The sequence below is a fragment of the Salvia miltiorrhiza genome, chromosome 1, assembly GCF_028751815.1.
Source record: "Salvia miltiorrhiza cultivar Shanhuang (shh) chromosome 1, IMPLAD_Smil_shh, whole genome shotgun sequence".
Taxonomy (NCBI): domain Eukaryota; kingdom Viridiplantae; phylum Streptophyta; class Magnoliopsida; order Lamiales; family Lamiaceae; genus Salvia; species Salvia miltiorrhiza.
Window position 1 is genome coordinate 56,373,596 of NC_080387.1, and position 138,345 is coordinate 56,511,940.

The window sequence follows — 138,345 nt, forward strand, 5'->3', positions numbered from 1 at the left end:
GTATTTGTGTTATTGAGTAGGTAGTGCTGCATTGGGGTTCCTTGATAGCCTCCTTGATAATATTAGTTTTGATTTTATGTTTTTCATTTAAATTTTATTGCATAATTTAAATTGCATATTTAAATACTGGATTAAACATAAAATTTAAAATTACTTAAAACATAAAAAAAAATTAAAATTACTTAAAACATAAAAAAAATACATAAAAATTTAAAAAACCTAAAACATCATTAAAATCACATAATTAAAAGCCTAGGATAGACCACGACGCCTGAGCACGTCGGCGACCATGGACGCGTGCAATGCACGTTGTGCGTCCGTCATGTTCGTCGTATCCGTGTTCAGGAGCTGCATATCGAGCTCCCTCTCCCGGAGATCGTTCCTCCGCTGGTACTGGGCGGTGAATGCCCTCATCTGCGCGTCGTTCCTATCCAACCTCTCCACAATTTCTGGTGGAGGATCCGAGCTCGTATGCGACGCTGCAGCCTTCCCTTTCCCTTTCGCCGCCGCCGTCGCCGCCTTGGCCGCCGCCTTCGCCGCCTTGTTGCCAATGGGCCGAGCAGAAGAGATCTCCTCGCCCGACGCCGAGCTGGTGAAGCCACCCTCTTCCGTAGTCTTTGTCCTCTTGGAGGCATGCACGTCTCCAAGGAGGTACATCGACTTGAACTTGGGATTGTGCCGGAGAGTTCTCCACGCGTTCCAGAAATTGAAGGAGGCATTGGTTGGGCTTCTAGCCTTGAAGATGATTTGGGCCTTTTCACGAATCATATCATCCGAATGACCGGACGGCCAATTGTTGCTCGTCTCCACCCAAACAGCTTCCCAGAGACGCACATCCGCGCTCACCCGGGACCAGTGGCCCTGAAGTTGCTTAATGCCGAGGTCGACGCCGATGATGGGGCACACACGTTCGCGGATCCGGCCCCAATATGACTCGCCCTTCTGATCCGTCCCACGGATCGAGTCGTTGGTCTCCTCCGCCCAAACTTGGACGATGAGATCTGTATGATGTGGAAGGTAAGTATGACGGTAAACTTTTGGTTTGTCGTGCTTCATTTTGGTGGCCTTTTCCTTCCTCCGGCCGCCTTTTTTTGGTGGGGAGACACTCTGCTGAGCACTCACCGGTTCCTCCTCGGGCGGGCTCTCCTCCAAATTGATTCCTCCCATATCGGGATGATAATCGGAGGAGAGATCAGGGCACCAATTTGGATCGTAGAAAGGGTTGTTTGGATCCATGACGGAGAAAATTGTAGGACAAGAACAAGTGTGAAGAGAAGAAGGAAGAAGGATGAAGGAAGAAGGAGAAGAGGTGTGGAGAAGAGAAGAAGATGGGTGTTTTAAAGAAGAAGAAGAAGGGAAAATTAAAAAAAAAAAAAAAAAAAAAAAAAAAATTAAATTCGTCGGTCAAAGGTGCGGAGACCGAGGACTGCAGTCAAAAAGTGTATAAAAATTCGAATTTTCGATTTTTTCATTTTTTTTTTTTTTTTTAATTGGGCGCGTGCATTGCACGCGCCATCACCATTTGCCTATCGAGGATACTCGATAACTCGAGGAGGCCTCGAGGAGCTCCTCGCCGCATCGCCCTCCTCGAGTGGGATGGTCTCCTCGAGGACCTCCTCGAGTACCCGCGATGCGGGTGCTCTAAGATTGGGATCGCATTTGATAATATTAGGCAATATCTAAAATATCCCAAACTATTTGCTTAATTATATCTTAAAATATTCTATACTATCAGCAACAATGAAATAATATCTAAACTTTCAATTTTATATTCCACATCCGTTAAATATTAAGTAATGAAACCTTAATTCTTCTTGACTTGGCGAAAATCGATCAACCTAGTATCCAAATAACATTAATGAACATATTCACACATTTATAGTTACGGACTCAACTTCTAAAAATTAAATACTAACAGAGTAAAATTGTCAATAATATTGACAGTTATCAATATCAACTTGTAATTTTGTATACATTGGAAAATTATAATTTGGACAATTATAATTGTAAAAAGTTAAAACGTTAAAGTAGTAAATTCCCAAATAAAAATAATAATAAAATCTTTTACAGATGCATATTGTTGTTCCAATTATGTAATGATTAAGAGCATGAAAACTTGGTTGGTGGGCTTGTATATAAATGTAGAGAGTGATCATTTGACATGTGTGGGCACTAAAAGCCTGCTACTTGGCTTGTGGCCTCTGACTTGAATCCATCACAGGCATCAACTTTTGCATGCATGCATTCATTCATGTCTCCACATCGGTATCCACCATGTAATAATATCATCATATATTGCTGCTGAATCATGATAAATATTAGGTTCACTACTCAAATTTATCCTAATTAAGTATCATCATAAATTTTAAATCTATCTTTAACTGTCAATTTTGACAATTAATGCTCAAATTATTGACATGTAGTAACATTTTTTTTACGTTATTCAAAGGTTGGGTACCAAAATTACGATTTGAATGTTACGGCATTCTTCGAGAAAGTGTCAAACATTAGGATTTTTTGTATAACAAATTATTGGACACAAGTTGAATTTGTTGATTGGAAGGCATGATGATTCAACTTGTAGATGACAAAGGATTTGAAGCCATCAAATGAAACAACAAAAACTGGAATCCAGCAGTGATTTGATGACTACAAACGAGAAGCTGCACATACAATACAATGCAGCATTATGGCTGCACTTCCTAAACTGAACTAACAACTTGGCTCAATGAGCCCACAAAAAAAAAGAAAAAAAAAAAAAAAAAAGGAAGTGACTAAGGTGTGTTACCTCATTAGACCATTGGAGGCGCGCCTGCGTTGCGCAGAACTAGCCTTCCCTGACACAGTAGAGTAGAGATAGTTGAGGCTCTAATAACTCGTTAGCTTTCAGCTTCACCTGGCCGCTGGCGACTCCAGTTCCCAGAACCGGCCTTGCGCTCTCCCCGTTTCCTCTTATTCTTGGGGAAGTGTATCTGAGAGGTAAGACATGATTTCAAGGTGTTTGCCTCCACGTCGGACTCTATAGCCAAGATGGAGGCCTTGTTATTGCTCTCTTCCTCTCCACTGTGTTCCGCGTCCTGAGCCTTGTCAGCTGATTGGTTGTGGCTGTATTTGAAGGCGCCCTCAACTTCTGCTGCCTCATTTTGTATCAGGATGTTGTCCACAATCTGAAATGAAACCAACTCAGTTCTGGTAGAAAACAAGCAAAGCAACGTGCCATTGTGCAGATGATTTGCTTATGACAATGCAGTTGGAAAGAGTTGTTTTATGTGGTCTGGTATCTCCTCGCCTTACAAGCTATGCTCGATAAATGAATAAGATAAAGAACGAGGCATAACTTCTCATTTGTAAGGGGACCACATAGTATAGGGAAAAGTAAATATTAAAAAGGGAAGATTGCATTTTGTCTTACCTTTTCAGACGAGTCTCCGATTTGGGTTTGATGCTGCGTGACATCTATAGATGACAGTAGTCCAACGGTGCTTTCAATGATATCAGGAATCGGGATAGGCTCTCCAAAACTAGAAACTGCACTGTCGGGTAAAACAAAATCCCCGATATCATAGTCCCCTATATACGGAGGAGATGATGTATACAGGCCCCCAACCGAGACTGTATCCCCATTGCAAGCAGAGAATGTAGGGCTACGTACATCGCCTCCCATAAGTTGGCTCAAGTTCTCAGAGGAAGAAAACCTGCTAGCGTTATTTATCAAAACTACATCAAGTTGAGTCCTCAATTTATGAACCCGAGTATGCACTAGCTCGATTTTCCTGAGGATATGCTCTAGGATATTATCATTTTCTTCATGAAATGAATAATCATCGTGAAGGCCAAACTCATCACGGGTGCCCGCATGCTTGTCTGCAAATAGACACCAAGAGCAACAACTAAGAAAACACATACATTCTTCATCATATAGCATAATACATATAGAAAATCTTTATTTTCTCTCTAGCAACATCATGACCATACCTTGAGTTGACCATGAGGGCAGATAAAGTGACAAAGCCAACATAAAACATTATGCTTCAATCCATTAGTAGGACCCAATATGTAAGAAAAAGTTAATATATGGCAAAACAGAAATAAAGATCTCTGTTAAAAACAATAAAGGTAGCATTGTGACTAAGGAAATTATCGTCGTCATCATCATCAATCATCATTGATTATTTCTTTTGTTTTCGTCATCATCATCATCATCATAATATAAGTATATATCAATAAAACAGAAATTATTGGCTCGTTTGAGGCTTCATCAGACCTGAATTACCATTATTCTCCCATGTAGGAACTCCATCCAGATCAGGTCTCTTATTTTCTGCAATAAGAGTTTAATCAGTTGACTGGTTTCTTTGTAGTCGAAAGTAAGATTAACAAGAGCGTCTAATATAGCACAAGGAAGAAGATCAAACCTCGTTCAGAGAAAAGGATATGATTTGACATGTATGTTGTAATATCACTTGTATTCTCCACTCTCTTTCTTTTTCTCCTCTTCATGGGCCTTTTTCTACGACTTTGAAGTGGAATTGGCAGCGACTTTGATCCCAACTGTTCCACTGTTGTTTTATCTAACGGCATATGTTTCTCACGGTCAATTACAGAAACCTCTCTGGCATATTTTGATGCTTGTGACTCTAATTCCTTTATTCTCAACTCTGTCCATTTGCATCGCCACATTAGAGGATGTATGAAGTTTCTCCAGTGAGCAGTCAATTTTTTCTTCCTGGGAAAATAATAAGTCAGTAGGAGAGAATGAGCTCGATCTATGTGTAGCACAAGAAAATTATGAATTTGACTGAACCAAGCATTAAATTTAACACAATTGACATAGTTACTTAAGCGAATAATGTCACCAAAAACTTGTTCTTGCAACACACGCAAGTGAAAATCTAAATGTGATTACCAGTCACTGCAGCAGGAAAATAACCGCAGTAATATTATAGCTTAATTCACATTAAGTGCATCTGCAAGCAGCTTCTCGACTAAGCACCTAATGCAGTAAACATCTTTTCCTACATAATCGAGACTGTCACATGCTTAGACATTCGGCATATATCGCAGCACAATGGCAAACTCCTTGACAATTTATTTATAGCTTCTTGTTATCTACAATGCATTACTGGAGAATAACATTTATCTACAAAATACGTTCAGTTCCATTTTTTAATTTCTACTTTCAAAAACCTTGAACTTTTGCAAGTATGATCAGACTATAAAAGCAATTACACGGCAATAACTTGGTCCATAATAAGATATGTAACGCAGGCGATTTCATCTAAGGGACAAAACAATAACAATAATGCATGTAGATTCTAATTATATGCAACAAACACAAGATTGCAGAGAAACTATAAAGGTGAAAGATGCTTTGTTATGTTAGGAAGGGACTTCTAAAAGAGATATTTACTTCACAAGCAATGTATAAACGCTTGGAACTCAGAAGTCATACAAGTTTTCTTGTTTCTACGTACTTTAACTAGATTAGTACATACACGCTAAATCTGCTCAACTGCCATGCTATTTCTGATTATCGCACATAAGAAGAAAGTAAATGCATGGGATTACAATAAAGTGTCATACTGAATCATATCTAAAGGCAATTCCAAATGTCATCACAGGATATCATTGGTACCATAAGGGGGCGTTTACTTTGCACGATTGATAAAATAGAGGATTGAGTAATTTTATCCTCAAGAGTAGGATTATTTCAATCCCACCCTTTTGATGGGATAAGAATCAAGCAAAACTAGCTTAAATGATAAAAATAATCAAGGGCCTTGGGATATCCCAAAGTTTCAATCCAACAAAGTAAACAAGGGATTAGCCTTACTATTTTTATCTATCAAGACTAATCCTCCAAAGTAAACGCCCCCTAAGGGAAATATGCAAGTGAAACAAACCAAACCTTATTGGGAAGACACTGCCAAATCCATCAAATGCAGGAGCCAAATCAATGTCAGGAATGAACTGTGACTCAACTTCAGCATCGCTTAAACTGGAAGCATTTTCATTTCCAGAAATTGTGTCGGCAAATGAGCTTGAATTTTCAGTGGCATCAGGGTCCTCTTTTGCCTCCACCTTGAGGTCCCTGCTTCGTGAAAGTTCAAGTATATCAACAGGAATGTCCTCTGCAGCCTTCAAAGATTTATAACCTTCAACCAACATTTTCTGTAGTTGATAGATGTTCCTATACTTGTGCAGTTCAGGCCATTCTCACCAAGCTCTTGAACTGCTGCTCTCTGAACTTTTCGAACATTAACCAAAAATCGGCTCTATCAAAGTTTGTCTCCATGGATTGTTTATGCTGCAATTATGTGACTTACTATTCAGCTTGTTCTTGTTGTCTCGTCCTCTATACATGAATCCCCATTGAGTAGCACAAATCAATAACCAAACACAAGACACCTAAAATCATGAAGATGATAGTTTAGACCCAACATGATTTTTTTTAATATTTGTGCAAAAGTTGTAGATTATCTCAGCTGGTTTCAAGGGAGAATTAGGCCCAAAGACATTCTGATTATTTGAAAAACAGAAAGTGGGAATATAGAAATCACCATCGCAATAATGGTAAACCAAGAATTTTTCTTCTCCAATTATATCTAAAGGTATAATGAATTGTCAAAAGGTCAGGAATCATATTTCACTTGAAGACTCGAATACATCTTCAACTTATTTATTTACAATATATACATATTATTTCTAAAACCTAGAAAATAGTCTGCTAATCACATGATGCCTAAAACCATGAGTACAACACACATCAAACCAAACGATCAAAAGATTTTAGCAAAGTGAAAGGTTAGTTATTATAAGATGTGCCCAAGCTCACCAATTCAAACAATCCACAAGCCCATCTATTTATTAAACATCTGAATTGATAAATGCCTCTAATAACTAAACCCAAACCACAAACTCAGCTAATTATCAAGTTTCAGCTCAGAAAAACCACACAACACATAAGCAAATAATCCTAAAAAACAAGCAAACTCAAAAAGCGCCCAAATTCTCATCCAAAAACCTTTCTAATTCAAGAAACACAATGATAACATAATTAAACAAATTAAACAAGAAAAGAAGAAAAGAGGAGTTCTTGCTACACATAGAAAAACATTAAACATAACTTATAAACACGACACTTAACTCCAAATTTAAAAACACACACGATAACATAATAAAACCAATAACCAATTAAACAAGGAGCTTAACACAGAGACACTAACAAATACGAAACATTAAAAAGAAGTTATTTTAAACTGACAGAAATGCAGCTCCCAGATAGAAGAGACACTCCAAATTCTCACCCAAAGCCTTACCACTTCGAGAGACACCACGATAGCATAATTGAACAAGGAAAAAATATACGTACATAAGACTCTTGCTCGTCGTAAAAAATAAAAAGAAGTTTAAAGTGGCATTTAGTGATGAAAGAAGAGCAGCCCAGGTGGAAGAGAAGTATATAATTCATGCATGAAAAAGGGCCAGAGATGCAAATGTACCAGAGCCAAATGGAGGTTGGCGGCGACTGCACGAGCGGCGTATGTTTTTGAGTGTGTTAACAACTGAACGTTCTGTGTTTTCATTGTGTGTGTATTTATATTTTTTCATTTTTTTTTTCTTTTCTGATATGATTGTAATGCTATGACCTAATATAGTTGCAACTTAATGCATTTCCTCTTTCTCGCCTTCCTGCGTAAAGACGCTACCCCGCTTTCACCCTCATGTCATTTTTACTCAATTATTATTATAACCTATTTGTCTTTTTTTGCCCCCTCATTATCTGTTATTTTTAGATTGCGTCTCTAAAATCTCGATTTTTTCTTTTTTTTCATTATCTGTTATTTTTGAAGACTGCCTCTAAATCTCGAAATTATTTTTCCTTTTTATTCCCCCTTAAAAGAACTAAGTATACTGTCTGTCACACAACAGTGGTGATGATGAATGAAGGCTCAATTATAGTTTATAAATTGAACTTTCGGTGAATTTTAGATAGTAATTTTAATTTTGATCTATTTTTTTATATGTTTTGAATTTTAAAAAATCATTTAATTATGATCATTATCATGTTGAAATTATGACAATATTTGTTTTTTGCCCAAATTACATGTGAAACGGTGATCCATCAACACGAAATCAGAGTCTGAAGTATTATACACTAAATGAAATTTTTAACGATAGGTGGCCCATCATTATCGGACCACTGATGTGGTCGGAATCACATTTAGAAGTTAGTGCAATTACGTTATCTTTCAAACGTGATTTCAAACTATGAACTAAAATTTGTTTAAAAATTATCTTATAGTTTTGAGACATCTGAAGTGGGACGAAGAGAGTATGTTTAAACCTAAATTTGAACACAGCTTCTCTCTAAGGCAGAATGCTCCCCTATAGATGTAGTTTTACATTTTATAGTTTCGACAGATCGCTTAGCCTTATTCATCTTGGATGCGAGAACGCTTGATCAGTGAGTTAGTATGTACTCTTTTAAGGTTGGTTGCGGCCTTCTGAATATCTCTGCACCACTACATCCTTTGTCATTGAACAATCACTAAGATACCATTATAGAAGAACTAAAATTCTAATATTGTGTCAGGACCTACAAGCCAAGGGACTAAACATGAATTTTCGAACTTATCCGAAATTTAAGACTTCGTAGCTACAAATAATAATACCGAATCCACTCGAGCCGGATATTCTTAAGGTGCGCTCTCTCTAGGATGCGTTCCCTTTGATTGTAAATTTAACATAGGAAAATGAATGATAAACAATATTTCATCATTTAAATCCCACCTTTCTTTTCCCACATATCTTACTTGACCCTTATTCATTCCTCATTTACATTACAAAGGAGGGATAATATTATCCCTCCAAAAATAATGTGATAATATTATACATCATTTGTAGTGTAAATGAGGAATGAGTAAGAGTCAAGTAGAAAATGTGGGAAAAGAAATAAAATATTTAAAGGGTGAAATTTTGTTTATCCTTCATTTTCCCGTGATAAATTTATAATCAAATAGAACACTTGTAAATTTATTATGGGAAAAAAAGAAGAAAAGATAAACAAAATTTAACCATTTAAATCCTTTATTTATTTTCCCTCATTTTATATTTGACTCTTACTCATTTCTCATTTACACTACAAAGAAGGGATAATATTACCTCTCCAAAAATGATATGATAATATTATCTCTCAAAAATGAGGAATGAGTAAGAATTAAATAGGAAATGAATGAAATGAAAAGAAAAAAAAAGGATTTAAAGTGTAAAATTTTGATTATCCTTCATTTTTCCATGATAAATTTACAACCAAAGAGAACGCACCATTATAGTATTTAACTTTTATTCATTTAGAATTGTAGACATGATTATAGTTTTCTTCCGCCAAACTGGCTAATGTGGCATGAATTGGAGAGATGGAATCTGTTTATTATATGAAAACACAATTTGTGACAAAATTGTAATTAAATAATCAATCAAATGGTATTTATAAAACTCAACAAATCTCATATATTTTCTTTCTCCTCTCTTCTCTTTCATCATATGCATTCTTCAATTTTCTATACTCTCTCTCTCTCTCTTATTCTCTTTTTCATATTTTGATGTTTTTTTTTAAATCAAATTTTATTTATAAAAAATATTCTATATATATCTTAAATTAAAGATAAATGCAAGATCTTTGATTTGGTATCAAATAATTATTCAACTCTTTTATTAGTATTCTAATAAATTCTAATAATATAATTTATTTTCCTACTTATCAATTGAAGCTTTTCTAATAAGATGACATAGGTAATGAGCTAACTTAGAAAAAATAATTTTATGCATGATTAGCTCATGTTTTAAAAATATATACTGTGATGTGAAAACTCTTTTTTTTATTATTTCTTCGTTTCTTTTAATTTGAATGATGTGTTTATTCTATAATTGTAGGGAAGAAAATAAAGTTTTTCTTCAAATAGATGGAAAATTAAAAACGATACTTCTCAAAATTATAAAATAAAATTAAGAATCTTTACTGAGTAATTGATATAGATTACGTATTTTATTTTTTAAGAAAAAATAATTTACATTTACTTATATTCTAACTATATTTAATATTTATTTTTTATTTATTTGATACATCATTTAATTTATTTATTTTTGATAAATTAACATGATTAAATAAAGAAATTTAAAGGTCGCGCCATAGGAGGCTCGAACCCAAGACCTTCGGTTTTAAACATTAACCCCTAATCGCTTAACCGATACACACACTACATCGTTTAATTTTGATGCAAAATTATGTTCGTCGTGCATCGCACGGGTGAATGTACTAGTATTAGAGGAAACATGTGCATTCTACATATATAGTCCGTTTATTTTCATGAAAAAATTAGAGCATATATATATATATATATATATATATATATATATATATTTTTACCATTTTCATATATTATTATGATAAAAAAAATTATCCAATTATAGTGGAATATTATTTTGGAAAGTTCCATTTCACTAATTTTTTATTCAATGTTGGATAATGTTATAGTTGAGTGGTGGTGTGAAAATATTTTTCAATATTTTAATTTTTTTAATTTTTCACTTTTACCCCTAAAAAATATCTGAGAGAAGCTAAGATATGGTTTCAACAATTTATATAATGGGAGTAATAGGGTAAATTTAATCATTTATCCACCAATTTCTAATAAAGTAAACAAGAATATAGGATAAATATAATATATAATAAAAATAAAAATTTCACCTCTAATAAATACTATCTATCTAATATTTTATCGTCTTTTTTATCCATTATTTTTTAATAAAAAATTCTACGACCAATAGAATCGCATCCTTAAAAACCAACTCGTTGGACAATCATACTTCGGCTATAACAGTCGAATTAAAGAAAGAAGCCCAAATACTTAATCTAACAGTTAATTAGCCCATGGGCCCAATAGAGATAATTATAAACCTTTTTTCTTTTCTTTTCCTCTTTCGAGCAGTTTTGATGGACCTGATATTCTCGCTTATTTCGCGCCAAGAATAATAATGTGATAACATTTTGGGAAAGAAAATATAACAATCTATTAAAATTACTAAATTAATCTGACAATAGTTAATATTATAACGAGATAGAGTATAAATTATGTGAAAATACCAAAAAAAAAAAAAATCCAGTTCGTTAAATTTCAAACCTACCCAAGTTGGCATCAAATAGCATATAAATTTAGCTAGGTAATCAATTCGTTTAAAGATACGTAGGTTATACATTTTAACACAGAATCGATCACCTACCCACCGTGGGCAAGAATAACGTGTCCACCACTGATGTGGCAATGTTAATTAGGAAGGAGAATCAATAAATCTTACTCTAATTAAAATTATCTTATTCTAATTACAATTGTCACATCAGTGGTGTGCACGTTGTTCTTGCCCACGGTGGGTAGGTGATCGGTTCTGCATTTTAACATATGTCAAATATAAACTACTAAATATTAATTATAAATCTTTAATTTCACTCATATTTATTTACTCCAACGAAGCAATGGGGTTTATCTAAGTGGCAAAATTGAAGCACCACGAAAAGAGATTTTGAGTTTAATTTCGCATACGTGTGGTGTAGTATTTTCACATTTGTGTGACATAGATCCCGTGTGTGTGTGTGGTGTTCTATTTTCCACCTTTGTGTGGTATAAAGGTTCCGCCTACATGCCGTGCATGCAGTGTAATATTTATCACTATTGTGTGGTATAGAGGTCCCCGTCTGCATGCGGTGAGTATTTTTCACCTTTGGGTGGTGTAAAGGTCCCGCCTAAAAAATCATATATACATATAACTTTCCTAGTATAGATGATGACCAAACTCTAACCTTAGATTTATATCTCCCTATAAATAAAGGTATTTAGTCATCATAATAAGAATCTTCTGCAAAATTTATTTCATACGCTATTCTCTCTTCTTCTCATTTTCTTTCTAGTTTAATTATAACAATATTAATAATATAAACCATTTTATTTTGAATGAGGGGTTAAGTAAAATTTTATTAAAAAAAACTGCATGAGGGATGCAACCCAAAAATAAATACAATTAATATTCAAAAGAACGAAATAAAAGACATTATCCCAACGAATCAAAGAAGTCACAACCAATTCTCCAAATTATAATAAGAAGTGCTACTGTGCTAGGATAAAGATTACAAATTTAAAATGATTAATCAAAACTTCACTTTAATTAACTCGATGCTCGGTAAATCTTTCCAACTTCAGTGGGGGGCTCGATTTTAAAGATCTGGAATGGTTCAATAAGGCCCTGATGGCAAATGGTTGTGGCGATATCTTACAGAGGGCGAGGTTTTATGGGTTCGGGTGGTACAGGCATGTAGAGGGGATATTCAATGGGATGACAACGGTTTTAGAATCGAAGGTACTAAGGGGCTGAGGTCGGGATGGTGGAAGAGAGTGTTGGGCATGAGTTGGGGGGGAAAATGGAAGTGGTTGAGGGAGAACCTTGCTACCGAGGTCGGGGAAGGAGAGAGATTCTCCTTCTGGAATCAGTGTTGGGCAGGGGATAAAAGCCTTAAGGATTCTTTCCCTAGGCTTTTTCGAATTAGTAACAATCAAGAAGGCACGGTTAGGAGTATGGGAGAATGGACTGATGGAGTTTGGGGTTGGAATTTGGGCTGGAAACGCGAGTTGAGGGGAGAGAGAACTTGATCAGTTTTCTACCATTTCCTCGTTGATCAATAGTTTCGACATTATTGCAGGTAAACCAGGAGGATATGGAGGTGGAAAGCAGATCCAAAAGGCAAATTCTCAGTCAAAGAAGCGTACCGAACTACTGATAACCTCCTGAGAAGACAAGTGCAGCTACCGAACTCGGAACTAACTTGCATTCTTTGCAAAGGTCAGGCTGAATCCATCGACCACCTTTTCTTTTCATGTCAAATGACAACAGAAGTCTGGTATTCTATCCTCCTTTGGCTTGGAAAACATGCGGCCTTACACACAAGAGCGAAAGATCATCTGGTAGCTTTTTCGAATCTTGGATCCAAAACTGATAACATCCTTCTCACAAGTGTGTGGATTTGTGTTATTTGGAGTGTTTGGAAAGGGAGGAATGAATGTAAGTTTAACAAAGGCATCTGGAGTAAAGATAAAATACTGGCAGAGATCAAGACGAGAGTTTGGGGGTGGAAATCTGCATTTAATATGGCGACCTCTTCACCGGATTTCAGATCATGGTTTGTTGGCGAATAGATCCTCGGTAGTTCTTGATCATCTTTTGTTTTGAAGCCTTTGACTTGGAGTTGTTTTTTTCTTTGTTTTCGATGCTTTTGCTTTGCTCTTGTTTCATCAATGTGCTCTTTTGGTACCCCTGGTACCGGACCTTTGGTAATAAAAGGGTGATTTTTTTCTGATAAAAAAAAATCTTTCCAACTTCAAAACTCCCAATTTTGGTTCACCAAGATTCCCAAACAAACATCCACTAAATAATATTTTGTCATTTACACTTGAGTTTTGTATTTCTTTTTTGTTCCATTTAAATTAATATATATATCTACTTTTTTATAATTAATTTGACTAGAGGTCAATTAAGTGAAGTGGAACAACCATACTTTAAGCTAGGTTGACGATGACAGTCACAGATAATCAAACATTCTCTTATTAAATAATAAAATCATTCTGGGATGATTGGACCATAGGCAAGATTTTTAAGATTGAAAATATCGTGCGTAACTGTTGAAGCTGCAGCTTCTTCGATAGATTTTGCCAGTAAGTATGCGTTCTCTTTAATTATAAATTTATCATGAAAAAATGAAGGATAAATAAAATTTCACCCTTTAAATCCTTCATTTTTTTTCCTACACTTCTTACTTGACTCTTACTCATTCCTCATTTACACTACAAATGAGGGATAATATGTGGGAAAAGAAAGGAATGATTTAAAAGGTGAAATTTTGTTTATCCTTCATTTTTTCATGATAAATTTGCAACCAAAGAGAACGCACCCTAATAATAAAATGATAAATACTGCAGCTGTTCTAGTTTTTTTATATGTTAATTATGACGCGAATTAGTGCACCACTATCGGTGGTCCAAGTAATTAATTAATACCAAAGCATCTAGATTGAACGTGAATAGATCTTTTTCATTTATGATACTATACATCAAACCCATCTAACTCGAGATCATTTTAAAAAAAAATTCTATGTTCGTTCCGACGTTATGTTGTAAGTTAGTAATCGCAACTAAACTGAGCCAAACATGTCTTCTTAAAGTAAGGGGATTTGGCTAAGCTTATTTTAAAGAGCTTATAAGCTTATAAGATGTTTCAAGAGCTTATAAGATATAATTTTTAAGAGCTTATAAGTTTTCAAAGTGTTTGGATAATTGAGCTTATAAGTTAGAGAGAAAATATTTTTTTAGAGAAAGAAAATCGAAGAAAAATGAACTTAAATAATATATGATGAAAATAATAAATTATAATTGAAAAATATTTGTAAAATGATTGTTGCATATGAGATTATAAAAAAATAAGTTGGGGTGAACTTATTTTTTGGGGAGCTTATAAGCTCTTGGAACTTATTTTTTGAGCTTATAAGTTGTTTATAAGTTTATTTTATCAAACTCTTTGAAAAAACTTATAAACTGTTTTGAAGAACTTATAAGCTCAGCCAAACACGTCTATTATCAACGAAAATAAGTTACACTGTCTACTTGATCTAATAAAATTACTTATAAAGTCTCTAGCCAATTAATACCTCAATTATTTGAGAGCCGATACTCTATATATATTTTTTTATTCCAAAAAAAATTCCAAACTTTTCCAAGCATAAATTGTCTCAATTTTCCTCGAAGAATTAATCTGTTTTTGGATTCTCTTTTTTTTCAGAAGGTGATGTCGTTGGATTATTTTGGAAATTAGGCTCGAAACTAATTATGGGAAACTACGTTTATTTGAGAACAAAAGAGACTGAAATGAATGGATGGATGGGGCGAATATTATTCAATTCTAGTGGTACAAATGGGCATGTGGGTGTGATCATACCTTAATGTGGTTCATGTAAAGCAATCCTATTAAATCACAAAACAAGTTCACGTATTGCTAAAGTTGTGCTATAAAATTATATTGTATGGGTCTTGTATGATTAAAGGTTTCTAAGTGGGCTACTAACCATCCATTATCACTACATAATTAATTTACTCTTATTTTCAATCAATAATAATTACTCTCAGTTTTTTAAGTGCTACCGATATTCCAAAAGTGCTATGGTCACGTATTCCAAAAGTTATATAGCAATACAATGGTCCCAAATCTAAATCGTTAATCTTTGTTTTTATCTCAAGATTCATTGATATTTACTCTAAAATCTAAATCCATGTTTAGTTGGATTTTTTTAAGTTTGGAAAGAAATTTAATTAATTGAATCCATTATTTATTGTTTGAGTGGATAGTGAGTTAACCATTACTCTTATTTGATGGTAATCTAATTACTCAATTTGTTACCTCTCAAAACAAATGAGAAACAAAAGAGGGACAATCCCTTACTAGTGATTTTTTTTCTATTATCGAACCAACACTCAATAAAAACAATATTTATTGTTATTATCCCTCTCCTTTATTTGATTCCATTTTTCTAGTAGATGCTACATTACATTCAATATACGATGCAAGGGACATAGTTTATTTCATTTCACTTTCATCTGAAGAAGTAGCTAAGATTATTTTACTTTTAAAACTAACAAACATTAACTAAAAATTAACATAAAGAATTTATTTTTATTGTATTTTCAGACCCTTAATTTATATTGTATTTTTATTTCCCACTTTCACTTTTGTTTCCATTGTCATCATTAATCCCACGCCAAACACATCCTTACTTTTTCATCATATAGTCGGCTCCGGCCCCGGTCCTCCTTTTCTTTTGTTTGAAAACAAAAATTAAGATCCACTCTCCCCAAAGTACCCCTCAACTTACCCATTTATAACAATCTCACCCACACCCACTGTACCTTGCTCCTCTCCTCTCAGTCCTGGCCATTTCCGTCATTTCATTCAGCTCACATCATTATTTAATTTGTAGTAAAATAATAATGCACGCTTAACTTTTCCCGACTTCTTTCTTCCTCAGTTCCTCCCTTCACCTCTCTCTGTGTAACTGTGTACACACATGCAGGAAAGCCTTTCCCTATATATCATGCACACAGTAGCGCACGCACCGAGTGTGTTGTTGCGTGCTGATCTAGCTCACGCCTCTGCGCATTTGTATGAGGTTTTTTGCATTGCGGTGCCAAACTCCTTTTACATTTCGTAAAATTTGAGTGATTTTTTGGAGGGGGAATGCTGGTGCTGGAGGCTTTGATCGAGTTTCTGCTGCCGTCATGGTCGGAGGTGCAAGTCTCCGTGGCGGCGGCGGCGCTGGTGTTGGCGGCGTACTGGTTCTTAACCGTCACCGCTGGTGCGGATGAGCGGACTCTCGTGGATGGTTCCGCGAGCGTGGCGAATGTGAATGATGGCAGAGAAGTGGTACCTTCCGCGATCTAACCGCTAAACTTGGATTCTCTTTGATATTTTTATTGATTTATTGTTTGCGGTGTTTAATGGAGCGTGATTTATTATTTGTTAAGGCAATTCTGTAACTGAGCTTCTATTTTGCAAATTGTTTTGGTCCTTCAGCACTGGGTTTTTGCTTCACTTTTTTTTTCTTCCTCAAGGTTACAGTTAGTTTCCTATGGTTTATTGACTTAGTTTACGTTATCATGAGAAAGAAAGAGCTGCTGTTACGTATGCAATCAAAATCTCGATTTGTACAGCATTGCTTCTGTTGTTTTCTAAGTAGAGACCGGGCAGCACAGTCTGTTTTCCATAATTTGGAGAAAGTCTAATTTCTTGGAATTGATGATGCTTTTGGCATTGATTAACCTGACTAGACTGATATTCTGACTGGATATAGGCAATTCTGTCCCGATGTCATTAAGTAACTCTGTTAATGAGAACTAAGATATGTGAATTTTGGTGTACTCAATCAACAATTCTCACGATCCTTTCAGTAATTTCTATCCAGTTTCCCGCCAAAATGAATTGGCTTTGATGTTTGCTTATTTTTCGCATTAAAGTAGATTTATGTTTTCACCCCTCCCTCTCCCATAACAGGATTCACTGAATTGAAGTCATGGTATTTTGTGAAGATTACATGTAATGATGTAAAGGGTTTGTATTGATTGAACTTATGCTGTTTCAATTAAATCATTTATTCTGTCATTAGAGTTCTAATGGTATAGCTAGAGTTGTACATTTGTGCTCATTCATAACATGTACTTACACCCTTGATTTGGAGATTTTGACACCTCGTAGCTTCCTTTTTTCCTTTTCTATTCTGACAATTGCATGGTCATTTACTCTGCTGCCTCTCTTTGCTGTAATACATTTACTTCTTCACTATCTGTTATGTTATCACGTATTTCATTTTCTTGACACGCATAGGTGGATCAGTATAAAAGAGATCTTCAGAGAAATTTAGTGTATTTAATTAAGGTAACCTTTTTTACTGCAAGCATCTTTTGATCTCACTAGTCCCTATGCATATTGAACCACTTTTTTCATAAACTTCGCTCCTTTTGATAGTACGTTCTGGTTTCAGGTGGAGCTCTTAGCAGCTAAGAATCTTATTGGGGTGAACCTGAATAGCACATCAGATCCTTATGCAATTATCTCTTGTGGTGCAGAAAAGCGCTTAAGGTGATTGATCTCTCTGGCCTCTCTAAAGCACTCCTGGGCAAGATTTTGGAATAAGCATGCCACATTCCTCTTGTAATGTCTTGTCTACATTTCCACATTGTAGTTTCTTTTTCATTGTGAAGCGTTTTCTCATCTTTGATTACTTTATTTTGAGTGGTGTAGTTTCATGTTGAGGCCATGAGCATTTCAAACATTATCTCACTCCTGAATAATCTGACATCCCTTTGGGTTCTTGTAGTTCTATGGTATCTGGCTCAAGAAATCCTATTTGGAGGGAGGGGTTCAATTTTGTAGTGGACGAGCTCCCTGTTGAGGTAGTTATTTTTCATTGACCCATTTGCAAATGAAACATAACCAAGCTCTCATCTCACAATGCCATTAAACAATTCCCTTACACTTCATTTGGATTGTCACAAGTCATTTACCACAAATGTACTTGTAAAGGAAATTTACAGATATCCAGATTTGTAAACGAATTTAGTAAAACTACCTTTTTCCCATTAATTTTGTGCTTCTTAAATAAATGCTTGTTAATGACTTAGTGGGATTCGTTCGACATTTGTGATTCCACAGCTATCTTTTTTTCTCATTCACTTCGGATAAGACTCAGAGTAGAATGCCTTTGCCTTTAAATGAATTCAGAAATGCCAGGCAAATTACTTTCAAATTTTGATGCCTAATGTTTAAAGAGAACATGAGAAATTCTGTGAACAGGGTTATAGAAACAAACTCAATCTAATCAGTTCATCATTAAGAAGCTGAATTAATGTTTTATGCTCTATATTAATAAAGCCGGTTCCTTTCTGTTACCCTTTCTTGAACCAAGTCTTTTACTAAATTGTACTGCAGATTAAAGTGACAGTTTATGGTTGGGATATAATTCGAAGAAGTACAGTTCTTGGTTCTGTGAATATTTCTGTTGAACAAGAAGGTCAAACTGGTGCGATGTGGTATGCATTGGATACTGCATCGGGACAGGTTATAGATTGTTTGGGATACCTACTTTGAGATTTTGAATACTCTGTTTCTCTCTTGTGTCTGTCCTTTTTCCTATTCTTCAGAGTCAATAAACTCATAATTCTTGGATGTTTAGGTATGTCTTCACATTAAGACCATCCAACTTCAGATGGACTCTTCCAGGTAGGTTTCTCTCGGGGCTGCCAATCATAACTCTTCGTCTCTCTTTTTTCAGTCTATTTTTTAGGTTGGCGATTCTCCTTTTTATTGAAATGGTAGCAACTTTTGCTTGTCATATGCACATGCTTACCTTTTTAAAAACAGTATAATTAGAATAACTCATTTATTAACATACATTTATACAAATAAAAAAATATAGTTTTTCCTTCTCTTTCTTTATTGTTTATCTTGAATCCACAATAAACATATACAAAAATATGTAGGGAGTTTGATAAAAAAACATTCACAGAAGAAACAGCAATAAGTTGGAGAGAAAGTGAGCAAGGCATTGCAGGGATAAAGAGAGTAGGAGTAATGTTGCAGATGTCAGCTTCGAAGAGGTCAACACCTGACGGAACAAACATATCAAGGTAGTCACTGTGGCTTCTCTTAAATACCACTATATAAAATATGTATAAATTGTTTTTAAGGAATTGTCATGTGTTCATTAAATAGTTGTGATGAAGTGCATTGGGGCTTCTGTTTGTAGTACGTTCAAAGCTTATAGATCTTTTCCCCTGTCTACTGCGAAATATACAGCATACTATATTGTTTCCCTTTATTCATGGGGAATGACTATGTTAAGGGTATTGAGTGGTCTATGTTGGCTTGAGCTACCAATTGGCTTCTATTTCTAAAGTTCTGTTACGGGCAACCTCAAAGTCGTCAGTGTTATTATTTGGCTTCTATGTAGATTAACACTTGACAATCATTTCTAATCTTCATAACACAAGACTTAAAGGAATAAATGTATATTCTTTTCAGTTCTGAGAATCTTTCTTTTGTGAAGCAATATTTTGTTGCTGTGAGATGCCCCCATTCCCTGCCTTGTAAACTACTAAACGCATAATTTGTTCACTATAAAGGTGTGCAGTGTGTTTTGGAACACTGGAAAAGGTTATACATGCAATTCCACCATTCTGTTATAACTGAACGTAAATTATTTTCTGGCATTCTGAACAATCCTAGCTTTTTGTAACTTTTGAGTAATAAGCACATAAACAATTTTCAAATGCTGAAGAAACTTTTTCTGGCATATCCCATTCCCTCTTATGATGCCGCACTTGTCACAATAATTTTCTGGCCTACCAGAATGAGAGAGTAGAGTCAGTTCACTCATTATTGCTGATAAATGCTAATTCAAACACATTTACCCTACTAAATCTTTTGTAAACTGATCTTGTTTACTCTAATCTGTTTTAGGGGTATGAATGGCTGTCCAGATGCTAATGTTCAAAGAAAGGGTTTGAGTAAAGAACCTATGGTTCCTTATCAGAAACATGGACCACTACAAACAATATTTAGTCTCCTCTCAGATGAAGTATGTTTAATAGTTAATTTTAACATGTTTAGTTGTTGGACTCCATTTCCAGACTCTCCTGCCTTATCTTTTGTTTTTACTGTTATACCCTGTTTTAAATTGGTGTAGTAACTTTAGTTTTTTGTTGCAAATGATGTTCTTCAGGTGGTTGTACATAGCTATTCATGCTCTCTTGAGATATCATTCTTGTATCATGGCCGAATGTATGTATCAGCAAGACATATCTGCTTCCACTCTAATGTTTTCTCGAAGCAAATAAAGGCTAGTTTCTCATCATCTTTGTTTCCACGTCACCTATGTACTTCATTGCATGTATATTTTATGGTGCTTGTTCTCTTACAGCACAAATCAAAGTCTAGATACATGGAAATTCTGATGCTAGTTTGACTACGAAATGAATGAGACAATTTTTTTTGGTCCCATTCTACTTCTGGGATTGCTGAGATAGTTAGCTCAGTCGGTTCTCTTAATGTAAACTGGCAATTAATTAATTTAAAAGATGTAAATTCAGTTTCCAAAAGAGGATAGCCATGAGAATGGTGTGTTCAGCATGGAATTGGGATTGTAATTTGTCGTAAAAATAAAAATTAAGTTCTAACATATGCCAGGGGAATTGCCATTTTTATCATTGTATGTGTTTGTATGTTGGAATCGCAATGCTGATGCCCATGTCATATACATACCTTACAGATTAAAAAAGCGAGAGCAATTAATTTATTTATGTTGCTTATTTTATATACTTTACTTATCTTTTGCCCTTTCGGCTTCTATCTAAAATTAAGTGGGACATTGATTTGTTTTTAAAGTTCTGCCCTTATTCTTATGCTTGCATTTCCTCGTTGGCAGGTAATTATACCTTTCGGAGACATAAAAGAGGTACAATACTTCTTCCCAGTTTCATTACTGCATTACCATTTTTATGTGCTTGTAGCCTTTAACTGGATGGAAGGATTAAAATCAACTGATTTCTTTCATGTCACAGATAAGAAAGAGCCAGCACGCACTGATCAATCCTTCTATCACAATAATTCTTCGAGAGGGTACTGGAGGCCATGGTCTGCCTCCTTTAGGAAATGCCGATGGTCAGTATATTGTTTCTTATTCTTCTATCTTCAATTGTTTATGCTGTTCCTTGTGCTCCTGCATCAGTGACTACTTTGTAGTTACACGGGATAGGCATCTGGAGAATAAATTTATTCCTCTGTCATGCATGGGTAAAAAGGGTTAGAAAGTAAATGTGCCTGCTTGAACGTGATAATTAAATCTGTGAAACATCTATTAATTAGACAGATATCGTACATATCTTTAATCTTTAATAGTTAACAGTTAATTTTAACTATCTGAAAGTTACATCAAGGTCACATTGTTTATTGTTCTCCATATATAATCTTGTCAATGCAAGGATGCAGACTCCTCATGCTAGTGAAGTTTCTGGCTCAGTGGTTTTCAGACAATGAGTTGCTTTCAACTGCTGATGTGGAATTCCAAATTCTGACTATATTGAATTGCCTAAAATTGAAATGACAACAAACTCTGGTTTCTTTGTTAGAGGGGTCTATGGTAGGAAGCAATTTGTCCATAAATTATGTTTTCCAGTATCTATTCTTATCTTGGATCAAGGAAGATTTCATCATAGATTAATTGACAGTATGTGGAAATAACATCTCATGTTATCCAGTGTAGCTATTCCTGCAAGAAGCAGGAATTGGCGTTGCTCTTGATGAGTCTTATCTTTTTACTCAAGCTGGCGTATCATTTAACTGTTCATTGTGTCTTCAATGTTTTAACCTGTTGAAAGGAACTCTGAAACTAGTCTTTGAACTGATCCAATTAGATTGCTGAATGTATATGTAATTATGTATTCGACCTTGTTGCCATTTGATTTTATTGTTCAAACAGATACTTTGACTTACAGTATGGTAGCTGTCTTGATGTAGTTAACATGTTCATGTTTCTACTTCAGGCATAATCAGATACAAATTTGCATCTTTCTGGAATAGGAATACTGCATTGAGAGCTATACAACATATAGCTAAGAACTATCATGCCATGTTAGAAGCTGAAAACAAGGTTGTCCCTTGGCCTCAATCTATTCTTAAGCCCTGATTTGGCCATTTCATCCTGAACAATGAATCGATCCTGTCATATACTCTCACTGCACTCGACTGATTGACATTTTGCACTAGCTACCTGGCCATATGTCTCAGGTGGAGAGTTGTTATTTGCAGATGCTGATCTAAATTGGCGAAAAGAGTAACCGTAAAAAAAATGTAATTATTAAGAATCTTGATACTAAAACATTTGGATGTCTTGATTGTTGTGGAAAGTATTTTAGGTCTAGATTATCAAGACTCCCTTGATTCCTGCTTATATGTACAAAATGTTTAGTTCATAATAATATCTTCACACACTTCACATGAGAAAAATCCTGGATGTTTAGTCTCTAAGGAACTACTAACCTGTGGTTGAATTTATCTAGCAAGCCTGGAATCTGTTCATTTGATAATGGTGCTCAACATAGAAACCCCTGGATTGATAAGACAGTGTGGTCTGGAATTAGTTGATGCTTTCTGTATAAGAAGAAGAATAATACTTTCAGTGCTAATGGATGTTGATTCACTTTTAGTTAGATAGTAAAGCATTTGTTCTTGTCAGCTCATATGTCTTGGTAGTTTCTCAACATATTTGTCTATTTATTTCAAAAAGGAGAGGCAACAGTCAGCGTTGCTTGCTGAAATAAAGGAGGAGGCAGCATTGCTTGGTTTTGTAAAAGAGGAGAAGCAGTCAGCAGTGAATACCTGTAACTGTGGTGTTAAAGGCAGTGAAAGAGAATCTAAGACTTCTGAGGAGATTGTGACAAAGCCTGAAAAGTTTCAACCATTCATCAAAGAGGAAGTGCTTACTAGTATATTCAATGTAAGTATCTGCTGTCCTGTTATGTTCAGTTGAGCTAGATATTTAACATCTTGATTTATTGCAGGATATTTTTCCGTGCACAGTGGAGCAATTTTTCAAATTTGTTTTAGATGATGATTCAACTTTCACAAGTGAATACCATGCTGCCCGCAAGGATTCTAATCTGAAAGTAAGTCACAAAGTACTTTCAGAATTTGTATTTCACATCAATAGCAATTTTGGGACTTTATTGATCTCCTTTCTCAAGGTAAATGAAGTGATGGGCTTTCTTTTCTACTCGAGCCAATGTTAGATTTTATGGAATTATATACTTTCCGCCAAAAGCCTCCCTCTTTATTATTGTATAACTACATAACTCTCGAAATAATCATATGGAAAATAAGTTAGTATGAAAAATCAGCTAGACTTTAAGATGCATACCATACATATTCGGAGGATATAGGCACACACAGAGTCATGTGGTATGGTTTCTGAATTATGTTCTGGAATCAGGGATATTGTGGGCTGCAGCCAAAGAAGTACTAGTTAGCATCCAAAAATCAAGAACTTGAGGTGGTTATCTTCGTATGATTGAAAAAAGTCTTTCTATTTTGGGATGGGGGTGGGGTGGGGAATTATTATTAATACTGAATTTTATTTATTGTATAATGAATGACCATATAAATTTTGTATGTATTAATCCTCTCATCTGTCCTCTATGTAACATAGGTGAGTCCGTGGTGTGCCTCTGATGAACACAATGGTCAAGTCAGAGAAGTTACATATAGGCAAGTATGTAACTTTCCGTTATGTCCTCCAGACATACCAGTAACAGAGTTGCAACATGTAGTTCTATCTGCAGATAAAAAAACAATGGTAAACTAACTTTTCAATGGTATAATTCTTGTCTCTTTTGGCATTATTACGGTGATATTTTTTTTCATGTAATTGATTTTTCTTTAGGTGTTTGAGACTGTACAACAGACAGAAGGCGTCCCCTTTGCTTCATATTTCGAGGTATGCAGATTCGTTTAGGCTCTGTTTCTAAGGGATTTAAGAACTTTTAGCAACTTAAATTGGACAAAGATACCAAATTCAAGTGCACTTTGTTTCTATGTGATGTTTGGTGTCATTCTATGATTTCAAAAAACTAATCTGGAATTTCTCTAGATTAGTTATGATTAAGCAAATTAGTAGTAATCAAATGGAGATGGTGCAATTTCTCCAGAGTTGCAGAAAGATACGCGATGCCAAAACTTATGTCATAGAATAAAACGATGAAGGAGCAAGCTAGGTTTCTTTTCTTCGTCTTCTCGTTCCTTATTCTTATCTTTGAGTGTACTTGTATGTCAATCAGGGCCACTGTCGGTGGTCAGTAGAGGCAAACTCGGAGTCCTTGTGCACCGTGGATATCAGATTTGGTATGTTTCTGCTCTCTTATTTCTCTGCATGTCATAGAATTTAAAAGTTGATTTCATCTCCGGTTCTTGTTATTTTCGCTACTACTATCACGCCTTATTATTTTTCCTTATTATTAACTGCTCCTTTTTTTCAACTACGCAATGCCATCAAATGCTACTGCATGTTCATTCCAAACTGCGAAAACACTATGTTCTTTCCAAACTGTGAAAATACAATGTTAAAATGAAATTCTGAATATATTGAAGTTTCCTTTACTTTGTCAGGTGCATTTTTCAAGAAATGGTGTCTGCTGCAATCGAAAATCAAGACAGCCGCTGTCGATGATGTATGTATTCCCTTCTCATTGGCAGCCACTTTCTTCTTGTTATTAAGACTACATATAATGGTAGATAAACAAAGTTGGGATTAAGAAAAATACTGTAAAAAATAAATAAATGAGACATAATTTATCCACTCCTGCAGAATAAGAAAGTGTACAAGATAATGTTAGAATCTGCTCGTGCACACATTAAGCCAAGGATCTCCAATAGCGACGACACCAGGAACACATGTTCTTCTTCCGTTGGCGTCCAAGCACGCGACTAAATCTGCTGATGGGATTGCGATGCCGATGTCAGTCAGGTTTCCTCAAACAGCCTAAAGCCAATTTCAAGCCCCAAAATACCGTTCCTGTAAATTTTAGTATGATGCATCTTGTAAAGAGCATATGTAATAATGTTAGGAATTCACATTTCGAAATTAGCAGTAAGTTTATTACAGTGCCGGACTTGGTCTAATGATGGCATTAGCCAGCCTGCAAATTTATTTTATGCATATGTTGTCTGGTGGAACTACTGTGCACTACTTTTATATATATGTGAAATCTCGTTAAAGGGTGTGGTAGGTCTTATGAAATACTATTACTTTACACTTCATTGAAATGCTGTTACTACTTAACTAAGAAATTGTGTTTATCCACAAATATCAGTCGATATAACACATCACAATCAAATAATTCTGAAACATGGTATCCAATAACTTGGAAAATTATTTCATTAAAATAGGTGGTAATCAATTGTGACAAAAGCCCAAGCTTGAACAAAAGGAACCACAACCGCAGGCAAGGCACATGGTGTCTGATTTACAGTTGCGGCAACCATTGCAACCAAGTAGCTTTCTTGACGCTGCATCTTTTTGCACTATTAATCCTTCCGCTTCCACTCCCGCCATCTCCGATGACGACAACGATACTACACGAAAATAAACACGGTTATAATTCCTTTAGGAAGATTATAATTTATACCATATGTACAATTAGATAAAATTGAATCGAATGAGATCCCAAAATTCTACTTTATATGCGTACAATATAGATAATACGTACATAAAAAAAATAATATAACATATAGTAACATATAATGTTAGTTACTTATGCATGTCATCCTTTGTTTTGGGAAGAAATTGATGCACGTACATATTTCATACTATAGTTATATCAGAAATATAAACGAGATAATGATATGCATGATATATGAAAGAAAAAAATGTATTAATATTGATCAGACATAAAACTAGAAATTTACAAATAAAGAAGGAACCTGCAGTAGTAGTGAGCAAAAGAAGAGTGAAGAAAACTAGCTTAAGGGAGATGTTGCCCATGCTTAGTTAGTGATCTTGAATACTTTTACATACATATTTGCTCTAATAAGCTCAATTTATAGAAGGAACTAATTAAGGAAATGAAACAAGTGTAAATAATATAATAACTGTAATAATATAACAAGAATGAATGATCACATTACACTAGAACCAAGAATCTGAATTACTTTTTGCGTATTACTACTAATTCAATTTCACTATTCTTGCTACTACTAATGAAATTCCAGCCGGCAGTGAAATATACAGTATAATTAGAGTAGCTTCAACTTTATCCTGATTATCAAAAGGGATGTAGCAATTGACCAAGTATCTACAAGAGATTCGAATCTCTTTAGGGCACTTCGAATCTAGCAACTGTCCAAAGTTTGGACATAACAGAACATTTACAAACATAAACGTATGACAGAATAAAGAAGTTTATAGTTTATTTGACATATTCTACTTTACCTCTGTTAGCAGTCTGATAATTAGTTTCCAAATCATGTCTTGTTCGAATTTTGTGAGCCATGTCCTATTCCATATATATTTTTTCTAAATGGAATAAATGGGAAATAATTAAAAAGTTATCATTTTCATATGATGTACGTATGCTAAACATTTTCATGATATGATCTCCAAACACGAGCTGAGTCGCCATTTACGGATTAGAGGATCTTAACTCTAGGCAGGGACGGAGCCAAGAATTTAGTTCGGGGGGGGCTGAACCTGTACGGGGGTTCGGGGGCTACGCCCCCGAGAAATTTTTTTGGGCATTCAGTATATTTAAGGTATTTTTTTATATTAAAATACGAGCATAATACTAATAATAACGAACAATATTTTCATAGATTATATAGTTTCAATATATCACAAAACTTTTTTTGAAAATTCCGTATATTTAAGACATTTTTTATTAAAAGGCAAGCATAATAATAATAATAACAAACAACATGTCCATAGATTATATATTTTCTATATATTACAAATTAGTTTCAATACATTATAATTTTTTTTAGCATTTCATACATATTAGGCAATTTTTATTAAAAGACAAGTATAATAGTAATAATAACAAACAATATTTCATAGATCATATAGTTTTAAAAAACAAAATTATCCTTAAATTAAGTATATATGAGAGAATATAATAACCAAATACTCTTTTATAAAACAAAATTATTTTATAATAGGTATAAACATATATCTATATATATTTTAAAATTAAAAAAAAAAAAAATTGGGAGGGGGCTCTAGCCCCCCCCCCCCCCCGGCTCCGTCCCTGACTCTAGGTGCACATAGTTCGGTTTACCAATCAATTATCCAACTAAAATCTACAATCTATATCTATAATTTATAATATATAATATATTAAAAACGTAACTTTTAAATTAAAATTAATTTTAAAATTATTTGACAATTTTATATTTTTTCTTTTTTTTTCTTTTTCTTTATCTTTTTTTTTATTTTATTTTTTAAAATTAAAAAATTCTACTAATTATAAATATTTAATCTACATATCAAATTAAAAATCACGATAAAAACTTTAATTTAATACTCTCTTCGTCCCTTTTAAATATCTCAAAATTATAGGACAATTCTATAATTTTGAAACAATAATATGCATATGAGCTCGGACGTCATGAAATCTTCAATAAGTCATAAGGTGCTCCTCGTAATTAGAATGGCAAAAGGATAAATAAGTCGATCGATAAACAAAGAATAGAGCAGATAGTGGAATTCGTGCTTGGAACTTGAATTTTAGGTATCAATTAATGCTATCATCCGTCCACAAAATATTTACTTATATTTCCTTTTTAATCCGTCTATCAAATGAATACTCATTTCCTTTTTTTTTATGAGTGTATCTCACACAACCATTCACAATAAAAATGAATCCCTTATTCCCACCCACACACTTAATTAATTTCTTAAAACTAGTGTCATCTCTAAATGAGTACTCATTTCGTGGATAGAGGGAGTATCAATTTTGACCAAGACGTAGAAAATGAATCTCAGGTGCAGTCTTCGAGTAGTGGCTTTGTGGATTTTATGATTTATGCTCCTTATATATTCTCGTTGTCCCTCAAACATCTTCTTAAAAAATGGTGATACGAGTTTTAATAAAAGTTAATTGTATATTTAATTAGTGAAAAATAAATCCCGCAAAAAGTAAAAATTGTAAAGATAATTCCAAATATAAATTAAGAAGATATTTTAAAGATGGACCAAAATTGAAAGAAAGATACTCCCTCTGTTCCAATTTTTGGTATCTATCTTTTCTTTTTTAGTCGTCCCATATTTTGGTATCCATCTCTATTTTTAGTAAAAATAGATGAGACTCTTACTTCACTTTAATCATTTTAACACTCACATAAAAGGTGGAATCCAAATTTTACTCACAACACACTCAACCACTTTATTAAAATTCGTGACACTCTCAAATGAATACTAAAAGCTTAGACGGAGAGAGTATTTGAGAGAGAGACGATGGGAGTATCTTGTTTTTGTTTTTAAGAAATTGCAATGAAACTAATAGTTTGACTTTAAAAACAATAGAGACCAAGTCTAACTGGCCCAAAATCTAAATGATAAAACTGTGGGTGTTATGTATATAGAATGTGGTTCAAATAAAAAAATTGTTATCGTAAGAACTATATAAGAACTCTTGGAATGAACTTATAAAATAAATGACCTGAAATAAGAAAGAAAAAAGTGTTGATTTATTCCCACCATTCCCATAAATTTACATCTTAATTCATACATACACTATCATCAACAACAACTCATTCTCAGATCAATAGCTTCTAACTAAAATGCGATCATTCTCGTTCATGCAGACTGGCTAATAGTAATAGTTGACCTGACAATCTGAATCAACTTTGGGTTATCACCGAAGCTTCATCCGATATGGCTCGTTTAGAATTCGTAGGGCTCGTCTTGATGGGCGCCCATATATCTGCACCGTTGCTGCTAACAACTCCAACGGTGAATGAGACAGGCACAACGCATAACCCTCTGGTGCTGAGGCTGGATCCTTCTTCCCCCTTTTAGAACAAACACGTTAAAAACACCCCGTTTTAGGTGCCCCCGTCAACATAGATCAAGTAATGTGCTATGCATAAGCTTTCCTATTTTATGGGACATTAGTCTGTAATATACTATAGGAATGTAGAGTTGCAACGAAACAATCTGCAAATCTGTTAATGTCGGATGCGAGGTAGAAAATAATAAGCATACCTGTAATTGTGTTGGTGTACTATACAAGTATGGAGCACTCAGTACCTGAAAAGCACAGGAAAGTAAGAGCAATGAGGTCACTTGACGTTATGAGATGCAACGTCCAATTTTGCCGGCAAAATGGTATTAAAACTAATAAAAAAGTATGATGGAAATTGGGGCCAATTTTATTGATTCCCTAATTTCTAGTTTGGGCTGCATTGTATTCTTTGATCATGTCTAATATTGTTGGACACCAACCTAAGTTCCTTTTACTGCCTCAATACCACCTAGCGACGAGTTATGGTGAAATTGATATATAGATTGTGAGAAATGGTAAGGGTCTTGAGGAGAATCTTGAAACGGCCCGGACAAGACAAATGTCACTAGTGGGAATTTGTTTACATCTTTAACCGAATCATTGTGATTTTCTCCATGTGATGAAAGCAAGATTCTAGTCATCTTATCAACAGTTATGCCTTACAGGTGAATTTTTGGCCAATTTTCAAGTCCAAAACGAAAATGAGTTATTCATTAATGAAGGCAATGCAAGAAAAGGATCAAACTTCAGCTCAAAGTCGCTGATATCTTTTATTTAGTGATGGTGAAGAAACGTACCTTAACCTGTTCATGAAGAAACCTTATGTACTCCATTGCTTCTAAAAGGACAGAAGCTGTATCGGTCTGTAGCGAATGTAAGAAGTTAGGGAAGGAAAATTATTTCAAAAATGTAAACTGACTGATGGATGAAGCACAGTATACAAAACATTAATTACTCATTTTGCCCCAACTGTCACACCTACACAGCGAAGGATTGTTTGAACGTGTTAGGGTGTTCCAAGGGAATGTATTAGGAGGAAATGTTCATGAAAACATGATGTGTGTTTGATTTTATTTCAATCAAAAAAAGTAATTGGGAAGGCTTCCACCTCATATGCATCCAAGAAAATCGCGTTATGTTGAATGGTCAACAGCTATAAATTTCTGAGACTCACATGCCAAAATCAAAACTGTGCTTGGAGACTGCACCTACCTTCCCATATGGTGAGACAAGCTGTTGAAGAGCAGAAATACGTTCGCTAATCTTCTCTTTCTTCTCCTGCTCCGAAGAAAAGAGGTAAACAAAGTTGCATGTGAACTTGCTAAGTCAGTAGATGCTCAGTTGCGCAATTGATAACACAGAGGTTGGGCACTTAAACCCAATGATGCAAACAGATATCGGACTCGTAGCATTACTGGATGAACGAAAGTGACTAACCTTTGAAGAAAGAGATTCATCAGTCTTTAGTCGTTTTGGCATAATGTCCACGAAGCTGTTTTGCTCGAGAGAGATAGGGCCTCTTTTATGTTGCATCATCTTCTCCTATACAAGTTCCTCTTACTAGACAACAAATGGCAAAAAGTGTTACTTCTAAGCAAGAGGAAAGCGGAATCCAATTAATACGCAGGCACTTAGGGTACTTGCATACTAATAAACAGAGTAATATATCTAATTCAACAATAAGTGCACTATATTCGTTGTATTAGAGATGTTCCTTAACTAGACTAAAAGTAATTATCCGCAGAATCATATATTTCTTTATTCTCTACCTAAAAGGAAGATCCTCGGATTCGAAGTTAGGAGTAAATAATCAACAACCATGAATGCTCCTAGTAGTTCTATAAATAGGTCAAGAATAAACTACAGCCTCCGAAAGTTGGAAACATCCGAGGTGGAATATGCGGACGGGTTCTAAACAGACAACTTGTTGCACCCGAAAGAAATATAAGATTGATACAATGCAGTTGGTTTGATTTATATAAAAAAATTATACGAATTCATAAAAAAACAGAATATATGATGCAAGTGTAGTGTATTGAAATTCACAAGGACAGTACTATTTTAGTCAAAATTCCTTAGTTAGGCCTAAAACATCTCTTTGTTTAATACGAAATGTCCCCTTGAAACAACCAACAGGTCTCCTACCAATATCAGATAATATTATTTAATCATACAAGCTCACAGACAGACAAGTCTACTATAGAATATCAATTGAACTTCATGAATAATACGAAGCAAACTATATTTTTTTTTTTTTTTGATCAAAACTTTTATTGAAAGAAAATGGATCAAGGCATAAGGAATGCCAATCAAAACAATAAAACAAGTTTAAAGTCTTTGGAACACCAATAAGTAAAAAGAATTCCTAACTCCACGATTTTGTAAGCCTCGTTCCAACTCCAAAGTCTCCCCTTAATCTGTAATACAAGTCTATCAATATCCCAAGCCTTGTCCTGAAAACGACTACCATTCCTGCTTTCCCAGAGCAACCACACTGTTCCCACCCACAAAGCTTAAAGCAATACGAAGCAAACTATATACAACGCGGGAACCTACGTCTCCAATTATGATCCAATCTAGTATTTTATTTCACCATTGTCTACCAAATTACATGTAACGATGAGTAGATGACACAGAAATGAAATCAGAATAGAAAAGGGACAATCCTCAGCTGTTATCAATCCTGCATTCTCCAATTTTAGAAATTCATTAATGATTCAACAAACTCAATATCCATCAACAATGGAATCCACACCAGAAACCAGATTCTCTTGGCTGGTCAACAGCATGCATTTTTGTAGTAAATGAATGCAGTAGATAACAACTACCCAACCACCAAAAATATTTTCCAATCACTTATTTTCCAACTCTAATAACCCATTTTTCTGCTTTCTAACATTAGGAAACAAAACAAAAAAATTTGGTAATGTCACATCCAGATTTAACATTATTACTGACTCGTTTTCGTGTTACAGTGAAATCTTGATTCTCCAGATATACTGTGAATGCGACCGAAAACAACATAATCGAAATTATTAACTCAGCGGGCCCATACCATGGACATTTTTGCACATATGGAATTAAAAAAGTTGTTTAAATTTGCAGTACTTGGAATTAAAATAGCAGTACAGAGCCATGCATGTAGGATTATAAAACTATTATCCCAATTATCTATATCCACAATGAAAAAATATTCAAATTCAAGATTGATCTCATTTTCTGTATACCAAAAAACTTTGTCAATGGTCTACTAATTACGCCTTATTTACGCAAATTAAGACGACTAAATACCAATAAACCCAAGGCAGTTTAACAATCAAACTCAGGTGGAAAAAATAATGTAAAATCAACTTATGAAAGAAACGAAAAAGTAATAAAAAAAATATTCATGGCGGAATTGAAGGCTAGAAGGGCTCACTCACCCTCAATGCGAAATCTGCATCAGAATCAGTCAGAAAAAATGTCGACTTTCGGTAATGAAGAACGAACATGAGCTTCAGTAAAACCAAAAATGGCTATAAAAAATCTCGACTTTCGCCGCGGAATCCACCGCCCCACCTCGAGAATTCCATAACCGAAGCCCTCTTTATACCTATTAGTGGGCTGAGCGGCGTAGGGATTTGTGCCAACACATGTACAAACCTTTGCTTATTAAGCAACAGCGTGTTTGAGTGTGTGCGTATTCGTTTTCACACGCGGAACCGGACGCATACACAAACAAAACACCAAAAGAAACGGCTTTCCTGAAGGGGTTGAAACAGAAAAGCAGGCTGAAAGTTGTGGAATTCGTGAATGGGAATAGGATCACGAAAATCGTGGCTGTCTTGAGAGAGAGCGAGAGAGAGGAGAGGGAGAGGGCTGGGAGTTTAAAAGTGAGTTTATATACGTATAGTTATAGTTAGTCACAGTGTGATATTGTGGAAGCTTAAAACAAGTGGAAATTGGAAGGAAAAGAAAAAAGGGAGAGGGAGAGAGAGAGAGATGTGGAAAATGGAAAAGAGTATTTAGTATAGACAGCTAATATACAGCGAGGGAATGGAAAGGGAAAGGAAGAGTAGTTCGAAATGAGGTCACTTCACTTTTACTTTTGACTTATAATGGATAATGACTGCTTTTTTTTTTTTTTTTGGGCAAATCCACCTTATATCTCCAATCTCCAATTCGCTCCCAAGAGGGATCGAACCCGGATCACTTCACTTAAGTGAGGACCCGGTGGCCAGTGGGCTAAGCCCCTGGTTTAATGGATAATGACTGCTAATGTAAGTAATTTTTTTCTTTCTTTTACCTTTTCTTTTACTGATTTTATATGGCTTTTCAGTCTTAGCTTGGGGTAAGTGTGAGTAAAAGGAAATACTACCTTATATAGCATAGCATATTAGCATTGTTGTAGGTTTCTACAAAGTGATCCACATAATGTTTTGAATTATCTTTAACACCAGATTTTGGTTGGTTAGAAGGCAAGTGGCATTTCCAAGCAACCAATGTGATGGATATCATTCTAAGAAGATATGATCTTCCTTAAAAGTGTATTTGATTGTTTCTATCGTATAAATAATTTGAGTTACTGTTTAAGTTCTTTGGCCTTAGAATTTTTGGTATCGTTTATTTATTGCTTCATTTTATTTGTATGTCAACTTCACTATTTTTAATTTTATACAATGTATTTAATATTGAGCCATTATCTAGGTATAAGACAGATTAAAGGCCTTTCAATACGAGCCTCGAAATTTCAGTAAATTTAAAATCTCTCTCTCTATATATATATATATCAAATATGTGCACACCTAAAAGTTAGTTCTAAGAGCATCCACACTGACGATTCGATCTAACTGACTCGAGTAAGTTAAAGATCGAGTCACCCCACTGTAGCCCTCCCTTACTCGAGCATTACTCGATTTATCGAGTATGGCTCTTTCTCTCTTAAGTGAAGCGCGAATGCACGGTTTAATTAAAGAAAATGTTAAATTCGAATTGCTTTCCAACTATCTATTATCTTGTCAATTATTTCAATTGCTTTCCCACATCATTTTGCTTTTCTTCTCATAATATATCTTTTTCCCATTATACATGCGAATTCTGGCCCGAAATAAAAGGAATAAAATAAATTGATAAGTTAAAAATCAACATTTAAACTAAAACAATAAACGAGACACAGATTTTACGTGGTTCGATCATAAGATCTTTGTCCACGGTAGGTCTTCGGAGTTTTTCACTATATCGAGAGTGTTTACATATTACCAGTCGGTGAATGAATCCCCTAAATTTACCAGTAAATGTGCTATTTATAGTTTGTAAATAAACCCTAATTCTAAAGGCTCACTCATTTAGTCAATTAGGCCCAAAACTCACTATAATAGTCTTAGTTTCGGAGCTGAATTATCATACGCCGTCTGCGCGGGTAAGCTTCTTGGCTACGCAGCTGCGCGGGTAAACTTCTTGGCTGCGCGGGTAGGCTTCTTGTGCAATAATTCTTCATTCCATCTACTTAGGTGGATTTCTTACTCTTTATCTGAGATATTCGATTGTACATGTGCTTGGTAAATTCTATTTAATAATAATAATAATAATAATAATAATAATAATAATAATAATAATAATAATAATAATAATAATAATAATAATAATAATAATAATAATAATAATAATAATAGTAATTGAGAGAGATATTCTAGTATTATTAAGCACAACGCTGATGAAGGATTTAGTCCTCATCATAAATAATGTTACAATGTTTTCCCAATAGTAGAGGTTTTTAAATTTTTAAGTTTTATGTAATTTTTAGGATTTTAAAATTAATGCAATTTAAATTTGAAGTAAATTGTGTTATTTAAATTTGTGCAATTAAAGTTAAATGAAAAATACAAAAATCAAAATTAAAAAGATCAAGTAAGAAATCAAGTCATCTCATTGTGACATCCTTACTCATTGTGGTCTCATCATTATATCAAATAAGCTATCAAGTCATCACACTGTAGATGCTCTAAAAACCTACCCATAAACCAATTGTCAAAATCAAAGATATGACCCAAGCCGACGGATACATAGCATGTGATCGAGGCCGGTTGCGTCGAACGTATGTGTATTTACACATAATTTATTTGTGCACATAATTATTACAATCAAATTTGTAATAACTTTATATAAACATACTGAATATTAATTAATCAATGTGAAATAAATATTAAATAATTTTTTAAACATGCATAATTTATTCATAACAACTTTACTTTTAAGTGTATTAGTAGTAATTAATAAAGGTATTTTGTTTTTAAATCTGGATTGACAAAATTGTTTGCTATCAAATAGTCGTGTTGGAAAACAAATAGTTGAGTGAACTTTAAAATTGAATTATAATGATGATGAGAAAAATGTTTGAAGTCATTATTTTATACTATCTAGCGCATATTTTATACGAATGGGTCATAGTACTTCATGCGTCCCAATTTTTAGTATCTAACTTTCTTTTTTTAATCGTCTCACATTTTAATATTTATTTTTATTTTTAGTAAAAGTAGGTGGGATCCTTACTCTATTTTAATTATTTTAATACTCGTATAAAATATGAAACCCTTATTCCACTCACAATACATTTAACCACTTTATTAAAACTTGTGTTAACCTCAAATAGATACTACAAGTTGGGACGGTGGGAATATTTAAAAGTAGAAATTACTCCTACTAATTACTTGCATTTAAATTTTAAATATGATAAATGTTGGGCGTAAAATGTACTCCCTCCGTCCCATTAAAGTTGGCAATATTTCTATTTTGGGTGTCCCACTAAAGTTGGCCACTTTCTAAAAATGGCAAACGTTTACTTTAATTAAGTCACTCACTAATTTGGTCAACAATTGTAGGTCACTTTCTAAAAATGCCAAAATTACTTTAATTAAGTCAACAATTACTCACTAATTTGGTCAACAATTGTAGGCCACACTCTATTAAAACATATAACACTCAATTTCTTAATCTTCGTGTCGAAACAAATGTTGTCAACTTTAGCGGGACGGAGGAAGTAATTAAATAAAGTAAAAGTGAAGTCCTTTTCTTTTATTTAATTATTTCCCTTTAGAATGGCTTTTTGAAAAAATGAGCATTTGTTTCCTGCTTGGCGCCAATTTGCTATCTGACGAGCTTTTAGTAGTATAAGTAGAGTGTAGTGTCCCCACATCTGGACGGTGATTGGAACCGTACACGTGTCACATCGGAGACACGTGTAAGCCTGAGAAAAGCGAAGAAGAAATCTGGTGCGGGGCCCCTACTGGTACTGAGCCGTGCACAAAAGTCCAACGTTGGAGGTGCAATTCTAGAAAGTGGGCCCACGCGGTTTGGACTTTGCTTCACTTCCACTTACAATGTCTTTGTACAATTTTACCCTCGCAATGCTGCAATAATTTTGTACCACGCTTCACTTGCATTCTTGCAATTATCCAACAAAACCCTTCTTTTATCTAATCCTATTCATTTTTTGTTAGATGTTTTAAAAAATTAACTGTTATTTAGCTATAAATTATATTACCTCCGTCTCTAATTTATCATTTTCGTTCGTCTTTATAAAATATATTCAATTTATTTTCAATAAATTTTTTGCTTATAATAAAATGAGACGCTTACTCCACTCACAATATATTTCATCACTTTATTAAAATTTATATCATTAATATATTTTATGAAGACGAAAGAAATATCATCTCGAACAAAATTAACTATGTCGGAAAGTTCAAGAGATTATGGAATGTGGGAAGACGCAATATTGCATCCTACCTTTTGAATCTTTTATCACACTATAATTGGATTTTCAAATGTTTACAATTTGGCACTTTTTCTATCTCATGAAATTTGAGCAATTTTTTTTACACGAATTTAAAGAGTTACTCCCTCCGTCCACAAAAAATATGCCACAATTTTCTTTTTCGTCCGTCCACAAAAAATATGCCACATCTATTTTTAGTAGTAGGGTCCACACAATTTCACTCACATTTAAAGTGAGACCCTTACTCCACTACCAACTTCACTCACATTTTATTAAAACACGTGCCGAAAGTAAAGTGACATATTTTTGGTGGACGGATGGAATAGTATTTTGAATACGTTAGTGTGGTATGTGAAAATAAAAAAGAAAATATGAGTAAAGAAAGAAAAATATCATATAAAGAAAGTGTTCAAATTTTATCGGATAATTCAAATAGAATATCATTCAAACTTTAGGAACGGAGAGAGTAATATCTAAGATTATTTAAGATTTATTCCTATATTCAAATTCAAGTACTTGAAATCAACATGGACGGTGTGGTGGGACTCTTAATAGTAGTATATAATAATGTCAAATTTCAAAACAAAAATATTGTTGAAATATTATAATCCACGTCACATCAAAATGACGATGTTTTGATATATAAATTCGAAATAATTGAAAAGACATGTCATTTATCATGTTTTTGAAGCGTATGGTGGTGACGAAGTGGCGACGAAGTGGCGTCATTTTTAGAATATATTTATCCCTAAAAATTATAATCTTATTATTATATATATTGATATATATATTTAAAAATTATGATATTTTTTTTTATTTGAAAATGATTCCATAAATCCTCATTTCATTATTTACAAAATAATATGGAACTCAGTTTCCACTCAAACACAATTATCATATATTTTCTTAAAAATTATGTGATCTTTATTGGGTCACAATTTTTAGGGACGAATGAAATATATTTTTATCTTATTTTATAATTATCTTTTATAAGGGGTTTGATTAAAATAATTAGTAAGAAGATATTACTCCCTTGATCCACAAAAATAAAACCTAAGGAAAGATGGTACGAGTTTTAAAAAAAATTGTACATTGTTTATTGAATGAGTAGAAAAATAAGCACACAAATCAGGAAAAATAGAAAAAATAAATAAATAAATTAGTGAGTGGACAAATGAGCCAGAGTTAGTGAGTAGAAAAGGTAGCCCACAAATTAGTCAAATCTTTATTAAAAATAGATTAAGATATATTTTTGTAGACAAACTAAAATAACAAATTAAGTCTTATTTTTGTGGACGAATGGAGTACTAACTTCGTCCCCTGAATAAAGTCTTAGGAGTTTTAAGACGAGTTTTTAACCCAATTTATATTTTTGGTATGAAAATACATAAATTTTTATTTTTTTTGGAATTTAACTAGAGGGCACTCCGAAGGTATTGTTGGAAAGTTGTTGATATTATCTTTCTAATAATATTTATATTGTTGAATTTTTGTCACCAGAAATGGGCGAAAAATGTCATAAAACTATATTTTTCTTTTTTTTCGATCAATTTTTATTGACCAAAACTCAACAAATAGGTCTCATTAGATAGCTATTTTTTCGAATTATTGGCCAATAATTTGATTATAGCCCATAATTTGATTACTGTGGATAATGAAATTATTGGCTAATGAACTTTTTGATTTAAGCCAAACTACAAAAATAAAAAAATTATATATTTTTAACCAAAAAATAAATTCAATTAAAAATCAAAATTTAAATATAATTCATATATTTATAAGCAATTATCCCTATATAAAAGACTAACTTGAACTAAATATGTTTACACTGCTCAAAAAAGTGTACTCGCAAATGAATGCGACATTTGATCATATATAAGATTTTTTTAAAACAATGTATAAATCGTTTGGAGTCTCTTCAAAATCCACCGGAGATTGCGGCACAAAACATGGGAATAATAATAATAATAATAATAATAATAATAATAATAATAATAATAATAATAAAATTGTTTTCACGTCACAGGTATTAAATCAACTCATTTTAAAAAATACAAAAAAATAATCTAAACTTTGAATTCATTTGTAAAAATGGCATGAACTTTGTACTTATTTGTAAAAATGGCATGATCTTTAAAGTCATTTGTAAAAATGACATGAACTTTGAAGTCATTTGTAAAAATAGCCAAACTTTAAAGTCATTTGTAAAAATAACACGAATTAAAAAAAAATACAAAAATAATTTAAATTTTGAAAATTTGAAAAAATGGTCTGAATTTTAAAAAATCTAAATGACTCGATCTTTCATAAATACAAAATCTAAAATGACCTGAAAAGTATGTGAAAATTCTTTGTCTATGCGTAATATGAATTTTATGTACTCGAAGTTTAAAAAATTCGTGTTGTCAATAACATTTTATGAGAGAAAAATTATTTGTACGAGATTAAAATTCTTATGATAAGAGAATTAATTATCATACTTTATTATAAATATTCAAAGTGGATATTTTAATTTTCATATAATTTTCACGTCACTGTGGACACGTTGTCATAATTCGATTCCGAAAGTGTAAGCTCATGCCATTTTTATACATTTGATAAAAATTGAGTCATTTTTTGTATTAATAAAGTTTGTGCCGTTTTTACAAACGACTTCAAAGTTCATGCTATTTTTTTGTATTTTTTAAAGTTAATGTCATTTTTACAAATGATTCCAAAGTTCAGACCATTTTTACAAATAATTTCAAAGTTCGGACTATTTTTTTGTATTTTTTAAAGTTCAGGCAATTTTTATAAATGATTTCAAAATTTAGGCTATTTTTTTTATATTTTTTAAAGTTCGGGCCATATTTACAAATGACTCAAAGAAAGAAGGGAAAATGATCTCGTTGATCGTATTGCCAATCTTTCAAGATTATTTTTGTTTAGGGCTTTTTTTATTTTTATTTTTGCGATCGCGTTAAAATTAGTGTTAACAACTTAACATGTAACAATAGCCATTCTTGACATTTTAGCCAATTTGTACATTTTCAAATTAAAAGTGAGAGTGGCCCCATTTTGATCATAAAGCGAGTGAGTCCACAATTTTGATCATTAGAGAACGACGTATACAATTATGAAATATATTTTTATGTTAAGATACATCGAATCATTATCGCACTAAACATGTCATGAAGAAAACAGAAGCATCACTCTGCCTAAAATTAATGAGAAAGAAAATGGGTGTTGTGCATGGATTTAAACACATAATTGTCTCTTTCACCTCTTTTCGTGACAGTGCAAGTAGAAATATTATCAAACCCCCCAAATAATGTTGGGATTCTTATGTGCAATTAGTTTGGAGTCATTACATTCTTTCGGCGTCTTTTATTTCAATCAGATGGACATTAAAGAATGGTAAAACCAAGTCTTGCTTCGAATAAGTCTATTAAAAAAAAAAACCCTTCAAAAAATTAAAATAAATCGAGCACACTAATATAGTTTGTATCAGAGTAATATTTCTTTTGTTGTAGTACGTATAATCTTGAATATGTACTTCGCCTTTCTTATTTGATTTAGAGTTAATTGCTTGCAAATACATTATTAACTTTGGCCAAAATTCAATTTTATCGCGTACTTAGAAAATTTTAATCAAATATACGAAATTTATTAATTGTTTAATTTTAATTTCGATGAGTCACATAAACCCATGTAGATACCACGTAGACGTCATGTAGATGCCATATCATTTCTAATTAATAAGCCACGTAGACGCCATGTTATTTCTTTCCTCAAAAAAAAAAAAATGAAACAGAATTAAAATTGAACAATTAATAAAGTTAGTGTATCTTATTAAACTTTTCTAAGTACGCATAAAAATAAATTGTAGCCAAACTTTGTATTTACATGCAATTGTTCATTTGATTTATTGAAAAAATAACCCACAAAGTACAAAATATATGAATGCTATAGGCTTGTGGCGAATAATCTATTTTCTAGTTTAATACTATTACTCTTTCCATAAATTTCAATAAAGCTACTTATTTTAATTAGTAGAAAGAGCGTGCGTTATACGTATAATTAATATTATTTTATTTGATATAATAAAAATACAAATATAATATTTATTATATTTAATTTATCAATTAACAATTTGGTCCATTTAACTGATTTATTCTACTATTATTTATCTCTTCCAGCAATTTTTCAAAAAATATATTGGTTGAATAATTTATAAAATGGATCAAGAATTGGTAGACAAATGAAGTATAATTTATTAAATAGATACATTTTTATAGATATATTTCACATAGATTTAATATAATATCTAATGAATTAATATATTCTTATAAATATATAAATATAAAATAACTTTAGAATAAAACATATAATAAGGATAAAATAGATAATTCACATATTGTGCCAAATGCTCTTTTTATATTAGTATAAATTACTCATGAGTGCATTTTTCGTGACATATAACCTAGAAGAAAAGACTATTTTAATTACGAAATTGTCCACTCCTAAGTCCTAACCAATTAAATCATCTCGGGAGATATTTATTTGAGGACCTAGTGAACTCAAGGAAATCTCATTTACAATTGCATTTTTGAGTTCCTAGATAGACTAACAACATCAAACATATGCCTAATTCTACCATGCCTTGCAACAGCAGCAAAATTCAAATAATTCAATGTTAAACCTTTTCAATATGAGATTAAGCTTAGCTTAGGCAAGCAGCTAGAGACTTGAAGAAGAAGAATAGCTCGGCTATAAATACATCGGCCGCCTCGACATACCTTTAGAGTCAGCCATTCAGCTCATCCCTGATCCATAAAGAGAGATCATATAATGGAGTTTGATTGCAGACAAAAATCAAGGCTCAAAAAGTAGAATATTTGCCATTCTCAGATTCAGTAAAAAATTATCCTTTTTGTGGCATCTATTGGTTCCTTGTATCTGTCTAGAGTTGTTGGATTGATTTTAAATCATAAAACAATGATAGTCTCATAGTTGTAAAGAGGGAGTTTGTAAGCTCTAAAACATAGCTGTTTTAAGAGATAATATTATCATGTTAAGTTGTTTAATTGGCAACCATTTTATGAAGATACTAGAAATAGAACACACCTGCCTTCCCCTTCGGTATTGTACAATATACCATGAATGGGCCACGATGTAGCAAGGAAGAAGAAAACCAGCCAGCTGAAGAATGGAAATCAGATACTGAATTAAGAAAATGAAAATGTTAGATTGATGCAACTTTTTAAACAACGCATGAGCTGGAGTTTAGATTTGTTTCTGAAGCTTAAAATATTGCTCGCTGTAGCTATGTTTTAACGCCATACATGGAAGAAAACTGATGATCCCAGTGGCATCCCAATATCTAATTTAACCATCAAAGTTTGGTGTATCACCAAGAGCAGCATCAGCTGCAAATATAAGACGGATTAACTTATACTTTCAAAAGAAGAAACGAAGCATGTCAAAGGTAATTTAAGTCCAAACATAATTCCATTAGCTTACAATGATAACAGCAGAGCGGAAGCATATAAGAATCCTACGGTTTTCCATGCCATAGTCGTTATACTCTGACTGCAAAAGCTGATGCCCGGCTTCTGTGAAGGCCAATAACTGAGTGTGGTGAAGATCAACATGAGCTTCCCATGCTTGTCTGAGGCAATTACACAGATGATGTTAAGAGTCTCTCCACCAAAATCATCAACTAATACATATATGATTTTAGGGAATCAATAAGCTGAGCAAAACTTCGACGATATGCTCCACTATAATGATCTTGGTAATTAAGCACATGATTTAGATATAATAGTCTACTTCCATGGAACCAAGGGGACGTAACAGCAAGTAATCCAATTTCAAGTTCAGGTATGAAATGTAGAAATCAAGAACAATATGTAGAAATCAGTAATAATGAAAAAATGGAGCTCGTTTTATAACTATGAAGTTTGTGCCCACCAAAAGGCCACACCTTGAAAAAATTATAAATTTTAGAAATGCAAGAATCCCTCCTAAAAGATAAATGCATCTGTTTATTTAAATGTGTATAAGTAGATTAAAAATCCACCATATATTATACCTGATATCAATAGTCATAACATCAGCATTGCCTCTTGGGGGTGGACAAATATAATTTGGTGAAAAAACCTATGAAAAGATAAATGGAAATCCTCAAGTTGAGTTTTCGACAGAATATCATGATTTCGGCCAACAATGTTTGAACTACTACCTGATTGCAGATTTCACAGGTGATGTCGCCTTTTTTGTTGCACCATCTCTGGACACACTTTCTATGAGCAAACTGCGCAAATTTTCAAGTGTTGGTAAGGCAATGTGTCACTAGAAACAATCTAAAAGCAAATATATTCAGTAACATATATTGCTGGCCATGTATCACACAAACACTTGAAGGATAAAAAGGAGGAAAATGGTTTAATATACTCCGGCAATGTAAGAAATTAAATTTGACAGTTTATTTACAAAAATAAGAAGGAAGAAAAGTACTTGATCATGTGAAGATGTGCTAGTCATTTATGAGACCTTATAGAATGAAACATTTATATGAACAGCAGACTCAGCAAAGCATCATGGTGGTTCTTCCTTGGACTAATTGACGGTTGCCTCGGGCCCCCCAAAAAATTAAGGCTTCCCTATGGTATGTGTATATATATGTCTTATTTTGTATACAAAATTTTTGTAAATATACTACTCCATGATAGGATTTTTAATTATCTTATTGACAGAGGCTTCTCCGTTTATTTGGTTTTCATATCCACATAACATATAAATCAAAAGGCTCAAAATGAAATAAATACGCACTTATACAAAATTAGAGTAGGGACAAATACAGGCACAACAACAATAAATGCAAAAACGGCATAAGATTGAATGCAGAAATTCCAATAAAGAATGTAAGTAAATAAATGGAAGTGCTTAACATAACACCCCAAAACCCCCCGTTGAAGAAATCATCAAATAGGAAGAGATTAAAAACGAGCAGTAAAGACGAACATGGATATTACAAAAAAGAAATGAACTTTAATCAAGAGAGAAAGAACACAAAAGAACCCTTTCTATTAAATTGAAGGTTAGACAAAAGCAGCTAGAAGAAAGTGACGCATATATATTCTTTCAAAATAAATAAACCCAATAATGACAAGTATATAAACAACAAAAATGGTTCCACAACAAAGAAGGTGAATAAATTAGAGTAAATAAAAAAAAAGAAACCTTGAGAGTGCCGGAGCAAGCACAAGGAGACTCCAAATCCTTGTCGTGGTCTTCCTCCTGACAAATTCTGCACTCACTCACTCTCCCTTTTACTTCTGTCGAAGAAGAAGAAGAAATCCCTCCGTTAAAAATCCCATCTTTTGTTGTACCATCACCATCATTTCCACCACCAACACTAACTGCAACACTTTCTTTTTCTGGTGTAGTGTTATTTGGTTGTTGGAGGCATGCAGCTGATGCTATAATCCTGTCCACGCACACCACCATTAATTCATCCACCATATTTTCTCTCTCTCTCTCTCTCTCTCGAAGTGGATGATGATGATATGGAGTTTTAAGAGAAATTGTATGTATGTAGAGAGAGAGATGTAAGAGCAAGTGGGTTTAACGTACGTACTTAAAGGTGGTGCGGCGGGCAGCGGAATCTACCGCTTGGCTTCGCGCCTCCAAATTAATGGACCGTATTACCCCTAATTAATCACATAATCTTTTGAAAATTACAAAAAGTATTTATTATTTAATCAAATAAATCACTCACACATAGACGGAATCTCTACACCATACAAAAGTGGAAAAATAATCGTACATACACAAGATCACTACCTACACAAAGATGAAAATACTACACTACATGCAAAATTGAACTCAATACCTCTCATAAAAAATAGTCTTGGGTGACTCAACTTTGTCATTTAAATTACTGTCTCATTGTAATTAATCACCTAATCTTGTGTGTTTTTAATCTACCCACAATTCTATTTGAGAGCATTTATTTCAAAGAATTAATCTTGATAAAGTTAAATAATAATGTTAATTTCTTATTTATTTTAATGAATTTAAAATTTTGGGATATTTCAAAATATTTGATTATTTTTAAGATTTAATATAGCATAATTTTATGCGCAAATGTTTATGGCAAATAATAAAATTAATGGGTAAAATCTTTCTATGGTTCGATTATATATCATTAATTATCTAAAAATTACTTTCTCAATTAGATTACAACGAACATGAATATATTTTTTACTCCCTTCATACAATTAATAATGTCTCATTATTGTCCTCAAATCAACAGCAAGCGGTGCGAACTCCTATCTGTGAACAGTGAGGTTCATGGTTCGAATTCCACCGCTCCCCTTTCCCCAAGTCAAAAAAAAAATGTCTCATTATTTTTAGATACTTTTATATTAAGAATAGTGTAGCTAGTGTGTAAAGTGAGTTGGTGAAAAATATTTAAAAATTATTTTAAATAAATTAGTGTATAAAATTAGTTGGACCCATTATTAATAATATTTTAAATAGTTAATTTTTTACTACTAAATAAAGAATACGATATTACTAGTGACGTTCCAATATGAGTAATTAGGACATTATTAAGGGGAGGGAGAGAATATTAGATAAATAAAGATTTTATATTCCATAAGTTCAAATTTAAATGAAATAAGTGTCAGTCAATTAAATAATCAAGTTACCTAACATTCGATTTGACTAAAAAATCAATTGGTAAATATTGAAACAAGCTAAATACAATTTCAGTAATAATTAGAACAATATTCTTTAATATTTTCCGCTATGCAATTTATTCACATTCTTCCATGATAATAATTTGTTACTGATTACTAATTAGGTCCGACTCATTGAATATGATTAGTTTTATACATAATGTTGTAACTCTAGGTATAATTGTTTTTTTTTTTTTCGTAATGTATAATTTGTTTGTATGCATTAACTTTATCTAAAAGATTATTTGCTGAAACCGAGATAATATTATTTAAATTAATAAATATTAATTTAATTGACATATTAATATTTCTGTAAATTAATAAATTTCATTGTCCTTAGATTATTAATTTATAGATGTATTGGACGAAGTTGTGGTAAGAATTTTCAGTCAATTTGATAGTCTCAATTTAATGCTTTTGTTTACCTAACTATAAGTTGGGAGCTAGCTAGGGACAGAGATTAATACCAAACGGTCCAAACCCTACAAGGATGGAGTATTAAATAGCAGCAGGTGATTTGTGTGACATCAGTGTCTATTCACTGCTATTTTCATTTTAAAATAATATATACATAAAAATGATTTAAGTATGAAAATACAAAGTTATCGTTCTTATGTATATACGCAAAAATATAAATAGCGCGTGTACTGTAGAGTTTCTGGAAATATGTAGAGAGAGTTTTGTACAAAAATTGAGGTACATTTCGGTTCATTCGTCTGAATTTAATTTTAATTTATATGTAATAAATTTTAATAAACTTCAATTCAAAGTTAGTAAAGTAATTGAAAATAATTAAGCTAGTCGGATTTGATTAGAGCGGAGCGGATACAAATTTATCTTTTGGGACATTCATCATCCACCTAAGCGTTGGATTTAACGATAAAGAAGTTTTATTGCAATATTAATTAATCTCCCATCCTATTTGACTTTATTGAATTAAGAATTTAAGAGTCATCCTTCAAAATAAACTAGCATTTGCCCACCGTGCGATGCACGGCCATTATATTATATTAAAAAATAATACAAAAAAATAAAATGTACAAATACATAAATGTAAAATTATGAATGGTAAAAAATAATGCAATTTTAAAAATTTATATTAAGACGTCTAAATACACATAGTGGTTTTAAGAAAGCATAATTTTATAACATTTATTATTATTTTCATTATTTAATTAAATAGGGGCTAAAGAAAAATGAATTATGTATCAAATTATACTCCTACAAAAACAAAATCATAGAAGTAGGTAGTCTTGGTCAAAAGATAAAATAGATAGGAATTTACGTAGCCCGCACTCGTCATATCTAACCATTCCTTGCAATTGTAGTAAATTAATCAATTTATCTCCCCTATTTAAATGGATGGCAGAATTAAACTGTAATAATATTAAAAAAAGTAGTCAAGTTAAAATATGAAATAATTAACTTATTTAAATCTTTTAATCATAATTCAAAGTTGAAAAACTAATATTTAAGTATTCATTTTAATTAAGTGAGAAAATATCATCTATATTTTGTAACTTGATGATCGCTACTTTATTTTAATATCATGTTGAGAGCACTTCTTAAAATAAGAAATAAGAACTAAGGAAAATGTATGAATTTTATGTAGAACACGTATGAATTCGCTGTATAAAGGTATGAATTGCGAAAAATAAATTTTTGTTACCTTTGAGATTCAAACTCAAGACCATTAATTCATCCAACATGATGAATCAACCGTAGATCTTGATGATCTAAAGGCTGAAAATGATTCTTATTTTATATCTTAAAAAATGTATTTTATGTTTGGCTATTTTTTTTCTTTTCACAATTGTGAAAAAAAAAATCAATAATGAATTTATAATTTAGATGTTAATATTTGTGGGCTTATATAACTTATTTTCAACTTTATGAATTATTATATATATTCCTTACCTAAAAAGAAATAAATTTAAATTTTCAACATTGTTAATTTGAGAGGATTGAGTCGCATTTCTTTGTCTTTGAAAATATAGCATAACGTTGAGCAAAATAATTGTTCAGAAGAGAAAAAATAGCAAAACATAAAACAATACTATATTTTCGCTTTTTTTAAATGGAACACAAAGCTTATGATGAATATAAATTTAAAATTATATATTCACAATTTTTAAGATTTGTTGTGAGATGATAAAAAAGTAGTGGGACACAAACGGCAGTTTTTTTTTTATGTTCACATTATTGCTAAAATTCTTGCTCTTAAATTAACTTTTAATTACAAAATCGCCATTGAAATTGATTACAAATCAATTTGAAATCAATTTCTAATTGAAAACTGCTGTTTTAATATAGTATAGATGTATAAGAAGGATATTCATATGAATTAATCGAATCAGGTATATAAGGAGATGAATATAAAAATACTTTATGACCTTATAGCCAAGAAATACTCCCTCCGTCCCTGAAATAAGTTCCTCTTTTTCCTTTTTGGGACGTCCCCCAAATAAGTTCCTCTTTCTTTCTTTCCATTTTTGGACATTGACCCCGCCACTAATAATACTTTATTTATTCTTACTTTTCACTTTTTCACCACTCCCAATACTAATTATAACACTTTTTCACATTTTCACCACTCTCAATACTAATTATAACATATTTTTCTCCACTATCAATACACTTTATCATTTTTCCTTAAAATCCGTGCCGTCCCCAAAGATGAACTTATTTTGGGGACGGAGGGAGTAATAACTTAGATAAGTTTCACTTATTGAGACAATTAAACGCCAAAGACACCCGATAACTGACCTGATAGATGGGGGCACATTGGATTAAGGAGGTTGCAGTGAGATGACCTCATCTTTTTAGTTTTGATTTTTATATTTTTATTTAATTTTAATTGCACAAATTTAAATAACACAATTTACTTCAAATTTAAATTGCATTAATTTTAAAATCCTAAAAATTACACATAAATGCATTGCAGGGTTCGGGGGGCTATCAAACTGGCTACTTTTTCCATCATCTTGAACAGAGGAAATTACCACAAAGGTTGGATTCAAGTCTCCCTGAAAGTAAATTTAAGTGCTACATTACTTGCATACAAAATTTGAACAATAAGAAACTCCAGAAATTAAAAATTAAGTTTGCCACAAAATGAGAAACAATAACCTTTTCATATAAACTCTTGATCTCAACTAAATGAGTAACAACTGGGTGATCACGAACAGGCTGCGCCTCGGACTTGAGAAGAAGATAAAAGGTTATAGCCTGGCAAAAGGATTGCAATAGAAGCTGCTTGACCTCAATATAGCGCATCGCTCCCTTCTTTCCACTCTCTCGTCCTTTAATCTTCATACGTAATGGAATAGTTAATTGATTGCACAATAAAACTCCAACTAATAAACCAAAATTTGTTAGTCAAGCGTAACGTCTGGACGAACATAATATCAGAATAAGTAATCTGTCTCGATAGTTTTACATTTCAATTATAATATTAATAAAACTATTCTTTCTTACATAGTTTATCTCCACTATCGATCTAACAGAAACATTTCTGACATAAGACTACAACTACAATAAGTTCAGGGCTCTGAACTCAACAAATAACTAGTCAATATACAAGTAGATATAAACCAAGATTTCTCCAAGTACAAGGAATCATTAAATTATTTTTCCATTAAAAAATTGAATATTTCTTAATGAAATTAACTATTTAAATTAAACATCATATTTAATGTACAATCTCTCTTGTCTTCTTATATGAGTTTTACTGTATTCACTGGTTTATCATCAACATAAACAAAGGTTATACACATATTAACATAATGGCACAAAGCATTAAGCAAAATAAACTAGACAAAAGAACGACCACATAGTACAAGGAATGATCATACCTTTTCTACAAGTGGGTTCACTTTGTTCTCAAGTTGCTCAAGGGCATCTTTCAGCTCTGACAAAAGGCCAATTAATTCCGGAGCAGAGCTGTAAAACCAGTCATTACACTAGTCCGTGAGCGCAAACAGAAAGCAGTCACTGGTCGCTTATGCAATTGCACCATGACTTCTAATTATAGCACTTACCTAAGTCTGCTGCACGCATCGGATTTGGATCCATCTTTTCGAAAGTCGGTTGATATTCTAATTGTGAAAAATTGTATGTCAGTGACGTGTTGCTACAATTTCAAAGTCGCGTTGTAATTGCAAAGCCAATCAAAGTTCAAAATTCTAAAGGAACTAACTCATCTTTCATAAACTAAAGTGTGTATATCATACATGCAGCCACTGACAACTTATTAGATGAAAACCATGCCAAAGTCACAAGCCATCCCTAGTTAGAACAACAATACCAGAGGATAACCAGGATACTGGAAAGCAAACTAACCTGTACACGACATCCATTTGCTCTTCCTTTGTCAATGCATTTAAATCTTTCTTTACTATCTCATATGTCATTCCTTCTTCATCCTTGATTCATTTGTCGAGGGAAGACTTTGATGGGGGTTTACCATGGTCCAGGATTTCCTGAAATGTGACAAATGATGAGGAATCAACAAAGCTCCTTTCCAAGCCTAGAACATGACACTGTAACATGAGAATTTGTTGGACATAATTGTTATGCATATTTTTTCACCTGTAACGTAGGCTCCTCTTCAACACCATAATCTTCCATTGACAAATTATTTGCTATTGTCATTTGCCGTTTCAAAACGGCATCCTCCTCTTCAGCTGCATCTTCATCATCACTTGATTGTGGCTTAAGATAAGAACAAAATGTTAAAGCAAGTCATGACACTTAGCAGACATGCCAAGAGTTAAGCATGAAGCATTGTTGGGAAAATAAACCTCATTGCCAACATCAGCGCCATACAGGTCACTTTTTTTACCCCAAAAGTCCCTTTCCGGTTCTTCTTCATCAGCATCATCAAGAATTTCATCCTCCGCATCACCAAATTTAGCCCGCAAATACTTTTGTGTTCTTGCAACTATATAAACCCCACAATCAAATTAGATTACAAAACATTTAACATAAAAAGTATTTACCACAAAAAATAATAGAGCCACAACATGGGCCAGTGACCAACTACAAATCAGATCAACTAAAACCAACCAAGAGAATCTACTCATTTTAATTTAAATGATACTCTTGCAAGTTGCAAGCATATATATCAAGGTCTTATTATAATCATGAGAGGAAATTACAAATGCAAGACTAAAATGAAGGGAAGATTAAGGATTCATATCAGTCATGCCTCTAATAAGTGAGCTTGAAACATTATTACTAGAACACTATGCTGTTTATCATACTGTTAAATAACGAGAATGGAGGAGTGTAATTTTAATCAATCTAATAACTGTAACTGTTGATCTTAAGATATTGTAAGCTTTCATTGAAAGTTATCATTGATTGAGAAATTAGGAAATGACAGATTATAGTTGTTTTATACCCATTACATATATTACTAACAAAACTTTAATAGTTAGTAAAATTTATCCCAAGCTTTCCCTGATATTGATCTGAGCTGTTGAACTAATCATGTGTAAACAAGCTTTATCATAAAGAGATTCTAAGTAGAACCACCTGATAATATATCTATGTCTTACTCATAAGAGAAGCTATCTTACTTTTTACAGCCAGACCCTTTGGTGGCTTATCATCATCATCATCAGTGTCTTCATCTTCCTCATCCTCATCCTAATAACAAATAAAACCAGAGTTTATGAAAAGAGTAAGAAAAAGTACAAAGCAATGATTTTTTATCCTCAACATCACAAGTAAATATTTTAATTGTTCTCTGATCTTCATCATAACCGGAGTATATATTAGCATGAAAAAGAAAAGCAAATACTTTATCATTAAATAAAAGTTGGAAGCATAATACATAGCCTAATTTCATTGTTCCTATTAAAATAAGATTACATCTATTTGACAAGATGCTGCAAGGAACCTTCTATATAAATATTATATTATCACCTTACTGTAGTCCTAAATTTGTAGAAAATCACATAAAAGAATGGTTCTAAAACGTTCAAACATAAATACAACTAAGAATCAAATTGAACGAATAAACTGAAATTCCTTGAATAAAATATAAATTACTTAGGAGCCAAACAAAAGGACACACAGGGTTCAACCTCAAAATCTAGCACAGGCTGCTCGGCATCCTCGTCAGATTCTTCCACGTCCTCGTTTATGTTCAGTGGTATAACGTTCCTTTTCTTATGAACTAAAATAACAGAGAGTAAATCAAAAAGGGCAAAGTTACAAACCATTGCTCACAACTTAAAACAATTCTGTATATGAAAAGTCTTTGAAGCATCATATTATGAGTAAAAAAAATCACATACAAACATCAATATCGTCGTCCATCATGTCTTCATTATCAGAATCAAATCGAATTGAATTTTTCTTCGGACGGCCATTATCTTCCTTCTTCTTCCCGGCTTTTAATTTTTTCCCCATGATTCTTCCTCCCACTGCGCAAACCTAAAATCTGTCAATTCCTCGAGTTATATATATTTGAGATTTAACCAAAAACAAAGAAAACATGACCACAAACAAATATTCCCAAAAAAAAAGGAACAATTCAACTACTAGCTGAGAACAATCAATAAATTACACTGAACAAAGTGCGAAAAGAATCGTGCTCGGCAGCTAGTGAGAAAAAACAGAATCACTACCTATCTGAAACAGTGGCGAAGCGTTGAGCAGATGTAGGCGTCTTCGGAGAGAGAAGCAGAGCGGTGGCGGGAAAAAGCCGGCGGAAAAATATGGGTTAATATGCAAAAACACCACTAACCTAACGTTATCACCCCAACTACACTTAACGTTGATAACAACTAACACCCTAAAGTTCATTAAGTACTAGTACAATTAAACTCATAAACAAAATTTCTTTCACAAAATCAAGAAATTCATTTTTTAAAAATTTATATTTATATTTATATTAATATAGAAAAGGAGAGTTTTCTCCCTCCAATTTTTTTCTCTCTTCTCCCATCAATTTTTTCATTATTTTTCATCTTTTTTTCTTTTACAATTTTAATATTTTTCTAAATAATATCAAATTTAATTTATGAAGAAATGTTTAATAAGCATCTTATTTTTTAAGTTTGTAACAAAATATTTAATATAGTATAAAAATTATTACAAAATAAATTTAAAACAAATAAGTTATTATAATTTTAAAATATTCTATTTTCTTTCTCTTTGTTAAAATTTTACAATTTTTTCATTTATATCTGTGTATGAAAATATTTATTTATATGAAAAAAATTGATCGGAGAAGAGAGAGAAAAAATGGTGGGAAAAAATGGAGGGAGAAAACTCTCATTTTATATATTATATAAATTAAAAAAATGAATTTCTTAATTTTGTGAAAGAAAATTTGTTTATGGATTTAATTATAGTACTTAATGAACTTTGGAGTGTTAGTTGCTATCAACGTTAGGTTAGAGGCTAAAGCATAGTTGGGGAGGTAACGTTAGGGGTGTTTTTGCATATTAACCCTGATGAAACAAGAAACTTTACCCTAATTATAAAACGATAAACGAGACAACAAGATTTACGTGGTTCGGCCATCAAGACCTACGTCCACGGGAGGTTCTTCGTTGGTTTCACTATACTTTGAGAGAATTACATATTACAAGTGTTGCTCAGAAAATAAATCATCCTCTTCCCCCTTAATGCTAACCTTCTATTTATAAATGTGAGAGTGGGCCCTAAAGGCCTTAGGCCCATGAACTCTAATAATTGGACTTAGGCCTTTTAATGTCTTAATATACTTTAGTCTTGATTTGACCCATCTGCGCTGTCTTTCGTTGCCCGTGTTGAGTAGCTCCCTTGAGCTGCACAGGCGAGTCTGCGCTGCTGAGTAACTTGGGTAGTCTGCGCTGCCAAGTCCCTTCGTCTACGCTGCCGGGTCCCTTTATTATCTGAGGTCTTCAATTAAACCTGCGCTGGTTGGCTTCCTTCAATAAGAATAATAATAATAATAATAATAATAATAATAATAATCAGGTAAGATATTCTTGTATTGCCAAACACAACGCTGATGAGTATTCTAGTCCTCATCAAAAATCATGTACTATATCATGCATTTTACACCATTCTATCTGCTTCTCGATCCACTTTCCTCAAAGTCTTGAAACAAACACTGCATTACTAAATTGTTGAAGTACTATTTCCCTTTAAGTTCCGATCCACCATTTTCTGTAACAGAGCCCAAATACCCTATTGCCATCCATTCTTGTATCAACCTCTCAACATTGATTCGTGAATCTTTAGAATAGGCAGCACAATATGAAAAACAATGCTTAAGTGCTGGCGACAATTCATTGTAGCTTAAAATCAAATGAGGGAAAATGTATTTTTTCGCCTTCTCCAATTGCCATATTTCACTCTCTAATATATTCCCCCATTCTTTCAACAAGGCGTCGGGCGAGGAGATTACGTATTTCCGGCCAATTGGCAACAAGGCGGTGAAGGCGGCGACGAGTACGCCAAGAAGAACAAGCTCAAGAGAGAGATCTACGACGATCGGATCTTATTCATGAAGAAGGATGGCATGGATCTGGAAACTCTCTAAATTCACAAGGCTCGGGTGGCGAAGATCGTAGCTAGGATGAAAGAAACGAAAGATCTGTAGGTTTTAATTAAGTAATTTTAAATTATTCCTTTAGCTTTTTTTTTAATGTAATTTTTAGGATTTTAAATTTAATGCAATTTAATTTTGAAATAAATTGTGTTGTTTAAATTTGTGTAATTAAATTTAAATGAAAATATAAAAATTAAAACTAAAAAAATCAAATTATCTATCAAGTCATTCTAGTGTCGCCTTCCTCCTTACCCATTGTGGTCCCCTTATATCAAGTAATCGGAGTTTGGATGCTCTTATATTTTGATGTTCATTTTGTAAACAAAATTGAGATAATTTTGTCAGAAAATAAGAACAGACCGGCGCAGTCCATCTTTTCTCCTCACCCTCCTCACCTCCCCGCCGATAGCCACCGCCTGTGCCCGTTTATTTTCCCTTTCTGACTAATCCAGTCGGCGTGCCGCAGCCACCCTTACTCTCCTCAGGCCGCCGCTGAGTGACTGCGGGCCGCGTCCAAAGCCACCTCTCTACAACTACCTGGCTGGGGGCTGGAGCCCCCTCCAAGCCCTGGGTTCTTACTTAGATAGTTTGGGTAGTGTGTCGTCTGTATTCCTATCCGCCTTATTTTTTAATTTTATTTTAAATGACGAGCGCTTTTTTTTTTTTTGGTTAAGAAAAGCAGCTAATTTTGATTGAAGTTTGACGCAAATGTCCGCTACTCTTTCTGTGCCGTATCCCTCAAAATGCTTAGATAAATAGGCTAGTTTTCATGGCTTGCTTTCAAATTCCGCACCAACAACTTCATATTTTCTGGAGGACGTCTTATTGCTGCGGGAGGAGTCTCTCTGTGAAACAGAAGTTAGGCCACAAATTGACGTCTAGTGGAGATTCAGGAAGGTCATATTCACGCCTTCTTTTTAAAAAGGTAGTATCATTCATCACTTTTTACTACACTATTCACCTAGCATTTTATGATTTCTGTTATTCTAGTTGTCTGATTGTTTATTTAGGACTCATGCAAAGTGAGACCTAGTTTGAGTTCTGGATTTTGTAAAGTTCTGCAACCTATCTGTTTGAGAGGTGTCAGTACAGCTGCTCAAAACGCAACGCTTAGCCAAAGTACACTTCTTGATACTGCTCCACGTGAAGATGGTTCCACCGCCGCCCTAAATCCATCAAATGGCAGAGTAATGCTCATTGATGGCACTTCAATCATGTATAGAGCCTATTACAAGCTTATTGGTATGTACAATGATCAGTGTATTCCGATTAATTTATATAATTATGGACCCCTAAATGATTGTTCTGGAATTGCTGGTGTTGTGTTCATTTCTTTTTCAATTTTATTGGGCGATGCTTACCATACATGACCAAATGCTAAGGAAGAGAAGTGAAAGTGAATTGGAGTTAATATGAGATTATTTGATCAAGAAAATATTAGAACTTATAGGCAGATCTAGTGTGATAAAACCTTCAACATAACTTTTTAATTGTTTAGTGATCATCAAGCACACTTGCTCCACCTGATACAAGATATGTTTTATTGTTGTTATATCACCACTTCGTTACTATTGTACATAGCTGGTTTAAGTGGGTTTTTTTCAGCCTTCTTTTGCCATAGAGTGCATATTGATTAAAAGCTGCTTAGTGCTTAAATAGGAATTATAGGAAAACAACAGAGAGACTATGTAATCCCTTTATATCAAATGGCCAACCCAACATGATGTCTAGGCATTCGCTAATTTCCTTGATAATCCATTTTCTGCAATATACTCTTATTGATAAAACAAGCTCATAATTTGTCCCTAAAACAAACTAATAAAAAACATAACTATAAATAAATTGTTCGACCAATTGACTTGATTTATGGTTATCTGAAAAGAACCCAGAAGGAATTCTATTTCTATTGAGAACTTTGATCAGCTCCACTGCCTATACGTATGCTAGCTTAGCTGTGGTTGTTGGGAGCTGGCTTTCTTCCTTATTCCTCTCCTCTCTTGATGATCTACTGCGAGTTTGGGCACTCATCATTTCTGTTGTTACATTCTGTTTCTTCAAGCCGCTGCGTGTATATGCCTATGCAGTAGCTAATTAACTTGTTATGGTTCTTTTATAGCGAAATTGCACCATGGTCATCTATCTCATGCTGATGGCAATGGAGATTGGGTCCTAACCATTTTCAGTGCGTTGTCTCTGGTGAGATTTCCTTAAGGGTATATATATCTGCCCAGTTCTTTTTCCTTGAAATTTAATAGTGAATATGACACAGTGTGTTAAGAATACGAGGATTATGTGATTTTCTTAGGGCTGTCTTAAGGCCACACCTTTCATGTTATATAAGACGCCTTTCTTAAGAAAAAGAATCTAGTTATAGCCTTTTTGTGTCTCACTTATATGCATGTTTATATGTTATCTTTATTTTTTAACTGCATAGTAGTTGGTTGAATATCCTAAGGAAGAATGCAAAGCATGGCCTGTAGTGTTTTTTGTTCTGTATCTCTATGTTCATTCTCATTTGTAATGTGAGGAGCTAACTATGTTATTCTCTCGGCTAGCCACCTTTATTTTCTTTTGATGCACAAAACTGCATTCCAAGAGTTTTCTGTTTATGCTAATATCACTCATCCTCTTTTAGAAATGAATGCTGATGTTTTCATGCTGCCTACTGAAAGAGTTATCTTGGATAAACAGCATAAAAATTTATTTTCCACACCTTGCTATCTGAAGCTTTGTGCAATAAAGAAGTTAATTATGTAATTTAGCTAATAGAAGATGTACCTAAGGATGATTTCATTAAACAGCATGTTCTGCCCGGGTAAAGATCAGACTCATGTTAGTTTTGTAAATTGCTCCCTGATCTTCTATATTTTGTACTTTCTTTTAAGTTTTTTCACTGCCTTCTTGCAGATAATTGATGTATTGGAATATATCCCTTCACATGTAGCGGTATGTCCTCATTCTCCCTATAACTGGGGATAATTATTTTGTAAATAGATCAGCCAACTTAACTCTTAATATTTATATCTCCTGTACCTGTAGTAGTGGTTTCATTTGTCTTTTCCCTTCATTCTAAGGTGTTTGAAGATGTGTTCTTTCTGGTCCACTTTGTCTATTAAAATATCTGCTCCTAGAGCTGAAAAAGATCTTTTACCATAATAATGAATATAGTAACCAATAGTAGCTAGAATAACTTCTTTGTTCATCCAAGAGTTGGATTTTTCGAATACTAGAAAATTTTGCTATAATTCTATTACAGATTGAAAGAGTTATATTTTAGCTCCTCTCAACACTGGCTGCCACTATTCACTCAACAATGTCACATATACCTGATGCTATCTCTATCTTCACGAGTCTCTTTATTTTCCTTCACTCTTTTATTCTCATTTTTTGAGGACCCTGTGTCATTTGATTTCTTTTCTGCCCACGTCAGTTTTGTGCCTTTTATGCACTGACCTATTGCTGTTGATGTGTCCGCTCTAACACAAGTTTTTTTCCCTTCTGTTTTTGCTTTTATTCCATCCGACGTCCAGGTGGTTTTTGACCATGACGGTAAGCTTGCTTTTTAATTATGTTTTATTCTCTTTATTCCATTTATTTATATAGTTCCTAATTTTGCAGTTTATATCTTCTTTATTTTTAGCACTCGTCAATTATCTATGGTTATGTTCTGGTACTTGAGGGGCTGTGTGATATGCAAATATTGCAAAATCTTGTTTATTTTATCATTTATCAGGAATGGTCCAAGTTTGATTGGGTCTTTCTTTCTGTTGTCCGCCTCTAGGTTACTTTTTTGTTTCTTCAATTTTTAACAATTTATAGTTCCATATCTTTTAACTAAGGAGTTAAGCAAGCGATGAATACAGAACTCAGATTTATAAATAGTCATACTGTTGATCTCTTGTTTCTCTGTTGGAAAATTGCTGAAGTTTGATGTTTTTGTGACCTTGCCATGGTATAAACATCAATACTGGTTCACGTATTTACAATCGTCTAGAAGTACGCAACTGAGATAACTGTTACCCAGAAAGAGGAACTGTATGGTGTATTTTGATTTAATAAGGAGACTCATATAATTGAAATGCCGCTGGGTGATGTGACTTCAGCATCAGCTTTCAGTTCTATCTGGATTGTCTAATTTATTGGTCTTTGCGATATGATCAAATTGAGTAGATTTAGCTAAAAAATTTCTTTCACCTAAGTAGTGGGTACAGTTGGAAGAGCTCTGGGCTTGTAACTTCTGCTGCTTGTCAGAGCCCGTTTTGATTGGACCTGGGTGTCGTCGTGCCTGGTCATTGTGCATGCATGATGCATCTTTTCCTTTCTAATGGTTCTGTTTCAATTTAAGCTTGAACGAATCTCATTGGATCATTTAAACTAATAGACAATACTGAATTTGGTTAAGATGTTAGTGAAAAGGATAGATTGTTTGTTTTTTATAGAGAGGTTCTAAACATATGGAATCAGTTATCAGTTTCCTTTATTTTTATTAAGTTGTTGCTTCCAGCTAATGGAGAATATCCATCAAATTAATCATTACTTTTCCCATCTTATTTCATGCCTACTTGGGTGGAGGGTGGGGGAAAAGGGGGTTCAGAAAGGACCTAAAATGATGACTTTCAGATGCTATTTCTGACTATAGGGTCATAATAAATGTTTACTTATACTGACTATAGTGTAGTTGAGTATACTCCTATAATAATTTTTAACTAAAATAGATGGGTGTGGCCTTGAGCGAATTATTTTGATAAAACAAAGTTTTTCTTTACAGGGGTTCCTTATGGTCATGCGTCTCTTTCGTCCAAACAAAGTTTTGTTGGAAAAGGTATGCTATTTGATTTTTATTTTTTCTTTTTCTTCATTTATGACTAGCTAAAAAGGGAGGGCTCTTACCTAATAGTCCATATCCACGAGCAGTTACCTGGATCTCTTGATATTTTAATTGCTAATAGTAATAGGACCTGAAATTATATCCATGTTTTAACCTGAAGCTTTGAGTATGTTTCTGTCAAGCTAGGCGTCTTTTTGGAGTTTTACTTACCCAGAAATATTCATTATGATGGAGAAAAAAACTTGATCGTGCATACAAATATCTTGATGTCTGTAGAGAATAAAGATATAAAACATATTGAAGAAGAAGAAGTAGGAAGGTGTATTTATATTGGAGAAAAGAGTACATATTTATATGTAAGAGAACTATCACAACTAGGAACACTAAACCAATGTGGGATACTTATTACTATTCATAACACTCCCCCTCAAGCTGGAGCATATATGTTAATCATATCCAGCTTGATACACAACTCAGAGAAATGCTTGCCTCCCAACGGTTTAGTGAAGATATCAGCAATTTGATCTGACGAAGAAGTGAACGGAGTAGAAATAGTTTGGTTCAATACACACTCACGAATGAAATGGCAGTCAACCTCAATATGTTTAGTCCGTTCATGAAAAACTGGATTGTTAGCAATGTAAATAGCTGCTTGGTTATCACAGTGCATGGGTAATGGTTCATTGAAAGTGAATCCTAATTCCCCAAGCAGATTCTTCACACCAATCATCTCAGTTGCAGTATGAGCCATAGCTCTATACTCAGCCTCGGCTGAAGATCTAGCAACTGTTTGTTGTTTCTTGCTCCTCCAAGTTATCAAATTTCCACCCAAGTAAGTACAGTATCCAGATGTCGATTTCCGATCAATTTTAGAGCCAGCATAATCAGCATCAGAGTACCCTTCAATTTTTAGATGACCATTTTTTTTAAAGAACAATCCTTTTCCCGGAGATTTCTTGATATATCGAAGAATTCGAATAGCAGCTTCCCAATGAACTTGTTTAGGCTTATCCAAGAAACGACTAACCAAACCAACCGCAAAAGAAATATCAGGCCGTGTCACTGTCAAGTAGATAAGTTTCCCAACAAGACGTCTGTACTTAGCTTTGTCCTCCAAGAAATCTTCACTCTCATCCCAGACATTCGGGTCAATATCCATAGGAGTATCAACCGGCTTCTTTCCCAACAACCCGGTTTCTTTAAGTAAATCAGTAGCATACTTCTGCTGAGACAGAGAAATTCCATACTTGCTGTGAGCAATTTCAATTCCCAAGAAGTACTTGGGACGTCCCAAATCCTTAATAACGAATTGTTCTTGCAAGTATGCCTTTGTATCATCAATTCCTTGTACATCACTCCCAGATATAAGGATGTCATCGACATAGACAACGAGAATGACAATTCCAGAGGCTTGATGGCGCACAAAAACAGAGTGGTCAGACTTGCATTGCTTAAACCCAATTTTGCTGAGAACACTACTAAACTTGTCAAACCATGCCTTCGGACTTTGCTTAAGACCATAAATAGCCTTCTTAAGACAACACACCTTAGTAGAATCCTCCCCCTGAGCAACATACCCAGGAGGTTGCTCCATATAAACAGTTGGAGATATATCGCCATAGAGAAAAGCATTCTTCACATCAAGCTGATACATAGGCCAAGAAAGATTAACAGCCAAGGAGAACAAGATGCGAATGGAGTTCAAGCGAGCGGTGGGAGAGAATGTCTCAAAGTAATCCACACCATAAGTCTGTGTAAAACCTTTTGCTACAAGGCGGGCTTTGTACCGATCAATGGTACCATCAGCAAGAAACTTGATAGTGAACACCCAACGACAAGAAACAATAACAGCAGAAACAGGAGCAGTTGCTAGAACCCAAGTGCCACGAGATAAAAGGGCACACATCTCCTCATCCATAGCAGCCTTCCAATGCGGATGTTTGAGTGCCTCAAGGTAAGAAGTTGGAATATCTGTAGAGAAAAGGGAAAGAGCAAAAGACCGAAAAGAAAGACTCAAACAGGCAAAAGAGACATAGTTAGACATTGGATGGCGAGTGGTACAAGTACGTTTACCTTTGCGTATAGCGATAGGTAAGTCATCTGTGTTGGCAGGTTGGTCATCCTCAGAATCTGCAGAAGAAGATAACTCGGGTGGAGAACATGAGGCCGGTTCAACAACAGTCTCTGGAACTGGTGCGGGACGAGGACGACGGGTATACACTTGTAAGGGTTGAGTAGGAGGAGAAACTATCGCCGGTATAGGCAAAGGAGCAGATTGTAACTTATTTTGAGAAGTAGTGCTAGTATGAGGAAAAAAAGGAAGAGATTCAAAGAAGGTGACATCGGCACAGACATAGTGACGTTTGGTAAGAGGGTCAAGACATCTATACCCTTTCTGTGTTCTAGAATACCCGAGAAAAACACACTTAATAGAACGAGGAGATAACTTATCTAACCCAGGACTTAGATCATGAACAAAACAAACACACCAAAAAATGCGAGGAGGGACAGGGTAAAGAGGTTTGTCAGGATGAAGATACGAAAAAGGAATATCTCCATGAAGCACACTAGAAGGCATTCTATTAATGAGAAAACATGCCGTAAGAACAGCATCACCCCATAACCACTTAGGAACCCGCATATGAGACATAAGAGTACGAGCAACATCCAAAATATGACGGTGTTTTCGTTCTGCAACTCCATTTTGTTGGGAAGTTTGTGAGCAGGAAGTTTGATGAATTATGCCACGAGAATCACAAAAAGATGAAATAGATTTTTGAGTGAATTCAAGAGCATTATCAGTGCGAAGAATACGCAAATCGACAGAATATTGAGTTTTTATTTCATGATAAAAAGAGTTTAGTATAGCAGGGACTCCAGTTCTCTGTTTGAGCAAATACACCCATGTCATACGCGAATAATCATCAACCAAGACCATAAAATATCTGAAACCCCCTCTAGACTCAACTCGACTCTGACCCCAAACATCACAATGAACAAGCTCAAAAGCAAAAGAACTACGTTTATCAATTCTAGAAGAAAAAGATGTGCGATGGTGCTTGCCCAACTCACAAGACTCACATTGAAATTCAACAGACGAAGTAGGAATTAAACTGCGAAGACTAGACGGCGACGGATGACCAAGGCGACAATGCCACTGATATGGAGTCACGGTGGCAGAGAGAGCACGCGAAGGTGCCGAAATACCATAATCCAAGTAGTAAACCCCGTCACGCTCATGTCCTCCACCAATCGTCTTCTTCGTCTGCAGGTCCTGAAAGGTAACAAAGGTAGGAAAAAAGGTGACAGAGCAATTGTGAGTTTTGGTAAGTTGACTAACCGATAATAAGCTAACGGGAAATTTAGAAGCAAACATGACATTGTTAAGAGTTAATTGAGGAGTAGGACGGACAACACCACTCCCCGTCACCGAAGAATAGGTGCCATCAGCGACACGGACAGAAGGTAAGGATGAAGGAGTAAAAGATGTCAAAAGAGATTTAGTACCAGTAATATGGACAGAGGCACCAGAATCTACCAACCAAGACTTACCATGAGACACTGCAAACGCACCTGCAGAAGCAACTATAGGAGAGGCTGCACTAGTAGATGGAGCAGTATCAGATGACAAATTGATGGATTGGATCAGTTTGTCGTATTGAGCCCGTGAGAGCGAGACCGTATCATCACTGGAGGAAGACTGAGGATCAGGAACAACTGTATGAGCCCGACCTGGTTTGCCAAAGGTTTTTCAACAATTTTCAGAAGTGTGGTTGGTTCGGTGGCAATACTCACAATAACGATCAGAACCGTGACCTCGGCCACGACCTCGTTCACCACTACGGCCACGACCACGACCACCGTAAGAATTTTGACCGTGAGCATAATTTTGATTCTGAACAGCCTGGCTGGAGGGCGAAAAAGAGGCATTAACATGAGAATTCTGACCGCGAGCAGCCATGGCAGAAGAATTAGGTGAAGTAGCATCATCGGTACGACCAGTGGAAACCCGCAACACACGAGATAAGGCATTGGATAATGATGGAACATTATCACTTGATAACAGGCTGTCACGAACTGGTCGGAGATCAGCATCCAAACCTGATAAGAATTTGGCAACCATGAACTCTTCCCACTGTGTGGCCCGCTGAGTGACAGAACAGGATAGTGGATGATAAACAAGAATTTCATCAGCAAGTCCCTTGAGTGTAGAGAAATAGTCATTAATTGATTGGCCAGACTGAGTATGAGAGAAAAGTTTCTCATATAACTCGAAGACACGAGATACGTTCTTGTCATTGGAATACATCTGCCGCAATGTATCCCACATGTCCTTAGCAGTTTCTAAGAACATGATATTCTTACTAACAAAGTCTTCAAGACTATTCAAAAGCCAAGTCATGACAGCACAATCGTCGGCACTCCAGGCATCATATTTGAGATCCGTAGAAGCAACTGGATCACTTAGAACATGTGTTTTCTTTTTCTGAGAGCCTAAGAACAATAGAAAGGCACGAGACCAGAGAAGATAATTGGAACCATTCAATTTTATGGTGGTTCCTAGGGCAGCGGATTTTGAATCAGACATGATGTAAAAGGATTAGAAAACTGAAACCCTATATAGAGAATAGACAGCAGCGGTGGCTGAGAACAAAAGCTAGAGAGGGAGGCTGTGCAACGGGGAGACCCGAGCAGCAATAGTAGTGCCAGCCGGAGAGATGAAGGAAAACAAAGAAGAACAAAATTTTCTGATGTGGAAGATCAGACAATGCTGCAACCACAGAGCATACTTATAGGAATAGAAAAAAAAATATTCATAAATACGTAAAGTACTATTCATGAATACGTACAATACTATTCATAAATACGTACAGTAGAAAAAATTATCAGGTATCTAACATGCTCTGATACCATGTAGAGAATAAAGATATAAAACATATTGAAGAAGAAGAAGTAGGAAGGTGTATTTATATTGGAGAAAAGAGTACATATTTATATGTAAGAGAACTATCACAACTAGGAACACTAAACCAATGTGGGATACTTATTACTATTCATAACAATGTCAGCACGTGCATCCTTGATTTAGGAGGACTGTTTTATTTGTTTTCTTGCTTGATTTACTTTTTTCAGTTATTTAATTTTTAGTATGGGCTATGAGCTCCTGAGCAGGCTCGAAACTTTAGGCTGGATAGATAGTTCTCGCCTGATTATGGGAGAACTAAGACCATTTAGAATTTAGTGTCGGTATCTGTGGCGCTTGGGTAGGAGATTTTCCTCGAGTTCTTGCTTTGTTCTTCTTTCAGTTTAATCCCTACAGTACTATATCGATTTCTTTGGTTTAAACTCGCTTCTCTTATCTTTTACTTTTATAATTTTTTCTTTGCTTAGTTTGTTACTGTGAACTCTGTATATTCCATGGATAAATTAAACCTGGGATTTAAAAGAAGTTAGTCAGAGCTATGTTATCTTTTAGTGGAATGTTATCTTTTGCTCCACTAAATTTTTTATGTCTGATTAAAAGTGGTAAAATAATGTTCTGGCAGTTCTGAAGCTTCCGTCATGTGATTCGATGTTGGTTTTTTTATCAGATGAAAGCTTCTCTGTCAGTGATATTCAATGGAAATATGTCCAACCATACTGATCTAATTTGGTCAATCCCCCTCCCCCACCTGGCCCACCACCCAAGCACAAGAAAAAATGTGCAACCTGAACTGATGACCCAGATTGCTTGGTAAACGGATCGTTTAAGTTGACAAACTATAAAAGAAATACTACCCTGTACCTATCTACTTGTCGTCCTAACTGCATATTACTATCGTCATGATTATCCTTCAAAATAAATGGCAATATGTTGCCGACCTGATGTGGTGGTTAAGCCAGCCACTGTATGTCGCTCGTTTCCCTTGCATTTTTCTTAGCATTATCTTACCATAAGAAGGTATTTTGATAGAAAGTGAGGGGTAAAAGAGGTGGAGCTGTAATGGAAGGTTTAGATAGGATAAAAATGGTAATTAAAAGTGGTGATGTAAGAAACAATGCGAAGGTGGGTGCCTAAGGATGGTATCACCTATTTGAAAAACCATGTATGGGCTGTTTTCCATTGAATTGAGTCTTTGAAACATACCACATACAAATTAAACTGAGTAAATTTTATAAAATCCTTATTCTTGTCATAACTGATAACTCATAAGTGAAGATCTGTAGTTGGATGTGTCTTGTAGAATTCTATAAGTTTTTATGTGAAATTATATGCATTTGTTGAAAAAAAATGCACTGGAGAAAATGGTCTAATTGGTCAATTTCTTGTAGGCATAAATTTTCGTCACACCCTATACCCATCTTACAAAAGCAATCGGCCTCCAACCCCTGATACTGTTGTCCAGGGGCTTCAGTACTTGAAAGCGTCCCTCAAGGCTATGTCTATCAAAGTGATTGAGGTACAAACACTTGCATATTAATTCTTTGTTGATAACAAAGGTAGCAGAAGCATGTGAATTTATCTTTTCATTTCTTAAGCAGGTTCCAGGTGTTGAAGCTGATGATGTAATTGGGACACTGGCCGTTAAAAGCGTCAATGATGGGTTCAAGGTACTTTTCACTGCGTTGTTTCATTAGTTCTATAATCTATTGAGGATCCAAGCAGACTTTTGTCAATGATTCTACATTAAAAAAAAACCATGTTAGGTTTCCTGTTATCTTCTGAAAGTTGAATGGAGTTCATTTTTTGCTTATCTGTTCTGTTCCAATAGCATCTAGTTTTGTGAGATATGGAAACTATTGCTGTGAACGGTATTCACATCCTAATTATTATACAACTTTCAATATCTAGTACTAGTTTTTATTTCTATCCTTTGTTCTATTCTTCATTGGCACATGACTCTTTTTTAAGATAATCGGTACAGGTACGAGTTGTCTCCCCAGACAAAGATTTTTTCCAGATACTGTCTCCTTCATTGCGCCTGTTGCGAATTGCTCCTCGTGGCTTTCAGTTAGTATTCCTCTTGGCTATTGACAAGCTTTCTGGGATCTGCCTGTTTATTTTCCTCTCTTATTTGCTATGCATGTGTGCAAGATGTCTGTAAGTTTCAGGAGTACATAATATTTGAAGGTCAACTTGTCTCAATGTTCTCTATAGCTATAGCCTATAGCCAACTGGCTGCAACTACCAACAGTTCCATTTTCTACAATGTAACTTCTGTCCTTGTTACTTCTTGCCTTACATATAATTTCATGGTAATTTTCTGAAAACTAAAACATTCAGATTCAGAAGAGATAGGCTCACATCTGAACTCCCTGATTGATTCAGTAGTTTGGTGAAAAAATTGTTAAACATGAACAATGAACTAAGGATTGTAAGTGGGCTGAGCATTAGAGTATATACTTGGTAGGCCAAGAAGAATAATTTCGGGGTCAAACTTTGAGTTTGTTTTGTTATTCCTATTTATGTTTATTTACTTTATTTTATGTTAACTATTGCAATTTCATTGTCATGGGCTGGTGGGTAGGCATTGGGCTCTCTGGGCTATTGGAGTAGTAGAGTACATATTTGCATTCTAGAGTTCAGTAGGCATGTGAAGAATTACAGTGCGGGACAAGTTTCTCGACCTAAGTATTTGGGTTTCTGCTATGGGACTTTTGTTGGTTTGAATTATTTTCTGACTCAATATTCTAGACTATTAATTTTGAAACTGGAACCTCATTTGCTGACCACAAGAATTCTTTTGACCTTATATTGTAGTACAATTTTGTAAAGAAAAATTGTACTCCCTCCATCCATGATATCGTTTCCACTTTTGTCATTTTAGTCCGTCCACCGATATCGTTTCCACTTCCATTTATAGCAGTAGGGTCCACAAACTTCACTCACAATAATAGTGGTACCCAAATTCCACTCATAACAATACCCACTACTATCCACCATTTTCTTAAAACCTGTGCCCTTCACAAAGTGGAAACGATATCATGGACGGAATGAGTAGTACTTTTTTTCTTGCTTCATGTTTAATGCTTCTGTTTTCTTATGCAACTTTTAGCTGCTTGCTTTCTCTCTTGTTCTTACTGCATTGCTTACTCATTTTAGGATGTCCTCTTTTGGGATGGAAGACTTTGCTAAGAAGTATGGGACACTGGAGCCATCTCAGTTTGTTGATGTAATTTCACTCGTGGGAGACAAGTCTGATAACATACCAGGTTCATCTATGTTTCTTTTACTAAACTTGAGAGCCAGTAGAAGACATGTATAAGAAAAACATCTGATTCAGAGAGTAACTCATTTTATGGGTTTTTTCCATTTGGGAGATTGTGGAAGATAGTTGTTTTTTCATCCACATATTGGTTACCCTGTTGATGCATTACCTCTTAAGGTCATACTTGGCTAAATTTAACAAAATTGCAACTGGACTCTGCAGGAAATTTATAAATTCATCTGTGATCTGTATTGCAGGAGTTGAAGGTATTGGAGACGTTCATGCTATTCGACTTATTACAAAGTTTGGTAGGTTTATGCGGACCTTTTTACTATTACTTAAAACCATAGCATGTTAATCTCAAAGTGTGATGATGATGGTGATAGTCGTTATTGCCCTTTTTTTAAAAATTATTTCATGATACTCTTTGCGATATCTTTCCTTGCTGCATCCATCCATGTCAAACAAGGGGGGTTGGGGGTAGAGAGGGAGAAAGGCAGCGTGTGGACAACAGCTTTCTTTTCATATGGTGGATCGGTGATAAACAAGTGCATATAAGGTACATTGGGCTCTTTAAATGTGGGGAAGTTACAGTCATCCTATTGCCTAGTGAAAAAATGAAGTCACTGTGAGATCAATTATATACTATTTTTTGCTTTTGCTTTCATTGTTGGGCAGAGGAGTTCCTTTAGATTAATAGTGCATTAGTTCTATTTTCTGAAGTTTGTATGATCTTTCTTTTCTCATTTCATGATTACGTAGTTCCTAAGTTGACCTTATTACAATTTGTTAGGTTCATTGGAAAACTTATTGCAGTGTGTTAACGAAGTTGAGGAGGAGCGAATCAAAAAGGTAGTTTGGCTATGATAGTGGTTCCTTAAACCTTTCTTTCATGAATATATATATATATATATTGATATATTTCTTCTTGCACTAAAATGATCTTGGTTGCTTGGTGTATTTTCGTGGTACTGTCGATGTTTACGAATATTCTGAAACTTCATATATAGTGCTGACTTTTGGCTTGAACTTGATCTTAATCTCTTTTTGTTATGGATATTGAATAGGTCGTTTACAGGCATACCACATTCATTCTCTTCGATGTGGCAACCCAAAAGTTGTTGGACCATGGTTGCTTTATCACTCCAAGAAGTTATTGTCATATCATACATAGGAAATTCTGAATTAGTTGATGCTACCAAAGGGAGTGATGATGTCATACATAAAAAGGGAATAGACTCGTTGGAGGAATAAAAGAATCAGATCCTTGTAAACATTAGAGAAGTAAAATTTGCAAACTGACGTAAACTGTAAATGCCCTGAGGAACTTTTCAACTTAACATTCAATTTTTTGTGCTTGGCAGTAATTGCTAGCTATATTTAGTTAAATCTTACGGTTTAGTTTAAACCTTTGAATTGAGTTATATTAGGAACTTGGGTGAGAAGGATCTTAGTAACTTATTATATTGGTTTAAAGAATGCCAGGCAAATTAGTAGCCAGCAATAGAAATTAGATTATCATGGAATGACCCTTATCAGTAGAATATTATGGAATCTCAAGGTGCTTTAAACCTAAGCTTCTCCTAAGATGGGATTTCTTTACTGTATTAATCCATTGCATTAGTCAAACAAAGGCAAAACTGTGATGCAAATTATATATTTAGAGAGATAATTATGACCTCTGTTCTATCTACTGTGTCTGTTGAATATTTTCTTGTTATCTTCTTGAAATTAAATACTCTTTTCCCTGGACTTTATGTACTATTTATTTTTTCCAGGCATTGATTGCAAATGCCGAGCAGGCTATTCTAAGCAAGAATCTTGTAAGCTTGTCTGTGTGTTGATTGATTACTTTCAAAGCTTGATACTTAAAGCTAAAGCTCCTTGCTTCATGTAATGTAGGCTATGTTACGTTCTGACCTTCCATCCTATATGGTCCCATTTACAACCAAAGATCTGACTTTTATCAAACCAGAGGTTAGTTAGAATAATGGCGTGTTCTGGTTTTATTTCTGGCAATTGCTGCAATTCTAGGTAGATTGTATTTTTGTTAGTGAAGTAGAAAAGGAAAAATGCAATTTTGATATTTTGTGGAAGGAAAATGATGCAATACATTTGAGGAAATGTTTTCTACCGTCAATGTGTAGGTATTTGTGTTGGAATATCTTGATTGAGTTTCAGTTTGTGATAGTGCATATGATTCAAGTAGTATTCTAATATGCTTGTTCGTACGTGGAATTTACAGGATGACGGGCAGAAATTCACAAGCCTCCTGATTGCCATTAGCGCTTATGCAGAAGGATTTTCTGCAGATTCTATTATTAGACGGGCTGTTAATTTGTGGAAGAAGCTTGAAAGCCAATGACCACTAATCTAAAAGGTATTTCCCAGCACTTGGAGTATGCTTGCAGTTTCTTCTGTGGTGGAAGGGAATTTTGGACACAAATTCACAGCCAATTCGACTGTTTTTGAGCATACTGTAGGTGCTAGCTCTTTGATTCCGATATCTGTTTTCCTCCAAATGAATCTCCTATATATATTTCTTTTTCATCTTAATTTTCGGATATCGTTGCCTAAAAAATTGCTGAGATGGTTTTTCTGTTTGTATGTATCTTATTTGCTTTCCCTCGCACCAATTTTAATAGCGATTTCTAATCACTATTTGATTAAATCCTGAAAACTTCTCCATAACTTTTTCTTTTTGCTGCCGTTGCTAGTTTTTTTATGTAATTTTATTTTTTATATAATGTTTTATAAATTTTTGTTAGTCTCAACTCGAGATTAATAGATAAATAATAAAATAAAGCATTCCTACCCTAACAATCGATGCTTCTTTCTTTTAAAAAAAAAGACTGGGAATTCTATCTAGATAAACAACCAAACCTACTTTATTCTAATTTCTATCTTCTGGCGGAAACTATTAAACCGTATTTATATAGTATGGAAATTTAATGATGGACGTTGTATACAAAATAATAATGACAGCAAAGTGTATATAGTGGAGAATTTATTCAAAATATTTGGGTAGCATAGCAGGACTGGGAATTTGATGCATAGTCAAAGCCACTGTTGAAGGAGGCAACAACCATAAAATACTGGAGCAGCATCCCATTCTCAAAAGGGAAAACTGTCAACAACTCTGACCTATTTTACAATTTCAGCACCACTTTCAAAAATTGGCAATTAAGTGTGTAATTTTCGGCCATTTGACTTCTTGTTTTTGACAATTCCTCGACCTCACAGTATGGAGTAGTTTGGTGGTCGGAAAGCAAATAATGAAGGAGAATTTTGACATGCATTCATGTTTTCAGATTTTTTCTGGTTAAAATAGAATGGGATCCGTGTTATTAATTTATGGGCTTTGATGTTCTTGAAAAGAGAACATTTTGACAGATAATTTCACTGACGAAGATTGCCATAAAAAAAACAATTGAAAATAATAATATAAATTATGTATTTAGAAGTTGATGTTAAAATTGCAAAATAGATCATAGTTAGTGATTTATTCAGCTGTTTTCCTTTCTAAAAAAATAAATAAAAATACTGGGGCCATTTGTATTGATTTTCTTGGGCAAGTATTTCTTAGAAGAGGCAAAACTGGAGCTGTTTTGAGCAACTGATATTCATGTTACATACACCAGGAACCAATTAAAAAATAATCAAAGATCATCTATCCTCTTCCCCTCTCTAATGTTGCTGCATCAACTTTACTAGAATTTTCCCTATTATAAGCTTACAGTGGTTAACGGTACATATCTGCAAATCAGAGAATACACTATTCTTCAACAGTCACCTCCACTTCTGTGGCTGATTATTTTGAGATATAATTAAAAATGAGCGGCGATTCAGAATTACAGATATATTTGAGTGCTTGTCTGTTTCAAAACACCTCTTGCTGGGGTTTTTTGTGAAAAATTAAAATAGTTGGACAAAGAACTAGTATTACTGAAACAATTTGTTCTAAAAGTATTTTCAGAAAAAAAAAAAAAAAACTTCTAAAAGTTATAAAGAACTATTACTGAAACAATTTATTCTAAAAGTATATTCAGCAAACAAAAAAAGAGAGAGAGGACTTTTAAAAGATAATGGGCCACATGCTACAAGCCTAAGTCAGACCACGAGGAGAAAGCCGGGAGGAGAAAGCCACAAAATATTTGTATGAGCCCAATGGATCATCCAATTTTCAGATTCAGCCATTATAGTACTCCATCCATCCCACGAATCTTGACACGTTTTTCTTTTTGGGCCGTCCCACGAATCTTGACACGTTTCCTTTTTTGGTAATAATTATTACATTCTCTCTCCTACTTTATCACCTTTATTATATTCTCTTTCCTACTTTTATTACATTCTCTCTCATACTTTATCAATTTTACTTTATTAATTACACACTTAAAACACTAATCTACAACTCCTTAATTCTCGTGCCCAACCCAAACGTTTTATCACCTTTATTATATTCTCTTTCCTACTTTTATTACATTCTCTCTCATACTTTATCAATTTTATACTTTATTAATTACACACTTAAAACACTAATCTACAACTCCTTAATTCTCGTGCCGAACCCAAACGTGTCAAGACTCGCGGGACGGAGGGGAGTAATTATTTATGGGATATAATTCTATTAATAGCCCCATTTTAATCTTTATAGCCACTATTTAAAAATAATTAAAAAAATTTCCTATATTTTCCCCTATATTTAAATATGAAAGTTATAACGAGTAAAATAAGTCGGGTTTAGTTCGGTCTCATTAAAAATTCGCAACTTATGTTTGAAACAGGATATCTAGAAATAGGTAACGGTCTAAAAAACTTGTTTAATTTGGTTTTTAGAAACATTTGAACTGCTCATACATTTTCTCATTAAAAATTCGCTTTAATTTTGTTTTTAGAAACATTTGAACTGCTCATACATTTGCTCATTAGAAAGTCGCAGTAACCGTTGGCACTTAAAAAAAATGAAGATAATTAGGTACCAATAAATGTCCTTCCAACTATAAAACTAACATAGTATGCATGTCCATATATCACCCTAATTCAAGAACTAAGATTGACAGCAGGTAGCAACTAGAAATAAAATTGACAGCAGATAACAACGAGAACTAAAATTGACAGCAGGTAACCAACGATGCGAAATCAAGAACAAACACCCAAATATGCAAATTTGAACTACCTACGCATAAATTTATCTATAAGAAGCTATAAAGTGCTTCATATAGAAATAAAAATGAGATGCTAAAGATGAATGGAAGCTCCCACCCAAAAGTAGCTCCCATCGAAAACTTGCATCGGAATTGACACAGAAACAACCATCAAAACCATTCCTTTATTTCTTAGTTCTTTAAGTTCCTAAAGCAGACGATTGTACAAAAAAGGGAACTAATTTAAGAAAACAGACCAAGTAATTTTAGTCGCCAACATCAACTAGCATATGATTTCAAGCAGAGCAGCACACTGACTGGATAATCACGATAAGCAAGCATCCAGTCAATCATAAGTACGGAGAAGAAACCCAGAATTTGAGATTAAGGGTGAGACCATCTCCAAAGGGCAATCATTTTGAGGTGGATTCCCTAACTAGGAACTCGTCCGATTCAGCCTCGCTAACCAGTTTCTCCCTCTCGTCACCCTTCCCTCCATCGACACTCTGTGACCCGGTCAACCTGGCCAAGACTACAAAAGACATCCCTCCAAGAATGTTGTTCAAGCATCTCAAACCGACCACGGAGGTCTTGAAAAGAACAGGCGAAACTCCCTTGGCTAACAAAAACTCGATCCCATTCAAGGTTTGGTATCTGAGATTGCTGCTGACGCCCATGTGGATTGCCCAAGTGACAGCATTCAAAACTGTTGGTGGAGCTTTGTTTGGCGTCTCAAAACTAGGATCCATCTTCTTCCTCATCTTGATCAACCCGTTGGAGAGAGCAGTGCCAACAAGTCCAGCTGCAAACCCAACAGCTGCAAATACAGTGCCTTTGTACACAAAAGTCCCCAGCCTACTCAACACGCTGTATGCCCCGGGTTCAAACATATGGCTCGTTGGAGAACTGGCGAAAATGCCGGGTAAAGATATACTTGCAGAGGACATGGTTGGGGCCAAGAGATACATAAGCACGAAATTCATGATGGACCCAACAACAAGCGTAGAAAACACAAAGTCCAGCTCATTGAGCCCGAAATTCGGGCGCGAAGCCATGTCTCCTAAACAGCAAGCACTAACACCCACCAACTCCTCCATGAGAACTTTGAAGGGGAACTGCGGATCAGCAGCAACCCTCGATCTCCATCCATTGAGAAAAGCCCCAATAGGTCCAAAACTGTCCGATGAAGATTTGGATTCATCTGAATCTCCTCCACCACCGTTCCACCCTCTATTTCCACCATCATCTCCACCACTACCTCGTCCAACGCCAATATCTCCACCGCCTCCAGCACATGGTAATTGAAATTTACTTTGTAGATCAAGACTCCCCATTAAATTTCCACTGCATTTCAATGAGGGAAAGGAGACAGAACTCGCGGAAGTCTTATCGGCGAATATTGGGGAAAAACTGGCAAACTCGCGACCACCGCTGGGGCGGCTGTAGTGGCACGCAAGTGGGGAGAAGCGAAGCTGAGCCATCGCCGCCATCTATTCTCACTTAAAAAACTGCTAAACTGATCAAGGAGATCACTCGTCTAACCCCAAAATCGATTCTGGAAACAGTATAAACAAAGCAAATCTCAGATCGCAGGTACAAAAACAGATTACGGCATAAATCCAGCAAAAACTGATGCAGTCAAGACAAGATCTTTAGCAGAGAAATGCATGCGCAAAGACACATAAAGCGGAGATCATCAGCTTCGATCTCTAAAACCCTAATTTAGACAGAAATAAAGTCGATTCAAGCAGCACCGGGAATCTTACGCTGCGCCAACTTACTCAAAGTGAAAAAAACAAAAAACAAAATCTTACGAAGTGACATCACAAGCGCACGAATCAAACCTTAAGTAAAAAATCGTCAAAAAAATAAGGTTCTACTTGCGAAAAAATGGGAAATAGGGAAATTAAGAAATTATATGAGTGTAACCATCTATTAAGGTTGTAGAGGTGTATACTGCATCACTTCTTGAGAGAGGGGTGAGAGAATTAAAGAGGGGAGTTGGTGGGACGTATTTATATAGCAGCCGGCGACTCTTGGGCCCTCTCACCTAATTTTGCCCTCTCAATTTAAGAGAGGAGGGCCTTTTGAGGCCCACTACTATTACAAATTCTAAGGGAAGTCCTCGTTCATTATAAAAACTAACACGTATTCTTTCGTCCGTGTCACCACGAATAATAAAATTAAATACTCTCAATTTTATCATAAATATTTTATTCTCCATAATAAAATATCTCATTTTTTTAAAAACATATATTCTCTATACTTAATATTTAAATAATTTGCATCAGTCCATTTTATCTATTAATTACATATTTTTTAATCTCTATGGTCAAAAGTAATGAGAAATTTGTAATATACTCCCTCCGTCCCGTTAATGAAGTCCCCTTTCTTTTGGGCACGGGTATTTAGGAGAGTTAAAGTGAATGTAAAAGTAGTAGGGACCACATAATTAGTACTTTATTTAATGTTATTTTATTTACTAATTCAATTGACTAATACAACAAGGAATATACTAGCAAAATAAAAAAACTGGAAATTAATCAAAATCATTTCCGGTGGTCTCTCCGGCCACCTTCTGGAAATTTTATCTCTCACAGACCACCTTCTCTCTCCGGTGGTCTCTCTCCGGCGATCTCCGGCGGTCTCTCTCCCAGATCTAGCAAAATTGAGTCCGGCGCATGGGTAGAGAACCACCATGGCCAGAGATCTGTCCGCCGCCACCACCAGCGCCCTCTTCCTTCCCTATTCTCTCCGTCTCCGTCTCCGGCGACAACCGCACCACCCTCTGTAAATATGCAACACCACCCCAACAACCAAAACCAGACAATTTTTCCTAAATACCTGCAAATCCCTAAATTATTTGAGCAGATCTGCCCGCGGTGGAAGGAGGCGCAGGAGGAGGCGCGAAGCGGCGGTGGCGTTGGAGTCGGTGAAGACGGAAGCGCGAGGCGGCGCGAGTTGCGTTGGCGGCGGAGACGCGAGGCGGAGCAGGAGGTGTTGGAGGCGGCGCGAGTTGCGTTGGCGGCGGAGACGCAAGGCGGAGCAGGAGGTGTTGGAGGCGGTGGAAGGTGGAAGGGTGAGAGGAACGGTGGCGCGGAGGTGTTGGAGTCCGGCGCAGTGGTGGTAGAGGCGGTGAAGGTAGAGAGGTGGGAAGCGGTGGAAGAGGATGGCGGTGGAGGCGATTCAGAGAGAAAATAGAGAGAGCAGGTGGGTTGAGACGAGAGAGAGAGAGAGAAAAGTAAGTGGGTAGAGAGAATTAATTAAATGCTTAATTGAGTTCTAATTAATGCCAAAAAAGGAAAGAGGACTTGTTACATGGGACGGCTCAAAAAGGAATACGGGACTTGAATATTGGGACGGAGGGAGTAATGTTTCATACATAACATTTAGTAAATTTAGTAAATGTGATGGAGGGAGTAATACGTAGGGGTGAGCTGAAACCGAACCGACCGATTTGATTTTGGCAGATTTGAAATATACTACTCCTTCCGTCCCATTGATCTTGTCTCGTATTCTTTTTTTGTTTGTCACACTGATCTTGTCTCATTTCTATAAATAGTAACAATTAGCTAAACAATAAAAATTCTTAATTACTTTCTCTCTGCTACTTTATCACTTTATCACCTTCTCTTTCATATTTTATCACTTTATTACATTCTCTCTTCTACTTTATCATCTTCCATCTCCTACTTTATCAATTTTATAGGAGTACTTTATTACCTACACACTTAAAACACTAATAATATTCTTCGTAATAATTATGTCGAAATTAAATGGGACAAGCCTAATGGGACGGAGGGAATATATTTTAAGCGGTCGGCCATTTTTTTTTAAGATCAATCGATCGGTCGATTTGTGCAAAATCGATTGGTCTCATCGGTCGGCAGAACCGACCCTTATTACGTTTTTCAAAAAGGGGGAGTATTAGTAAATCGGATCTGGATTTGGCAAAGCGGATAGCCCGACCCATTAAATATTTCTGAATTGGATCAATTGATCTAAATCATATTCAAAATAGTAAAATTTCCATAGCAAAAAAGCACGCGGAGAAGAAAACCTCAGACCAAGTTTCTTTCCGCCGTCCGTTGCCGGAAATAACATGGTAATTTTCATTATTATAACTCTTATCAGTAAATGCTTGTATACATCTGGAAATGTCTCTATGATGGGTATCAAACTAGGTCGGGGCTCTTGATTTGAACCTAATTTATTTAGTAATCTGTTGATTTTATTGTTGTATTTGTCTGTGTTAATCTATACTTTTGCTTTTAGTGATCAGTGAATTGTCTGAATCTTACGGATTGATAGATGCATGTTAACTGAAGTAAGTGAATGCACAGTTGCAGATGAAGAATCTTTAGGTTTAACTTATTTGATTTTTATTTTTTGGGGTGGGAGGACAATGAATTTGAAATATGTTGAACTTAGCAACAAAAAGCAAAATCTCAAGTTGATGTTCAATTGCAGTTGGAATATAGAATTGTGATTTATATGACCAATTTTGATGTAGCATAGAATTTATATATCCGCATTGCTATAATTTATCTTTAACATGCTTTAAACTTTGCAAGGAATTGTTATTGGGTTTGATTCGTTTGACTATGCTTGTTCATTTTATAGTAGCATGCATATAAGAGCTGTTCTCAATTCTCAATATTGGGGGTAATAATATTTTCCAAGTTTGTTTAATTATCAATACTTGTGGAATATATTTTGGATACTGGGAGTGGGATCAAGAAGCATGTGTTGATGATTTGTTTTGCAACGACCTATGTGTTTTCAAAGACATGTATAACTGTATATGCTATCATGTGATTCATGTTATGGACTTGTGGTTAATGTGGATAAATTTGATCGTAAATTCTTTCTCAGTCTTTTTTTGGTTTGTTTTACAGTGGTACAGTTAGATATATGAATGCTTAAGTATTATAACAATTTCTTAGTGTTCTGGAAAAAAAAAATGCTACCTTTTCAATGGAAGAGACAAACATGTTTTTCATATTGAAAGAAGAAAAATAGAAGATAGAAAATGCGACCAAATATGTTTGCATGTATAGACTAATGTGCATCTCCTGTTTGCATTGTCAAATGCCTAGATCAATTATCTATATTAACTAAAATAGCAGCAACTGTTGCTAATCTTTCATTTTCTTTTGTTAGGTACGGTTACAGCCTGATCCCTTCCTCAATGAACTCACCAATATGTTTGAGCAGACTACAGAAAAGGGCTCTGTGTGGGTTACTTTGAAGCACTGTGAGTGTTCATCTTTCAATGCACGTTCTTTTTTGTTTTTACCTTTTTATACCTTTTCGTAGACAGATTTTTAACTACTGCAGCTGTTGGAAATAAAGAGTAGTCTGTTTCTTCCTTTGACTATCTCCAACTTCTGACAAGTCCAAGGTTAAGAGGAATAAGATGAAGACGGCTGGGAAAAGATTGAATATAAGTGCCTCATTCGAGCTACAGATGGAAAGAAACGATTTCAACAATGGTATACACTATACTATCTTCCTTTCCCTTTCATATTTTATATTCATTCTATTTCCAACTCATTCTTTATGAGAACAGTCAATCATATTGAAAAGTGATGTTGAGGGAATAAGTTTTGTTCAGAAACGGGTTGATCATATTGCATCAGTGACGTTGTGGTTGCCTGTTTTGCCAATTCCATTCATACATTTTGAATAAACTCTGCTATGACATATATGCATTTACAGACAAGGGCGATTAGGATCTTTTCTATTCTTTGAGATAACTCTTTTATTCTTCGAGCTTATCTCAAAAGAGTTTCGATCCTAGCTAGGGAGACTTCATATGAGCTTAGTGATCTTATTTTTGTTCCATATAAGTTATAACAGCTTGCCAGACAGCCTTGGAAGGAAAGTTTGACATATGAGTAGTTGAATAACTTTCTCCAAATGAAAAACCCTCTACAGATAATTTTAATGCACCAATTCTTCATCTTAATTATCATGTCTAGAATGGACATACTATTATCCCGTTGAAAAATGACGTAAACACCAGTCTCCTGCGTTCTTCACATGTAATTCACAACCAATTTTCATCAAAGTTTAACTAATTTCTGTTTAGATTTGTCATCTGTTTTGAGGTCAAGATGCCTGGAAGCTTAGATAGTTGATGGTTTCAAACTTGCTTAAATGTTGTCATCGATAATTGCTGCCCACAATTGTTGTCAGGACTACTTTTACTGAAAGACACTTGATTTGAATGTCAGGTTGGTCCAAAAGATCACCAACGATTCCAGTCGAGTTATGCAACTATCTTGAAAGCCCGGATGACTACTTTGAAAAAGAGGGAGAGGAAGGACAAGCGAAAGGCAGCAGATTCTGATAAAAAGCAGGACCAGAAGATGCAATCAAAACAACTAAACTGGATTGCTTGAATGAGTTTCTTTCAATTGTTCTTTTTTATCGTTTATATTGTATGAATACATCTCGAGTCATTTGATATTAAGAAATCTTAACAATTTTTGAGAGGTTTGATAATCGAACTTTGTTGCGGATTACACAGTATACACAATTTGACCATTGCTTTATGCATTCTATGTTTCGGGTGGTGATTCTGCTCACCATTTTAATGTGTGAAGTGATATTTGTGCTCTATATTTTGTACAGTTAGGTTATCACATTTTGTTCATGTTGTTTTCATGCGCAAATCTGTATTAGTTTATTTATTTATTGAATGAGAATTCTTCTTATACAAGCCGTGCATCAAGGTTGTAATGCGCCAGACAGACCAGACAAACATGCCTTTTTTATTGTATATTTATTTGTATGTTTAGACCTTAATGATATACTACATGGCAATTACAAAATTGGACATAGCAACTAGAGTTTTCGATGGCCTATGACCGATTGTATCCGAGATCGAGTCCATTAATCTATTTGAGTTAATATTCATTTGAGACTTTATTTATTAGTGACATCATCTTTTATTTGGATTTTTTTTATTATTATTAGAATGGTGACAACACCAAACCCATAACCCATTCCCCTTTTTCTAATGTCTACCAAAAGGAAAGATATGCCATTTTCGTAAATTTGAATCGTACTCACATTCACTAACATACTTGTTCATATTTTTATTATGAACATCGTAAAAAATGCAAATATACATTCTAAGCATTTAAACGACAATTTGCCAGTAGGCAAGTTCATTTATAAAATCTAAAACTATGACTTGTCGCATTCTGGCAAAGTGCTGTTTAGTGTTGGTATAATTAAATAGATAAAAAAAAAACTTCAAGTTGTAGTTTTTCAAATTTATGATAAGAAGGCTCCAAATTGTAATGATTGATATGGTCAAACAGCTCAAATAAAATAGAACGAATAAAATTAATTATTACCGATAGTTTATGACTTCGTTTTGGTGAGAATGACATCTAAATTAACAATAAACTTGCTCCAAAAAGAAATTTTATTCTACAAATAGAAGAAACAGACTAATACAAAGTTGATGAAATTCACACATATTTTCATACCTATTTAATACACACTAAATGATTGATATACTTTTTATGTTTGTTTTGAAAGGGTATTATACAATAACATAATTTACTTAGTAGACACCTCAGACAAACGTCTGTTAGTTTTCTTCGTCATGAAAAAAAAAAAAAAACGTAAGAGTAATTTCTCAGTTGTGTAATTTCAATTATTCGCTCCATTATTTCTCTAATCTCTTTCCCTTTCAGTGAGATTAGCTTATGCCACACCCAACAGTTGAATAAGCATTATACGGTTACCCAGATAAAAATAAAAATAATTAAAAAAACAGATCGAAATGCAAGCTAACTTTCCAAACTTGTATCTTTGCACAGCAAATTAAGAGATAAAAAACTCCAAGACCTTAATTTGACTTCACCCTCACATTAAACAATTTCTCTATCCGACATAAAATTCTCCTTCCTTGGCATTTTCTTTCTCTCTCTAGATCCTACTTTCCTAAAATCCATGAGAAACCATGCGCCAGTTTCTATGAATCCACAACCTTGAAATTCCAAAACCATCTTTATTTTTTACTTCTCCAAAACTCGATTTGTTGCTATTTGAAGAAAATAAATTACTTTTGTTGTTTCTTGAGATGAGATGCTGCCTTCTCTGAGTTGCGACTGAACCACCAGAAAAATGAGAGGCTCCTCGCCTACGTCACTGGAGTCCAGACACAGGCTCTCTTTCAATAAGTAAGGCTAAGTTTCACTAAATTTTAGCTGTGTTTTTCTACATTTTTAGCGCTACTTGCGTTTCTTGGATTCTTTATGCTGAATGTTTGAAGGATTTCGCGTTGGCGTTGTTTCCTTTCTTTGATTGTTTCTAGAACTTATTTTGTTGTTGATGATTTTGGTTATTTGGCGTGTAGATGTTGTATTCCATCTTCTTTTCTCTTGTTGGTTTTGGATTTTGTAGCTCGTTTTATGCAGTTCATTCCGAGATGTTTGCTTTTAGTTGTGGCTGGATCGTCAATTTTAGGATTCTTTGATATCAACGATTCAATTATTTGGAATGTAATAAACAGAGGCCATGGCGGTGGCCGACGGTGGTGGGTCTAATTCTTTCTCTCAGTGTATAATGAGAGTGGAATAAAATGGCTGGCACAGAGTTTTGGTGTCTGAGATTGTCGGTGTGAATATAATTATGGATCTTTTGAGGTAATGAGCTAATTTTTGAGGACTTTAGTGATGGTTTGGTGATAAGGTAGTTGGGAGCTTGGATTGAAGAACTTCCTGTTTCCTTCAGATTATAATAAGTTTTCTTGTTTCAGAATGGAAAAGGTTAATCCTGGTTTAGGTGCAGTGTTAGGTGTTGAATGTTTCAGTAACGTGTATGGGGTATGTGCTGCTGTCAAAAATAATTTATTGAAGATTTTGTTGTATGGTCTTATATTTGGTGCATTCTACAAATAATTAATAGAGAAAATTTGGTGTACATGCCTTCCATTGTCGTTGAGTTGACTATTTCCAAACCTTCAAATTAGTAGAAGTATTGTTGGAGGTTCATGATTTGGTTAAATATCTGGTAACTAAACAGGCTACTTGCCTGCTTGGTGAAGTGGTTGGAAGTATGTGGACTGCTAAACATCTTATTGGTGATATTTTTGTTTTCCCGTGGACGTTGTTTTGGGGTGGGGTTGGAGGGATTATGATGTTTATGGTTAGGCATAAGCAGTCAGGACTTGATCAGCAAATTCTATTGTTTGACTACGGCGGATTCAACAGATTGAGTTTCAGCTTCTTTAGGTTCTTAGGTTTCCTTTTAATGCTCCAACTTGTATGGGTGTTGTGAGCATGGGATTCTGTATGCAGCAAGTGGAACAAGTAATTTCCTTCATCTTTCGCTTGATTGAATTCTCTGGCTTAACTATAGTTGACGCACTTGAGTTTTCTGGGGTTGGATGGAATTGCAAAGATATATTCTCACAATCAGTATGTTATATCATAGATATCCACTGTGCTCTAAGATTGCTTGCTACTTTCAAAGTCACCCCTTTCGAATGTGATTCTAGTTATATCTGATCGTCCCTCGTTGTTTTGGCTGTTTTCAGTGATGATACAAGCAAAAGAAGGTTTCTAAGAAGTAGAGTGTTTAAAGATGGGGACAGGTCCCTTTATCGTTCCAGTATGGACAGGATATCGAGCTTCAAGTTCTCTACCTTGAAGGTTGTGATGGTCATCATCATAATTGGAGCATTTTTCACATTTCTACGTCCTCCATCAATTCATGATTCAGATCATATGTCCCGTTCTCGATATAGGTATCCTTTTCTCTTCGCTCATCATTCCTAGTGCCGTGTTATAATCTGTAATTAAAATCTCCCCCCCAACCCCCACCTCCCTACACACAATGATACTGATACCCTGTTCTGTGATACTTCATTGAAGGTACTTGGTCGATAAAGGAATAAGTGATAGATTTGGTATAGATCAAAGTTACACATCACATTTAGATATCGACTGGGATGAAGCATCGGCGGCAATGGAGAGATTAACCGACAGGGACGAGTATAAGGGAATAGGGTTGTTGAATTTCAACGAGGAAGAAATTAGTCAGTGGAAGCAGTTGTTGCCAGATGCAGATCACATTGTACTTTTCACAGATTACGCCTCACCCAATGTCACTTGGGAAACATTATATCCAGAATGGCTAGATGAGGAAGAAGACTTTGATATTCCCACTTGTCCTTCTTTACCCAAAATTCACTATCTGGGTAAACCACGGCTGGATCTTATCGCAGTGAAGCTTCCCTGCGATAAATCCAAGAAAAACTGGGCAAGGGACATAGCTCGTTTTCACTTACAACTTGAAGCAGCAAGGGTAGCTGCAACGGCCAAGGGGTATCATCCTGTGCATGTTCTACTTATCACTGAGTGTTTCCCGACCCCTAATCTGTTTACTTGCAAAGAGCTAACTGTAAGGGAAGGCAACATATGGCTGTATAAACCCAATTTAAATAAACTGAGGGAAAAGCTGAATCTTCCAGTCGGGTCATGCGAACTTGCAGTTCCTCTTAAGACAGAAGGTTAGTTCTAATGTTATAGTGTCATATATAACTCATTCAAGCACTTGTGGTTGTGGCAGTTTGTTCTTGAACTTCTACTTCTATCTGTGCAGAAAATTGGAACTCAGGTAATGCAAGGCGAGAAGCATATGCAACTATTCTGCACTCAGCTCATGTCTATGTCTGTGGGGCAATTGCTGCAGCTCAGAGCATCCGTATGGCAGGTTCGACTCGTGATCTCGTAATACTTGTTGATGATACTATCAGCGACTACCACAGGGGCGGCCTTGCGGAGGCTGGGTGGAAAATCCATACAATTCAAAGAATCAGAAATCCAAAAGCAGAACGAGATGCCTACAATGAATGGAACTACAGCAAATTTCGTCTCTGGCAACTAACGGATTATGACAAAATTATATTCATAGATGCTGATCTGTTAGTTCTCAGAAACATCGACTTCCTCTTCGAGATGCCAGAGATAACAGCCACAGGAAACAACGCGACCCTCTTCAACTCAGGAGTGATGGTGATCGAGCCATCAAACTGCACGTTCCAGCTGCTGATGGACCACATCAACGAGATTGAGTCCTACAACGGTGGAGACCAGGGCTACTTGAACGAGATCTTCCCATGGTGGCATCGGATCCCTAAACACATGAATTTCTTGAAACACTTTTGGATTGGTGATGAGCCGGAGAGAAAAGAGATGAAGACGCGTCTCTTTGGTGCTGATCCGCCAGTACTATACGTGCTTCACTATTTGGGGCTGAAACCATGGCTATGCTTCCGGGACTATGACTGCAACTGGAACGTCGACATATTGCAGGAGTTTGCAAGCGACGTTGCTCACAGGACCTGGTGGAAGGTCCATGATGCAATGCCGGAGAACTTACAGAAGTACTGCTTGCTTCGATCCAAGCAGAAGGCCGCGTTGGAGTGGGATCGCAGACAGGCTGAGAAAGGCAACTATAGCGACGGCCACTGGCAAATTAAGATACAGGACTCACGGCTGACAACTTGCTTCGAAGATTTTTGCTTCTGGGAAAGCATGCTGTGGCACTGGGGGGAGAAGAACTGGACAGACAACGCGACATCGACCCTGCCGCCACCACCACCATTATCGACACAGGCAGGTTCACTGTCTTCTTTATAATATGTGGCTTATTTTTTCATTTTTTTCTTCTTTCCTTTTGCACCTTGCATTCTTTTTCTGTATGTGGGGTGACAGAAAATTTAACGTTTTACGGTATAGAAATGATGCTTTTATAAAGATTTGAGGTTGAGGAGTAACGTCGTGTTATCTTGCATGTTATGGTTTTCTGGGAAATATGCTTTTGTTTATATGGTAAGTATCAGATTCAACTCTCATCTTATGAACAGGGATAGACGTCGGTAGAAAAGTAGTTTGTGAAAGCTAAAATCGATTTTCAAGAAAATACTTATTTATGTATAAACTCAATAATAAGCGAACAACATTCTTTTAATCTCTGACGTAGAATGATTCAATACCCAGATCATCCAAACACTACAAATTATAACTCATCAAGTACTCCCTCCGTCCCATGTAGCAAGACTTAGTTCTTTTCGGCACAGAAATTAAGAAATTGATATTTTGTGTGTTATGTGTGGTAGGTGAAAAAGTGAAAAGATGAATAAAGAGTAAATTTTTTGCTATTCTTAGAAACTGGTCTTGTTTTGTGAAACAGACCAAAAAGAAAACTTAATTTTGCTTCATGGAACGGAGGGAGTAATTACAACTCAAATTTCAACCAAAACCAAAACGCGAAACTCAGGCTCCGATTTAGATCAAATTATTAGACACAAGCTCTTGCACATGTAATTAACATTTATATAGTGAGGAACATAAAAATAAAATAAAAGGTTAATTATAATTTATAGACAACTATTTTAGTTTATAGTCTCAAATTTAATTTATTTTTAACATGTAATTAACATTTATATAGTGAGGAACATAAAAATAAAATAAAAGGTTAATTATAATTTATAGCCAACTATTTTAGTTTATAGTCTCAAATTTAATTTATTTTTTTATAGTCTCAACGTTGAGAAATTATTTAATTATGATCACACAATATTTTATTTTTTGAGAAATACCAACATGGAGATTACTATAGTTTTTATTTTATTTTTTGATAGTTTTCTAGAAATCGATCATTTAGATATAATTTTGATAAAGAAAAACTAATGCTACTGTCGTGATTAATTAAATAAATTTCAAGATTCAACTTATATAAAACATATAAATTAAAATTGAATTAAGCTATAATCAAAATGATTTTTTATGAAAATTCAAACAATAAACTATAATTAACTTTTTCAAAAAAAACTATAATTAACTTTAAAATAAAATATATATTGTTCAATACATAGACTTCCGCAACAAGTGGTGAATAGTCCAAAGGAATCCAAATAAATAAATAAAAACAAATAAATGAAGTAATTAAGGATTGCTGAATGTGTTTAAGTTGAGAAAGTATCGAACACAAACCCTTCACATCCGCTAGAAGCAGAGCCATTCATTGTTGTTGGAATTAATTAAGAATATCTTGAAATGAGTTTTGTTGTTTTTGGTTAGGAACTAATTGGTTAGATTAAATACAAGCAAAATGGGCTATAGCAAAACGTACTTTTTTGAGGTTGGGTTTAATACGCTGGGGGTTTGGGTGTAGGGTTTGTCATAAACTTTTTTTTTTAATTCATTTTATTATAAATAACTTAACCTCTCTTCACAATAAACGTACCTCGAATTTATATATTTTTAAGTTTGTATATTATTTTTTTTAAAAAAAAACACTACCCAGGGCTATATAGAATAATAGGATTGATGATTAAGAAATCATAATTAAATAACCAATACCATAATTTATACTCAGCTAATAAATCTTTAATCCATTTATATATAACTAGTTTTACTTGTGCAATGCACGTGATACACTATTTTTTTAAAGAAAATAAAATAATTTTTTTAATTTAATTATTAATAACATGAGTATTAAAAAAAATTAAATTGTACAATATATGGGTTGAAGTAAATATTGCTCGTCCTTTGAAATAAAAATTATTGTGAGATGTTATTGAAGTAAGATGAGTAAAAATTTGAAATAGTGTCTCTTATTGGATTTTCAAATGATTTAAGCAATATTTCCTCAAAAAGATCGATAGATGCATTATTATTATTATTATTATTATTATTATTATTATTATTATTATTATTATTATTATTATTATTATTATCTCACAACCCATTATTTAAATTGTTTCAACTTAGCAATCTTATATTTAAAAGTTTCGCATACTTAGTTAATCGTAACACTTTGCAATTAAATTATAAATTCCTGACCATAAATTTTATTAATATCAATATTTTAGTAATATTATTTACATTTACTGAATAATTTATTTATATTTGCTGAACATATGTGATCATTTTAGACAAAAATATTACAAAGTTCATTCAAAAAGAAATTATGTAACGTGATTATGTCATATATATATATATATATATATATATATATATATATGGTCACATAACATATATAAAATAGGTTTAATTGCCCCTAAATACACCACATTTCCTTGAATTCTACAATTGCACATCACCTTTAAATCCGCCCCAAAATACATCACCTTTATATTTTTTCTGTTTTTGCACATGACTAAAAAATCCTCAAGAAATAAATTAAAGTGTTAATTTATAAATTTAAATATCTTTTTAGCAGCGAAAATATAATAAAATAAAATTCTTTATTTTTAACACTTTAATTAGATTAGGGTGTTACCACTTTAAATGACGTGACTTCTAGATTGGCAAAATTGTGTCGTTTTGAATGTTATGATCGTATGTGTTACCATTTTATTAACGTGGACAATAATTGCATGTTCCCACACTAAGTATACTATGTATGCTTATCCCATATTTAATATTTCAGGTAAATGACATTGGAGGCGCATGGAGAGTCGAATGGGCGCGTCGAACCTCTTTAAAAAAAAATTAAAAAAAATATTTCTTTCAAACTCATTATATTATTCATGCGGTACTTTTGATTATTGTAACTCTAAATTTCAAATTATATCGAATTCGTGTGAAATTTATTAAAATAAAAGTTTCATTTATTTTCTTAATGTTATGACTTGTTTATTTTTTTAATTCAAGTTCTTTCTAAAAATTTATTAGAGAATTTATTTCTTTACGAAAATACTTTTATATATATATGATTTTAAACTTTATAAAGAATTTTATTTTATTATATTTTCGCTGCTAAAAAGATATTTAAATTTATAAATTAATACTTTAATTTATTTCTTGAGGATTTTTTAGTCATGTGCAAAAACAGAAAAAATATAAAGGTGATGTATTTTGGGGCGGCTTTAAAGGTGATGTGCAATTGTAAAATTCAAGAAAAGGTGGTGTATTTAGGGGCGAATTTTAAAGGTGATAGGCAATTGTAGAATTCAAAGAAAAGTGATGTATTTAGGGGCAATTAACCATATAAAATATTTAAGAAATAAAAACTTACAAAATCACATAGCCGAACCCCAAGCACGCAATTAAGTTGATTCGAACGTATCAGTTCGAAAATAATTATTTACATTTAAGTACTGTTAAACAAGAATCGTCACTTTCCAAATCCAAAAAAAGAAGAAAAAAAGATGAAAAAAGAAAATGCTTCTTTGTGGGTGTTTTTAATTTCTGTTGTATAAACTAAAGCAAATCAGTGCATGTTAATGAGTAGCAACCCATTTCAAAATTAAACCATGCATCCAAACAAAAAATCTCATTTCCCAGACACAAAAAAACATGGTTGAAATAAGACGATGAAAATAGTTCCCATACCAGACATAAAATAAAAACATGAAACAGAAGACTATAGTAGGAGTATTATATTTTAGGAGCATCGAGAACAAGAGCTGCGACCGACCCTTCTGTTTCAAGAATGCAACAGTCACCGACAACAAAGCCTTTACTGGGATCGTTCATATCAGCAACTGCCATGAAATCACTATATCCAACACTTGGTGCATATGACATAAACCAGTGACTAACTGCAACCAAAAAATATCTGATATTAATTAATTTGTAAGTTAGAAAATAAATACACGTACTACTCACTTTTTAAAAATACACTTACAGTTTTTAGTGTGGTTGAGGCCGAGCTTAGTTTTGATGCGCAAACAAATCTCTGCTTTAAGTCTGTGATTAGGGGCGAAGCTATTCGAATCATTGCATGATAAAAAGATGGAGATATACTTGCCGTTTGCCTTTGCATCTCCCTTTGAATACAGGGTAACGTTCCTAAAAAAGTATTTACACAAACAACTTAAACTTTAACAGAAAAAACTTGTGTGCATCTGATTGCACCGGCTGATATTAATTTGTAATCTAAAGAGTCATGTTCTAGCACTCCTCATTTATTCACAAAAATAATGTATAACAATATTTATGTTCCGATGTGAATACCTCCGATAAGTACCAAATGAACTATACATTAACATTATTAATATTTATAATAAAAAACATTCACCGTAGTTGAATTTAGAATTTAATTATTTGTCTCAATTTGTGAATGTTAATGACCTAATTGTAGAAAACATAATATGATCCATTTACTTTTTGCTATAAACATTAGAAGATTTGTTATTCCACAGCAAGAGTGTGGATCAATTTAATTGCTACGGTCACACAAAATGAACATAATTAAAGTTACCATTTGTAATTTCCAACAACGAATTCTTCCGAAGTCCAAGAATTGTTTATCAATTTGGAGAAGCCGGAAATCTTCCATTCATGAATAGTTGGAGCTGTAAGTTTCACCAAGCTCAAACACTCATTAATTCGTTGGGGTTTGATGACAAAAACTTCGGCCCCAAACACACAACTGTCGTCTACAACGAACCCTTTACTGGGATCCATCAAACTCTTCTTAGAGATCAATTTGGAAAACCCCAATTTGGGAACAACTGCATTAAATCTCCGCGTAGTCCCTGCATAAAACATATATGATTTCGACAAAAACGTTGAGCAAAACCCTAACAAAAATTAAATACCTCGAAAGCAGAGGTAATTTTCCATGCGATGATTGTACACAAAGAAGGCAAAGATGACATTAATCTCCCACCCCACAGCCAAACAACTGGTTTCTGCAATACACAAGTGAACAGAAACGTGGCAGCCTTCATCTTTACCCTCTGGAAAGATTATAAGCTTCCTGTCCAAATATATAAGGATTTATAGCAAATTTGGATTCAACCAACTAATTATACCATTAATAGTAAAATTAAAGAAACAAATCAACACACCATTTATAGCCACCGGCTTCGAAAGCCCTCGATTCGTAGTTGCCAAGCCCATGATTAACAGAGAATGAAGAAAAAGATTCAACTTTGATTAGCAAGTTCGCCGGAGAAGCCTCTCTCGTTTCCTCCAGAAATCTGCCGAAATATTATAATGACAATAATTAAGAGTGAGGACGAAAACAAATTCAAAAATACTATACATAAGAAAGTGATACAAACCCTTCACATCCGCTGGAAGCAGAATCACCGCCCATTGTTGTTAATTGGAAGAAGATCTTGATTCGAGTTTTGTTCTTTGAACTTAGGAACTAATTGGGTAGATTAAATATACCGAGATGGGGTTCAATCTATCATACCAATCGTCACTCTCACTCCTCGTCTTCCTAAATTGTGTTAATTTTGTGTATGTGATGCAATTAAATGTGTTCAGAGTTGCAACGAAATGATGGTATATATGGTATCGTGGCATGAGATAATGTGTGATATTTTTATCGTGATATGCTGATATCTAAGTATTTTATTAGATATCAATATTATATTTGGTAAAATATATAAAAAAGATATTATTTTACGTATAAAATCTAAAAGATATAAATAATAAGTAACCAGTCAATTTATAAAGAACTTTAATCAGAACTTTAATTTATAAAGCAAACATCATATTAAGATATTATAAATATATATTCTATACTTAATAATCAATGTTATCTGCATAGCAAACAAGCCAAAATGTATTATTTTGGATAAAAATAACACTACGGCCTACATAGCAACAATTACTAAAGCAATAATTTATTTCACAACAAATAACTTCAGACAAAAAAAAAAGTTTTGCAATTTCATGCATAGTGTGTTCGTGTTTCAAATAAGTATATTTTTTATAAAGATGAAAAAAGAAAACTAAAACTATTAAGTATCACCATCCTGGTAGAGATCATCATAAACAATTGTAGCTAGCCGCCCACGTTAAAACGAAATTAAAGTGTATAAGTAACAGGTCTTTCTAGGCAATAGTATGGAAATTAGTGTTGTACTCGTGGCGAGACATGATTTTAAAATGTATAAATTTTGTATATGTGAATAATTAATTACATAAAGATAAAGATAAAGAAAATAAATAAATAAGGAACTTGAGAAAATTGCACTAAAAGTAAAAAAGACAAATACAATATATATAATATAATAAAATAACATATTATTCAATTATTAAAAAGATAAAATTTATACAAATATATATAAAAGTTGCTCATTTTTTTTTTTCATTTTTCTATTTCGTCGGATTCCAACATGCTGACATGACATAAATATGCTCGTGAACAAAAATAGAAACGACATGTATTGTTTAATTGGATGAAGATGATGTTTTCACAACAAACAATTAAAAAAGCCCAAAATCTCTCGTTTTCTCTCCTATTCCCTTTTCTTGTTGAAAGTAGAGAGAATATGATAAGAAGAGTTAATAGTGTAGAGAAATAAATCTGCAAAGCGTATTATAAGAAGATACAAATTAAGCTAGAGTTAGGATTTGATCTTCATCTATACTAGGAAAAATATATTAACATATATTTACAACACTTCCCCTTAAATGTTCACCCCTAAAAATATTTTGTCTCGTTAAAAGCTTGTCAGGAAAACCCAACGAAACAAAACAATATATTATGGTGTTATAGATTTTATCCTACACTGTGCATAACAAACAAGCCCTTGTGTATTACACTAGTCACCCATTAAAATTAATACATATAAACATAAAGAAAATTTAACTTACTGCAAAATAATTAACGTTCTTTGAAATATGAATATAATTTTGTAGTCCATACAGTGCCAAAGCCAGAAGAACATCTAAGATTAAGAAAAACATATAAAATTTTCATTTTCTATTATTATCATATATTCAAAATGTATAAATTTTCTATGATCTACAGCGTTTACATGTTTTTAACCATAAATCAACGTGATGATATTATGTTATAAATCAATAAAAAAATAGTTGAAGAAACAAAAACAAAATATTAATTGTCTCCATCCTGGTAGAAATCATGTAAAACTGCATATGCGTATTATATACGTGAATGTCGGCTGGCTTTTTCTCGATATACATATAACGAATGCTTGTTGTCCATAAATGATCAGCTAAGATGAAGCATCATGCCTTTTCTGAGAAATCCTCCAATCACAGAAATGTAATCACAAACAAGAAATTAAGAAGAAATAGCGAACATCATTTCACTGAATTAACAAAATAGTAATATCAAAACAATCCAAAACAGATGCATAGAAAATATTACTATCATTTCTCTGAATTAACAAAATAGTACGTAATATCAAAACTAGCTAGATTTTAGCCTTTTATGTGCATCAAGCACAACAGCTTCAACAGTGATTTCAATTTCTACTGTAAACACAAATTTTTGTATTTCAATTTGATAAAATACAAAATGCGTTACAAAAATAATTTGATAGATTTGAAGATAGATTTATGCGGGTTGCAATCTCTAGTTAATCCTCTGATTCTTCTCTTCCATTTGATTCTTGAACAAGCTCGAAGGTTATTGAAATACTTGATTTGATGACGCCAATCCAAGGGACTTGAGTCATGATTTTGAATTGAACGTTGAACTTGATTTGATTTGAGAAGAACGTCCTTAGAATTTTGTAAGAACGCCTTGAAGCTTTCGAACTTGATTTGATTTGATTTGAAGAACGTCCTTAGAATTTGTAAGAACGCCTTGAAGCTTTGGGACTTGATTTCTTTGGATACTTGAAGATCACTTCAAAGATTTGCAGGAATACTTGAAGATTTTGAAGGATACTTGAAGATTTGAACGCTCAAATACTTGAAGATTCGAAGGATACTTGAAGATTTGAATGCTCAAATACTTGAAGACTCGAAGGATACTTGAATGTTGCCTTGAAGATCTTGAAGATTTGAAGGATACTTGATGAATACTTGAAGACTTGATAGAATTCTTTGAACTCCTCAATCTTCCACTTCAACTTGTGATACTAGAGAGAATTCTTTATGCTCTTCGATCTTCCGCTCCTTCGAGTTGTTATAATGAGCACCCCAACACCTCTATTTATAGATTTTAGAGATGGGCTTCGTGGGCTTTATGGGCTTTGGGCCTCCATGCATGGGCCTTAGGGCTTTAGGTGTCCATGAGCCCATTAATTCATTTATATTAAATATTAATTATATATCTATTTAATTTAGGAATAAAATCCCATTTAATAAAATAGAAAATATAATTGAATATTTAATTCATGAATTTACACGTGCCATGATTTAATTCGACGACAATTTAATTGCCTACAAATTGCCCCATCGAGACTTGTTTATAGACAAAATGCCTTTGGTAATAGACGAGTCTCGAAATATATCTTGATAGTTTAAACTCTTATCGCGGAGTTCTTGATTTTGAATTTTGTAAATAGTTTATACTCGTATTTAGGAGTTCTTGAATTTCTTGAACTTTGTAAATAGTTTATACTCGTATTTAGAAGTTCTTAAATTGATTTTGGAATTTTAAATAGTTTATACTCATATTTAGGAGTTCTTCAATTTGGATTTGAATTTTAAATAGTTTATACTCGTATTTAGGAGTTCTTGAATTTGGATTTGAATTTTAAATAGTTTATACTCGTATTTAGGAGTTCTTCAATTTGGATTTGAATTTTAAATAGTTTATACTCGTATTTAGGAGTTCTTGTATTTCTTTGAATTTATAAATAGTTTATACTCGTATTTAGGAGTTCTTCATTTGAATTTTGAAATTTTAAATAGTTTATACTCGTATTTAGGAGTTTTTTATTTGATTTTGAAATTTTAAATAGTTTATACTCGTATTTAGGAGTGCTTGAATTTCTTTTGAATTTATAAATAGTTTATACTCGTATTTAGGAGTTCTTAAATTTCTTTTGAATTTATAAATAGTTTATACTCGTATTTAGGAGTTTTTTTTTTTTTTTTTTTTTTTTTTTAACATCATGAATTTGATTCAAAAGTGAATTAATTAACTTGATTTGATCAAGTCAAACTTATTCATATTTGCACTGCACCGGAAGTCGAGCATTCTAAATAATTGCAATTAAGCAATTAATGGTTTAATTACATCCTTGAGATAAAGAATCAAGTCGCCTCACACTTGTTACTTGGGCCCATAATAATTCATCTGTGATCCAATTTTTCCACGACCCATTTCTCTAAAGTCACTGAATTATTTGGCCAAAGTTGTTTTTATATTTAGTAGCTCCTATTTTGGGGACCATCGTCAACCACCAACACCACTCCACTTTGCACCTAAATCCACTGCCACCTTTATCTTTGGCTGCAAGTTTCTGCCAGCTATTGTTGAACAGCTGTGGAGGTGCCCTTGCTTGCATTTAATGTAGTCCCTTTTAAGCTTTGACAGCTTGTTTTGAAGGGCCGTTCATAGCTGGAAGAACAGCTGGAACTCCACACGTTTCTTGTATGCTGGCAGCTAGGATTAGGTAGCTAGGATTTTTGGTGAGAAGTTTGCTTATAAATACAGACAATGTTGCCACTCTTCCTCATTCACCAATTCCCTTAGCAGTAGCAAATACTCCTTTACTCAAAAACATGCAAAGTTGCAAACTTGCATTTGCTCAATTTTCTTGAAATCTTACAAAGCAGATGCAGAGAAAGCTATGTATACCTTCCTTCATGGCAGTTTTGGAACCCCTGGCCCTCGGATTCGAAGCTTGTTTTGCCTAGTCGAAGTTCTTGATCCCCGTATCTACGTCTCAAGGCTCAATGGCTTATCAAGAAGCTCGTCCTCAGCAGCAAACCTGCCTGATCCACGGCTCATCTTGCCAAACGAGCCAACTGTTGATAGGCTCTTGAAGCTGCTGCTTCCCTCACTCAAATCGCGCGACCTCCAAGACTTGCGTGGCTTTGAGGAGTTTGAGGTCACGCTCAATATCATTCTCGACTCTGAGCTTAATCACGACAAGCTTGACTATGTTGCTCCTGCAGAAGGGGCAAACCGGCACAGTATCGGTGGTGGAAAAGGCGTGAGTTTCGGGACGGCGAAGGAGCCATATCGGCAACGACGGGGCTGTGCTCCCTCGAGGTACGCTTCTATGCAGTCTCGCCTTCAGTTTTGCACAGTCGTTGGCTTCTTTTAGCGGGCGCGGCCGCTGCTGTAACGGGCTTGGACGCGATGACGTTATTGTCTAAGGCGGTATTTGGCTTCGGCTTTGTAGTAGTCTCCAGCTTCTTCTCAGCGGGCGTAGCAGCGGGTTTTTAGGGAGAGAAGGGCGGCATCGAGCGACAATTCATGGGCGATTTCAGACTTCAACGGCGGCATACAGTGACGACAGAGGGGATGTAATGCGCAGCGGCGGCGCCAACAACCGGGACGCGACTTCGCCGGATTTCAGAGACTGAGAGGACGGCAGCAGGAGTGGCTCCTTCGGTGGGGCTGAGTTGGAAGGCAGCGGACCGTTTTCAGAGGCGAGATTTTGAGTGTGTACACAGCGAGCTGGTCTTTTCGCCGCCGTTCGCCGGAGATCCAGAGGAGGTCCGCAGTGGCGCTCGGTTGCCGGAGAAGAGAGAGATGATGGTCATCGCAGTCTTGTGCATCGCGCTTCTATTTGTCGAGCTGGAGACTGTCTCGGGGCTGAGAAGCATAGATCTTGCTCTAAGAAGGGGGAGGAGGATTCTGAATGGTGATGATGCCTTGCAAGAAACGAGCACGCCACTGGATATCGCGCCTTCCCCTCAGAACTCAGTGAGATCGCGATCTGCTGTATCTATTTCTCCGGTGATGACTCAACCGTATTGGCATTTTCTTGCGTGAGATCGTCTGCCATATCATGTCGACAACATCATTTGGTTGAGATGGATACTGGTATTCATAGTGACCACCTATTTCCTTTTTCTCAACAACATGCACCACTATGGACTCCAGATCATTTAAGGTTGAAGCTAAGGCTGCGACTTTCTCTTGGCATTTGGTGCATCTCAAATCAGCAGCCAATTCTGACACCTTGTTTACTGAAGTGTTTAAGGTGGTGGTCTGCTGAGGAGGAGGCAGCAGCCGCTTGGAGCTTTGAACTTTAAGTTTTGCCAGCTCCTTCTTTGCCCAGGAAACCAAAGTCATGCTTTATTTGCTCCTCTCTTCTGCGCGTGTGTGTGTGAGGTGGATGGCGTGAAGGAGACGGCGCCGGGCATAGCTCCTTGTTGCTTCCCTATTTTGCCGGAGCTATGTGCGCAGCGGCAGTCTCCGGAAGCGGTGGCGGGTCTGTTGAGTTGTCTCGCGAAAGTTCAGATGGCGAGGAGAGGCGACCGGAACGAGGCCGGATGGCAGGCGGTTGCCGGAGAAGAGAGAGTATGAGAAGAGATGCGCCGCCTAGGAGTGTTGGCTGCGGTCTCATCCGAGGAAAAGAGAGAGTATGCAATTTAGCCCTTGGTTGAATTTATGTTGGGCCATCTTTTGGTGGGGCTTTGGGCTTCATTGTTGGGCTTCTTTAATTTGTAGAGAGGTCATCTTAAATTACACCAAGCCCATTTCTATAAATCAAATAAATCGGGCCCAATTTTGGAAACAAAGTATGGGCCCAAGTTTTGAATTGATTTTTTTTTTTTTTTATCAAACCATTTATTGTTATTAAATAATTTTTTTTTTTTTTTTTTTTGTGCAGCTGGCAGCAGCGAAAGCTTGGTGATGATGATTTTGGAGGGTTATGTTCAAGATTGGCGCAGTCTTATCAACCAATTTCATGGCGGATTTTGCCCCAAACGAGATGCTTTGAGTATTTGCAAAGTTTGGAATCTATTGTTATTTTTTTTTCGGTCTTGACATTTCCATCAGCCTGACTAAAGATCATCCTCAGAGAGTTCATCAAAATATGTCAGCAGCCCATCTAAGACCTTATTTGAGTGATGTTTACTTTGCACTTCAGGTGGCTCAATTGGCTTTTAATCAGATTTCGGGTGCGCTCGGGTCTGGGCCATTGTGAGTCCAACCTTTGAAGATTGCTGGTTACATTTTCTCTTTGCGCGCATTCGAGTAGGCTAGATGACTCAATGGTGTTCTATTATGTTTGGCGAACATGTGTTTCAACTCCACGAGCGCATTCAACCTTAGCTTGGAAAGAAGTGAATTTGTCGATGCATAGCCGACCTCAATGCCAGATAACTCAATTCTTTGACAGGTCTTGGGTGCGCTCAGGCCTGGGATTGTTTGAATCTGGTTAGAGTGAGGTTGTTGTTATGTTTGGCATCTCACGAAGTTGGGAGAATTCTGCACAACGGCTCGAGAAGATTGAGTATTTTCTTCTTGATGCTTAAGCCAAGGAGAATGAAGCCATCGTCCGAATTGCTTTGATCAAGGAAGTGCTTGCTATGATAGAGAGGTGGAAGACAGAGATGACGTTGTCCTTCAAGCAAAATAGTGCCTCCTTTCATATTGTCCGAGGTGCAATCCCAGAATTCAAAAGAGATTTTGACAAACATAAAGTTGCACATGTTGATGAGGAAATGCTGCGGAATTTTGAAGACTTCAGAGTCACTTTTGATCTCTGCTCAGAGAACTTTGGAGGATCAAGACCCATTTGCTTAGTATTGGTGCAAACCGCAATTTCTATCATTTCTCTCTTGATGATTCTTATTTGGTTTGTGATGGATATTTTGACATCTTCTCCAAATGCTTGTGCTTCTTTTGATGGCTTGATTTTCTTCCCAATTTGAGACATATTCGGCTTCACATAATCAACTTAAATCATAACTTTGATGATATAAATTGAAAAGAGTCAAACACAACTTATGACTGAACTTAGAAATTATCTAAGCTGCCTACGTACCCTTTTGAAAGGGATCAAGTCAAAACGTAGTTCATAGGATCAACAAGTGTTTGAGATTGGGTGCCGTGCACAGTTTATACTCATGCGGGCCAGGATTAACATGCAGTTTAGGCTCGTGCGTCAAGGAGCTGTCTTCATATGCTCCATTTTGTTGCTTTTCTTCATTTCTGGTTTCTCATCTAACTCATCTTTTTGGCTTTTCTGCTTTTCTATTTTTTTTTATATATATATATTTTTTGCTTTCTAATTTTTTTGGTTTTTTTTTTATATATACTTTTTTTTTTTGCTTCTTTTTTTTTTTTTAACTATATACATATGCACATGCTTCAACCTCTACCACCCTTCAAGGATAGTAGTACTTCAAGAACTTTCCGTTGAGAGTGATAACAATTGGCCTCCTTGCAGTGAGGGCCATGTCTCCAATTTGAAAAGAGGGCGCTCGCACTGCTTTGTTGAAGGATCTTGAAGGAAGAGCTTGATAGTATTCCAATTTTTGCTGGACTTCTAGTCTCTCTTCATCCAGAGTTTCCAGTTCTTTGGGGCTCAAGTGCGAATTCTCTTCTCCAACGACCATTTTCTCGCAGGAGGTGATATGGTTTGCTGTGACAATGTCTTCATCTTTTCGGCGATGATCTTTGCAATCAAAACACTTCTTTATGCTTTCATTTCTCTGGCGTATGAAGGCTATATTTTCTGCGACGTCTGCTGTGATAACGCCACTTCTAACGAGACTTGCAATTTCACGGCGCACTTGACTTTGAGTAGTATGAGGAAGAGGAACTGGATTACTAGCACTATTAGTAGTGTAGTAAGAGGAAGCCACACTTTCTCTATCTTCTTCATCTATGGCATCTCGTTTGAAGATGGTGGTCTTCATTTGAGCTTTCATTTCTTTCCCACATGGCATAAGCAAAGTCGTGTATCTTTTCATTCGAGGAGGGATCAAACTTCTCCATTTCTCTGTTATGTGCAGTTCATCACTCCCTTTTGTCTTGTTTCGTTTCCATGATTTGCTTTTGCCAAGTCTTTTAAAGACAGATACTTGTTGAGCTTCTCTTCTACCCATCCTATTGAAAATAGAAACCCTTTGGGTTCTCCGATTGCTTGAAGATTCCAGGATTTGCTTGGTGCTAGCATAGTTAGCAGTGGCTCTCTTGATGGCAATTCGAATGAGGCTTTGCACTGTATATCCCAAACCTGCTTTGGAGTTTTGGCCTGCGTTATCAGTCTTTTCCAAATGAGACCTTGACATAGAGCTTTCTTGAGGATTGTATCCAGCATTCACGAGGAGTTTATATGCCTTCGGACCAAAGTGCTTTGAGAGTTCTTTGTTTGAGAGATCTTCATGCTCTGTGATGTTACTTTGCTTTGGTCGGACAAACCCTTCAAATGGTTGGTGAATTGGCTTCTTGGCATCAATCTTCGTTAAAGGCATGGTGAATCCTTCCATCTTCAGAAAAGATTCTTCTTTCTTTTTCTCCTGGCAAGATCTCAACTCGTCATGTGATGTATCATCTTTCACCATTGAGACTTTGGTTCTTTCCAAATAGAACTTAGCATCAGCAAAATGTGATTCTGCTTCCGTAAACGGCTTTTGATCACCAACCACTTTTCTTATGGCACCATTTTGATAGTACTTAAAGCATTTGTGCAATGTAGAAGGAACAACACCATTTTCATGAAGCCATGGTCGACCCAGAAGCATATTATAGGACGTCTTGGCATCGATAACATGAAGCAACGCTGTCGAATCCATGTCCTGTATCAGCAATCGCAACCTTATAGTTCCAAGAGCTCTTTGCCCTTCATGATTGAAACCTTGGATCATCAATCGACTGTTTGACAGCTCATCTACTTGGATTCCCAATTGCTTCAAAGTCCTTAGTGGCAAAATATTGACCGCCGAGCCTCCATCGATGAGAATTCGATTGACCTTCTGCTCCTGTGTATAACAACTCACGAACAATGGCTTGTTATGAGGTTCAGATCCAAGCTGCAAGTCTTCATTGGAGAATGTGATTGCCAATGCATCATCGTCTTCATCCGTATTTAGCTCAGGTTCTTCATCTACTTGATTGGATGTATCATACAGAGCTCCAATACCTTCTATTATGTCATTCAAGTTGGTGGAGACCATATTTACAGCAGTATCATCTTCTTCAAGAGATATTTTCCCTTCTCGAGCTAACCGCATGACCCTGTCTTTGAAGATGAAGCAATTATGTATGGGGTGCCCAACCAGACGATGGTATTTGCAGTAACTTGGATCGTCTGTCCTCCCTGCTTCATTTGGTCGCTTCATTTCTGGCAACTCGATAAGCTTTTCTTTGATCAGGTCATCAAAAATTCCTGAAACATCAGAGTCTAAGAATGGATATTGTTTTTGTTGCATTTCTTTCAAGGTAGTTCTTCTTTGCCCCACGTCTCGGGAAGAGTTCTGATGGTCTCGTGAAGTGTTCTGGTTGCCTTCTTGATTAGCTTCTTTCTTTAGAAATTTCGCCGAAGTTGCCTTAATCGCCATAGATTCATTCTTTGGTGCTTTGTCATATGGTTTTCCTCCTTTCTTGAATTCTGGCTTGAATTTGCTAGACTCCTGGATTGGTGGTCCTTCGATCCCGCTTGCCATCATGCTCAACTCCATATCATGAGCTCTAGTGGCTAGTTCCTCGAATGTTCTTGGCTGGATTCCTCGCAAGATGTATTGCAAGCCCCAATGCATCCCTTGAATACACATTTCGATGGCAGATGATTCAGACAATCGGTCCTTGCAGTTGAGACAAAGGTTTCTCCATCGGTTGATGTAATCAATGACTGGCTCTTCTTTGAATTGACGCGAACTTGTGAGCTCCACCATGCTGACAGTTCTTCTAGTGCTATAGAAGCGGTTGAGGAACTCATGCTCCAGTTGTTCCCAACTATCAATTGAGTTTGATTCTAAGTCGGTGTACCAATCAAAGGCATTACCTTTCAATGAGCGAACAAACTGTTTGACCAAATGATCTCCATAAGTACCAGCGTTGTTGCATGTTTCAATGAAATGAGCCGCGTGTTGTCTCGGATTTCCTTGGCCATCAAATTGTTGGAATTTGGGGGGCTGATAACCAAGAGGCATCCTCAAGTCGTCGATCCGCCGAGTATATGGCTTGGAGTAGGTCAATGATGACTTTGAGTTTCCAGCAGAGTTACTCTTCATGGTTGCTTCGATGAACTCCTTGAGTTGGTCGATTGGGATAAGGCCACCAGACGAGAAGAGAGTGTCATTTCCTGAAGGCCTTTTTCCATCACTCTTTAGCTTATCTTTGGAGATTTCTTCATCGTTATTCTCTCCATCTTCTTTGCTTTCTTCGCCTTCCCTATCGTTGTTGGCGTGGCTTGAATCTCTTTTTTCTCCCTTTTCTCCTTTGAGCTTTGCAATTTGGGCATCTTGCTCTTGGATGTTCTTGGTTAGAGATTCAACCATCTTTGTTAAGTTCAAGAATTGTTCCTCCATGGTGGAAGTGTTTGTCATCATGACACTTGCATGGAGTTGATAATTTTCAGTGGGGAATGTGAAGCTTCTCTTAGAGTTGTCGTCTTCTTCATGGATAGATGGAAGATGAAAGATCGGCTTGGATACTCCTTGCATCGATTTTGATTTGCTTCGCGTTATCATACCGACGCTTGCCGAAGAAACTTTGGATGAAGCTGGAGCAGCTGCATTTGATTGAGTAGACATAGTTCAAGATTTTTGGTGAAGAGTAGAGATGAGAGGTAGAGATGTCCCACTGGGCGTGCCAAAATTTGTAAACACAAATTTTTGTATTTCAATTTGATAAAATACAAAATGCGTTACAAAAATAATTTGATAGATTTGAAGATAGATTTATGCGGGTTGCAATCTCTAGTTAATCCTCTGATTCTTCTCTTCCATTTGATTCTTGAACAAGCTCGAAGGTTATTGAAATACTTGATTTGATGACGCCAATCCAAGGGACTTGAGTCGTGATTTTGGATTGAACGTTGAACTTGATTTGATTTGAGAAGAACGTCCTTAGAATTTTGTAAGAACGCCTTGAAGCTTTCGAACTTGATTTGATTTGATTTGAAGAACGTCCTTAGAATTTGTAAGAACGCCTTGAAGCTTTGGGACTTGATTTCTTTGGATACTTGAAGATCACTTCAAAGATTTGCAGGAATACTTGAAGATTTTGAAGGATACTTGAAGATTTGAATGCTCAAATACTTGAAGATTCGAAGGATACTTGAAGATTTGAATGCTCAAATACTTGAAGACTCGAAGGATACTTGAATGTTGCCTTGAAGATCTTGAAGATTTGAAGGATACTTGATGAATACTTGAAGACTTGATAGAATTCTTTGAACTCCTCAATCTTCCACTTCAACTTGTGATACTAGAGAGAATTCTTTATGCTCTTCGATCTTCCGCTCCTTCGAGTTGTTATAATGAGCACCCCAACACCTCTATTTATAGATTTTAGAGATGGGCTTCGTGGGCTTTATGGGCTTTGAGCCTCCATGCATGGGCCTTAGGGCTTTAGGTGTCCATGAGCCCATTAATTCATTTATATTAAATATTAATTATATATCTATTTAATTTAGGAATAAAATCCCATTTAATAAAATAGAAAATATAATTGAATATTTAATTCATGAATTTACACGTGCCATGATTTAATTCGACGACAATTTAATTGCCTACACCTACACAGCAGCAATCGTCAGCAAGGAAGCCACTTGTGAACATTTTATCAATTGATATAAATTCGTTAAATCCCCAACTTTCATTAGCTATAAACCAATGATTTACTGCAAGGAAAAAAGCAGCAAAACAGTCAATATCAATACACCTAAAACACCCTCTTAAAGATGAGAACATTGAAATTTAACAAAAAGGGAAATGCTTCACATGTAATTACGAAAGTGTGAAAACTAGACAAAAATCAATGGCAAGACCTTGAAGTTGGAAAAGCAAGTAAAATGCAAAATTTAAGTTGTCAAACATGATCTAAATCAAAAGGAAGTGCAATAGTAGCTATAACTTGAGCTAATTGTTCAAATAGGACCGTCATTTTCAGTGTTTTTCAAAAAGTTGACTATATATTACGCAATTTAAAAATAAGAACTATATGTTACAGAATTTGAAAATGAGACTATAGCTTCCATTTTTTACATTTACACTCCTATTTCAGACCGTGATGGAAGCTATAGTCCTCATTTTGGTGTGTCAAATAGGAGTGTAAATGTAAAAAATAGAAGCTATAGTCCTAATTTTCAAATTCTGTAACATATAGTCCTTATTTTCAAATTCCATAACATATATAGTTTTCATTTTAAAGACACTGAAAATCAAGGACCTGTTTTAACAATTATCTCCTATAACTTGGATTAAAAAAACAGAAAACCCTTAAAAACTTTACCGTGGTAGGTATAATTGACAAGCTCCAAAGTAAAAAGTAAAAACAAAAAATGATGCTTCTAGTGGAAGAAAGTGTGACAACTTCAAATGAGGTGAAGAGTAGTTTGTTCCAAAATGAGCAGTGTATTGTTTGAATGAAAGAAGATTGAAAAAAGCTTACAATTGTAAGAGTGGTGGGTAGCATTGAGCTCGCTTTTTAGGAACATCAAAACCGCTGCCTTCACCTTCTGATGAGGACCAAACTCAGCTGAACCAACACACACAAGATGGATGGAGACATAGCGGCCTTTTTCGTGCGAAGTCTCCCCGTTGGGATACAACTCAACTTTCCTAATTATACAAACAAATCTTAATATGCTAAAAAATATACAGCATACAGAAGCAATAGAAAGATACCATTTGTGATTTCCAACATAAAACTCTTCCGAATTCCAGACATCTCCCAGTTTGGAGAATCCCGAAATCTTCCATTCGCGCTTAAACACAGATGTGTGTTTAACCAAACTCAAACATTCATTGACACGTTGGCTTTTGATAACAAAAACTTCAGCCCCAAACACACAACCATCGTCCACAACATAACCTTTACTTGGATCCATTAAACTCTTCTTAGACATCAACTTAGAAAATCCACGTTTTTGAATAACAGAATTGAAACGGCGCGTTGTTCCTGACCAACAAGTTTCAATCAAATCATACTAGTTAAGTTAGGTAATTTTCAAAAACTGTGCAAGTAGCAGAAGCAACATAAGTTGATAAAATTTAGCTACCTCGAAAGCAGAGGTAATTGTCCATTAATTGATTGTGCACGAAGAAGGCAAATATGGCATTAACCTCCCACCCCTCAGGCAGGGATTCAGCATCAACAATGGAAAAGTATACAGAAAGGTAGTCGTTTTCACCATCAGGATATATTATCAGTTTCCTGTCCAAATTAGTAGCAAATCTTGGTTTCAACAAACTCATAATAACACAAATATATATAGAGGAAACAGAGCCTCACCATTTATAGCCTCCGGCTTCAAATGTCCTGGATTCGTACTTGTCAATCCCATACTTTGAGAATAACGAAAAACATTCAATTTTCACCAGCAAGTTCGCAGGCGAAACATCCCTCGTTTCCTCAAAAAATCTAACAAATATTAATATGTAACAATAACCAAGACACCAAAAATCAAAAGATTAGCTAGTTGCTCAAAAACAAGACCTACAAAAATAATTGAAGGCTTCTGTTTGGTTTTTAAATGAAATCAAATATATTAATTGTACCATTTTCGTTGCATTTAAGCATATAATTAACGCTAATACAAAATAAATCATTATTCTATATATGGTCGTGCGCAACAAATAGTATTGGAAAAAAATGTATTATAACTGAGTAAAAGTGTTGAACACAAACCGTTCACATCCACTGGAAGCAGAGACGTCACTCATTGTTGTAGGAAGAAGATCTTAATTGAAGCGAGTTTTGTAGTTTCTAGTTAGGAAATAATTGGATAGATTAAAAGGTGGGGTTGAAGCAATAATATAAATCGCCGCTGTGACTCCTCGTCTTCCTTTTTTTTTAGAGGAAACTCCTCGTCTTCCTAAATTATGTACTGAACCCTTGTAAGTATAAAGTATATATTTCCCTATTTAATGACCTAACCCTAATTTTGTATCTCTTATACATAAAAGGTATTTAGTCCTCACAATAAAACAACTCCAACAGATTGACCTAAACCTAAACCTAATTTTGTATTTCTTATACATAGAGGCATTTAGTCCTTACAATAAGACCGCTCCTGCAGATTATTGTGACCGCTCCTGCAGATTTTATTCTGTTTACGCTCTCTACGCTATTATTTTTTTCTTCTACTTTTCTCTCTACTTTCAACACGTTATCATCACGATTGTTCTTCTATCCCCATTTTTGATGTTATGTCCTAGGAAAGAATCTCGTCTTTTCTGCAAGAGTCAATATTAGAGGTATGCCTTAAGAATGAATCGTGTCTTTCAACAAGGTAATTCCTATTCGATTTATAGGTGTGATAATCGAATTGATTCTTTGAAACTGTGAAAATTAATGAAAGAAGAATTAAAATGATTATAGATTCGACTGTAGCTAATTTTCTTCCTGCTTGATCTGTTGCTTTTCTCTCTAGAAAAAGTAGGTTGCATTTTGGGTTGAAATTCTTAAATGACATTGGAATTTGATTGATTTTCTGATTTGCAATTAAATCAATCCATGAAAAATTGCTACAGTTTCAAATATAGTTTTTACTGATTTTGTATTTTGTTTCTCACTTGGCCTCTAATTTCCTCTGAATTTTTTTCAAATTAAACGGATTGTGGCTTTGGTGTGTTCGGATGATATCATGATATCAAAGTTTTAATTTAATACATTCTTTGCCTTTTGGAGTATTCTATTAGATTGTGGCTTTGTATCTATGTTCTTAAGTGGAATTGAAGTGTCGTTTAACACATCTGATATGTTTCATGATTCTCTGCGAAGTTTATAGTCAATAGTAATACTTAACCATTCCAACAATTAGAGTTTGAAACTGTATTAATGGTTTGAAGCTGTTTTAGATAATTCGCTAAAATATGAATCAATATATTTATATTTCATTTGTGATTGCTTGCGTCATAGTATTTTGTTATGTTTTAAAATTCTATTGATAAAAAATGCCTTATTAATACAATCCCTCAAGGACGAAGGATTGTTTTGTTTAATCAATTCATTCTTGTGGAATGAATTTGTGATTTTAAATAATCTTGAAGATTATTACAAATAAATCATAAAACGATATCATGTTATATTAAAATTACAATTATTAATAATCTTGAAGATTATTATATATATATATATAGGGGGCGGTTATTCAATAAACCACCCTTATTTTAAGAATTACGAACCAGCAAAAATGCATGAATTTTATGTATAACACGCATGAATAAACTGTATAAAGGCATGAATTGCGAAAAATAATTTTTTGCTACCTTTGGAATTCGAACTCAGGACCATGAATTTATCCAACAAGGTGATGGATCAACCGTAGATCTTGAGATCTAAGAGCTGAAAATGGTTCCTAATTTATATTTTAAGAAGCGTTCTTATTTTAGCCTTCCTCTATATATATATATATATATATATATATATATATATATATAACGTTGACGTTCTTGATGAAACACAATGATATCTCATCAAATATAATGTGTTCCTAATGAACACGTGATAAAAAGTTAAAATCCGGAAGAGTATTAAAATATTGAGATTGCATATTTTGATTTTTGTTTGGTCATTCTATCAAATTATTGAATTAATTATTGTCATTATATTAAGTTAAATTGTTGCTCCTGAAGTGGCACAATTAATATTCCTAAAAAATGTTGTATACTCTTGAAGAGTATAATTGTTCTTAATTTCTTATTGAGAATAGAAACATGTCAATAAAATTGAAAATGGTGATAAACTTATTATCGGCTCTTGCAGAGCTTCATTGATCCCCCGTGAGAATTAAACTAATTATACATGATTTATTATTTTATCATATAATCATGTTGTGATGAATTTCAAATGCATATACCCAAATGATTTAAAAATAACTCAGGACTTGAGTATTTGGGTTGTCTACATCACACTTAGTGTGTGATTAAAATACCTTCTGAAGAGGATTTCTCATCTACTAAAATTCTTTTATCACCATTCAAGTATACTCATAGCTCTACGAAAATTATATGTATACTTTGTGAAAAATACATATATAGAGCCAATAATTGAGGATCAATTCATATATTGACACGTTGATTTATCCAACTTAAAACTTTCTTTCTTCATATATTGAGGATCAATTTATATTAAGGGGACATATATATGAATGATGAATTGTATAATGGCTTAAATTTCTCATTGGATTAATTATGTTAGATTCACGCATTATTGAACTAGAAGTTCAACAAATTATTATTGATTGCCGCAAATAATTGAAGTCCCTGATGGACAAAATTGATTTAAGCGACCTATTGGGACCCAAAATAAAATTTTCGCAGATTACAAAATCAAATAAAGAAATCAAACCACTCCAAAAACCTCTTGAAGAGGATATTGGGATTACGAAACAACTAGACCAGATATTATGGGAAATGGTGAAAATTTGGTTTTACTAAAGTTGTCATGGTGAAAAATTTTCGCAGATTACGTACTATTTATTATTTTCAAAGTGTAATAAATTTATTTTTCAAGTTTTTTTGTGAGCATTTGACTAACTAACTAATGAGCTGCTAACCTTTTAGATTTTGTTAAAATACAAACTGTTACTATTCCACTAAAATTTCTAAAGTGCTATACGTATGCAATCTCAACATTTTTTCTAAAAAAATCAAATGCCGCTAATATTTCGTCCACCGCCAAAATCAAAAAATTTGTTTGATCGAATTCAATTTTTTTTATGTGGGGTACACTTGCCAAAAAGGGAAATGGGTACTCATTTCATGGACGGACGAAAAAGGAAATATGGGTACTCATTTCGTGGACGGAGGGAGTATAAACTTTCTCACCATTAAAAAAATTATCAGCAAAATGAACCCAAATTCATCCCACCCCTCACAGTTGCAAGAAATTGACTTGAATTCTACAATTGATGTTGTTGAAAATAATTCACCAATAAGAAATGGTAACCACCATAGTTTTGATCTCAACTCCGACGCTACGACAGATGTTGATCATGAGCATCTAAATGGGTTCAACAATGCATTAGGTACATTTTAATTTTTTATACTTGTTCTTGATCACTTATTTACAAACATTTTAGCAAATTGAGAAAGAAGATAAACTGGAATGCCACTTCAGCTTATTTTGATCTTATATCTTAGTAGTTCTCTGTATTGGCTTCATTTTAGTTATTAGGATCACTAATCCTCAGGAGCTATCAAGAAAGAAATACTACAGCATGTAATTTATTTTTCAAGATCTACGAGTCAAAAATATGTCAATTACTCCCAATCATTTTAGCAAATCGAGAAGATAAACTGGAATACAACTTGAGCTTATTTTGATCTTATGTCTTCGTAGTTTCTCTGTATTGGTTACAATTCTTAAATGCTTTTTTTGTTGTTTCTTTTGAAAGATTTAATAATAGGTAAAAGTAAACCAAATGTACATGATGTGATACGTAAGCAAATATTTGATGACTTGCTATCTAGAAGTAAAGATTTGAAGTTACCTCATGGTGCAACGAATGAAGTGGCAGAATTATTTTCAGTGCATGTAAGAACTGTGAGACGAATTTGGAAACAAGGAAAGGATTGTCTTTTGCGCAATGAGGCAGTTAATGTTTGCAGTAGAAAATCCAAAAATTGTGGGCGTAAGAGACTTGCTCTTGATTCAGATATTCCTAATGAACATACCTCTAGCAAAAAGAACTACAATGAGGGATGTAGCAGCAGCCGCAAATGTGGGGTTACATGCCGTTCACAAACTTTTGAAGTCGGGGGACATTAGAAGGCATTCAAATTGCATAAAGCCTTTGTTGACTGAACGAAACAAGAAAATGAGATTAGAATGGTGCTTATCGATACTTGATCCAAGAAGTGTCCATTAGGATCCAATTTTTAAAGGTATGTTTAATATTGTTTTTATAGATGAGAAGTGGTTTAACATGACAAAAAGGACAGAGAATTATTATCTTTCTCGGGTTGAAGATGAACCATTACGGACATGTAAGAGCACAAATTTTATTGGTAAAGTGATGTTTTCGGCTGCGATGACTCGTCCAAGGATGGATGAAAACGGCAATTGTATTTTTGATGGGAAAATTGGTTGTTTTCCATTAGTTACTCACGTAGTAGCTCAAAGAAGCAGTGCAAATCGGGCTGCCGGAACATTGGAAATTAAGCCAATCACATCGAATAATACATCATAATTAATACACAACATAAATTACTGATTGACTATTTTGACCGACCAAAAAAACTTTCATCAATCAGAGATTCCATAGTTGTTGACAAATTTCTTTGATCGGTTTTGCAATCTCCAAAAGTTTATAAATAAGTCGCAATATTGTAGAATATATAGCTGCGCAGTAAGTGTTGTTGGTCGTTATCTACTGAAATTGGACTCTAGCTAGTTTCTCATCCAGTTTATATATATCTATCTTATTTTTATGCAAATCCTAGCTATTTGGACACTTGGAGTCCTTAAAGATTGAGTAACCTTTTTTCAAAAATAAAATAAAATTGGTGTTTATTTATTGAGACACAAAGATTGAGTAACTTAATTTTTCAAAAGTAATGTATTGGATAGACGCATCTAATGCGTTGAGATACTAGATGTGTTTATCATGATCATAACCCTGCTAAGTAAATCTTAATTTATTTATTGAGATACTAGATGTGTTTATCATGATCTCCTACGTAAATCTTGATGATCAATCGTAGATCTTGATGATCTAAAAACTGAAAATGGTTGCTATATATTTTATATTCTAAAAGGTGTTTTTATTTTCGCTCACCTGGCCCCTAATAAATCGTGTGTAATCAAACTTAATTAAGTCAAAACATTTGAAAATTTGAGTTTTACTCATTTATAATCGAATTAAGTTGGAATTTAATTTGGGTTAAGAAGGTGTTTTACTCATTTAAATATAATCGAATTAAGTTGGAATTTAATTTGGGTCTGATGTTTAATTAGGGTTATAAGCTTTTTAAAATTGCGACGGCGTATAACCGGCTGTGTTGCTTCCTTTCGTTTGTTTTGTTTGTCCGAGCTAACGGCGACGGCGTCTAACCCGCCGCGTAGCTTCTTTTCTTTGGCAATTTGGCGACGGTGTCTCACCGGCCTTTTGCCCCAGTTCGGTTTTTCTCTTTTCTTTTTCTGTGGGATGAGAGCCGGGTTGGTTTGGGGACGATGGTTAGGCCGGAGTTCCGGAAACTTACCCTGCCGCTCTCACTCCCTCTTTCTCGGTTGTTTAGACGGGTACTCTTTTTCCTTTTTACGATTTTTCCTATGGGTTTTTCGTAAAAATGTTTTAACGAGGCTCGACCCTTAGTCTGCTTTCTTGTGCTTTCAAGGGTTTCTTAGGTTTTTTCTTTCCTTTTATATAATATCGCATTTTATATAAGCTTTTTAAAATTCATTTGGCATGGAACAGATCACTTAACCCTAAAATATAGCGTTTGCAGAGCTGCCTTAGCTTCGGAAAGGAGTTTTAAGGTATTCAAGCGGATTTTAGCGTTATTAGGAGTGTTTGACGGAGTTGCTCAAGGAAATCAAATTCCCAAGATTGCTTTTTCTTTCTTTGCAATAAAAGTTCAATATTAGGAATGAGTAGTGCTAAAATGGCCATAAATTACCGCTGTCATAATGGCTTAGATTGGTAATTTTATTCTTGCATTAATTTTATTTGTAAATTTATTATATTAATCTCTTATATTTTCGTAACACAACTACTAAATTTATTATACAAAATTTATATTTAATTGTACTCTTTAAATTTTTAAATATTTTACGATTTTAGATATATATATATATATATTATAATTTAGTTATATAGTTTTATGTGCATCATATCTAGGACTAATGAAATATATTAAAAACTCGATATATCGTTCTTACCGTATAAAAAATATCGAACTTAAGGTATAATATATGACGAATCTAGTAAGATATACTTTACCAATGATCCACCACTAATCACATCCAAGCGCAAAAACTAGTGAAATTTGAAATAGTGAATAACATATAATACTCCCTCCGTCCCCAAAATAAGTTCCTCTTTGGGGACGGCACGGGTTTTAAGGAAAAATGGTAAATTGTATTGATAGTGGAGAAAAATATGTTATAATTAGTATTGAGAGTGGTGAAAAGGTGAAAAAGTGATATAATTAGTATTGAGAGTGATGAAAAAGTGAAAAGTAAGAATAAATAAAGTATTATTAGTGGTGGGGTAGTTGTCTAAAAATGGAAAGAAAAAAAGAGGAACTTATTTGGGGGACGTCCCAAAAAGGAAAAAGATGAACTTATTTTAAGGACGGATGGAGTATTACTAATTAAAACATTTAATTTTAGTAGGCTTAAATTAATACATTTTTTTAATCTTTGTTTATTATTTCACTAATACCTTATAATTTTAGTAGGCTCAAACAATACATATGGTCAATGTGTGACACTATTCTCATCATTGTATCGATTCCTATTATTTTTTCTAATCTTTGTTTATTATTTCACTAATATCTTATAATTTTATTACACTATATTATAATTTGATGAAATAATCAAACGTCATGGTCACTGTGTAATGCTATTCTCACTATATTATATATATATTTTTGCACTATAGTTTTTTTTAATAATCAAACAATGTGGTTAGTGTGTGACACTATTCTTAGATTCCTATTATTTTTTATCTCTATTTCTAATTTCACTAATACCTTATAATATTTTTACATGATACTATAGTTTTATAAAAAAAATAATATAATTAATTAAAAATATTCATTCAACATCTTCCACTAAAATATTTTTTTTAAAGATTATCCATCATTCAAAAATTAGCCAATGTTAGCTCAACAAAATAATTGATGCATATTTGTTAATGTTAGTTGAAATTTTTTAGGCATCTATCAATGATTTATTTCCTAAAATAATTGTGTTGTGTAAGTAGGGGGATCGTTCATTATAATATGAATCATTTTCTAAAATAATTGTGTAAATTAAGGGGGACAAAAAAAATCGTTTGAGTTGAAGGGACAAATTAGATAGTTAATATTTGAAGGGTATTATGGTAGCCATAATTATGGCTCCATATAATTTCCTATTAGGGAGTATTAAAACTTTCTTCATTTACTTAACAGTTGACACCATAATCAACACTGTAAATGTTAATCTGTAATTTGCCATATACTATGTCACACTAGGTGATGACACATTAGTAGCCAATAGAGAATTTAAATTGAACTTATACCTATTTAAACTAATCCTCAAAAGTCAAAAGTAATTAAATGGCCATGATGAGATGAGAGTTACCGGTAAGAATTTGATAAATGGAAAATTTTGAAATGAAACAAAAATATGATCCAAAAGTTTAGCATAATAAAAATTGAAGAAAAACATTTGTAAACGAAAGCAAGCAAGAACACAACATTATCTGGAAGTGTTGATTCATTAGGGTGGATATTACGATTCATTATTACAAATAATTATACACACACAAACATTGACACGCACTAGCTAATAGCTAAAACATTCTAACAAAACCAACCACTACCAATTCAAACACATCGTCCCATAATTCAAACACGGTGAAATAGCATTCTAACCATATAGTATATAATTATGCTTCAGAGCCAAAAAAAAAAAAAAGGAAAAAAAAGGAGGAAGTTGAAAATCCTAAGTATCATTCAATCATCAAGGCCCTTGACGTTTTTAGACGTACGAACAACATCTTGCACGGAGAGTTGTGCCTCAAGAAAGCAGCAGTCGTTAATGAGGAAGCCTTTGCTTGGGTCATTCATATCACTGATTGGGATCATGTTACTGAATCCCCAATCATTTTCACCAGCTGTGAAACAATGAGACGCTGCAACAAAACAGAATTTGCAATAAAAGATCAAACTTCCAATATTACTTCTAAAACTTGAAATCACTGTTATATAAAATCTCAAAAGAATAGAGAGGCCAACTGTTTCTGGTGATGTGAGCATGAGGCAGTTTGTTTCTAATGCAAAGGCAGAAGTCCGCCTTCACTTTTTCATGAGGAGAAAAGGTCATGGCCTCAACACACTCCAAATAGATGGAGACACTAACGCTTTTTGCATCACGATTCCCATTTGGAAAGAGCTTCACCTTCCTAAACCATACACACTTTTTTATTCAATAAATATTTGCATGATTTCCCTCTCCACAGCATATATATATATACTGGCATGAAATTGGGAAAAAAATGAAATACCATCGGAGACCACCAGCAGGGAACTCTTCAGAAGTCCAAACACCTTTCAATTTGGAGAAGTTTGTAATCTTCCAATCAAGCAAGCTCAAACATTCATTTACAAGCGCTTTGGGGTCGAGAAAAACTTCAGCTCCAAAGCAGCAGGTGTCAGCAACAATAAGGTCAAACTTATTTAACATTTTCTTGGAAATGGAAAACCCCCATCTAGAACTCGTTGCATCAAAGCGCCGTGCTTTTCCTGCTCAAGTTTTAGATACATCATGCTCATAAATTAACCATTTGAGAATCACTCATTAGGAATAAGTGAATTAAGACCTAATTAATTCCTCATTTACCACGGAAACAAACATAATAGTTTGAGATCTCATTGCGCAAAAGGATGCTGCATTGGGCATTAACCTCCCATCCTACAGGCAGAGACTCAGTGCCGGCCATCGATAAATACACAGAAATTTTATCATCGCCTTCTTGGGGATATATTATGAGCCTCCTGGCCAAGTACAATTTTAGAGGAATTACATGTTATATATATATATATGCAGCCAGAGAGGTTGGACATGAATTCAATTAAGACTTAAGAGACAGCACAAATTTAAATTAAGAGACACCGACACACTATGTTTTAATTGTGAATAATAAATCCTAGTCCTAATTGAAAAACAAATTCCAGATTACCATTTATAATTTCCAGCAACAAATTCCCTTGATTCTTGTTTCTTGATTCCATGCTTCCAAAGTTTTGAAAAAGATTGAACCTTCATCAGCATGTGAGCAGGCGGATCATCTCTTATTTCCACACCAAATTCTGTCCAATTTTTGAACAAGTACAAAAACGATCAACTGTAAACCCTAGTAAAGTTTGACAAGTTTTACAACATCATCATACTATCTATAATCATATAATTATGATTAGCATACAAGATTATATAAAAAATAAGTATTTATTAATGTTAGGAACTGGGTGCATCCCAAATCGCTTCAAATATGGGCAAAACATGTGATTTATAACAATTTAAACACCCTCTCCTTTTTTAGGATGAATTAATTCTGTCTAGAATGTTATATAACACAATAAAATACGAATAATACAAGACAGGAAACTGACGAGTCATGGAAAGAAATGAAGAGTAGCGATGAGTGAGTGCTTTGAAACTATTTTGGGAGGAATTTCGATCACTTACCGCCGTCGGCATCAACTGGAAGCGTCGCCATTACTGGAACCTTAACTTTTTTTATTCCGTGTTCCACTGTGTTCTGAAATTTGAAATTAAGAAAAGAGTAAAGATTTAAGGATTAGGATTAGGGTCACAATTGGGCCAACCCATCATATTTCATGCCAGCTTTATCGAGTTATTAGCTTATTCGGATGCGAACTAGGGATGGCAGTGGATCTTGGACCCGATCTAGATTCATTTTTACGGATTTGAATCTCAATTTTTTGGATCCAACGGATCTGGATCTGGATCTGAATCTCAATTTTAAAAACGGATCTGGATCTGGATCTTGAAATTTTAGATCCGAATCCGGCCCAGATCCGACCCATGGATCCGTTTTATTTTATATATATTTTATATTTAGTTTACTAATAATATTAACTAAATTAAAAATAATAAATAAATTATATTCAAAAGAATAAAAACTAAAAGTAATTAGATAAAAGTATTTTATGTTATATTTTTCATGATGGAAATTAGATGTTGTTGATTTTGTAATTTTTTTTTAATTTAATTTAAAATTAGTAGATCCATGGATCTGGACCCGTGGACCCGCGGATCTGACGGATCTGGATTTGGATCCAAAATTTTCAGATCCACGGATCTGGATCTGGTATGGCCAGACCCAGTCCAGATCCGGCCCGTTGCCATCCCTAATGCGAACTAATCGGGTTTAAAAAATTTCGGGACAGTGAAACTCAAAAAATTATTTAAAAAAATTAACTAATATATTTATCTTGACAATATTATATTTGCAATACAAATAAATACACGTATAAATAGTGACATCTGAACATCGACTTACGCAATAACTAATATAAAACTCTTAAAGATATAAAGATGCACACATTTTTGTTAAATGATTATAATTTTCTAATTTTTACATCTAAATTTTTTACGTTAAGTTTTAGATTAAAACATGGAGAAGTGAAATTATGCGTGTAAATTTCTAATATTGAATCAAAATATATTTCACAAACTTTAAGAATTATTTTGGGTAATTAGTGTATAAATACATAAATTTTACTCACTTTTTGGTATTTAACATGAACTTTAAAATGTAGTGTGTGTATTGGTTAAGTGATTAGGGCTTAATGTCTAAAACCGGAGGTCTTGGGTTCGAGCCCCCTATGGCGCGGCCTTTAAATTTATTTATTTAATCATGTTAATTTATCAAAAATAAATAAATTAAATGATGTATCGAATAAATAAAAAATAAATATTAAATATAGTTAGAATATAAGTAAATATAAATTATTTTTTCTTAAAAAATAAAATAATCTACATCAATTACTCAGTAAAGATCCTTAATTTTATTTTATAATTTTGAAAAGTATCGTTTTTAATTTTCCATCTGTTTGATGGAAAACTTTATTTTCTTCCCTAAAATTATAGAATAAACACATCATTCAAATTAAAAGAAACAAAGAAATAATAAAAAAAGAGTTTTCACACCACAATATATATTTATAAAACATGAGCTAATCATGCATAAAATTATTTTTTCTAAGTTAGCTCATTACAAAACAGCGAATGAACAATAGGAACGATGTGGGCGCTCTCAACTCTCTCCCGTTTCCCTCCCTCTCGGTATGCCTCCACCGCCGTCCAGTAGGGTTCTCACTGAAGTAACTTTTCGCCGGCTGGCTCTTGGCTTTCTCCAGCCGGCGTTCTCTCCTCTCACATAGCTTCGCTCAGACTCCCGCAAATTTCTATTAACTTCGCTCGATGCCCTAACCCTAGTGTTGCAGCAGACACATCTCTCATTAATTAATCCGCAACCTACATCTCACGACCTCTCCTTGTCTGCGGTTAAAGACTCCATGCTTTTCCCGGAAGCTTTGATTTTGGGGCAGAAACAACGGGTTGCTGCTGTTTTGGATTTGGATAGCGGCGCCGCCGCTGATTCGTCCGAGGTTACCCTTGCCTCGGATCTTCTTTTTCCAGAAATTAGGGTTCCACAAATCTCGGAAGCAAAGACTAGGGTTCGGGCACCACAGTCGCCTCTTGCTTCTAACCCTACTTTGCGTTCTTCCTTCGCCAGCGCGGTTAAAAACCAACCGGAACGGACCCCTGATTTACCTGCACATGATTTTGAAGTCCTTAAGCCGACGATCGTCGACGATAAACCGGTGCTCGTCGTCTCACCAGCGTTCCACCAAAGACAGGCTAAATCTTTCATTCATGCTCTTCACGCTCGTCTTTTCCTTCGTAAGGGTGACACCCCTGGATTCGCGCACGATCTGCACAAAGAGCTCCCCGGCTTGTGGAACACGGCTCACCCATGGCAAGTTATACCACTTGGAAAAGGGTTCTTCTCTCTAAAGTTCACGTCAGCGGCGGATTTCAATGCTGCGAACGCCTCCCCATCTTTGCGGCTTCGGCAAGGCATATTACGCACCCAGGCTTGGGTGCCTTTTTTCAATCCATACAAAGCTTCTTCTTCCACTGCTCAGGTTTGGATTCGAATTTTCCGTTTGCCTCATGAATTATGGCATCCTGAAGTTATCTCCGGGATTGCTCGACATGTTGGAGATCCGATTAACGTTGACGGACAATCTGCTGCTGCGTTTGTGGGGCATTTCGCTAGAGCTTTGGTCGAAATTGATGTTTCTAATCCGGTGCCTGACTCTCTCGATGTTACTTGCGGAGATAAATGTTTTACTGTCGAATTTGGGTACGAGAATCTACCCTATTTTTGCACATTTTGTAAAGTTATTGGTCATGCTTCTACTGTTTGTAGGAAGGTGAAATCTGTTGCTGTGGATAAGCCAACTTCTACGGCAACAGTGGTGGATGAGTTCACTGTTGTGCAGGGCCCGGAAAAAACTCCAAACTGGCGCCTGATACCAAAGATTCTCAATCAGAAGAATTCTTTTGGTTCCCTCGCCGAGGATGACACAACGGAATCCATTCTCCATGACAAAGAACCTTCTCTTTGGGATGATGACATGGACCACCTGGATGTACAGCACACTACTAATGGGAATGAGCTAATTGTTGAGAATAAAGTCTTTGTTCAAACTTCTAGCGGGCAGCTCACTTCTAGCGGGCAGCTCACTAAAGAGATTGACACTTTACTCTCACAAAGGCCCTCTACGTCGGATACTACTGTTCCCGAGAGCAATCTAGATCTGGCTTTGGTTGTGACGTCAGAAAAGACGACGATGGAGGATCCCCCCATTTCTCGAGGCCGAGGGCGACCAAAGGGGGCTACTAAGAAGGGAAAGGTTTCTGATTCCTCTATCAAGCATCGACTCCGGCGTATTATCAAGAATGGTATGTCCTCGGATTTCCATAAAACAGCAGGCTGTGCAGCTGGTGCGAGGGCCGTTCTTGGGGCCGTTCTTGATGCTCCGTCACCGGTGGAGTTCTTGAATAAAGTGCAGCATGCTCAGTCTAAAGGGGCGATTCTGCAAAACTTTGTGATACACTCCTCTTCAGACACAGCCCGATCTATGTCGCCAGTGGTCTCTACAAAAAAGAAAAAATGGGGAGATATGTTGGACTCCATTCTCCATGACAAAGAACCTTCTCTTTGGGATGATGACATGGACCACCTGGATGTACAGCACACTACTAATGGGAATGAGCTAATTGTTGAGAATAAAGTCTTTGTTCAAACTTCTAGCGGGCAGCTCACTAAAGAGATTGACACTTTACTCTCACAAAGGCCCTCTACGTCGGATACTACTGTTCCCGAGAGCAATCTAGATCTGGCTTTGGTTGTGACGTCAGAAAAGACGACGATGGAGGATCCCCCCATTTCTCGAGGCCGTGGGCGACCAAAGGGGGCTACTAAGAAGGGAAAGGTTTCTGATTCCTCTATCAAGCATCGACTCCGGCGTATTATCAAGAATGGTATGTCCTCGGATTTCCATAAAACAGCAGGCTGTGCAGCTGGTGCGAGGGCCGTTCTTGGGGCCGTTCTTGATGCTCCGTCACCGGTGGAGTTCTTGAATAAAGTGCAGCATGCTCAGTCTAAAGGGGCGATTCTGCAAAACTTTGTGATACACTCCTCTTCAGACGCAACCCGATCTATGTCGCCAGTGGTCTCTACAAAAAAGAAAAAATGGGGAGATATGTTGGACGACGAAGATGTTGGAGACGAGGACGCCTTTTTTAATTTCTCTTCCTAGTTTTTGTTTTCTTTTTTCGACTTACCGTGGTCCTTTTACGGATGCTTTTTCGCGGTTTTTGCTTTGCTTGTAGACGGATCCTTTGTGATCCGGCCTTTTGTTAGCGTCTGTGCTCTCAAGGGTTTGTTGGTCATTTTTCTCTCTTTTTAATAAACTTTCTATTTCAGCAGCTAAGTTAGCTCATTACCTATGTCATCTTATCAGAAAAGCTTCAATTGATAAATAGGAAAATAAATTATATTATTAGAATTTATTAGAATACTAATAAAAGAGTTGAATAATTATTTGATACCAAATCAAAGAACTTGCATTTATCTTTAATTTAAGATATATATAGAATATTTTTTATAAATAAAATTTGATTTTAAAAAAAATCATCAAAATATGAAAATTAAAGAGAATATGAGACAGAGAGTGAGAGGGAGAGAAAGGGAGAGTACAGAAAATTGAAGAATGGGTATGATGAAAGAGATAGAGAGAGAAAATATATGAGATTTGTTGAGTTTTATAAATATCCTTTGATTGATTCTTTAATTACAATTTTGTCACAAATTGTGTTTTCATATAGATGAACATTTTACATACCTATGAAAATTAGTTTCACATAAAACTTCACATCATTAAATATTTGAAAATAATGTAGTGGTTCACGTCAAATTGCAAACCTACAGTCTAAACTATAATTTTAATTCACGAAATTGATGCAATGAATTAAAAGAATTGTAGTATTTGTTGGCAAATAGCAAAAGTAATAATTGACATTATTAAAACAAAAATAATGAAAACACTTCAAAAATAATGAAAACACTAAACAACAGCCCCATTTCGTGAATGAAAAAAAAATGAATAATGACAATAGGAGTAATGAAATACTACAGTATACATTGAAATTTATAAACCAAACATAATATATAAAGAATACTTAGAGTGCAAAGAAACCAACCGTCCAAAGAAACTTGAATATTGATATTCCTATTTGGTCGCAAAAACAAATTTTAGTAAACAAAGTGGGCATTTGGTCATATAATATTATTTGTGGTAGCTGCTTCTTGTATAGCTTTTACAGAGAGTTGTATTTGCAGAGTGCAGCAGTCATCAACAACGAAGCCTTTGCTGTTGTCCCGCATTTCATCAATTGCTTTAAATTCAGCAAATCCCCAATCTGAACTAGAACATGTGAACCAGTGGTTTACTGCAACACCCAAAATGAATGCAATCTTTAGTTTGTAATTAGCAAATTGGTAAAACTTAATCCCTTGTGGTAGACATAAAAGGTCAAATAATCACTTGTATTAGGGTCAGAACCCAGAAATCATATAAGGTGTAGTCTTTCAACGTAGGGCCAAATTACACAATGTAACAGCGGAAATGTGTACCTTCCATAGAGTGGTCTTTTGTAGCATTGAGCATGTTTTTGAATGTAAAGTGGCAGCTTGCATTCAGTTTTTTACCACAACCAAAACTCTTTGAATCAACACAGTACAAAAAGACGGAGACATAACGGCCGCATGCCCTTCCATCTCCATTAGGATATATCCTAATATTCCTATGTTGCATACAAACAATAATCAGACTTAGGCGTACAGTAGAAAAAGGAGGCTTGCTTGAGACAAAAAGGTACCATTTGTATCCTCCAGTAGAGAACTCTTCAGACTTCCAAATTCCTTGGAGTTTGGAGAATTGTGAAATCTTCCATTCGTGCTTATATGGATTTGACACATTATGCACACACACATTCTGAATGAGTGGTGCCTTTTTCATCACAAAAACTTCAGCACCAAACACACACTTGTCCTTAAAAAGGTATCCATTGGTCATACTTTCCTTAGTGATCAACTTGGAAAATCCGCATTCAGGATTTATAGCATGAAAGCGCCGTGCTTTTCCTAAACAAGTTTCAGCCAACAAACATATATAATTGCCTAGCTAGATTTTGAATATTAATGAGCTAGGAACAATATATACCTCGAAAACAAAGATAGTTATCTGAGATGTGATTGTAGAGAAACAAGTTGAAAATGGCATTAACCTCCCAGCCTCTAGGTAGAGAGCTTGTTCCTACCATACACAAGTTTGCAGAAATGTCGCCACTCTTATCAAAATTCATTCTCACTTTCCTGCCAAATTAATTCCATCATCACATTTTAGAATGATCATCTTCCAAGTAGTAGTAGTAATTAACTTACCATTTGTAGCCTCCGGACTCAAATTCTGAAGATTCTAATGTCTTAATCTCATGCTTCCATAGCATTGAAAAAGACTCGATTTTGGTCAGCAAGTGCGCCGGCGAAATATCTCTTGTTTCCAGAGTGTATTCATCTGTTGAAATTTTCAAACAAGTGACAGAAACCATATTTCAACACATACTCTAATTCAATCAACTATACCCCATCACAAACATAATAACGACACCCGTAAACAAAATATCCAAGATTTTGCGGAATAAATGAAGTTTAAGATTAAATTAAATTGTGCTTAAGAAGAACAAAGAGCTGCATATGTGCGTGACTATTTTAGTTGAATTAATTTCCCTCAATTGAATGATTTATGAATTTAAAACTTATTATACATAATTATTCCAGTATCGTGTCAATTTTTCTCATAGCCGATTTAGCTGCGTCGGGATTTTCGACTCCAACTCAGCTTTAATATTAGGGAACCTTAAAATTATGTCCAAGATCAAAAAAAAATCTAAAGATCAAGTATTTCTATTCATAAACAAAAAAAAGTTAGTGAGTAGTGTGCAATTTTAGAAAATTAAATGCAGTGAACAATGATATGCTTAACGACGACACCGAGACGTTGTAAGTGAATAAACCTTGATCATCCGCTGGAAGCAGTGCCATTGTTGCTTGTTGTTCAATGCCTCTGTTAAGAAATTTATCTTCCTAGTCTCAACCCTCAAAATTCTCTACTTAAATAGTGTATTTAAGAGTCCGAAACAAAAAGGCTTTGTTAGCCCGTTAAATAGATGACGATGAGTTGCTACGAAAAAAAAAAAGCTTAACATAAATTAATTCACTCGAAATCTATGTATCTATATAAAAGCAAACAATAATGATGTTTGGACACTAGCTATGCAATACACCTCCAAAAAACCGCCGGTTTTCCTACTAGTCCAAATGGACCGGTTTTTAGTGATTTATTGATTTACTAATTTATCCTTTATTAGATATATTGTTTTATTATTTTTTTTTTCTGTGTTATGATTTTTGAAATTTATGATTTTTTTGTTTCCTAAATTTTCGGTTTTTTGTTTCCTTATATTTTCCAACTTTAAAAAAAATAATTAATATTATTTATTTTTATTGATGATTAAATTATTTATTTATATTCTAAAATTGTGTTTTATTTTGTTTCCACTAATTTTATGATTCTCTTTAAAAAATTCTTTTTTTTGTTTCAACATATTATTTTTTATTGTTTCGAAAATATTTTTTTCTGAATTTTTTGTATTTTTCGAAAATTATATATTCTTTTTTTTGTTTCCGCATATTATTTTTTTATTGTTTCGAAAATATTTTTTTTCTGAATTTTTTGTATTTTTCGAAAATTATATATTTTTTTTATTTGTTTCCACTAATTTGGATATTCTCCTAAAAATAATCCAAGATTTGTTTCCACAAATTTAGAAATTCTCCTAAAATAATCTTCGATTTGTTTCCACTAATTTAGATATTATCCTAAAATAATCCTTGATTTGTTTCCACTAATTTATAGATTTTTATTCTCCAATAAATAATCTTTGATTTAATTCCACTAATTTAGATATTCTTATAAAATAATCCTAGATTTATTTCGACATTTATTTTATTTTTCGATTTTTATTTTGCAAATTATATGTTAATTTTATTTATTTCTACTAATTTAGAGATTCCTTTCAAAGTATTCCTAGATTTGTTTTCATTTTTATTTTTTTTCAAATATTTAATAAAAAAATTCGAAGATGATTTAAAAAAAAGCGAAATACAAGAAAAAAGGTGTTTGGTGGATTTGAACCTGAGACACCAATAATATGTGAGTTATACTTTGCCACCTTGTCCAGTAGTGGCAACCGCATTAGTGAAGCGTTAGAAAGAAAAAAAAAATTAATCATATGATGGGGCATCGATTGAAAAAATAAATAACATATACTTGGATTAAATGTATTATAATAATCCAGTAAATGCTATATAACAATAGGAAATAAATTTTAATTAATTAATTAAAATAAATTAGTGAAGTTCAAAAAAAATTGTGAATACAATGTAATTTTGGTTGGAAAACTATATAACATATACTTTAAGAGAATGTATTAGTATAATATTTTATTGAAGTCGAAATAATTAAACTCAACGTTCATCAAGTTTAATTACATAATTGAAATAAATTAGTGAAGTTGAAAGCAAAAATACAATATAATCAATCCTACGTAGAGATTTTACTCGAAAAACTATATAACATATACTTTATTAAAAGCGATATGATAATAAGAAAATGAACTACTATAACGAAACAGAAAATTTTCAACTGAATCACGCGATGAGATTTTGCTCGAAAAACAATATTACATATACTTTAGTGTAATATATTATAATAAAGTATTGTATTATTATTAAATTGAGATTTATTAAAAAGTGAAAAAGAAAAAAACATCCCTTGAAAGCACAAAGATGCAGACTAAGGGCACAAAACTAAAAAAGCGAAGGTGAACAACTCAAAAAGGAAACTCAGGATAATTATCCATATCATCCGACCAACGCCTATGGACGACATTATTCATTGCAATCATACTAGGCCTATTGGTGACGTCAACCACAAACTCCCTCGGCTTATGACCCATTTCTTCCGCATTCCTGAGACGACTTTTAATACAACCTTCCGGAATTGCATGTACAGGCTCTCGTCCCTTTACCGAGCCCTTTGGACGACCACGTCCGCGCTTCTGCTCCGAGAGCAACTGCATCCCCTGATTAACTTGCTCCTCTAACCTAATAATACGACTCGCCATGTCATCCGGAGAAGGAATGGATGTCTTATCAAAATCAACTTCCTTAATCGGCGAATTAACCCGGTGGCTCGCTGAATCTTCTGCCCCAACTACCGGTTGTTGCTCTACCACAGCTCCACTATTCGTTCCAGGATACAACTCCAAAGTTCCCTCTACATTCGAGCCCTCCTTATCACTAGCCTTGTCCGTGTGAGGCGACCCATCATTTTCCTCCTCATTTAAAGCCTCTGCTTCATAATTGGAGTCCGCAATGATAGTCTCCTCCACTTCCTCTTCCTCATCCTCATCAAGCGCTTTATATCGGTTAGCATCCCCCGCCAGAGGGAGATCATTTTTCTTAACCGGTACTGTAGCCGCGTGAAGAAGATCAGGACCTGATAGAGGTTTAAGAATATCAACTTTGGGCTGCCATGCAGGAGTCGGACCCTCTCCCTTATCAAGATTCTTCACAACCACAGCAGGAGGCTCTTGCCGCGCCTCCTTCCCTGACTTCTTCACCTGCCTCTCTGCCGAACATCCCTCCTTTGTCGGAGACCGAGAGTTTCCACCTTCCCTCCCCACAGAAAGCTCCGTCGGCACCTGATTCACTTCCCTTTCCTGCGTAATAAAAGAAATTTCATCCTCATTTAAGACAGCCTTCGCTAAAGGGCCAAAAGCATTGGCGTTCGTGAAGACCGCCTCCACCCCTTTTCTTCTTTGATTCAAATCCTCTAGCTCCTTCAAAATATTCTCCTCTGCAGAAAAAGGTTTTCGATGTTCAGCCATAAGAGTTTCTCGGCCTGTTTCCTTAAAATTGTGATCAATAGGCTGCCAGTTTTTGCCTTTTAATCTAGGAGCAGGAAGCCCAGCCCCTTTGATGTTGTTGTCCTTATTAGCATCAGTATAATTCATCTTCGGAACAACATCCGTCTCTTTCACTTTGCATTTATTGCATTTATCCCTACTGTGGCCTGTAATCTTACAAAGAGAGCAATAGAGCGGCAGTTGCTCATAATAAAACTCAATGTAGAAAGAATTAGTACCACACCCAAGAGTCATCGATTCTTGAAGCGGTTGAGCCAAGTCTACCTCCACCAAAATCCGGGCAAAATGCCCAACTTCTTTATACGCCGAGGGGCTATCAAAACGTATCGGGAGACCTATTGTACGACCAATGGCAGCAAACACTTCCGGATGCCATAACTCAATCGGAAGATAATATAACCTGACCCAAACATGGCATAGAGAAGAGATTTCTTTGTAAGGGTCAAAGAATCGAACCCATTCCCTGATTCGGAGAGAGCCTTTGGATAATTCCCATCCAGTTCGTTGCTTCGCCAACGCCTTATCCTCAGCACATGTGAAAACAAGAGTGTAAAACCCTTTGGCCATAGGAATGAGAGACCAACTTTCCTTAACTTGCCAAAGCTGCTGTAGTTCTTCTTTAAGGGCAAGGGCCTCTATAGGCTTGTCTCCCTTACGGAGCAATAATCTACCAATGAGAGCATGACTGAAATTTTTGACTTGTTTCTTATAGAAATCCAAAGGAATATCAAGATTATAAGAGTCACCAATCTTCTCGGATTGCAAAGAAACAAATTTGGTTGCCAAAATATCTGGTTTACGTACCGCATGTGGCCGAACAATTGCAGAGTAAGAAGGCTTAAGCGCATCCTTATCATCCTCATCGGTTTCCTGACGATTGTCAGTGGAGGAAGCCGCCACCCCTCTAACTGCGTGCGGTGAGGAACGATCGGAAACGAGGTTTCCGTTCAATCGGGGGCCAGCAGCAGTAGGGGACATCGCGCTAGGAAAAGGCGTAATCGGCGAAGCCCCATGTGGCAGAAAATTAGACGACACCGGAGGCAAGTTCAGGCCGGATCTGTCGCTGGTGACAAGTCCGCCGGAAACGAGCGACAAAGAAGCCATCAGTGAAGGCAACGTCCATCAAAGCTAGAGGAAGGGTTTTCACAGCTGTACATAGCGTCGTCCCCCTGGGCTGGGTGGTGGCGGCGACCGAGCAACGGCTGGGGAACGGCGCGGCGGAATCCGGCGGTGTTTCAGACGGCCGAGCGAGTAGGTGACCGGTGCAGATGCAGACCGCGCCGACAGGTGCAGATCAGATCTAGATCTAGAAGATCTAGAAAATGTTGGATGTTGGATGCCGCCGACCGGGTCGAGGTTCCAGCGGGCAGCGGCGAACGGTGGGCGGCGACTGAGATCGGCGGGAAGGCGAGGTGCGCCTGGTGCGGCGCAAGTTTGGGCGGCTGTGCGCGTGTCTCCACCAGTCGTCAAAAATCAGATTTTGCAATCACAAATGCTAGTAATAAAGTATTGTATTATATTACATGTTATATGGTTCTCCGAGCAAAATGCCATCGTATGATTCATTTTTTTTTTCAAATTCACTAATTTATTTCAATTAATTAATTCATCTCTATTTCATTGAGGATAATTATTTCTTATTATTATATCGCGTTTAATACTATATTATACTTCATTGTGTTCAAGTATATGTTATATAGATTCCGAGCAAAATCTCTATGTAGGATTGATTATATTTTAATAAAATTTCCTTCATTATATATATCTTATAAAATTTATTTTTATTACAACTTCACTAATTAATTAAACTTCATTTCATCGAGTATAACTATTTCGACTTCGTTACTCACACAATAGTGGTTCATTTTGTTATCATCATATCGATTACAATACTTCATTATAATATATTCAAATAAAGTATATGTTATATAGTTTTTCGAGCAAAATCCCATTGTATGATTCACTTGAATTAATTTTTTTTCCATTACTCACACTATAGTAGTTCATTTTCTTACTATTATATCGCTTTTAATAAAGTATATGTTATATAGCTTTCCGAGAAAAACCCCATCATATGATTCGTTTTTTATTAAAACTTCACTAATTTAATTCAATTAATTAATTCAACTTCATTTCATTGAGTATAATTATTTCGACTTCATTATTTACACTATAGTAGTTCATTTTTTTTATTATCAAATCGACTTCAATACTATATTATAATACATTGTCTACCAGTATATGTTATATAGTTTTATAACGAATAGTTGAATCGACCTACTATACATAGTCTTGCGAGTGAAATACATTCATATCAACCATTCCACCTCATTTTATTATATTTTTCCTCAAAATCACTAATTTAATTTAAAATAATTAATAAATATTTATTTTATAACGAATAGTTGAATCGACTTGTAATACATAGTCTTGCGAGTGAAATACATTCATATCAACCATTTCACCTCATTTTATTATATTTTTCCTCAAAATCACTAATTTAACTTAAAATAATTAATAAATATTTATTTTATAACGAATAGTTGAATCGACTTGTAATACATAGTCTTGCGAGTGAAATACATTCATATCAACCATTCCACCTCATTTTATTATATTTTTCCTCAAAATCACTAATTTAATTTAAAATAATTAATAAATATTTATTTTATAACGAATAGTTGAATCGACTTGTAATACATAGTCTTGCGAGTGAAATACATTCATATCAACCATTTCACCTCATTTTATTATATTTTTCCTCAAAATCACTAATTTAACTTAAAATAATTAATAGTAAATGTTTATTTTATAACAAATAGTTGAATCGACTTGTTATACATAGCCTTGCAAACGAAATACATTCATATCAACCATTTCACCTCCTTTTATTATATTTTTCCTCAAAATCACTAATTTAATTTAAAATAATTAATAAATATTTATTTTATAATGAATAATTGATTCGACTTGTTAAACATAGTTTTGGGAGCGAAATATATTCATATGAACCATTTCACCTCATTTTATTACGTTTATCCTCAAATTCACTAATTTAACTTAAATTAATTAATAAACTTTTATTTTATAACGAATAACTGAATTGAATCGACTTCTTACATAGTCTTGCGAGCGAAATATATTCATATGAACCATATGAATCATTTCACCTCATTGTATTATTAACAATAATACATAGTTTTTCATTCAAGTCTATGTTAAATAGTCTTGCGAGCGAAATACATTCGTATCAATCATTTTTTTTTCTCATATTCACTAATTTGCTTCAATTAATTAATACTTTATTATAAGAGTTGAAATAATATAATGAATATGTTATTTAAATTATTCACTCGATGTCCAATCGCATGAATCATTTTATTATCAATTCTAACATAAAGACTTATGTTGTTGCCACTACCAGACAAGGTGACAAAGTATCATTCACATTTTATAGAGGTCTCAAGTTCAAATCCCTCAAACATCTTAACAAATCCTAAAATTTAATTAATTAATTAATAATAGGAAACAAATTAGTGGAAACAAATAAAAATAACAAAATTTTAGCAATATAAATATCCGAAATTATAACAAAATGTGTATCAAGGGTTTGTTATGAAAACAAATCCTAACAAATCCTAAAATTTAATTAATTAATTAATAATAGGAAACAAATAAAAATAACAAAATTTTAGCAATATAAATATCCGAAATTATAACATAATTTTATATTAGATAAAAATAAATAATATTATTTTTATCTTATAAAAAAATCTAATTTTCGAAAAAATTAAAAAAATAATATCCAAAAACAAATCTAGTATTATTTTAAGGAGAAACACAAAATTAGTTGAAACAAATTAATAAAAAACAAATAAACACAAAATTTAGGAGAAATAATTTTGAAAAAAATAATAATATTAATTTAGAAAAAAAAATAGCTAGAAACAAACCTAGAATTATTATAACAAGAAACACTAAATACCAATAATTAAATTTAAAAACAAATAAATCAAAAACAAAACCGAACAAAAATTAAAAAAAAATCGAATTATATAAATTATAAAATTTCCCAAAATAAAAACATAAAAATAAAGAAACAAAGGCTTAAAAAATAAAGGAAACAAACTAATTAACCGAAAACAAAGGAAACAAATGGCCGAAAAACTGTACATAAAATGGCAGAAAAAAAGAAAGAAAATGGATGGAATAAATCAAGGATAAATCAGTAAATATACTAAATCCATAAAACCGGCTCACACTCTAAGCAGGTAAAAAACCGATTTTTTACCAGGTGTAACGTACACCTGGTGTTCAAATATCACTACTCAAAAGCAAAATAAACTCTATCCTACATGGCGGCATATATATAATCACTCTATTGCTTTTATAAACTCTATCCTACGTGGCGGCATATAATCACTCTATTTCAATTTTTCTCAATTCTCGTTCATTCTTATATTTTTCAATATCTCTAATCAATCTCCATCTCAAATCAAACTCCATCTATTTAAAAATTTATAAAAATCAATAATATATAAATCTATAAAATCAATCAATAGTATCACTTATATAATATATGTAAGTTACTCCAACGAATATAACATTAATATGCATTTTTTGAGTTTCAGTTGTACAATTAATAACAATATAATGCTCCAACGAATTTTACATTAATATGCATAATATATAAATCAACTTATTCCAACGAATTTTAGATTCATATGCAGATCATATACATCAAAATACTAATTAGTTAACATCTGAGTTTCAATTACATATCCCAAATTTAATTATTTTTTTTCAATAATCATTTATTCTTTTATTTTTAAAAAGTTTAATTAATTTTCAGTAAAAATAATTTATGAATATGTCTAAGATTTATAGTTTATAGTTTTGATTTAGATATTACATTGTTCTAATGACTTTTTTTAACGGATTTGCAGTTCACATATGATCAAATAATAGCAATTGTTGAAATTGAGAAGTTGCTTATTGCTAATTTCACAAGTTTAACCAATTTTCCTGGCATGTCGTTATCAAACGGAACTTTCATATCTGATTCAGACAATCTACTGATATTACTAGTTGTCAAATATATTTGTTTTAAATTCATATTTGATAATTTTTATATCAAATTAAAGATCTTGCATTTATCTTTAATTTAAGATATATATTGAATATTTTTTTAAAATAAAATTTGATTTTTTAAAAAAAAATCACAAAAATATGAAAAAGAGAATGAGAGAGAGTATATAGAAAAGTGAGAGAAACATGTGATTAAAGAGGAGAGAGAAAACATATGGGATTTGTTGAGTATTGTTGAATTTTGTAAATATTCTTAAAATTCTTTAATTGTCATTTTACCACAAAATGTGTTTTCATATAATAAATAGATATGAATTTGAATAATTTTGGCATATATCCATAAGGTTTCAAAACCATACAAACATATAAGATTAAGTAAAACATATAAATTATCTATTATCAATAGTGTTTTGATGTTCTTAAATCTTAATTAAGATTATGCATGTCAACATGATCATATTCTTTATCAAATAATAAAATATATATAGGTGCAAAAACAAAAAGAAAACTATTAACATGTAATCAATTAGGCCGAAGGGAGTAATATTCTGATTGAGAGATTTCGGGGAGGGGGGGGAAAAGAGATGACAGAGATGAAGAAACTTGGATATTCAACTTCACCACAAATATATACCTATTTTAAAACTAGTGAAAATGAGTAAACGCAAAACCCCAAATTCAGGACTTCACCCTATCTCCGAAAACTAAGCGTCCAAAGAAACTTGAATATTAATATGTCAAAACCAAATTTTGGGTAAACAAATTAAGTGGCCATTTGGTCATAATATTACTCCAATATTAATTATCGAAGTGCTTCTTCTTGGAGAGTTGTATTTGCAGAGTGCAGCAGTCATCAACAACGAAGCCTTTGCTGTTGTCCCGCATTTCATCAATTGCTTTAAATTCAGAAAATCCCCAACCTGAACTAGAACATGTGAACCAGTGGTTTACTGCAACACCCAAAATGAATGCAATCTTTAGTTTGTAATTAGCAAATTGGTAAAATGTAATTACTTGTAGTAGACATAAAAGGTCAAATAATTCCATGTATTATTTCAAAAAAGTTTAACCCAGATACCATATAAGGTGCAGAGCGTTGTACCTTTCATAGAGTGGTCATTTATAGCATTGAGCATGTTTTTGAACGTAAAGAGGCAGCTTGCATTCAGTTTTTTACCACAACCAAAACTCACTGAATCAACACAGTGCAAAAAGATGGAGACGTAACGGTGGCATGCACTTGCAGTTCTCTTGGGATATATCTGAATAGACCTATATACAAAGTGGCTCAGACTTAGGCGTACAGTAGAAAAGAAGGCTTGAGACAAAAAGGTACCATTTGTATCCTCCAGTAGACAACTCTTCAGACTTCCAAATTCCTTGGAGTTTGGAGAATTGTGAAATCTTCCATTCGTGCTTATATGGATTTGACACATGATGCGCACACACAGTCTGAACGAGTGGTGCATGCTTTTTTATCACAAAAACATCAGCACCAAACACACACTTGTCCTTGAAAAGGAATCCATCTGTCAAAATTTTCCGAGTGATCAACTTGGAAAATCCGCATTCAGGATGAAAGCGCCGTGCTTTTCCTGAACAAGTTTCAACCAACAAACATTTATATATGTTATGAAAACAAGATTTTGAATATTAAGGATTACCTCGAAAACAAAGATAGTTATCTGAGATGTGATTGTAGAGAAAGAAGCTGAAGATGCTTGTTCCAAGGATACAGAAATGTGGCCACTGTCGTCAAGATTCATTCTCACTTTCCTGCCAAATTCCATCATCACATTTTAGACTGATCATCTTCCAAACGTAGCATAATATATTTCATGTGTGCATCAACATTTTGTGAGAGAAAATAACATATATACCATTTGTAGTCTCCGGACTCAAATTCCAATGATTCTAATGGCTCAATCTTATGCTTCCATAGCCTCGAAAAAGACTCTATTTTCGTGAGCAAGTGCACCGGCGCCGAAATGTCTCTTTTTTCAAGAGTGTATTGATCTGTTGATGAATCAAAACAAGTAACAGAAGACAGCATTAAGTTAAAACAAGTTGGAAGGTTTTGCAGAATACCGACATAATAGATACACATAAACAAAATACCCAAGATTTTGCAGAATAAATGCAGTCAGTGGCGACCCCCTCCTAACTTTTGAGTTTTTTTTTTCTTTAAATATGGAGTATATAAGAACAAGAGATAAAATATACTCCATAGTACTAGTTTGTTAAATTTGTGTTATTTTATGTGCTAAAGTAATGAAATTAGTTAAGTGACTGACACCATACTTCAACAAATTCTGCCCCTAATGACAAATCCTAAATCCGCCCCCGAATGAATGCAGTGAACAGATAATATCAGATAAAATTAAATTAAATTCTGGTTAAGAAGAACAAGATCCTGCATATGTGCGTGACTATTTTAGTTGAGTTAAAAACCTTGATCGTCGGCCGGGAACAGTGCCATTGTTGTTGAAGGATCTGTTGACAAATTTCTGAAAATTTTCAGTATTGTCGAATACATTTGTTGGAAGTTGAAGAAGTTTGGGGAAGTGTAACAAAAAAAATTAAAGTTGGCTATTTATTTATTTCAGGATTCTAAAAAGAGTTCTAGATATACATCAACTAGATTTTAGAGTTAATATATAAAACTATCCACTTTCATATTGTAAAGATAAAAATTGTCCACTAAGATAAAAATAATAAAAACTGTCAACTTTTTGATTGAAAAGACAGAAATACCCCCTATTTTAAAATTTGAAAAAATGGCCACTCATTTCTCTCTCTTCACATTCACGTCACACTCTCTCTCTCTCTCTCTCCCTCTTCCTTTCCTTCTCGTCCTCGCCGCCGCTCCACAGTTGCCGCCCACCACCACCGCTACGCTGTTGTTCTGAGACGGAGGGAGCCGCGCACGCGGCAGCGTTGCTCCGCCAGTGCTGACTCGCCGAGGAAGAAGGCGCGCTTCTGGCGCGGCACCTTTGACTCCGCCGCGCCGCCTCCCCCGGTCCGACGCTCCACCTTCCCTGGTCCGACGCGCCGCTTCCCTGGTTCGACGCTCCTTCGGAAGCCTCCCCCTCCGTTCGACCTTGGCGGTGGCTGCTGCTGCAATTTCCCGTGCTTCAGATCCGAGAATTGGGAGCGGATTCCGCCGTCGTCCGGAGAGGGCGAAGCGATTGGCTGGGAGGCAGCGGCGGCGGCGATGGCGATGGCGCGATGCCGACGATGGTGTGGCAGCTACGGCAAGGAGACGAGATAGAGAGATTTAGGGGAAGGCATGTTGCACTACAAGAATTCAGAATTTTGGGGAAATCAATTGTATTCATCTTGATTCAGAATTTTACTTTGTCTTGTACTCAAAATTGGGATGGTTTGTTTATCTAAACCTCAATTCAATTTTACTTTCTTCAAGTTAGTTTAATTGCAAGGACTGGAAATTGGGGAAAAGAGCAGGAAATTGGGAAATTTGTGGAAGAAGATGATGTGTGAATTAGTTTAGCTTGATGAATGAGAAATAGATGTGAAAAAACAGAGGAAATTTATTTCACTGATGTATAGTCAATTGGTGGTAGATTGAGTTGTTGTATTTTGGTGTTGTACACCAATTTGATTGAGCTGTATAATTATTTTTTTAATGTTCTTAAATTCACAACCAAATTTATGAATTCACAATTTAATGTTCTTGAATTCACGACCACATTTATGAATTCACAACTAGATTTAAGAATTCACAACCAGGACGATGAATTCACAACTTAATGTTCTTGAATTCACAACTTAATATTCTTGAATTTACAACCAAATCTATAAATTCTCAATCAAAATAAATTACAGTTTTAATTGTGAATTCAAACTTTAAAAACTCAAACTCACAACTACTTGAATTCACAACCAAAATAAATTCTAGTTGTGAATTAAATTCAGGTTGTGAATTCTACTGATTGTGAATTCACAACCAACATAAATCTAGTTGTGAATTAAATTTTGGTTGTGAATTCGTTTGTTGTGAATTCACAACCAAAAAATTCTAGTTGTGAATTAAATTTTGGTTGTGAATTCGACTGGTTGTGAATTAAATTTTGGCTGTGAATTCGACTAGTTGTGAATTCACAAACAAAAAATTATGGTTGTGAATTCGACTGGTTGTGAATTCTCAATACACAATCAGTGTGAATTCACAACCAAAATTTTTTGGTTGTGAATTCACACTGGTTGTGAATTGCGGGATTTTTTAAAGGGGTGGTGTAAAGTGGACATTTTTTTAATTTTTAATGTGAAGGGTATTTTGGTAACAGTGGACATTTTTTATGTTTTTTATTTTAGTGGACATTTTTTATCTTTACAATATGAAAGTGGCCATTTTAAAAATCCACTCTAGATTTTATTTTATTTTTTATTTTTTTGAGGGGACATCAATTAGATTTTAGATAAGGTAAAATAATTTATTAATATATTTTTATAGTAATTTAATATCTAATGAATTAATATATATATATATATATATATATATTCTTTTAAATATATAATTTCTATAATTATCCTTAAATTTAATTATGTAATAGAGATATTTTTTTGAAGGGAATATGTAATAGAGATATAATAGACAATCTATATTTTGTTCTCAATACATTTTCTATATTAGTATAGAATAATAAATTGTGTTATTATTTTTTATATTTTTTAATAAATGGTGCGTGAGTTGTACCGATATCTTGAGAAATCAAGTATTATTCTGAAATATATCCCAACAAAAGAGCATTGAAATTCTCGAAACTTAGAGTATCTGGAATAACAAAAAATATTTTGAGATTTATTTCTTTCGTTAGATATTTGAAATAGTATTATTTTTTAATTTGCATAAGATTTTTAAATTTGATCACTAAATACATGAATTTCTTTAATTTCTTTGTAATTACTCCATCAGTCCATCTCCATCCACTAATATCTACTCCCTCCCTTCACCAAAATCTTAATCAAATGATTGGTGATTAAGATCTTTAGAGGTGACAATTTTTGAAGAGGGAAAATTTTAGGGTTTTGTGTGTGTATCTTCTGCTAGAAAGAGGCATAAGAAAGTTGGGGCCAAAGGGATGGCGGCGACGCCGGCAGAAGAGGCACTCGCCGATTTTGAGAGCAGCACGACGGCACTAAACATCAATAAAAAATAACACTAAACATATGAATCACGCACCTTTTCACTTAATTTTACTCTCTTAGATATTTGTACCTAAAAAAAAATATACCATCAAAATATTGAGACAAAGGAAATATATTTTGTTCTTTTTATTTTCTTTTCCTTGTCATTTTTTTGTTTTATTTTTTTTCTAAATTTGTGAAATTCGATTAATTTTGTCTCTTCTCTCATCTTTTTTGAATAAATCTATTTTTTAATTTATTTTAACTTTTTTATTTTAACTTATTTTATTTTCTTTTTTACTTTTTCATAATATTAATTTTTATCATTGTGATTTTTATTCTATGTTCATGTGAAATATATTTCAGTTAAAATTAATATTTTTATTATATTTACAATTATGAGATTTGAATTGATATCAATTTTATATATAGAAAGAAATATATAAATATTTCTTGTGCATTGCGTAGGTGCAAATGCTACTTAAACTGTAATTTAGAGGGTATGATTTTAATAGAGTGGATTTTTAAAATGGCCACTTTCATATTGTAAAGATAAAAAATGTCCACTAAAATAAAAAACATAAAAAATGTCCACTGTTACCAAAATACCCTTCACATTAAAAATTAAAAAAATGTCCACTTTACATCACCCCTTTAAAAAATCCCGCAATTCACAACCCGTGTGAATTCACAACCAAAATTTTTTGGTTGTGAATTTACACTAGTTGTGAATTGAGAATTCACAACCAGTCGAATTCACAACCAGATTTTTTTGTTTGTGAATTCACAACTAGTCGAATTCACAGCCAAAATTTAATTCACAACCAGTCGAATTCACAACCAAAATTTAATTCACAACTAGAATTTTTTGGTTGTGAATTCACACCAAACGAATTCACAACCAAAATTTAATTCACAACCATATTTATGTTGGTTGTGAATTCACAATCAATCGAATTCACAACCTGAATTTAATTCACAACTAGAATTTATTTTGGTTGTGAATTTGAGTTTTTAAAGTTTGAATTCACAATTAAAACTGTAATTTATTTTGATTGTGAATTCGAGTTTTAGTTGTGAATTAATAGATCTGGTTGTGAATTCAAGAATATTAAGTTGTGAATTCATAGATGTGGTCGTGAATTCAAAAACATTAAGCTTATGTGAATTCATAAATTTGGTTGTGAATTTAAGAACATTAAAAAAATAATTATACAGCTCAATCAACAATCAAAATACAACAAAATATTATTCGAATCAATTCAATCTACAATTAAAATACAACAATTCCTTTGAATCAACAATCTCAACATTCAATCTCGGAATCAACAATCTCAACAGATCTTAGAACGAAAATCATTCACAGACGTATCAGATCTAAACTTTTTTTCAAGGAAGTAAAACAAAAATCCCCAAAATTACTCAGATATGGAATTAGGGTTTTTTTTTACTGGAAAAACGCGCCGCCTCTGAGCGCGCTGCACTGCGCCTTTCCTTTCGCCGCCGAGACCACTTCCCGGCGGCCTCTGCCAGACGCCAAACACTGTCCTCAGCAACACCGCCTCCGTTCTGTACCGTGAAAGAGGAGGAGGAGAAGAAGAAGCCGAAGGAGCGCCGCCCCTACCTGACGTCGGAGATGGCGGAGGCGACGAGACCGGGGCAGAGACGACGAGGCCTGGGCGGCGGCGCTTCGCGGCGGGGGGTGAAGCAGAAGATGGCAGAGACGACAAGGTCGGGGGCGGCGGCGCTTCGCGGCAGGGGGCGAAGCAGGAGATGGTGGAGGCGACGAGGCCGAGGCGGCGACGCTTCGGATTTCAAGCCCCAAGCCGCCTGGAACCCCTAGATCTACCACGCCTGGAAGTCTAGAACCCTAGATCTGCAACATCCCCCACAACCACTGCCGGATTTGAACCAGCAACCTAAGGATTAAAGCGGCGGCGGAGATGAAGGCGGTGGAGATAGACAGCGGCGGCGATGGAGATGAAGATAGTCTGGAACCCTAGATCTACCACTCCACGCCGCAGGCGATGAGGCAGGGGCGGCGGTGGACGACGTAGAGGAGGTCGGCGGCGTGCGGGCCTCACGGAGGAGGAAGGTGGTGGCACGGACGGCGGTGGAGGAGGAGGTGAGGAGCTCCGGGCACATAGGGAAGATGCGGCGGAGGTCGGCGACGGTGATGCGTGGAGAAAGAGAGAGAAGAGAATGAGAGAGGAGAAAGATGCGCGGAGGGAGAGAGAAGAGAATGAGAGAGAGAAAGAGAGAGTACATGTATTTAAGAGAGGGTATTTCTGTCTTTTCAACTACAAAGTGGATAATTTTTATCATTTTTATCTTAGTGGACATTTTTTATCTTTACAATATGAAAGTGGCCAGTTTTATATATTTGCTCATTTTAATAAGTAGTTAGAATATGAATATAAAATGGCAATTAATAAATAGTTTGTGAAATGAGTTTTTTTTGTAAATATTGAATATGAATGAAGTTGAAAATATAAAGGTAGATGCACCATCATATACTAACTAAACATATATAGTCATAAGAAATTGTAGCCATGTAGATAAAAATAGAAAATAGTACTCCCTCCGCAAATGGGATCATCTATCCCAAATATAATATGTATCACTGTGTACCACTCTTAATTTTTTTCATAATTATTAATTATTAATTATTTAATTTTAATTTATTATACTTTAATATTATATAAAAATAATTAACAAGGGTTCACTCATCCCAATAAGGGTTTATAATTATTTCTTTATATTTATGTGAATTAATAATAGATTATTTGGGTTCATTAATTCAAAATTAGGATATATTATTTTTTAAGTTTCAATTTTTAGTGATAAATATTAATTATACTTCATAATATAATAATAATTTTAATTTTTATAAAAAATAATTATAAAATAAAGAAATTAAGAGTGGTACACACTACATGCTGGGACATAGGACACAGAAGGTCATGCATCAATTGAGCCTCCCCCTGGTGAAAAGCTACCGGGCAGACCTAGGAAGAAGAGAGTGCGAGCACCCAATGAACCCAAATCATCAAGTAATGCTCTCTCTAGGAAAGGTCAGATTCAACATTGCAGTATTTGCAAGACGACGGGTCACAATAAAAAAAATTGTCCACAAGAAATAAGTCAGGTAATAATGGATGCTAACTTCTTTGTCATATTTTAGCTATATTTGAATGAGTATATGATAACTCTGTTGTCTTATTTTTTTGAGTTTGTACTAGTTAGCTGAAAACTCACACTCTTCAACTATGAGTAGGCCAGAAAAAAGGGTACCACGAAGGCAGTATAAGGCCTTAAAACAAAGTGCTGGAGTTGGTTGTCATGTGGACTTAATTAAGCTCAGGCCAAATCACTATTGATGTAAAGAATATATTTGATATTTTTTGAGTTCCATTACAGCGTAATTCTTTAAATGGATGTTTATAACTTATTGTATTCTTGCAGCCTAGATTGTCTTCTGAAAGAGTAATCATGGAGGGTGAGCAATCTTTTATACACAATAGCGATCCTATTGTTAGAGGTCCAATACCAAACGAGAGAGAGAGAGATCAATGGAACCAAAAGAAAATTTAGATCTATAAGTTTTAGTGAGGATGGATCAAAAGTGAGACAATCAACATCACTACCCTTCAAACCACTCCAGGCTTGTAATGGTTGGGGGATTATCTATAACCACAAGGCAGTTGTTGGAGAAACAAGAAACAATGAGATCAAAAAGAGGAAAACATGGAGAGATTGGGAGGGAAAGTGCTTCTACTACAAATTAGACTTTTAGACATTAACTTTTGTAGCTTCTGAGCAAGTAACTTTTTTTCTTGCTGATGGAGTCTTATTTATGAGTTGGCATATATAAACACGTGGTTATATGCTATCTTGGTTTTATCGTATGTTATTGGACTATAGAAATGATATTTTTCTTCTTTAAAATGAAGTATCCTGACTTGATTCTGATTTTGTTCTTTTTTTTAGCTTATCATTTTTGTGTCTCTTTAGTTTATTGCGTTTATTGGCTGATTATGGCTTGGTAATCTTTTTAATGCTTTTAACATCATTTTTTAAATGGTTGCCCTGGTAGATAAAATATTAAGCATTAGGCATGCAAGTTCTATGTTGCTTGTTTATCTTGTCTGGTTCTCTTTATTATGAGTTAGAAGAATATCTTGTTTCGTCCTTGCGTAGATTAATATAGGTCACCAGAAAATGATAAAAATTGAATTCACTAAACTGAGGGATTTATTTGCCCCAATTTATGAACCTTAGGGATTTTTTAGTTGCACAAAACATAATGTTAAGGACTTATTTACTTTTAGCGATAAACGTTAGGGGTGTATTTGCTATTTAACTCATAGTGATTTATGTTTGCTTTTTTGATTGAGGCAAAATATTCACTATCTACTGTTGGAATAAATAGCTTATTTAATGCCATAATTATTTTGTAATTAATGGAATTAAAAAGTATTTTTGAAATCTACATGTTGAGTAGATTAATTTGGTATATTTGCTTGTTCAAATCTATAAAGAATTGAATGAGTAATTAATGCCCAAA

The 138,345-nt window shown here is 34.5% G+C and overlaps 12 protein-coding genes and 1 long non-coding RNA gene across 41 annotated transcripts; 4 read left to right on the plus strand and 9 right to left on the minus strand.

The window, feature by feature from the left end:
- Window positions 1-2,595: 2,595 nt before the first annotated feature.
- LOC130995923 (uncharacterized) lies at window positions 2,596-7,628 on the minus strand. Of its 2 annotated transcripts, XM_057921426.1 has the most exons (7): window positions 7,503-7,628; window positions 6,327-6,408; window positions 5,909-6,247; window positions 4,416-4,726; window positions 4,265-4,321; window positions 3,413-3,864; window positions 2,596-3,167 (listed from the first exon to the last, which is right to left on the minus strand). In XM_057921426.1, the coding sequence occupies exons 3-7, from the start codon at window positions 6,166-6,168 to the stop codon at window positions 2,880-2,882; spliced, it is 1,368 nt and encodes a 455-aa protein (XP_057777409.1). In that variant the 5' UTR covers window positions 6,169-6,247; window positions 6,327-6,408; window positions 7,503-7,628; the 3' UTR covers window positions 2,596-2,879. The 2 variants fall into 2 exon arrangements, with proteins under 2 accessions (XP_057777409.1, XP_057777418.1); XM_057921435.1 differs by having other exon boundaries at window positions 4,274-4,321; window positions 5,909-6,408.
- Window positions 7,629-16,072: 8,444 nt separating this feature from the next.
- On the plus strand, window positions 16,073-25,413 carry LOC130995718 (BAG-associated GRAM protein 1-like). 2 transcript variants are annotated; one of them, XM_057921116.1, is made up of 19 exons: window positions 16,073-16,515; window positions 17,473-17,523; window positions 17,630-17,727; window positions 17,966-18,041; window positions 18,577-18,705; window positions 18,821-18,867; window positions 19,128-19,274; window positions 20,107-20,224; window positions 20,369-20,485; window positions 21,071-21,100; window positions 21,207-21,306; window positions 22,188-22,294; window positions 22,931-23,140; window positions 23,205-23,309; window positions 23,849-23,995; window positions 24,083-24,136; window positions 24,477-24,540; window positions 24,805-24,866; window positions 25,004-25,413. In XM_057921116.1, exons 1-19 carry the CDS (start codon window positions 16,330-16,332, stop codon window positions 25,124-25,126), a joined length of 1,971 nt encoding a protein of 656 aa, XP_057777099.1. In that variant the 5' UTR covers window positions 16,073-16,329; the 3' UTR covers window positions 25,127-25,413. The 2 variants fall into 2 exon arrangements, with proteins under 2 accessions (XP_057777099.1, XP_057777107.1); XM_057921124.1 differs by lacking the exons at window positions 16,073-16,515; window positions 17,473-17,523 and having other exon boundaries at window positions 17,710-17,799.
- Window positions 25,414-28,856: 3,443 nt separating this feature from the next.
- On the minus strand, window positions 28,857-33,189 carry LOC130996957 (transcription factor bHLH153-like). Its single transcript, XM_057922250.1, has 6 exons — window positions 32,618-33,189; window positions 30,633-30,755; window positions 30,408-30,473; window positions 29,993-30,058; window positions 29,396-29,440; window positions 28,857-29,202 (listed from the first exon to the last, which is right to left on the minus strand). The coding sequence occupies exons 2-6, from the start codon at window positions 30,729-30,731 to the stop codon at window positions 29,032-29,034; spliced, it is 447 nt and encodes a 148-aa protein (XP_057778233.1). The 5' UTR covers window positions 30,732-30,755; window positions 32,618-33,189; the 3' UTR covers window positions 28,857-29,031.
- An 8,222-nt stretch (window positions 33,190-41,411) lies between these two features.
- On the minus strand, window positions 41,412-44,620 carry LOC130996754 (uncharacterized). 4 transcript variants are annotated; one of them, XM_057922045.1, is made up of 7 exons: window positions 44,173-44,620; window positions 43,172-43,243; window positions 43,022-43,089; window positions 42,451-42,598; window positions 42,273-42,356; window positions 42,055-42,150; window positions 41,412-41,753 (listed from the first exon to the last, which is right to left on the minus strand). In XM_057922045.1, exons 1-7 carry the CDS (start codon window positions 44,452-44,454, stop codon window positions 41,748-41,750), a joined length of 756 nt encoding a protein of 251 aa, XP_057778028.1. In that variant the 5' UTR covers window positions 44,455-44,620; the 3' UTR covers window positions 41,412-41,747. The 4 variants fall into 4 exon arrangements, with proteins under 4 accessions (XP_057778028.1, XP_057778036.1, XP_057778048.1 ...); XM_057922053.1 differs by having other exon boundaries at window positions 42,055-42,129; window positions 44,173-44,531; XM_057922065.1 differs by lacking the exon at window positions 44,173-44,620 and adding an exon at window positions 43,447-44,038 and having other exon boundaries at window positions 42,055-42,129.
- A 3,906-nt stretch (window positions 44,621-48,526) lies between these two features.
- LOC130996846 (protein THALLO-like) lies at window positions 48,527-52,463 on the minus strand. Of its 6 annotated transcripts, none has more exons than XM_057922120.1 (10): window positions 52,313-52,463; window positions 51,980-52,125; window positions 51,767-51,858; window positions 51,257-51,326; window positions 50,477-50,616; window positions 50,265-50,387; window positions 50,016-50,155; window positions 49,715-49,771; window positions 49,529-49,616; window positions 48,812-48,983 (listed from the first exon to the last, which is right to left on the minus strand). In XM_057922120.1, the coding sequence occupies exons 2-7, from the start codon at window positions 52,092-52,094 to the stop codon at window positions 50,105-50,107; spliced, it is 591 nt and encodes a 196-aa protein (XP_057778103.1). In that variant the 5' UTR covers window positions 52,095-52,125; window positions 52,313-52,463; the 3' UTR covers window positions 48,812-48,983; window positions 49,529-49,616; window positions 49,715-49,771; window positions 50,016-50,104. The 6 variants fall into 6 exon arrangements, with proteins under 6 accessions (XP_057778124.1, XP_057778103.1, XP_057778107.1 ...); XM_057922124.1 differs by having other exon boundaries at window positions 51,980-52,108; window positions 52,313-52,457; XM_057922133.1 differs by having other exon boundaries at window positions 48,812-49,030; window positions 52,313-52,375.
- Window positions 52,464-54,483: 2,020 nt separating this feature from the next.
- On the plus strand, window positions 54,484-69,916 carry LOC130996012 (uncharacterized). 15 transcript variants are annotated; one of them, XM_057921545.1, is made up of 16 exons: window positions 54,484-54,820; window positions 54,903-55,153; window positions 55,239-55,470; window positions 56,345-56,424; window positions 57,136-57,174; window positions 57,759-57,777; window positions 58,997-59,050; window positions 65,369-65,496; window positions 65,579-65,647; window positions 65,962-66,047; window positions 67,140-67,249; window positions 67,503-67,553; window positions 68,039-68,097; window positions 69,024-69,068; window positions 69,148-69,222; window positions 69,491-69,916. In XM_057921545.1, exons 2-16 carry the CDS (start codon window positions 54,998-55,000, stop codon window positions 69,608-69,610), a joined length of 1,323 nt encoding a protein of 440 aa, XP_057777528.1. In that variant the 5' UTR covers window positions 54,484-54,820; window positions 54,903-54,997; the 3' UTR covers window positions 69,611-69,916. The 15 variants fall into 15 exon arrangements, 12 of the variants coding, with proteins under 12 accessions (XP_057777528.1, XP_057777588.1, XP_057777545.1 ...); XM_057921540.1 differs by having other exon boundaries at window positions 54,511-54,820; window positions 65,576-65,647; XM_057921539.1 differs by having other exon boundaries at window positions 54,511-54,820; window positions 54,908-55,153; window positions 65,576-65,647.
- A 2,640-nt stretch (window positions 69,917-72,556) lies between these two features.
- Window positions 72,557-74,479, minus strand: LOC130996419 (protein RETICULATA-RELATED 3, chloroplastic-like). 4 transcript variants are annotated; one of them, XM_057921817.1, is made up of 2 exons: window positions 74,319-74,479; window positions 72,557-73,944 (listed from the first exon to the last, which is right to left on the minus strand). In XM_057921817.1, exon 2 carries the CDS (start codon window positions 73,877-73,879, stop codon window positions 72,803-72,805), a length of 1,077 nt encoding a protein of 358 aa, XP_057777800.1. In that variant the 5' UTR covers window positions 73,880-73,944; window positions 74,319-74,479; the 3' UTR covers window positions 72,557-72,802. The 4 variants fall into 4 exon arrangements, with proteins under 4 accessions (XP_057777800.1, XP_057777798.1, XP_057777801.1 ...); XM_057921815.1 differs by having other exon boundaries at window positions 74,234-74,405; XM_057921818.1 differs by having other exon boundaries at window positions 74,347-74,374.
- A 1,858-nt stretch (window positions 74,480-76,337) lies between these two features.
- On the plus strand, window positions 76,338-78,949 carry LOC130997057 (uncharacterized). The gene is made up of 3 exons (XR_009092905.1): window positions 76,338-76,494; window positions 77,553-77,884; window positions 78,629-78,949. It is a non-coding gene; the product is annotated as an uncharacterized LOC130997057 (long non-coding RNA).
- A 1,246-nt stretch (window positions 78,950-80,195) lies between these two features.
- Window positions 80,196-84,195, plus strand: LOC130995732 (putative UDP-glucuronate:xylan alpha-glucuronosyltransferase 3). Of its 2 annotated transcripts, none has more exons than XM_057921135.1 (4): window positions 80,196-80,593; window positions 81,952-82,161; window positions 82,289-82,926; window positions 83,019-84,195. In XM_057921135.1, exons 1-4 carry the CDS (start codon window positions 80,538-80,540, stop codon window positions 84,056-84,058), a joined length of 1,944 nt encoding a protein of 647 aa, XP_057777118.1. In that variant the 5' UTR covers window positions 80,196-80,537; the 3' UTR covers window positions 84,059-84,195. The 2 variants fall into 2 exon arrangements, with proteins under 2 accessions (XP_057777118.1, XP_057777125.1); XM_057921142.1 differs by lacking the exon at window positions 80,196-80,593 and adding an exon at window positions 81,583-81,724.
- A 3,471-nt stretch (window positions 84,196-87,666) lies between these two features.
- Window positions 87,667-89,678, minus strand: LOC130996650 (uncharacterized). Its single transcript, XM_057921947.1, has 6 exons — window positions 89,440-89,678; window positions 89,224-89,355; window positions 88,972-89,132; window positions 88,632-88,908; window positions 88,056-88,219; window positions 87,667-87,969 (listed from the first exon to the last, which is right to left on the minus strand). The coding sequence occupies exons 1-6, from the start codon at window positions 89,472-89,474 to the stop codon at window positions 87,806-87,808; spliced, it is 933 nt and encodes a 310-aa protein (XP_057777930.1). The 5' UTR covers window positions 89,475-89,678; the 3' UTR covers window positions 87,667-87,805.
- Window positions 89,679-101,734: 12,056 nt separating this feature from the next.
- LOC131010417 (uncharacterized) lies at window positions 101,735-103,897 on the minus strand. Its single transcript, XM_057937933.1, has 6 exons — window positions 103,863-103,897; window positions 103,467-103,595; window positions 103,234-103,388; window positions 102,860-103,133; window positions 102,624-102,793; window positions 101,735-101,853 (listed from the first exon to the last, which is right to left on the minus strand). The coding sequence occupies exons 1-6, from the start codon at window positions 103,895-103,897 to the stop codon at window positions 101,735-101,737; spliced, it is 882 nt and encodes a 293-aa protein (XP_057793916.1).
- A 7,690-nt stretch (window positions 103,898-111,587) lies between these two features.
- Window positions 111,588-113,735, minus strand: LOC130996696 (uncharacterized). Its single transcript, XM_057921997.1, has 6 exons — window positions 113,577-113,735; window positions 113,071-113,200; window positions 112,731-112,885; window positions 112,396-112,633; window positions 112,127-112,293; window positions 111,588-112,023 (listed from the first exon to the last, which is right to left on the minus strand). The coding sequence occupies exons 1-6, from the start codon at window positions 113,605-113,607 to the stop codon at window positions 111,845-111,847; spliced, it is 900 nt and encodes a 299-aa protein (XP_057777980.1). The 5' UTR covers window positions 113,608-113,735; the 3' UTR covers window positions 111,588-111,844.
- Window positions 113,736-118,613: 4,878 nt separating this feature from the next.
- Window positions 118,614-120,696, minus strand: LOC130996674 (uncharacterized). Its single transcript, XM_057921975.1, has 6 exons — window positions 120,567-120,696; window positions 119,935-120,067; window positions 119,714-119,865; window positions 119,370-119,634; window positions 119,125-119,294; window positions 118,614-118,940 (listed from the first exon to the last, which is right to left on the minus strand). Exons 1-6 carry the CDS (start codon window positions 120,592-120,594, stop codon window positions 118,768-118,770), a joined length of 921 nt encoding a protein of 306 aa, XP_057777958.1. The 5' UTR covers window positions 120,595-120,696; the 3' UTR covers window positions 118,614-118,767.
- Window positions 120,697-138,345: the final 17,649 nt, after the last annotated feature.

Excerpts from the sequence above, each read along its gene's own strand:
- LOC130995923 (XM_057921426.1), bottom strand. The coding sequence starts at position 6,168 with ATGTTGGTTGAAGGTTATAAATCTTTGAAGGCTGCAGAGGACATTCCT. Across the intron at positions 4,727-5,908 it reads GGCAGTGTCTTCCCAATAAG|GAAGAAAAAATTGACTGCTC; the intron begins GTTTGGTTTGTT and ends TTATTTTCCCAG. Across the intron at positions 3,865-4,264 it reads GGAGAATAATGGTAATTCAG|ACAAGCATGCGGGCACCCGT; the intron begins GTCTGATGAAGC and ends GTCTATTTGCAG.
- LOC130995718 (XM_057921116.1), top strand. The coding sequence starts at position 16,330 with ATGCTGGTGCTGGAGGCTTTGATCGAGTTTCTGCTGCCGTCATGGTCG. Across the intron at positions 18,706-18,820 it reads TGGATACTGCATCGGGACAG|GTATGTCTTCACATTAAGAC; the intron begins GTTATAGATTGT and ends TTGGATGTTTAG. Across the intron at positions 20,225-20,368 it reads TTAGTCTCCTCTCAGATGAA|GTGGTTGTACATAGCTATTC; the intron begins GTATGTTTAATA and ends GATGTTCTTCAG.
- LOC130996957 (XM_057922250.1), bottom strand. The coding sequence starts at position 30,731 with ATGATGCAACATAAAAGAGGCCCTATCTCTCTCGAGCAAAACAGCTTC. Across the intron at positions 30,474-30,632 it reads ATGAATCTCTTTCTTCAAAG|GAGAAGAAAGAGAAGATTAG; the intron begins GTTAGTCACTTT and ends TCTTCGGAGCAG. Across the intron at positions 29,441-29,992 it reads TTCTTCATGAACAGGTTAAG|GTACTGAGTGCTCCATACTT; the intron begins GTACGTTTCTTC and ends TGTGCTTTTCAG.
- LOC130996754 (XM_057922045.1), bottom strand. The coding sequence starts at position 44,454 with ATGGTGGATGAATTAATGGTGGTGTGCGTGGACAGGATTATAGCATCA. Across the intron at positions 42,599-43,021 it reads GTTATGACTATTGATATCAG|ACAAGCATGGGAAGCTCATG; the intron begins GTATAATATATG and ends TAATTGCCTCAG. Across the intron at positions 42,151-42,272 it reads GATCATCAGTTTTCTTCCAT|TATCTGATTTCCATTCTTCA; the intron begins GTATGGCGTTAA and ends TTCTTAATTCAG.
- LOC130996846 (XM_057922120.1), bottom strand. The coding sequence starts at position 52,094 with ATGGGGAAAAAATTAAAAGCCGGGAAGAAGAAGGAAGATAATGGCCGT. Across the intron at positions 51,859-51,979 it reads GGACGACGATATTGATGTTT|TTCATAAGAAAAGGAACGTT; the intron begins GTATGTGATTTT and ends CTGTTATTTTAG. Across the intron at positions 50,617-51,256 it reads AAAGGGTCTGGCTGTAAAAA|TTGCAAGAACACAAAAGTAT; the intron begins GTAAGATAGCTT and ends GGGTTTATATAG.
- LOC130996012 (XM_057921540.1), top strand. The coding sequence starts at position 54,998 with ATGGCTTGCTTTCAAATTCCGCACCAACAACTTCATATTTTCTGGAGG. Across the intron at positions 66,048-67,139 it reads ATTGCTCCTCGTGGCTTTCA|GATGTCCTCTTTTGGGATGG; the intron begins GTTAGTATTCCT and ends TACTCATTTTAG. Across the intron at positions 67,250-67,502 it reads CAAGTCTGATAACATACCAG|GAGTTGAAGGTATTGGAGAC; the intron begins GTTCATCTATGT and ends TCTGTATTGCAG.
- LOC130996419 (XM_057921817.1), bottom strand. The coding sequence starts at position 73,879 with ATGGCGGCGATGGCTCAGCTTCGCTTCTCCCCACTTGCGTGCCACTAC.
- LOC130995732 (XM_057921135.1), top strand. The coding sequence starts at position 80,538 with ATGAGAGGCTCCTCGCCTACGTCACTGGAGTCCAGACACAGGCTCTCT. Across the intron at positions 80,594-81,951 it reads CACAGGCTCTCTTTCAATAA|TGATGATACAAGCAAAAGAA; the intron begins GTAAGGCTAAGT and ends GGCTGTTTTCAG. Across the intron at positions 82,927-83,018 it reads AGTTCCTCTTAAGACAGAAG|AAAATTGGAACTCAGGTAAT; the intron begins GTTAGTTCTAAT and ends CTATCTGTGCAG.
- LOC130996650 (XM_057921947.1), bottom strand. The coding sequence starts at position 89,474 with ATGGGCGGTGATTCTGCTTCCAGCGGATGTGAAGG. Across the intron at positions 89,356-89,439 it reads GCTTCCAGCGGATGTGAAGG|ATTTCTGGAGGAAACGAGAG; the intron begins GTTTGTATCACT and ends ATATTTCGGCAG. Across the intron at positions 87,970-88,055 it reads CCTCAACCACACTAAAAACT|TTAGTCACTGGTTTATGTCA; the intron begins GTAAGTGTATTT and ends TTTTGGTTGCAG.
- LOC131010417 (XM_057937933.1), bottom strand. The coding sequence starts at position 103,897 with ATGAGTGACGTCTCTGCTTCCAGTGGATGTGAACG. Across the intron at positions 103,596-103,862 it reads GCTTCCAGTGGATGTGAACG|ATTTTTTGAGGAAACGAGGG; the intron begins GTTTGTGTTCAA and ends AATATTTGTTAG. Across the intron at positions 103,134-103,233 it reads CAATTACCTCTGCTTTCGAG|GAACAACGCGCCGTTTCAAT; the intron begins GTAGCTAAATTT and ends CTTGTTGGTCAG.
- LOC130996696 (XM_057921997.1), bottom strand. The coding sequence starts at position 113,607 with ATGGCGACGCTTCCAGTTGATGCCGACGGCG. Across the intron at positions 113,201-113,576 it reads TCCAGTTGATGCCGACGGCG|AATTTGGTGTGGAAATAAGA; the intron begins GTAAGTGATCGA and ends AAAATTGGACAG. Across the intron at positions 112,634-112,730 it reads CTATTATGTTTGTTTCCGTG|GAAAAGCACGGCGCTTTGAT; the intron begins GTAAATGAGGAA and ends AAACTTGAGCAG.
- LOC130996674 (XM_057921975.1), bottom strand. The coding sequence starts at position 120,594 with ATGGCACTGCTTCCAGCGGATGATCAAG. Across the intron at positions 119,866-119,934 it reads GAGTCCGGAGGCTACAAATG|GAAAGTGAGAATGAATTTTG; the intron begins GTAAGTTAATTA and ends TTAATTTGGCAG. Across the intron at positions 119,295-119,369 it reads TCTACTGGAGGATACAAATG|GAATATTAGGATATATCCTA; the intron begins GTACCTTTTTGT and ends TATGCAACATAG.